Genomic DNA, 103792 nt, shown 5'->3' with positions numbered 1-103792 from the left:
AGCACTGGACGTACAGCTCACCCCACTTCGGGTCTTTTCCTCAGTGTCAGATTTGTTGGGCGCTCGCTTCTTAGTCACGCTGATTCGTTTTGACGGCTATATAGTATTCCGTGGCATAAACATATCAATTTTACTAAATTTTTAAAAAATTTTTTTAAAGATTTTATTTATTTTTAGAGAGGGAAGGGAGGTAGAGAGAGAAACATCAATGTGCGGTTGCTGGGGGCGGTGGCCTGCAACCCAGGCATGTGCCCTGACTGGGAATCGAACCTGTGATGCTTTGGTTCGCACCCCACCCTCAATCCACTGAGCTACGCCAGCCAGGGCCAATTTTACTTAATTTTTAAGATTTCATTTATTTTTAGAGAGAGCGAAAGGGAGGGAGAAAGGGAGAGAAACACCGGTCGATTGGTTGCCCCTCCTGTGCCCTCAACTGGGGACCCAGCCTGTAACCCAGGCATGAGCCCTGACTGGGAATTGAACCCATGACTTTTCTGCTCACAGGCTGGTGCTCAAGCCACTGAGCCACGCCAGCTGGGGCAATTTTACTTAACTAGTCTCCGCTACCTCCAAGTGTTTGCTATTACAAGATTGCGAAAAGTATACACATGCTTACCTACTTGGGCACATGTGCATCTTCGATGAACTAGTTCATCCGCTCACAGCAAACATGTATGCACCTCTAACGGTTCTGATGAAATCGCATCTTCCCCTGTTCCGTTTGGGTCGGTTTGTTTTCTGAGCGGGAACAGCGCCACACCGCACGCAGCCTCCCACACGCGCCACGTCACGCGGCAAACTCCCTGCCCCAGAGCCGCGTCCCCCGAGACCAGCTTTCCTCTCTCAGCAGGGTGTCTGTGAGGCTCACCGGATTCCTATTTTCTTCACCTGTCCCTTTCCTTTTTGGGGCAGCCTTCCCTTCTGTAAACACACCGCCCCCGGGGCGCGGGGCCGGGGCGGGGCGGAGAGCAGCCTGCCCCAGATGCAGGCGGTGGGGGGGGGGTGCCGTCCGCGGGGAACGTTTAAATGCAGCGGGGCCAGCTTGGAGTCGGTCTGCTGTCCACCATCACCCGCTGCCCGCTCTAGCCACGGTCGACACCGAACCATCCCCCCGCCCCGCGTGGGCAGACCGCGGCCACCTCTGCCTCAGCGAACCACAGCCCTTACCCAGCCCGCTCTGGGTGGGCGTCTGCGTTGTGTCCAGGGTAGGGCTACGAGGAAGTGCTGTGCAGCAGGTGTGCACACTGTTTTCACGAGCACATCACAACCCGTCTTTGTGAGGGTGTGCGTACACACACACGTACCTACCGGTGGAGTCGCTCGCTTTAGAACTCGCTTATTTTCATCCCCAAGGGAGCCTGCCGGTTCCCCGGGGCGGGGGGCGGGGGGTGCACCGGTTCACACGTCCACTGGTGGTGTCCCTGCTTTCCAGCTGCTTCGCTTCCTCCCCAATGCTTGGTGTCATTTGTTCTTTTGTATTTTTTAAATTTTTATTTATTTTAGAGAGAGGGGAAGGGAGGAGGAGGAGAGGGAGAGAAACACGGATGTGAGAGAGACACACGGTTCGGTTGCCTCTCACGCGCCCCCAGCTCGGGACCTGGCCTGCAACCCAGGCACGTGCCCCGACGGGGAATTGAGCCGGCGACCTTTAACTTCACAAGCCGGTGCTCAGTCCTCTGAGCCACGCCAGCCGGGGGTGTCTTTTGCATTTTGGCCATTCCAGTGAGGATACAATGGTATTACCTTGTGCTTTTAGGATGCGCTTCTCTGAAGACGAATGAAATTAAGCAGCTTGTCGTGTTTTTCTGTCAAATGCTCATTCTAGGCTTCTGCTCATTTTTCTATTGAGTTGTCTTTGTTACTTTTTAGGAACCAAATATTCTGGGTTATTCTAATATATACACTGTAACTGCTGTCTTTCCATGACTTGCCTTAACTTTACTCCCTTTACGTCCATGGACGCCTTTCCATGAAGAGGAGCCTGCTCTCGTCGCTACAGAGTGTCCACCTCCGGAACACCCGGCCAGAATGGCGAACCAGGAGGCTAAACGTGCATTCATTTATTCATCTTTGTCTTACTCCTGCTGTCCTGAAGACACTCGCCTACACTATCTCCTGAAAGATCTATAGTTTTGTCTCTTAGGTTTAGGGGTTGTTTTTTGGTGGTGGTAAAATATACGTAACGTGAAATTCACCACTTTAACCGTTTTCTGGGTGCGGCGCTGTGGGACCGAGCACACTCCCAGTGCTCTGCCGCCGCCACCCGGTTCCGGGACCTTCTCGTCAGCCCAGACCCAGATCCCTCTGCCCGCTGCGCACTGACTCCGCGTCCCGTCCTCCCCCAGCCCCCGGTAACCGCCCCCACTCCTTGTCTCTGTAAATGGGCCTTCCTTCTCTCGGAATTCCGGGTACCTCGTGTAAGCGGAATCACTGTTTCTTCTCTGGCTTCTTCCGCGTAGCGTGGTGTTTCAAGGCGTGTCCACGCTGCAGCACGTGTCCGAGCTCCGCGCCTTTTCACGGCCGGACAAGACGCTGTTGGGTGCACAGAGTGCGTTTTACCTGTTTGCCTGTGGGCGGACACGGGGGCTGCGTCCACTTCTCAGCTGCTCTGAGCGGCGCCGGGGTGCACGAGGGTGTGCAGGTGTCTGAGTCCGGCTTGCGCTTCTTTGGGCACGGCAGATTCAGGGGAAGCCCCTCCCGGGCTCCCACCCTGTCTTGTTCTCTCCCCTCCCTCTCTACCCAGAGGCAACCAACCACTTTCACGAGACGGTGTAACTTTACTGCAATGCACGGCAATAAAGTTGTAAGTGTACTGAACAGTGCATGTTCTTTTGCAACTTGGTCTTTTCAGTCAGTGCTGAAAAGACTCAAGATTCATTCACGTGGATGCAGGTAACTGCTGGTTGAACTGCCGCCTGTCCCTGCACGCGTGTGCCAAAATGTAATCCCCTCCTACCGATGGCCATTTAGCTTCTTCCCTAATTCCCTGGCGTCCCTTATCCCACTGCCCTTGCACTTGCCTCCTCGGCATGTGTGCGAGTTGCCCTGAGGGAGATCCTGGGACGTGAAATTCGGGGTCACGGGCTCTGTGCATTCCCAGCTGTGCTAGTGTCCGCCCGACTGCTCCGGAAAGTGGTCTTATCGGTGCGACACCCCTCCCGCCGGAGGGGTGTGCAGGGCGTGTTGGGGCCGGCGTGCCAGGCTGCTCCTTGTGTGGCGTGCCTGCGCACACGCTTCGCCCAGCTTTCGGTCCGATGCGTCGGCTCAACACCAGTCCTCGGCTCGTCGCCGTGCGGCGCTGGGTCTTTCCACTCCATCACCGTCTCTTCCGCCTGACACGTCTTCCCATCGTCGCTTTACCTTGTTTGACACGGGCAAACGTCCTCACGGTTAACTTCTTGTGTCAGAACATGCTCTCCTGTGTTTTATTTGAAGAATGTGGCTCTTCATGGGGATGGACCTGGGTCACTTTGGACGCTTGGTGCTCCCGCCCCGCCCCTGCCCCGCCCCTGCCTGCCCCGTTCGGAATGCTGGGTCTAGCCCTCCTGTGTTGGTAACAGCACCGACACACACACACACACACACACACACACACGCACACACACGCCTATGTAGACGCTAACTTGCTAATGGTGTGGCGCTGAGATTCTCTTCACCCAACCCTGCCGGGCAGCCACCTGTGCTGTGCGTGGTGTGCGCGTAACCCTAGCTGGTCACCGCGTGGTCACCGTGGCGAACTGTTCCGCGGGGCCGCTCTGCATTCGGCCCGTTTCCCGGCACTGGTCCGTGAGTCGTTTCCAGGTTCTCACTGGCGGGATGTGCTGCCGGGAGCGCCCCGACCAGGCTTCCTGGGCTCCTCCAGTCCGAGTTCCAGAACAGAACTGGTGGTTTAGCCCCCCGAGCCGGTGGCCGCCTTCCCTTTCGTGGGGAGAGCCTGGTGCTGAGCAGGCTCTCTGCACGCAGGGGTCCCAGGCCAGCGCGTCTGTGATCTTGCCGATCCCAAAACTTGGCGCTCACGGGCCTGCAGCCTGTGCAAGCTCAGGGTTGTCTGTGGTTTTGGGGAGCGTTCCAGTCTCGGGGGTGGGGGGGAATCCCAAAGGCTGCAGCTTTCTCAGAAAGCGAGTTAGAGGCTTCCCAGCCCTTCCCTGCACCTGGTTGGTCTGGAGGGTGAGAGGGGCCAGGGCAGTCGGAACCCACTCGCCTGGGGCCGAGAGAAAAGGACAGCCGGGCCGGAGCACCCTGGACGGGCCACCGTCAGCCTCGAGCCTGTTTCTCCTCCATCAAGCATCTCCCGTGGGAAGCCCGAGTGGACCTCGAGACTCAGTTCCGGCAACCCTGTTTTTGCTCAGAATGTGCAGCAACGTCTACTGTGTGGGGCTGTAGAAGTCAGTTCCTCGGTCTCTCCACACTCAGGCAAAGCCAAAGTGTGCTGTTCAGCACCGCCCAGAGTGGGAACACTGTCCCCAACACGCGCTCAACCAGGGGCTGGCTCATCCGCCGCCCCCCGGGACCGCGAGGACCGGTGTGCTGGAGGGACCGTCCCCGCGGAGCCTGGGCCCGCCCACGCGGCACCCGCCCCGGACCCAGGTTGGCAGCGATGTTCCTGCCAGCAGTCATCTTCCGCTACGGAAACCTGGGACGCAGGCTTCCTGGTGTCCCCAGAGAACGTGCTGGTGCGTGAGGGGCAGTGTCACAGGAAGCCAGCCTCAGCTCATCTTCAAAACGTCGGCTGGGGTTTCCTGGAGAGTGATCTCCCCAGGGACCCTGCTGCCGCCAGGCCGAGCGGCCGGAGCCCGGCAACCTCGTCCGCCTCCACGGCCTCCTTCCCGCTGCACGTCTGACCCTGCAGGCTGCCCTGCCCTCACTGCCCACCGTGGGCCACGGCGGTCTGTCTCCTGCCCGGGACGGGGAGCTCCTCAGAGGCAGCCTCGGCCCCAGGACCCGGGACCGAGCCTGGCAAGGCATGGGGGTGGCGCTGGCCGGGCCCCCACCTGCCTCCTGCCACGTCGCCCTGTGTTGTGGGGGAGCAGAGGAAGACGCCGCCTCCGCCACCTGGCCAAGAAAGAAGCCCCTCGGGTGGTCCACAGCCAGGAAGGAAATGCTGCCCCTGGGGAAACCTGGGGGGGACCCCTTCTCTCCCGCGGAGGTTCCGGGGTGCGCGGCAAGGAGGTTCGGCTGGGCTGTCCTCCCGCCAGGTGGCGCAGCTGCGGAACAGACTCGCACGGCATGTGCTCCGTTCCGGGCCCCGGGGCCGACACCCGCCAGGGGCTTCCCTTCACCAGCTGGTCCTTCCTTCGCCGGGACACCCACCCTCACGAAGTGACCTTGCTAGCCAGACCCAGGGCACCCAGACCGTGCGCAGAGCAGGGCCTGTGGCGCGACCTGCCCAGGGTCCAGCCCTGCCAGGTCCGTGCACGGAGCAGTGCGGGGACCCGTGAAGCTGTGGCCCAAACACAGGGTGAACGGTGAGATGGGGCCGTGCCGGTGAAAGGGACCCCGCCTGGGACCTCCACCGCCTGGAGAGGGAGAACCCCCTCCCCCTCCCCCAGGTCGGGGTGATCCCGGTACCGCCAGCCCCCCCACCTGGTGGAGGGGAGCCGGCGTGCCCACACAAAGGACAGATGTGGCCTCGCTGTGGAAACCCACCCCCAGCGCAGACACAAGGTTGGCACAGGGGTTCTGGGCGAGACGGACTGCGCCTTCCAGACCGAGGCCCCGAAACTGGCCCCCTTTCCTTTAGGTGACGTTTCTCAGTCTCCACTGTTGCCACACACGACTTTATTCGAGAAGCCTCGGGCACAGCCCAGACACAGAGCACAAGGGGAAAAGCACAGGGCGTCGCAGGACAACTGGGGAGGCGGCGGCCATTGTGAGCCCATCTGTCCCCACGCTGCGCCGCCCAGGTCCTTTGAGAGCTCCCTGGAGGGAGCTCAGGCGGCAGTGGGCCCTGCCGCTGCCCCCCGGGCTGGAGAACAGGTCGGGGCCTCTCCAGGTGCCCCTCCGGTGCGGCCCCAGGCCAGTCACAGACATCTCGGCGGCCAGGGCAGGGTCCGCAGCCAGCGCCGCTAAGCACCTCCGGCTCCAGGCTGCCCTGTGCCTGCCACTGGCTTCTTGTCCTGCCTGCATGGCACGGGCACCAGGGTCTCGCCCTCTGCTGGCCACCCCGCGGCTCCACTGTGGCCGTCTCTGCCTCCCCTGCCGAGGGATCGGCGCAGCAGGGGTGCACGGTGGGGACCGTGGTGGCTGCAGGACCAGGGCTTGTTCGCAAGCAGCACAGGCAGCGGCTGACCGAGAGGCCCCGGCAGGCTAGGGTGCAGCCCGACCTCAGCGGGAAGCTGGGGCCGGGGAACAAGCGCATGGACAGCAATGCCCCAGGCTTCGGTCCAGCCTAGGAGGGCCGGGAAGGCCAAGTGGGTGGAAGAGCCACAGCCGGGAGCCTGAGGCGCAGATCAGCACAGCGCCCTCAGGTGGCCGAGACCGTAATGGCAGAGCAGCTTGCAGACCGTCCGCCAGGGGCCAGCTCCCCTCCAGAGACCCAGGGCCGGCCCCACAGGGGGACGTCAGTGACCCCAAGCCCCGGCAGGAAGCACACAGCGGCACGCACACCACACCGACACACAAACTCTGGGACCAGCACGACACATGTGACAAAGACCCTCCCTGTTCTGGCCAGAGTCCTTCGTCCGAGTCCCTTCCCAAGTCACTGGCCCAGGCTGAGGGTCGGGAGAGGCTGCCCCGCGTCTGGGTCTAGACCTTGTGCAGCGTCTGCAGCAGGTTGTGGCGGGCGAAGGAGCAGGACTCCAGGGCGCCGTTGGGCCTGCGGGGAGGGAGGGGTCAGTAGGGGGGCAAGCACCTTGGGGCCCGGAGCTCAGTGGGCGGCAGAGGGGGTAGGGGCCACGTTTGAGGCTAGGAGCATTCCAGAGTCCCTTTTTCTGACTTTCACAGAGACTCTTCAACAGAGATGCGAGTGCTGGCCGGGGAGGCACTTCCTTTCTCCTCCGCCCCCGTCACCCCCCCCACCCTGACTCTCTCCCAAGGCGCTGGACTCACTGCTAGTGCAGCTGGTCAGAGCCCCGGAGACAACTCTGCCAACCTCTTGGTCAGGCAAATGGGGAGACCGAGGCCTGAGGAAGGCCAGGCCAGCTGGGGCCACACTGGGCCCCTGTGAGGACAGGGGACAGGCCTCCCCACCCAGCCCTGGGCGCCCAGGCAGGGCCTGGAGGCTCCGCATTTCTTGGCTGTGGCCAGTGCCCACCACGCCCCAGACCCTCCAGGACAACAACAAGCCCTGCACACCTCTAGTCCCCAGGGCAGGGCAGGGCAGGGCCAGGCCGGGCAGGGCCTGTGGCCGTGGAAGACCAGCAGGGCCGGGCCGGGCCAGCCCCGCCCCCCGGGCCCGGTTGCTGTGCGAACGGACACAGAACTGCACTTGGGGACGCTGCCGAGCACGGGCCCTGGCCGGCCTGTGACGGTGGCGGGGCGGGGGGGGGGACAGGACTCCTAACTGACCTGGGCCTCCTCCTCCTCTGGAAACTGTGGGGTGGGACGCGACCTCTGTCTCAGAGAGAGGCTCTGTCTGAGTCCCGTGTCCTCAGCTGGGCCCAGAGGTGGGGGCCACACAGGAGGAGCGACAACCAGTCACAGTGCCGAGAGCCTGGGAGGCACGAGGGCCTCTCACCAGCCCGAGTGACAGGCCAGGGGAGCCTCAGCCGGGCGCGGGCGCGGGCACACTCACTTGGTCACGAACGCCAGCAGCAGGGGCGCGAGGGCCTTGGGGAAGTAGTCCTGCTGCACCATGTGGTTCAGCGTCATCAGGGGGCCGTACAGGTTGGCGATGGCCTTGACCTTGTCTTCACTCTGCAAGGGAAACACACTGATTGGAAGGTGAGCTTCAAGGTCCCCTGGGGGACTGACTGTAGGTCTCCACCGACCACAGCCCCTGCTCAGAGAGCCCCATGGCCAAGGTCAAGCTGAGTCCCATCATGAAGACCAAGGCTGTTTTAGCAGAGCCAGGCCCAGGACGGTGTGGGTGACAGGTCCCAGCAGGACTCACATGGGAGGGGCAGGCGGTGCGCTCCCCCCCCCGCCCCCCCCCCGGCTGCCACTCCTCCCGGCCGCACCTTGAGCAGACCCATGTGGATGAGGAGCCTGGTCAGGAAGGCGTTGGAGTTGAAGGACGATGAGCCGAAGGCCTTCTTCATCAAGGCATCTGCGGGGCAGAGGCGGCAGGGGCAGGGTGCTTACTGCCCCAGAGGGCTGGCCACGGGCCGAAGGGCCTGCAGCGCCCCGCACCCGCCCACGCTGGGTCTGGGGCTGCCCCTGCGCCGTTCAGGACGTGAACACAGGCAGTGGGACGTGGACACGGGGACCAGGCCGAGGGCACAGCTAGCACCAGGGGAAGGGCGCAATCCACCAGTTGCGACACCTCGGCCTTTCCCTGCCCTGGCCCCCTAAGTAAAATGGGCCCGGGGGCCTGGCACAGCTGGGGCGGAGATCAAGTGACGCGGGCCTCCCCGGGGCAGGTTTCGGCCGCCCGTGCAGGTGCAGGTGCGGGAGCATGGCCGGGCAGAGTGGGGGCAGAGCGGCGGGGCCTGCAGAGGCCGCTGGGGCACTCGCTCCGATGCTGGGCTGTTCTGGGAGACAGTTCGGGTAACTGGTTCCCACCGACGCCCGCGGGGCTGGGACCTCAGGGAGCACAGCCGGAGGCTCGCACCTGGCCCTCCCCTGCCTGCCCAGCCTCACTTCCCACGGACCCTCCTGCCTCGGCACCCACCCTGGAGCAGGCCCCGCACTCGGCTCCAGCTTCTGCCCTCCCCTGCGCCGTGCCAGCCACTGGGAGCGTCCCCGAGCCCCGGGGCCGCCAAGAGACAGGAGCCATCCCAGACCCACGGCCCACGTTACCTACTGCGTCCTGCACTGCCGCCCTCACTTGGGCCTCGTCCTTGAACACAGAGGACACCTTCAGGAAGGCGGAGACCACCTTCTCCGGGTCAGACGTGTCGGTCTGAGGACACAGGAGGCAACGGCTGGTCAGCAGGGGCTGGGGCCCCAGCCCGCAGGGGAGCCGCGTTGGGCTCTGCTACTGCACGGAAGCAGCCCTGGCACGACGCGGGCCTCGGTGGGGCAAGGACAGGTCCTGCCTCGCCCCCCGCCGCCCCCTCGGGGCCCGGCCCGGCCCTGGCCCACGCAGGCGTGCAGCACGCAGGGAGCGAGTGACTGAGCAGCAGTTCGCTCTGTGACTCAGTGACCCCTGCTCGTAATCCAGCCCGGGTACCCAGAATGCCACGGAGCTTTCCTCCACGGTCCCGATCACAGAGAAGTAAGTGGGCGCAACATGGGCGCCCCGAGACGACACGGGGCGCGGGAAGAGCTCTGCTGACCCAGGAAAACGAAGAACCAGTGAGCGAAAAGCCACGGGAAGGGCTCTATCCTGCAACCCCGTTTGCCGCGAGAAAGGAAGACAGGCCACACGGAGGGAAACGCGGAGCCCGCGGAGGGCGGGACCCATCGTTTCTGGTTACCGCCTCCTGGGGCCTCGGAGTTCTCTCTGGACAGCAAGAGCAACGGGGTCCCCACTTCCGGTTGCCAGGGGCGTTAAACAGAAGCATGAGCAAGGACCCGCAAGTGTGCCGGTGGACAGCACGTGTGTGATGACCATCTCAGCACAAACGAACGAGTGAAGGAAGGCAGGAATGACCGAACTGCCTATCCAATAGCCAAGTGAGGCTGGAGCAGGGGCCGCCTCCCTGCGACACACCTGAGCCGGCCACAGGAGTCCTGGGCAGCAGATTGTTCTAGAAGCAGCTGGTCCTACAGGACATGCAGAAGGAAGCCTAGGGGTGTGTGTGTAAGAAATCCCAGTCCTCTGAGGTGTGCTGGGCGTGCGCACCCTGTGAGCCAGAGGTCCCCAAGCTTTTTGGCACCAGGGGCAGGTTCCACGGATTGTCTTCCACGGAAGACAATCTTCCCAGGGACCGGGGTCGGGGGTGGGGGGGATGGTTTAGGGATGACTCAGGCAAACTGCATTCAAGCTCATCTCCCGCCGTGTGGCCTGGTTCCTACCAGGCCCGGACCCGTGCTGGTCCGCGGCCTGGAGGGTGGGGACCCCAGCTGTAAGGGAAGTGCGCCAGCAGCGCCCCACTCGTCTACCTGTCTGCGACTAAAAAGGCACGTGCGGCAGCACCTGCACCCCACCGACAGCCTCCCCTCCCAGTCCCGTGTGCTCCGCTCCTCCCTCCTCCCCGGCCACCCAGCGGGCACAGCGTGTGCGGGTGCGGGTGCGGGTGCGCGGCCCAGGGCTCCTACCTGCTGGGCTATCAGCACAGAGCTCTTGGGCCCCAGGCGCAGCAGCTTCTCCGGGGAGGGGAACGCCAAGAAGGTGGCGATGTCTGCGGGCGGCGGGGAGGACAGTGCGGGCGCTGGTTCCTGAGGGACAGGCGACACAGTGGCACTGCAGAGGCCCGAGCCCGGACTCCTCACCCAGGACACTCGCCGGTCACTGCTCGGAGCCTCGAGTTCCCCCTCCCACTCAGGTGCGGCTCCCCAGGCGCCGGCCCAGTGGGCTCTCAGCGCACGAGCCGCCTCCCTAGGACCCCAACAGCCTGGCGAGACCACATGGGCCTACTCAATGCCCCAGAAATGGCTCAAAAGGCACAGGGGACTAGCGTGGACCCACCGGGAACTGGGATCCAGCCCAAGCAACCACTGCCAGTGAGCCCCAGGGGTGCCCGGGGAAAATGGAACATGGAGAAACACTGGCGATTTGTTAAAATGCGTCCATAAAACTGGGAAAGCCACATTCAACGAGAGTCGGGGGGCGGGGTTCGTCCAACCCACAGTTGTCCAGAAGCTTCGTCTGGGCACCCAGGCGGGTGCAGGCACCCAGGAGTTAGGGCGTGGCAGGCCCGACCCCGCCAGCCTCCCGGCCGGGGAAGGGGCAGCAGGTGCCCAGGCCGGGCCGTGGTCCCAGCCCGTCTGTGGGACGGGCGGCTGTCCCTTCAGGGAGGTCAGCGAGACAGTCCACTGATGGGTGGGGGAAAAATTTCTATTTATGCTTATTCTCTTACTCCGTTCTTTTAGAAGTACTCATGTACGTCTGATACCCAGCGCAGCAGTGCTACACACGTTGTTATTTCTAAGGAAACGCGTCTGTACTGAGTCTGACACAAATACGACGAGAACGGTTTGTGGCCGCTGTGTTTGAACTCCACCCCTATCAGACGGTCCCGTGAAGATGTCGGGGACACGTGGCTGGGGACCGGGTCTGACCCGTGCAAACGACAAGGAGCTCACCCCACTATTAGGGTCCAGAATATTCCTCGATGGTGTGGCTGGCTCCTGTCCTTGCCCTCCCTGCTGTGGCTCTTCTTCTTCCTCATCTTCTTCTTCCTCTTCTTCTTCCTCTTCCTCCTCCTCTTCCTCCTCTTCTTCTCCCTCCTCCTCCTCATCCTCCTCGTCCTCGTCCTCACCCTCATCATCACTGTGGAGGGGAGCTTGCTAAAGCAGACCCTCCCCGCCCAGAGGCCCGCGTGGGCTCAGAGGCCTGGTTCTGTGAGCCTGGCCAGGCAGCTGTTCCCGGGTGGGGGCGAGTGGGTCATGAGGGAGCCCGTCACTCACTCTCATCACCTAGGAAAGCCCATGCCGAGAGCCAGACCTTGTCCCCATCATAGAGAAGCCCCCGGACCCACGGGGGCTCACAGATAAGGGGGCACTGCCATGGGGGCCTGGGGTCTGGCAGGAATACCGCCCAGGCAGAGACGTCCAGGACTGGGCCCCTGTGCTCTTGCTGGCCACAGGAAGCCGCATATGGGGAGGGGGAGGGGGCCCCTGAGGCACGCTGTTCCATTGTTTCCCCGGCCCCCGAGCCTCCTGAGCCCGTCCTCGGGCCCCCGGTCCCGAGCTGCAGCCCACCCCAGGCCCTGCAAACCCAGGAACCCTGCTCCCGCACCCGTCCCTTCCTGTCTAGAGTCAGTCCCAAGACCACCGACGTCGAGAACAACTCTGGGCACCCCCGCCTTGCCTGTCAGCACCGGCTCAGCCCCAGCCCCCGCCAGACTCACCCGCTCTCCAGGGGACCACCCCCCCAAGCCCGCCTTCGTGCCGCTGCTGCACGCACAGGAACTGGGTTGTTCTTGGCCCCTCGACCCGCTAGAACGAAGCTTCACGAGCCAGCAACCCTCACCGCCTTCATCTCATATCCCTCGTGCCTGGCACAGCACTGGGCACACAGTGGGGACTCACCCAGCGATCTGTAAATGAGTCACCAACCACCCACAGCTCCCCTACCTGAGGGACGCCAGCACCTTGGCCATGTTGAAGCTGTCCAGCACCTCCTGGAGCTGCTCACAGCCCTCCTCTCCCAGGGTGTTGCCTGCTCACAGGGAAGGGAACAAGGGTGGGGTCAGGACAGGGCACCAGGCCCACCCAACCGGCCGGGGCTGGGGCTGCCCCTCCTCACCGTTGAGGTCCAGCTTCTCCAGCTCGGCCTTGTCCGCCACGGCCTCAGCCACAGCCAGTGCGGCATCTCTCTTGATCTCACAGAAGGACAAGTTCAGCTCCTAAAAATAAGAGGAGGGGGATGTGGCAAGCAGGGACGTGGGCCCGTAGACCAGCTCCTAGTCTGCAGCCCCCGTGCCCCCAAGGAGGGTCAGGCAGGCTCTGTCCTGCAGATGGACACAACGACACCAACAACAGTAACGTCCTTCCCCCAGCAACGAGCCGGGCACTCAGCACGTTCACCTGCGTTCACTGTGGTGACCGGCTTCTCCCCCCACTCCCATCCTGAAAACGGAGACACCGCGGCTCGGAGAGAGGAGACGGGACCACGGCCCGAGGGGGGAGTGCAGAACAGCCCAGGCCCACGGGCCTCTGAGGACCAGACTCTCCGCTACCCCCACCAACGCCGGGGACACCCCCACCCAAGGGCACCTTCAGCTTGGGCAGGCCCCCGCGGACGGCGTCTGCGATGGCAACGGCGCCCCTGGAGCGCACCAGGCAGTCCCCAAAGTTGATGGCCTCCACCTGCCGCAAGGTCTTCAGCGTCTGGAGCGGGGAAGAGGAGGCCGGGTGAGGCCTGTCGCCTCCCCCCACCCCTGGGAGCCGAGGCCACACCCCACCCCCTGCGTGCCCAGCCCGGCCTCCTCGGCTCTTCTCGGCAACCCCCCGCTGGCCCCCTGGCCTCTGGCAAACCTCCTGCCCCGTCCCCCCACAGCCAGAACCCTCTTCCGGAGCACAGGCCTGGCCGCGTGCCCCTCCGGTTAAAGCCCTCCGTGGCCCCTGCTGCTTCCAGGGCTCCTCTCCAGGGCTCGTCTCCAGGGCTCGGCACGGCCACAAGGTCTGCCCCCTCCGTCTCCCCCAGCCCGTGCGTGCACTCGGAACCCCGGGCATCTCACACGGGACCACGGAGCAAGGCTCCCTCCCGCTCCCGGGCCTCCCTGCCTGGTGCGGGCCCTGCGCCCGAAGCCTTCCTCCCGCCGACTCTGTCCAGGAAAGTCCCTGGCCAAAATGGGGCCTCTCCCAGGGAGCCTGCCTCGGGTCCGACTGGGACGTCCAGGGTGGTCCGAACTCCCGCACACGCCCCCACTGACCCACGCAGGGCAGGACCAGCCTCTGGGGGCTCGGGGGGCCCCGGGGTGCCGCTGGAGCCGCGGCGCCCTCACACACAGAAGCCCTGCCACCCGGCCAGGCACCGCGTCCACGCCCCGCGCTGTCCCCGAGCAGCTGTCCCCGTCCCTCGTGGCACAGAGGCTTTCTGCAGGCCTCGGCGTCTGTGACTCGACTCTGTGAGGCCTGTGACCGGCACGGGGCCCCGGGCGCTAGGCAGGGGCTCAACACGCAGAACCGACGAAGAAAACGCCGGGGTTGCCCGAGCGGCTCGGGAGGAAGGCGGTGCGGACACGCAGAGCTGCCCGAGACGGGCGCAGGCTGGCTCCTGACACGCGCCCCATCCTGGGCACGTGTGCACGGCCGGACCCTGGGGCACACGCCCGGTGGGCAGGGTGGGGGGCAGAACGGCCGCCTGCTGATGGGTGTTCCTGGCAAAGGCAGCGGCCAGACCCCGCCACCAGGGCCCAGCCTGGCCCCGCCGAACCGCCTTACCTTGGCCATGGCCACGGCGCCCTTCTCAGTGAAGGTGTTGTCGTTCAGGTTGATGACCCGCAGCAGGGGGTTGATGGCGAAGGCCTGGGCCAGGGCCGTGATGCCGGGATGGTTGATGCCGTTCTGGGGCATGTGGACCTCCTCCAGAGTCCCGATGATCTGCGGGGGCAGGGCGGAGGGCAGAGGGGTGGGCCCTGCGCCCAGGTGCGGGCCCCTGTCCGGGACACCCAGCAGGCGGGCGGGAGGGCCGACCCGCACACAGACACGCAGAGGGGCTGCTGTCCACGCAGGCAGGGGCCTGTCTGTGGATGTCCTGGGCAGAGCAGGTCTCAGAGTGCGCCTCTCCGCACGGCTGCACCTGAGCCCCTCCACCACTGTGTGAGGGAGACCCACCGAACCCAGAAGGCTAGGGATCAGAGAGGCTAAGTGACCTGCCTGGAGTCACACAGCTCTGGCACAAGTTTCCTAGTCAGGGGTCCCCCACACTGCGGGGACCCTGGGCCCTGGTGTGGTGGTCAGCCACGGCCCTTCTCTGCATAGCGCAGCTCCACTGGGTCTTCCTGACTTGGGGCTCTCCTGCCCCACCTCCATGACTGACACCCCACACACCACGGCCTGTTTTGGGGGTGCGGAGGGTCTTCCCTAACCCACCTGGCTCTTTTGTACCCCAACCTTTTTTGACACTTCCCTCTCCCTGCCTGGAACACTCCATCTCCTTATTTGTTGGCAGTTTCCTAGTGGGCTGACTACTGCGCACTGTATAGCTCTAATCTGGGATGCCTCCTCCCCTAGGAGGGCTTCCTGGGCTGCCCCACGCACCATTGAATGCTCTTCCTCTGGACCCCCAGAGCCCCCTGCCCTTCCTCCGGCATGGCGTTCGCCACACTGGAATGTCAGAGTCTCCTTGTCTGCACCCCATCGGCCCCCGAGCTCCCGAGGACTGGCGTGGGGGGAGGCTTGCCCGAGGGCTGCCGGCTAGGCTGCGGAGCTGGGTGGACCCCCAGGACGGTCGGTGGGCTGGGCAGGAGGGGCAAGACCCACTCACCCCAAAGGCGTCCGCCAAGGCAGTGGCTCCGTCGTTCTCCAGACGGTTTCTGCCGGCCACGAAGACCTTCAGGGCCAGCGGCCGGCCCTGGGCACTGGACTTCCGGTAACACTCAGTCAGCGCGGCCGCCAGGATCTGCGGGGAACAGGCAGAGGGCCCGGCCTAGCCAGGAAGCCCCTCCCCCAGCGGGGCGGCCACGCAGCTAAACCGGCCCTCGATCCCCCACGCCACCCACTGGTGGCGGGTGTGCGGGGACGAGTAACCACTCAAAGGCTCAGAGGTACCCCCTCACACACGCCCAGCACCTGCAAGTTCACAAAGAGCTTTCTTATCTATTGCTTCGTGTGGGGGGGGTCCCACCACCCTGGAGTGGGCGACCAGGGCCCAGTGGGAAGGGACACCCCGACACTGAGTGGCCGCCTTGAAGCCAGGTCCAGGGAGGGGGGCCCGATTAGCCCGCTTGCCGTCACAAGCCCTGCAGCAGGCGGGAGCCCTCCCGGGGCCCTCCCAGCTGAAATAAGCAGGCTCAGGGATGGACTCCTCCAGAGTCCCGATGATCTGCGGGGGCAGGGCGGAGGGCAGAGGGGTGGGCCCTGCGCCCAGGTGCGGGCCCCTGTCCGGGACACCCAGCAGGCGGGCGGGAGGGCCGACCCGCACACAGACACGCGGAGGCGCCACTCTCCTGTGGCGGCTCAGCAAGTGGAAGACCCTGGGCCAGAACCCACCTCTCCCAGGGCCTCTCCCATGCTCCCCAGGACGTAGGGGAGCTGGCCAAGGGGACCACGGCCCCACTGCACCCTCCTGACACGCCGCTGTCCAGAGCAGCCACACAAAGCAGGGTCTCAGCTGCTGGGAGCAAAACCCTGACACCCAGGTGTCCCTGCCCTCGCGGTGCTGCCTGCAGGCGGCCCCAAAGCCTCAGTTCCGGGGCAGAGGTGAGGCGTGGGTGGAAAACAGAAGCCTTCTCCAAGGACGTCTCTGGCTCCCTGGCACGCCACACCGCAGCTGGGGCTGCACCTGTGTTCTGCGCGGATTCAGACTCACGTGGGTCGTAACACGCACGAAGCCCACTGGCCAGTCGGGCTGGGGCGGGGGGATGGCTGGCTGAGACGGGCGTGGGAGCTCGGCCCTTGTTCTCCCCCCTGGGACAAGCAGGGACAGGCACCTCTGCAGGGGAGGCTACTCTGGCTCCTCCGCCTGGGGCACTGCAAGCACCGCACACAGGCTCCTCTGGCTGCTCTGACAGGGCCACGTGGACGCAGGCTCAAATCCCGCATCAGTCCCACGCATCCCAGGGCATTCAGCCCGAGATCTCGAAGCCCCAGCCTACGTATCTGAAAAACCGGCGACAGTATCCCCCACCGGGCAGTGTGGGTGGGGGATTTAAGTCTGTGGACCTAACACACCTTTGAAAGGATGTTCCAGCTGCTGTCAGTTCCTGCGCCCCAGCCCTTTCCTACTTTTGGCTGGAACGTCAAGGCGAGGGGAGACGGGAACTAGACCGGCGTCGGTCTCTCCAGAACCTAGGCCCAACGGAGCCAGAACGGAGCAGGGGGCCTCCCCACGCTGACCAGCCTGGCTGACGGCAGGGCGGCGGAGGCAGGGACAAAGGGGACTTGAGCCGTCTTGTTCCGGGCCCCCCCCACCATGCGCGCAGCCAGGGCTTCAGTGGCTCTGACAGCCATTCCAGGGCCACAGCAGGTCTAGGGACACCCAAAGCCTGCATTCTGCAGAGCCAGCAGGTCAGTGCAATACTGCCTCTGTGTTGCCTTGGCAACAGCAGAATCGAGATGGTTGCTTGGCAACCCCACCCTCATGAACTCCATCTCCTCTCCCCACTGGCTACAGGCTGCCGCCTTCGAGACCTTTCTCCTTTGAAGAGAAAACACAACGGGCCAACCAGCCCAGATGGTGGGTGGCCGGGCACACACTTCAGATGGAGGCGAACGTCGTACGGGGCTTGGCAGGGAGGGAGGGAGAAGGGCAGTGGGGCCGCGCAGGAGGGGCTGCCGCACCCACCTTGCCACCCCCGATGCCCATGCCACAGTTGTTGAGCTTGAGCTCGTGCAGGGTGAAGCAGGCGGGGCTCTTCAGCAGGGCCTCGAAGCCCCGCACGCCGTCGGGCCCGAAGGCATTGTCGCTCAGGTCTAGCTCCACCAGCTGGGCTCCGGCTGTGATGAGTCCCTCCCCCAGCGAGATCTGGGCACAGATGAAGCTCAAGTCAGTGTCACAGCCACCTGACAGGTGCTGCTCCTGTGCCGGGGGCACTCAGGCTGGCGGGGAAGCGGCGGAGACCCAGGCCACTTCGGCACAGGGCTGCTGACTCAGACTCCCAGGGCTGGAGACCCTGCAGGGGCCCCTAATTCTGCCGGGGAGTGGGTCCGGTGTCTGCGGCGTGGTCAGGGAAGGCTTTCTGTAGGAGGTGACGTTTGAGCTCAGTCTGGATGAGAATCAGCCGGTCAAACGTGAGATTCCAGACAGCAGGAAAATCATGAGCTGAGACACAAGCATAAAGCAGCACGCATGTGCCTGGAGGAGCAATCCTGGGACCCTCCTGGGCTGGGGACACTGCAGCGCCCCAGGAGAAATGGGCGAGGAGAGGAGGCGCTGCCAGAGACTGGGGGCAGAAACGGGGCGGGGCACAGATCCGGAGCTGGGGAGCAGAGGAGGGGCGGTGCGGCCCCACCTGGCCAAAGGGGTCCCTGTGCCCAGCAGGGAGGGGGAGCAGCCGCTATGTTCACTTACCAGGGCCGGCGGGATCTCCGACCGCAAGCGCCCCGTGAACATGTCGCTCCAGTGGCATCGCTTTGAAAGGAAGACGGAGAGAGTTAGCTGAGACCCTTGGAGGGAGTCAGTCAGCAGCACCTCGCCGCATGGACGCGGAGCACAGAGCACTATAAGATTTCTTAATTTGGGCCCTGGCTGGTGTGGCTCAGTGGATTGAGTGTGGGCCTGTGAACCAAAGGTCGCTGGTTTGATTCCCACTCAGGGCACATGCCTGGGCTGTGGGCCAGGTTCCCAGATGTGGGGCGTGCAAGAGGCAACCACACATTGATGTTTCTTTCCCTCTCTTTCTCCCTCCCTTCCCCTCTCTCTAAAAATAAATAAATTTTTAAAATCTTAAAAAAAAAAAAAAAAAAAAAAGACTTCTTAGTTTGGGCTTTGTCAGTGAAAAGCCGGACCAGCTCCGGCCAAAGCTGGTGGGGCCCAGAGGCTCCGGAGCAGTGCCAGGAAGGGCCCCATCCATTTGACCTCTGGCCTTCCGGGAGGGGGTCAGGGCGAGAGCACGGAGACGCTCTGGGCCCACGGAGGCCCGTGCTCCTTTCCAACACCGGTTTCCCACACGGTGCGGGGCAGCGACATGCGACACGATTTTGGGTGGCAGGCCTGCCCCCTCCAGGGGTGACCCAGAGGGTGACCTCCCGTGGAGGCTGGCGGGTCTCGCCCACCTCCCCGCTTCCCACTGAGCAGAGGAAGAGCAGCCGCCGGGCACAGTTGGAACACCCTGTGGTCCGTGCACGTGAAGCCCCCCATCACACTGAATAGAAGGGGCTGGGTTTGCTTTCCCATGACTTCGAAGGGAGCTGGTTTAAAGGGAATGTTAGGTAAACGCTGCAGAGGTGGAGGCCGCAGCCCTGGGCTGCACCACGCCGACCAGCACGGGTCAGGCACCGTGGGCACATACACAGTCCTGCCCTCCGACTCAGCCACCGCGCCCCCAAGGTCCAACTCCGGCAGCTCTGGCTGTTCCTCGGGCAACCTGGAATGACGGGGCACAGGGAAGCACCGTTCCCCTGAAAACCCAGTCCTCCGTGTGCACGGACTGAACGCACCCTCGAGCACCAGGGAAACTGGTTTGTGCGAGAGCTACAGCGCGTCGCTGGCACACCGGGGCCTCGGGGGACCCTCCGCACGGTCTGCTCAGTGGGTCATCCCGGTACACGGGTGCTCAGGGCCCAGACAGCCAGCCGCAGCCGGTGCACCAGGGCCCCTCACACCTGGCCTTGCACCCCGAAGCTCCCCAGAGCCAGCTCTGGTGGGCTGAGGGCGGCAATCCCCACCTCCACCCCGGTACCCTATCTGTGCTGTGGGCTCCAGGCCTCCCCAACGACAAGAGGGCAGCAGAGCGGTGAGGGGGCTGGACTCCGGCCCACGCCTGAGGTGCGTGACCGTGGGCCACACTTTTCTCGTCTGTCAAGATCGAACTTGTGCATGCGTCACAGGAGACACTGTCTGCCACCTGCACGTGCCCAGAGCACGACGGGCAGCAAGAGCCGCTTCCGCCTGCCCCCCCCCCCACCCCACCTCGGGCTCCCTCCTGCATGGAAGTAGGCCTGAGATGCTGGGGTGGGTGACCTGAGGCACTGGGTCTGCACGGGGCGACGAGATGCACAGGCTGAGCTCTCATGCTGTGAGGAATGCAGCAGTTAGCTGGCCACCTTGGGCTGCAGGACGCTGCCAACCCACCCGGGCACCTGAGCCGAGGCCTGGCCATTTCGCCCAACACGAGACTCCTCCGTCAGGCCACCTGTGCTCGGAGGCGGAGGCAGACCGAGTGCGCGTGGGAAGAGGGAGGTTCGCCCCAATGCCGCGCCCTTCCCTCCCAACAGGCGCCAGCGCCGCATCACGAGCTGGAGGCTCTCCCTGTCCAGTGCCGCTCCCCTCCCCTTCATCCTCCACACGTGTTGCCCGGTAAGCTCGCTGCACTCGTGGTGCCACCTCAGTGTCTGCTGCTGGAGGACCCGAATGGACACGTCGCACAGGGAGAGGGGCCCTGGCCGCTGCCGAGCGCTCTGGGGAAGCCCGGGGGAGGGGAGCTGGCCGTGGTGACCGCCGACAAGACAGGGGCCCAGAACGTTCTGTGGCTCTTTGAGCAGAAGCTTGTCCCCAGCCTGTCCGCCCCGGGACATCTCACCTTCAACTCCGACTTCTTCTCCAAGGCCTTGGCGATGACCTTGGCCGCTTCCACGCCCACCGTGTTGCCCTCCAGGCGCAGGGCCTCTAAGCCGTCAAAGTCTTCGATCTCCTTAATCACGTCCTTGGCTGCCCAGAACCAAAGAGGAGAACCTTAGACTCGCAAAGAGCTGAGGCGGGGGGGCCCGGCCGCCACCCCATCACATCACCGACAGACAGGCTCGCGGTCCAGCAGGGAACACGGCCCCACGACGGTTTTCCTGTACCAGGCGTCAGAGCCAGGCACGGGCAGCGGGCCTGGGAGCCGAGGGGAAGGCCAGCCGGCTGCCCGGGGCTTGGGACACCTCGTGGTGGTGCGCGCGGAGCCTCACAGGACAGGCGGGCCCCGGGCCAAGTGGGGAAGCGGCACCCAGGTCAGAGGGCCAGCAGGCACAGTGGCACGGAGCCTTTCAAGGACGGGTTCGGTCATTCGTGTTTGGGGTGTTCATTACTGTACTGTCTCATGATGATGAAAAACTCCAAACCACCTAAATGTCCATCAACAGCGGAGAGGTTGACATGGGAACTCACTGGAGGAGAGTAACACTAACATCATCACGAACAGCGACGCAGGTGTTTGACTTAGAAAATACTCATGCCCTGGCTGGCGTAGCTCAGTGGATTGAGCACGGGCTGCGAACCAAAGTATCGCGGGTTCGATTCCCACTCAGGGCACATGCCTAGGTTCTAGGCCAGGTCCCCAGTGGGGGCCACATGAGAGGCAACCACACACTGATGTTTCTCTTCCTTTCTTTCTCCCTCCCTCCCTCTGTCTAAAGATAAATAAGTAAAATCTTTGAAGTACCTGTAATATGATCTTAATTATGTTTTTAAAAAAAGAAGAAAAAAGAACTCAGCTATGTTTGGTGGGGGAAAAAGACTAGGAAATGTACCAACATTAACAGGAGTTATACCGCTGGGCTGTGGGATAATGAAGTTGCAAGATTTTTCCTTCTTCCATGTTTCTGTATTCTATAACATGTATGTATTAGCTTTATAATCTGAACAAAACACACCAGCTACATGAACCAAAACAATGTAGTCCGGCTGGCACAGGATGGAGTGGGCTGGGGTGGCATGTAGAGAAGGGATGGAGATATACGTACGTGGGAGACAGAAGTCGAACTTGACCTTCTAGGTTACAAAGCCCACAGACGGTCTTGAGAAAGGCTGTGACTTGCAACCCGGAAGGGGCTCCCAAAGAAGCCATTGGAGCTGGGGGCCCTGCGCACCCCCGCCTCCCTCCCCCTGCCCGCCGCCGCACCTCCTCGGGGGCCCCTGCCAAGCCCCCAGCGGGCCGAACCGGCACAGCCCCGATCGCTCCTGCGATCTCGCCCCGGCCTCACGACTGCTTGACCATCGCGTGGTGACTTTGTTAGCACCGTCTGCCCGCCGGGCCGTGAGCTCCGTGAGGAAAGGGGCTCTCACCGCTTCCGCTCAGTGCCCCGTAGGGGTAAGCACTTACCGCCCTAACGTGTGTGGCGTACACCACGGACCCACACGCTCCCCACTCCGTCTGACGAGGGGCTACTGTTGCACCTATGGCACAGTACAGGTGAGTGTACTGAGACACGCAGGCGGACATAAACGCCTACCGAGGTCACACAGCCAGAAAGTGGTGAGCAGCGTTCACCTTCCATTTCCCATTTCACAACCAGGGAGGCTGGACAGGCAGGAGCCTCCCATGTTATAAAAGAAGAAGCTGAGGTTTCAAGGAATGAGGCAACTCCGCACAGCAGTTCGGGGAAAACCGCAGGCTGCTTTCCCCAAACTGGGGACCCCCGTGCTCCTCCCCCAGCCACATTGCTTCTGAGCCCCACCGTGGCCTTCATGCAGCCCCCTGCCCTGCCACCTCTCCTGGGTGACTGCTGGGGGCGTGGCGTCCAGTGCAAGGGCTGAAGGACCTCGCAGCTATTAGAAGACCTGTTCCAAAAGGGGCCCCTTAACATCCAGGGACTGTCCAGTCACTGGTCACCGCGAGGAGAGGAGGGCTGCTCAAGGCATGTTTATGTGGCCCTTAAACGCAAGGCAACAGGCACGCCAGGGCCCCAGGGGAAGGCCACCCTTGCTGTGTAAGCGACTTAAGTACAGGACGACATAGGTGCTGTGCTTTCTACAAGTTCAGCCCTGGGGCAACTCACAAGCACAGCCCGCCCTGGGCAGGAAATGCGCCCAGGTGGGAAGAGCAGGGAATGGAGAGGGTGGGGCTCAGAGACGAGCTGCCTCTCTCACTTCGATGCAACCCAAACGGAATCGCACCGACTTAAAAACAGGGCAGACACGGGCCCCAGCCCCTCCTGAACGCCCGGACGCCACGGGGCTGCGGGCAGGGGTTTCTCTTTTCACTCTCTGCCGCCTCCCACAGTGACAAGTTCCAGGTGTTTGTCACTTGGCCACGTAAAGCGGAAAGGCCTTTCTCTGCTCCTTAAGTGACTCCTGGGAGAGAAGAGGGCCTTGTTCTCATCACCAGCCTCAGGCCCCCTCGCTCAGGCCCCTGCTCGCCCCTGGCCGCCCCGGCCAGCTCCCGGCCAAGACAGAGTCCTTTCCCAGCCTTCCCTTTCCAGCCTGCACAGTGGAGACGAAGCCCACCTCCAGGGCTTCTGTGAGGACAGACTGAGATTCTACTTGGGTGACACTTAAGACTCCGCCTGACACAGTGTTCAGCGAGTGGCATTTAATCACACACCCAGGTTTACTGCCGGGAGCTGAATGCCTGCAGGGAGGACGGGACAGGGACAGGGACAGGGACAGGGACAGGATGCCGGACCTCTGCTGAAGTCCGGGCTCCGTGACCGAGCAGCCGTATGACCTTGGGCCAGTCATTTAAGTTTCCCAGGTCCTTTTCCTTACATCTAAAATAGCAACATTTGTACTTCAGGGATGACGCAAGAATCAAAAGTAACGAAAGCGCAGGGAGGAACACGGTCGACGTTCAGACCCTGTACGAGACGTTAAGAATGCGCATCGCCACGCTCCCAGCAGGCCGCGGGCTGAAGCAGCCTCTGACCCCGTGGAGGGGCGAGCCCGCCCACACACCGTGACAACCAGGCAAGCCCAGACCAGTTTACCTGGTCGGGCCAAAACCTTGGGGTCTTACAAATACCGATACAGGTGCCTTCAATGCCTGACGCTAGGGGACTCAGGCTTGGTCCGGCCAAGCCGTGCCTTGGCCAGGGATGGAAAGACAGTCTGCCTTCGGATTCCCAGTTCTCCCCAGTGCTGGCGCCTGCTCACCGACAGCAGCGTCCTGCCCTCGCAGGGAGACGCAGCTGCACGGACCAGACCTCCCAAGAGGGCCTGGACTGTTGTCCTAATGCAGCTCCATGAGGGCCTCAGCCCCGGGGAAGGTGACAGGCGTTCCCCAATCAGCTTAGGGTCATGCGGGTGAAGACAGGGGTGGGTATCGGGACTGCCGCTGTGGTCCCTTGCTGTCTCCATCCCTTCCAAGGATAATGGGGCCCTTCCCACCTGCCGGCCGGAGCTGCCATGGCAGAAATGCCCACCACACCCCTGGCTGGTGTGGCCCAGTGGACTGAACATCGGCTTATGAACCGAGAGGCTGCTGGTTTGATTCCCAGTCAGGGCGCATGCCGGGGTTGTGGGGCAGGTCCTCAGCTGGGGGCATGTGAGAGGCAACCACACATGGATGTTTCTCTCCGTCTCTTTCTCCCTTTTTCCCCTCTCTCTAAAAATAAACTAAATAAAGTCTTAAAAAAAAAAAAAAAGAAATGCCCACCGCAAACATGAAGACCGGCAGGGGAGCCAGCGTGTGCTCAAGGGCAAACCACCGCTGAGCCCCAACTGTTACATGGGCCCAGTGGTACCTCCCAGAGCTGCAAGGCCAGATTATGATAATGTAGCCAAAGGAGCCCGTGGACAGTAAGAGGGAGGGCTCGTTCCCACACCCCCGTCCTCCCTCGCGTCAGCCCACGCAGGAACTCACCATCGTCCGCAGTGTTGAGTTTGAGGCTCTTGCCCTTGAAACTCAGCTGTCCGCCGGCCACCTGGGTTTTGGCTAGCGTCTCTGCCAACTTGGCAATGTCCTCAGAGGCCATGCTGGACTCGTTGGTAGGCTCCCCTGGAAATCTGCAAACTGAGGAGGCCAAAGTTTCGTTAAGAGAGAGAGGGCTCGACCCCGGTGGGCAGCTGTGTTGGTTACACGCCAAGGTTGCAGGTTCAATCCCCCATCAGGGCACACACAAAAATTCACCAATAGATGCATAAATAGGTGGAATGACAAATAAGATGTTTCTCTTTCTAAAATTCAATAAGTAAATACATTTTAAAAGAGAGAGAGCGGGAGGGAGGAGGCTCCTGGGGTCCCCAGTTGGGGAGCCAGGGTAGGACCCAATCAGGAGCCTGCACCCACCTTCCCAATAGCTACACCACGGGGAGAAATGAAAACCGCAAACTGGGAAAGGAGTGATCTTAGAAAGGTGGCTGAGACGGCAAGAAAACAGAAGAATCACATTTTGCCCCTGAAGAACTACCTTTCTGCTATAAGGCATCCTCGCCCACCTGCCCCAGCCGGGACACCCAGCAAAGCCATGTGAGCTGCCCAGTTCCTGGGTTCCCGGCGAGTGACGGTTAAGTGCCAGGACCATGGCGGCCAGCAGTCTGCCCCAAGCACACACCTCCCGGACCATCTTGGCTGGTCCCTGTTTGAGAGTCCCACCCCTCAAACAGGACATAGATGGCTATAGGATCCGGGTCATCCGTCCCAGAGGATGCCCCACCGCCCACACTGGCATGGTTCTGGGGGTGGGGCACAGGAGCCAGCCCACCGCACATCTGGTTTCAACCCAGGCCAGGAGGGTAGGCAGCCCACGGTGGTCAGACCTCAGGGATCCCTAGGAGACTAGAGGTGTCTCTACATCACAACGGCCACCATCACAATAGAGCAGGGGCAGAGGTGCTGAAAAAGGGAGCTTCCAGTGTGCAGCTCAGTAGACTCGGAAAGGACCACTCCGTTCTCCAAAGGGGAAATGGCAGGTCACCAGGTGAGACCAAGAAGACTGGTTTGGCAGAGAGAACTAGGAGACACGCACAGAGGCTCTCTCCATCCAGACTGCTCCCCTCCTGAATCTACTCAGCCTCAAGATACTGCTGTGATAGCTCCCCAAGCTCCCACTGGGCCCAAGCAGCCAGCTTCCCACCCTCTTCTTGTCTTAACCTTATCACCCTGGTGTGTCTGTCTTGATCAATAGGCATGAATTATTCTTCTGGGTAAAGAGGCATCCATTCATTCATTCAACATTTATGACTACTACTGTGTGCCAGACATTGTTGCAGGTACCAGGAGTACAGCAGTGAATGATAAAGCAAAAACCCTGCTGGCATGAAACATGTTCTAAACAAGATACTGAGTATCTTAAATAAGATACTCAGTATCTGATATGGAAAACAAACAGGGAAGGAGGCGAGTAAGGAGGGTTTTTTTTGGGGGGGGGGTTGCAATTCCAAGTAGAACAGTTACAGGACGTATTAGAGGGGGAAAAAAGACGAAGGGTAATAGAGATCGAAGGACAGCAGAGATCGAGCCGTGCAGATACCGGGAGGAAGAACATTTTTGCAAACTCAACTAACTGCTCTTGTGGGGGAGAGGAACTTCAAGGAGGCCAGCGGGGCTGGGGCGCCGAGAGGAAGGGAGAACAGAGGTAAGAAATGAGAAAAGAGAATGAACAAAACGCCCAAATCACAAAGGTCATTTTAAGAACTGTGGCTTTTATCCCGAGTGACAAGGAGAGCCACTGGAATGTTTCCAGCAGAGGAGAGGGTGATACACACGTTTCCACGGGATCGATGTATCTGCCACATGGGGCCTGGCTTTTAAAAGATGCTCCAATGACAGAATGAAGCAGAGTAAAAATTAGCCTGAAACTCCACCACCTCTTGCAGTTCTGGGAGGGAACAAGTTGAGGCTACAAAAACGGTGTGTGTGTTTGGGGCGGGGAGCGGGGGGCGCATCCAAACGGGACAGGCACACAAACTTATGAGCTGGCGGAGCGCCCATCCTTCAGCCCAGTGCACACACGCGATCCACTAGACTCAGCAAAGAGGTGAATTCGTTTGTCCAAAGTCTGCAGAGGAGCAGCGGCAGAGCACAGACAAACGGTAAACACACACACAGTCTCTTCCCTCCTCCGCTCCGGCGTCACTTTCTTGGAGGCGCACCCATCGCTCAGGTGAAGCGTTTGCAGTGAGTCACGCCGATTCCCTCCCGAGGGCTGCGGCGCCAGCCCAGGCCCTCGGCAAGCGTGGGCCTATTGGGAGGCGGCCGCCGAGGGCGATACGAGCGAGCGCCAGCCGCAAGTGACAGGCGGGCAGCGCGAGAGCCGCACCCGGGATCCCTGGGCGACGCGCACCGCCCCCAGTTGACACCGACACTTAAAAGGAGACGCCACTGTTGGCAGCGGCGACCACGAGAGCCAGACGCCCTCTCTAAGCCTCAGTTTCCCCACTTGCGAAGGGGTCCGGCGCCCCCACCCCCTCCGCACTTGGCCGGAGAAGGCGCAGGGGGAGAAAGTGCTCAATGGGCGCCACACCTTCCACGTCCAGTTCCAGAGCCGCCCCGCCCCCATGCCAGGCAAGTGACAGGGAAAGGACAGGGACCCCTATCCTACCGTAAACAGACGGCGCCGCCGCGTGGGGAGGCTCTAGCAGGCGCGTACTCCCTCCGGGATGGGGGCTGGTTCAGGGTCCGCGTCAGGTCCGGTCGGAGTCGCCGCCTCCGAGTCCAGCGGTCCCGATGCCCAGCCCGCCTGTCCGTCTCTTCTCCCCACTCGCGACACCACCTGCTCCGCGCACGGCTAAGGATGATGGCGGAGGAGGAGGATTTTGAAAGCCGGCAGTTTCTTTCCTTCGATTTGATTTGTTCGAGGCCCGGACGGCCTCCCCTGCCCCCGCGCGCGCGGCATCTCGGGTATGGTAGTCCGGTGCCCCGCCTGCGGCGCGGCGGGGTGGCGCGGAGGGGCGCCGCCGCGAACTACCTTCCCGAGATGCCGCGCGCCCAGGGCGGGCGGGCGGCCCTCTGCGCCCTCCCTTGTCAACTTCTGGCTCTTTCTCTGGGAGTCTACAGGGCGGCATTTTGTGGCGAGCTCCCGGAAAGACTACAATTCCCGTAATGCCTTGCGGCCTACCGTCCTCGCCTTTCTAGAAAGGTGCGCTTTCACGTAACTTAACGAAAGCTGGTCTAGCCCAGCGCACGCTGTAGGATCATTTCGGCAGGACATAGGTATCTCCTGAAAAGAAAGCCTCGCCTTTTTTTTTTTTTGGTCTCATGAAATTGAAAGGACATTGGAAGCTTTCCATGTAAACAGCCACAAATTACTTGATAATTAAACAGGGGAAAGAGTAACCCTATGGGGGAGAAACTCGGTGACAGCTCATTCACCCGATCGGCCCTTATGAACATCAACAAGAGGACACACTGACAGCCGTCTCACCCCGCTGTATGTGATGCACGGAGGACACGGCAGCACCCTCCAGTGAGCAGTGCAATTAACCTAATAGTGGGGAAACATCAGACAAACCCGAACACGGCACAGAATAACCGGGCTGCACCCTTCCAAACACGTCTCCCACGAAAGGCAAAGAAAAGCGGAGGGACTGTTGCAGATGAAGGGAGGCTAAAAAGACAGCACGACGAAATGCAACACCTTGGATTGAATCTTGCAGTGTGTGTGTTGCGGGGGGGGGATTACTCCAAAGGGCAATATTGAGACAATTAGCAAAACTTGACTGTGTGTTATGTAATAGTATTGTATCAACATTAAATGTATTGATTTTTGTTCCTGTACTGGGTTATGTAAGAGATTGCCCTTATTCCTCTCTGTTGGTTGAATCTGAGGATGCAGAACTTGCAGGTACAGAGAGCTGACTCTACAGATGGATGCCTTTTGTGGGGGGGAAAAAAAGTGGCGTAGCAAACTTTCAAAAAGTGGGGGGATATCTATATACATGTAGAGTACAGATGTGGCAGAACGTTAACAGTAAGTGAATATGGGAGTTCTTTGAACATTTTGACCACTTTTCTGAAGGTTTGGATTTCTAAAGTATCAGAACACAAGTAGCTTTTCCTTTTTTTCTTTAATATTTTATTTATTTATTTTTAGAGAGGGGGAGGGAGAAAAAGCGAAAGAGAAACATCCACGTGTGTGATTGCCTCTTGTGCGCCCCCTACTGGGGACCTGACCTGGCCCACAGCGCGGGCAGGTGCCCTGACTAGGAGTCAAATCCACGACACTTTGGTTTGCCCGCCAGCGCCCAATCCACTGAGCCACACCAGCCAGGGCTTCTCTTTTCTTTACACACACACACACACACACACACACACACACACAAACCCTTTTAGCCATTATCTAAATAACACATGTTCATCGTAAACACTTCAGCCAATTTAGAACAGGCCAGAGAGAAAAGTAAACATTACCCTAGAGACTGTAGCACCCAGAGCTAATCACTGTCAACATGTGCAGCTGTCTTTTCCAAAGGCGCTTTCACCGCCCCGCCCACACACACGCTTTTGTTCTACCTGTGATTCAGAGTCCCATGCAGGGTGGGGTGCAGGAGGTTTGCAGTTGTGAGTATGCAAAACACAGAGTTTGTTCTTGTATTATTATTATTTTTAAAGGTTTTATTTATTTATTTTTAGAGAGGGGAAGGGAGGGAGAAAGAGGGAGAGAAGTGTCAATGTGTGGTTGCCTCTCATGTGGCCCCCACTAGGGACCTGGCCCACAACCCAGGCATGTGCCCTGACTGGGAATCGAACTGGTGACTCTTTGGTTCACAGCCCACGCTCAACCCACTGAGCTACACCAGTCAGGGTGTTCTTGTGTTATTATTTATTATTTATTGTATTATTTATTTGTACCACAACTGTAAACCTCCTTTTGCCCCACCCTGTGTATTACGAGCCAGATCCTTGACCACACAGCCAGTTGAATCTCTACAACCACAAAGGAGGTGGGCATCATTACCACCCTCCTTGTTCTTTCCAGGCGGTCTGCATCAGAACACGAGTAGCTTTTCCTTGTTTCTTTATTTATTTGTTTTTAGAGAGGGGAACGGAGGTCCAGTGCACAGATGAGGAAGCCAAAGTTCCAGCCCGGTTCACACAACTACTCAGACAGGGGTCATCTTTGCATCTTCTTCCTCATTCTCTGCCTACAAGGCCCGTATCAAATGCCACCTTCCTTGGGAGCTTTCCCACACCACTCCAGCCGGGACACTTTCCTCCTGGCCCCCACAGTGAGCCGGAAGCCCCCACAGCAGTCGGTCTGTGGGTTCCCTCACAGTCAGAGTCAACAGTGCTCAGGGTGGCTTCCTCCTCAACCTGGGAGCACCTCGGGGACAGGTGCTCAGCATCCCTTGGGGCCAGGCGCTTCAGGTTTCCTTATTTGAACTGGTTTCCAGCCAGAGTCGCTGGAGTTTGCTTCAAACAAATATCATCTGAGGAGGCTGAGATGGCCCCAGTTAGGCCTGCTGCACTCCCTGTGCTGACTCCAGTTGGGGTCAATCAGATCGGTCTGGGGGTCTCTTGGGGTGATCTCCAGGCTCCCCTTTCCAGTTTACTTCCTGTGACTGTCCTGGCGCTCCGAGACAGACCGCCCAGAAAGGAGAAGGTGGGCGGTGGAACATCTTAGACAATCTTTTTTTTTTTTCGTCTACTTGATGGATCAGGGGTTTCAGAACTCGAAGTGGCTCTGGCTGGGTAGCTCACTTAGTTACAGCGGCATCCCTATACGACAAGGCTGCAAGTCTGATCCCCAGCCAGGGCACATGAAAGAACCAACCAATGAATGTATAAATAAGTGGAACAACAAACTGATGTTTTTCTCCCCCCCTTTTCCTCTCTCTCTAAAATCAATAAATTAAAGAAAGAGAGAGAGAAAAAGGAAGAAAGAACTGGAAGGGAATTCTTAGCAGAAGTTCAGTGACCTTCAAAGGCCAGGGAGGTAATAGGAGGTCACGGGGGCTAATGGAGAACTCGAGAGTAGTTGTTCTGCCTCAAAGTAGTCACATGCTGAGCAGAAAATCACAAACCCAGCCTGACAGCACCCCTTAGCCATCTAGATTCTGTTTGTTACTCCCAAATCTAGATTTTATCTCACCTCCCTTTATTTATTTTTAGAGAGAGAAAAGGGAAGGAGAAAGAGAGGGAGAGAGACGTCAATGTGTGGTTGCCTCTTGTGCGCCCCCTACTGGGGATCTGGCCTGCAAGCCAGGCATGTGCCCTGACTGGGAATTGAACTGGCGACCCTTAGGTTTGCAGGCCTGTGCTCAATCCACTGAGCCGCACCAGCCAGGGGTCAAAGCCCTTTAAAATGGAGACTGAGGTTTAAAAGCAAAGGAAGGAGGTTTGCCCAAGGGTGCAGAGTGAGTCAGAAGAGTGCAGAACTGTCAGTGTTTCCAAGCAACCCATTTGTCATCTTCTCTGTGTCCTTCCCTTCCTCCAACTGTCCCTCTGTTATCACAAGAGAGCTGGTCTGTTTGTCTGGCCCTGGAAGTGGACTCGTAGCCTCTGACAGACGGATAAAGCCGTCTCCGGCCGCCCCTTTCCTCTTCTCAGCAGATGAAGAACTTCAGCCCAAAGAGGTCAAATGACCTGTCCAAACTACACAGACATTTAGAGAAGGCATAATAGAAGCCAGATCTCTAGGCTTCTTTTCAACACACACACACACGTGCGCACACGCACGCACACACACAAATACACGTCCCTTTGTGAGTGGGAGGCAGGAATAAGTGGATGGGGAACATTCCAGACCTTTCTCTGTCGTGCAGTGCATTTTGTTTCGTTTTGTTTTTTTAATGTCTTGAAGAGGAAAGCAGGCTGCCTCTGATTAGTTTGGTTTACTTTAACTGAGTATTTTAAATTCCATGCTGGTGCCTGAAAACAAACCTAATTGCCCATTGCAAACGGTACAAATAATAGTTACGCCGGCTTTCGAAAGGCTGCAGACTTGCCGTGCAGTCATATCAAAAGCCAGTGCCTTGAGTATGCCAGACGGGGAGGGATGTGGAGAGTAACTCCTAAGATGCACATGAGCGCTGCCCTCGGGCCCCTGGGGAGAATCGTGTGGGCCTGGCCTGCCGCTGGGGAGCCTGCCCCCGTAGGGGTCCGCTCCTGGTGAGAGAGGGGTCCCTACCTCACTCATAAAAGACAACTCAAGCCGCATTGCCCCCCTCAGGTTCCACCTAGGGCTCTCCTCAGAACACACTCTTTTTTTTTTTAACCTCTATATACAACCACGATTAAAATAATTCATTAGCTCTATAAATAGTCATCGAGCACCTACTCTGCACCAGGCACCCTCCCAGCACCTGAGAATCCAAGGATAAATGAGGAAGAAAAGGGTGGTGTCTGCAGGGGAGCTTAAATTCACGACCAACGTTTGGGAAGGCTTTCCTACTGCTGGATGCTTTGCGTAGATTATTTTCTTTTTCAGTAAGTATTGTGTTTCAAAATGGCACTAAGATTTTATTTATTTATTTTTAGAGAGGGAAGGGAGAGAAAAAGAGGAGAAAGAAACATCAATGTGCAGTAGCTGGGGGCCGTGGCCTGCAACCCAGGCATGTGCCCTGATCAGGAATCGAACCTGCGATGCCTGGTTCGCAGCCCGCGCTCAATCCACTGAGCTACGCCAGCCAAGGCAAAATGGCAATAATTTTTTAAAAAAGAAAACTGATGGTAATTTTTTAAAAATGAGTATAAATACAAAAAAATCATAAAGAAGAAAGTTAAAAATTACCTGCTTTGTTTTTAACAAAAATGTTATGTGGCCCTGACTGGTGTGCTCAGTGGGTCGGGCACTGCCCCACAAGGCAAGAGGTCACTGGTTTAACTGGGGCACGTGCCTGGGTTGTCGGCCGGTCCCCTTTTGGAGCATGTGCAGGGGACAACTGATTGACGTTTCTCTCACACGTTGATGTTTCTCTCCCTCTCTTCCTCCCTTCCCTTCTCTCTAAGACTAAATAAAATCTTTTATTCTGGCTTCTCTGAAGCTGCTGTTGCCCTTGAAGCTGGTTTCCCAGAGCAGCTAAGATTCCTAGGATTCTGCTGGCATCTAGAGTTATCTTAAGTAAAATCTTTTTAAAAATGTTATGTGGACTGCTGGATGGGTGGATAGAAAGATGAATCCGTGATAAAGCAAATACCACAGAATGTTAACAATAGTAGCATACTCTAGGGCATGCGAATATGCAGTTCTCTCAACTTCCCGGATGCTTGAACATTTTCATAACTATGGGGTCCAATATAACCATGTTTTACTGCCTGCATTTCATCCACTGTGTTACAGGCTGACCTGTCTCAGCCTCTAGGCTCATAGGTCCTCCCACCCTCTCTTTTTTTTTCTAATATTTTATTTATATATTTTTTAGAGAGAGGGGAAGGGAAGGAAAAGGAAAGAAACATCAGTGTGTGGTTGCCTCTGATAAGCCCGCCACCGGGGACATGGCCCACAACCCAGGCATGTGTCCTGACCAGGAATCCAACCGGCAACCCCTTGGCTTGCAGGCCCACACTCAATCCACTGAGCCACACCAGCCAGGGCTCTCTCTCTTTTTTTAAGTCACCTTTGAGAATATGAATTCTATGGACTTTTTCCCAGAGGAATATATATTTTTATTTATTTTTCAGTGAACCACACATTTATCAGTGCTTTGCATGCTTAATCCTCACAGCGACCCTGTGGGGAAAGTATTCTTGCTATGCCCAACCTTACCCTAAAACTGTGCATTCAACCTCAGAAACATTCCCTACACCCCAAGGTAAGGTCCTGGAGGTGGGGGCCTGGGCCTTTGCTGGAGCTGTGGGGACATGGGGTTTCTCTGCAGTCCCAGGACCCAGCGTGGAAATGGATGTTGAACAGAACACCGCTCATGGCTGCAGCTAAGGTTGCCCTGTGCTCAGACCCCACCCAGGACTCAACAAGGCATCCGTGGGGGCCAGCCCGGGCAGAGCTAAGCCTGGGGCAGGACGTGCTCACTGGAGCAGGGATGACCGAACGATGTTCCTGTTGGTTTCTCAGAGGTCAGAGCATGAGCGTCTGGCTCACGTTCTCCAGCAACCAACCTGCTCAGGTGACGGGCCCTCATGACGCATTCAGATTTCAGATGTCCACGTCACGGGGCAGTGGTCAGGCCTTGCAGGTGGACAGGCCTGGGACTGAATTCTGTCTCTCTGCCCCTTTCTTAGCTGTGTGACCTCAACCAAGTCACCTCCTGCTTTGTGTCTGTTTATTCACCTAAAAACATGCGAAACCAATCCCTATCTTGCGGGGCTTGGGGGAGGGTAAAGAATCAACGTGTGCCAAGGGCTTGGTTCATGGTAAACAAGAAGCGGTGGCTGTTGCTGCTGTTGCAGCGTTGACGTGGCGATGTGGAGCCCCGCTGCCCGAGGACACCGGGGCACTGGGGCTTCCTGGAGAACTTTCTCTCCAAAGCACTGCCTGCCACCTTTTGTTCTTCTTGCCGGGGTCTTCTAGATATATGCCCAGAAGGTACTCAGACACGTAATATGAAAAAATAAAGACATTTACTGAAGATGATACACAATACAAGAAACATTGTACATAGGACAATGATGCCTCCGTTCCCTACAAAGTAGGCACCTTGGGACCTCATACAGTTCTCCTAATTGACATCAGCTGCCCCATCATATTTTCCTGAATCTCATCAACGGTCTGAAATCTCTTACCTTTCAAAAGTGATTTTAAACCCTGGCTGGTGTAGCTCAGCGGATTGAGCACCAGCCTGCAAACCAAAGGGTCGCTGGTTTGATTCCCAGTCAGGGTACATGCCTGGGTTGTGGGCCAGGTCCCCAGTAAGGGGTGTGTGAGAGGCAACCCCACATTGATGTTTCTCTCCCTCTCTTCCCCTCTCTCTAAAAATAAATAATATATATATATATATATTTTAAAGTGATTTTAGTTTTGGGAAAAGCCAGAAGTCACAGGGCCCCAAATCTGAGGCTGAGTCACCAGGGTGATTTAATATTTCACCAAAAACTCTTCACGAGATGCGATGCATGAGCAGGTATGTCATTGTGATGGAGCTGCCAATCACCAGTTGCCCATTGCTGCGGCCTTCTGAATCATCTGAATGGTATCTGCAGAGGACTGTTCAAGCTTAATACAAGATTGGATGTAGATTCATTGCTCTACTCACTCATTCTGAATGCGACTACCACAGAGTACACATGCTCACTCAACGGCACCTACCGCCCTCACTGACCAGTACAGGGGAGTTGTCATAGTTCACACATGCACATCCCAGTCTGCTCTCCTTGGCTGCCAGGTTACATCAATGTCACACAAACCATTCTCATTGTATTAACCATGGCTGGACTTTTTCCAGACAGATCTCATGTGTGTGTGATGTGTTCTTTTTTTCAATCCTCACCTGAGGATATGCTTATTGATTTTAGAGAAAGAGGAAGGGAGAGAGAAACATTGATCAGCTGCCTCCCACATGTGCCCCGACCGGGAATTGAACCCTGAACCTGGATATGTGCCCTGATTGGGGATTGAACCTGTAATCTTCTGGTGTACAGGATGACTCTTCAGTCAACTGAACCACCTTCCCAGGGGCTTGTAAAGGTTCATTTACCATCTCAGGCAGTTTAATTAGTTGGTACCAAACTGATGACACAGGGGGGCGGATGTCCAGTCGAATTCCCCCTTGAATGCTGAGTCGTCATAAGGATCTGTTATTCCACTGGCCTTGGGAGGGTGGAGTCACCACACCTGCACCAGCGGGTTCATTTGCTGCGAGATGCAGTCACCCAACTGGGCTCAGCATCTTCGCCCATAACATGGGAATGTAGTAACAAGGGTGCCTGATCTGACAACTTTCCTAGAGTGTTTCACCGAAAAGTGCGCAGTGGAATGGGAACTACCACTTATTCATCCCCTACGAGAGCTAGGCAGGCACTGTGCTACATGCTTTACAGGTACGGTTTCACTGTAATCCCCAAAACAAACTTTATGTAGATTAGGTGTCCTTACCTTTATTTTACAAATGAGGAAACCGGTGCTGTGAGATTGCTGTGGCTCACACTGCTGGCAAGTGGGACTCCAACACACCTTGGGCTTTCTAACGTTGCCTGGGTGACATCTCCACCCTACCACTCAGCCTCCCCGAATCACCGGGCTTGGCCCGTGGCCACCTTTAGCCCATGATCTTGGGTCTATTGCAGGTGATTCAGGGGCCCACCTCCCATTAAACATGAGAACCCCCAAGGCTGTGCTTGTCAGAAATACTGAGGCAGAATCTCTGGGGTGAGGGGGAGGGATCAGAGGTCTTCATTTTAAACAAGCCCCACCCCATAGTGAATCTGAGGGCCATTGGACTCTGCTTTGCATTTGAGGATCTGAAAAAGTCATCCTCTTCATGTCAGAGGCCGCTTTGTTGTTTACTGATCTTGGAGTAGCAAGGAGAGACAGCGCCCACAGAAGGGAGAACTTGAGAACTTCCGTCAGTGCAGATATATTTTTCCCCATTTAAGGACTCCCTTAAAGCACACAGGGGGAAGTGCAGGAGGCCATGCAAAACACAAAACACGCGGCTTGGGAGTCAGAATTGCCACCTTGGACAAGCCACTTCATCCTAAACCCCAGTTTTCCATCTGTGAAATGGGCATGCTAAAACCAATCTTCCAAACCCTGGCTGGCATAGCTCAGTGGATTGAGCGTGGGCTGCAAACCAAATGTCGCAGGTTCAATTCCCAGCCAGGGTACATGCCTGGGTTGCAGGCCGTGGCCCCCAGCAACCGCACATTGATGTTTCTCTCTCTCTTTCTCCGGCCCTTCCCTCTCTAAAAATAAATAAATAAATAAATAAATAAAATCTTTAAAAAAACCCAATCTTCCACGGTTACCGTGAGAATTAAATAAGCAAACAGCACCAGTTTCTCCTCCCTCCTAGCATTCACCAGTGTGTCTCAAATCAGTCTCAGCAATGTATCTCTAGTTCCTAACGTTGTGTCTGGCACATGTGTTTGTGGGAGAGATAACATTTGTAAAGGTAAAGTCAGCCAGGCTCACAGCCGATCTTCAATAAATTAAAAAAAATACCTATATGTGTATATACACACACATATGCATACATACATACGTGTATGTAAAATGAAGAGGGGAAAATTTCAGAGAACTCTCAGGAATCGGCGGTGCAAGGAGTGGAAAGGTGTGACGACTCTGTATTTGGAATCTGAAGCTCTGGTTCAAATCCAGCCGGCTCTGGCCAGCTCAGATGCAGGGCCTGGACGCTTACAGCTGGTGTCTCTCCTTTGGTGATCTCCCCTTACATTCTGGGTCTTCTGAGCAGCCTCAGATCCTTTCGGGAAAGCTCCCATGCACGAAACACCAGCCGACTGAGGTCCTGATGCCTCCCTGAGCCTCTGGTTCTCATCCGTGGAAAGGACACAACGCAGCTAGGGTTTTGGAGAGCCTTCAATGAAAGCTCCTGGAAACCCGGGCTTTTTTTTTTTTTTTTTTTTAACACACACGGGGAAGGGCGGAGGCGCTCTGAGTCGGACCGGCATGCGCCCAGAAATGCAGAATTGCCGGGAGAAAAAAAAAAAAGTCCCAAAAGGGAAGGACACAAAGAAAGTAAAGGTGAATCCCAGGCATGAGTTTTCCAGGGGGCAGCGGGAACTTCCCCGCCCCCCTCGGCCCCCAGGTGCGCTCCGCGCCGCCCACCGGCGCGGAGCAGGGGAGCCGCGCTAGGACCCGAGGAGGAAGCGCCGCAGGGAACCGGACGCGGCCTGCGGCGGGTGCTGCCGCGAGCGGCCAGCCGAGCGGCTGGAAATGAAAGTGCAGCGCTCCGGAGCCACATGGACGGAGCTGCCGGGGCGGCGGCGCCGGGAGCAGGATGCTGCCGCCCGTAATTAAATAGCATTTACTCTTATTATTACTAATAATAATAACGTAATCATACCTCTAGTCATAGCATACCATTTATCGGGCTCGGCGCAGGCCCGCGGGGAGCGCAGCCCGGCCGAGGTGAGTGCAGCGCGCGGCCCGCGCCCCGAGTGGCCGAGGCCCGGGCCCGACCGCGGCCGGGCGGCCGGCGGTAGGGCGCGGGGACCCGAGCGGCGCGGACCGGAGCGGGTGGGGGATCCTGGGCCCGGCCGGAGCTGCGCGGGGCCACCTGAAAAGTGCATTTAGCAGAACTAATGCAGTGCCCCCCATTCCCATTTCCTCTTTTGGGGGGCACCTCTCGGTCCCTGTTCCCTGCCCCAAAGTTTCAAAATTATTGTGCAGCCGGGGGCACCTGCCGCCTGGTGATTCGGCCGCCCCTGCAACTGGCGAGGGGGAGGGGGTGCCTGGGAATTTTCTTCCGGGGGTGCCCTCGCCTCGGCGATCGGAGCTTTGGGGTGCGCGGATGCTTTGCTGTCCCCCGCGAAAAAGGCACACAAGTGTCTTTTGTGTGCTCCCTGGCCCCCGCAGCGCTGGTCCCTTAGAGGGACCACAGCGAGGGCCAGGGACCGCGGCCGCCGACAGGCCACCCCTGCCGGCTGCGGCGACTACGCGAGCCCGGGGATTCTGGGCCTGCGGCCCGGCCCGGAGTCGGGGGGGGCAGGAAAGGGGGCGCGGTCTGGGCTGGGGGCATTTCCGGTCGCGGGATCCGTCCCTGGGCCCCGAGGCCCGAGGGGCCTGTCGCTGGGTGGGGAGCGCGGGGCCGAGGGGGCTGCGGGGTGCGGCTCCAGCGTCTGAGGGGCGCCCCGGGAGATGGGTGCCTGGGAGCTGCCGACCCCAGCCTCGGACCCCACTCCCTTCCTCCGAGGCCTCAGAGACTCCTCCGGGCCTGCTCCCTCCTTTTACCAATTCCCCGTAAAATCTGCCTGGCTTGGTGTTTATAAGGCGCCTGGTGTGGGGGTCTTTCACAGAGACAAAGCAGTTTTCCCAGCGCGGGGGGCGGGGGGATCACGTAGGGACGACCCACTGGCAGATCCCGACGGCTGTGGTGACAACATGGCACCAGAGGGCAGGAGCAGGGTTTGGGCCCGGGAGGGGGTGCAGGAGGGGGCTGGGCTGCGAGTGGGGGCCCGGAGCCCCACTGCAGCTTCCTCAGGGATTTCACTCCCCTGGGGTTGCTCACTGGGACTTTGCTTACCAGGTACCAGACTGGGAACCCCAACTTCTTACCATTTTTCTCAGTTCCTGTAATCCGACAAGTCTCATGAACATAGCAGAATACAGTTTGTTGCGTGTTCACACGAATGTGATAATTACAGTGCATTGAGCAATCGCTGGAAGCAAACTTACATCAGAATCTTCGGTTTCACCCCGAAGACTCCCCCACCTGGCGCCCCACATGCAACCACATCCCCAGGTGTCTCTCTCCATTTTCACTTCCCGTAGAAATGATACCGGCCCGGAGCGCGGCTGGAGCAGGGTGCAGGTGCTGTGTGCCTTACTCTGTGTCCGGGTGGGACCAGGTCTGAGGACACAGGAGGGCGACTTTGTGGTCCCTGAGTGGGGGTGGGGTCTGTGTTCCATGGATGCTGTGCGTTTTAGGCTGCTGGCTTTTTGTTTAGGAATGTGGGTTTGGGCAGCAGGGGAGCCCGGAGGGGGAGCTAGTCTGTAGGGCCTCAGGTACAGGGAAGCTGGGGCATCAGCAGGTGTGGCTGTGGGAGCCTGAAAATACTGTTCCCCTCAGTAGCACTTCTGAGTTCCCCACAAAGGGGCTGTTACACGTGCTGGCTCCTCTGTCATCCCCAGCAACCATGCCGGGGAGACATTTTTCAGTCCTCACGTTCCGGAGGAGAAACCTGAGGCTCCGAGAATAGAACGTCTTGCTGGAAAGTCACACAGCAGAGGTGGGATTCCCGCCTGGTTTTCTGACTCGGAATCCTCACCCTTTCCCAGAGTCCTGGGCTACCTTCTTGGCGAATAACTTTTCAAGCGTCTCTTGTGAGCCTGGTGAGGTGCTCCGGGGCAGGCTGGGGGTGGGGTTTGTCCCTTGGAATCTTCCTGGAAGGAGAACGGAAGGAAGCCCAGCGAGTCCAAGAGAGGACAGGGAAATGCTGGACACGGGGGACCATGCAGTGGGAGAGGAGAGAGCTCTTGGGAGAACCTGGGGAAGCTAGAGAAGGCACCCTCCAGGCAGTGGACCTGGAGCGTGTAAGAATGGGGAGGCTTGGCCCCAGGAGAAGAGGAATTCATTCCCCCGTTTGCCACAATTGCCAGGAGGTTGACAGGCAATTCTGATGCCTGCAGCGGCTCCCTGAGGGCGGGGTGTTGTTAGTCTTCATTCCACAGTGGGAGAAACTGAGAAACACAGGATTTGTGTGGCTGGCCCAAGGTCACCCAGCTGGATTTGAACCCAGACCTCTGTGTGATGGTTGAGTGTGCCACCTTGGAATTGGTGTCACCTCCAGCTGGTGACATCATCTAATTGGACCACCTCCATCTTAGATATGTAGACAAGAACAGAGACCAGGACAGTCTGAACTGGCAAATGCAATAGGGGTGGGGGCTGAAGCTCAAAGGTCAGAAGGCTTTCCGAGGCCAGGAGCTTGACTAAAATAACCCTCTGTCCCAGGGCCTGGTGGGGCTGGCCCAGTAAAGGCACTCACAGAGATTTCTGGAAGGGAGACTGGAGAAGGCAGAATGGCTGTGGAAGGAGGACGGGGCCCTGAGCGTGGAGATCTGAGTTCAGTGCCCCTCTGCCTATGGAGTGCCTGGCTGGGTGCCTTGGAGGAGCTTGTAGCTTGCGCAGGAGGAAGATACGGATGATTAACCGGAGCTGCTCAAGCACGGCAACTGGGTCCGCCTCACCCCCTGCGCCCCAGGCTGCGGTGGTGGAGGGGCCAGAGGACACGTTCCAGCCATTGTGTTGTCAAAGTGAATTATGCCCCACTGGGAGGGAGGAAGGTGTGTTTTGTCTGGGGTTGGAAGTTCTTCCTAGGAGAAGTGCCATTTGAATATTTGAAAGACGGCTTGAGAAAGGCCATAGAAAGGGCCTCCTACGGGGACACGCTGAGACAGACAAAGGCAGGGCCGTGTGAGGGAGGAACGCGTGGGTGATCTGATGCGGCCACAATACAGGCGGCGTGTGTGTGAGTTCAGGTTCAAGTCTGGCTCTGCCACGGAGCTCCCCTGGGTTCTCTGGGCCTGAGTGTTCCTTTCTGAAAACGAGCCCTGCGGTTTGTGATGTTTGATAGCGACCTGTGGGAGAGGCCCAGGGTCTGGGGGGCCTCGGGACAGGGGAGCCGGATGAGAGGAACTAGAGGGGTTTGTAAATTCTTCATAATTTCAAAACACTGATCCAGCAATGACCGTGTGGTCAGGCCCTATGTGAGTGCTTTTTCCTAGATTGGCTTATTTAATCTTTATAACAGCCCTATACGTAGGCACTATAATTATCCCCACTTTACAGATGAAGAAACTGTGGCACTAAGAGGTAAGTGGCGTTGTGTAAGATGCAGAGCTAGAGAACCAGAACTCAGGGAGTCTGGCTCTTTTTTTTTTTTTAAGATTTTATATATTTATTTTTAGAGAGGGAAGGGAGGGAGAGAGAGAGAGAGAGAGAGAGAGAGAGAGAGAGAGAAAGAAACATCAATGTGCGGTTGCTGGGGGCCATGGCCTGCAACCCAGGCATGTACCCTGGCTGGGAATCGAACCTGTGACACTTTGGTTCGCAGCCCGCGCTCAGTCCACTGAGGTACGCCTGCCAGGGCCTGGAGTCTGGCTCTTGGGTGAGCCCTGCGTGGGCCTAGGGGTGGCTGGGAGGGAGGAGGGGCCTGAGGGGAACAGGGGTGGTGGGCTTCAGGCGGCGGAAGGTGCGAGTAACCCCAGTGGAGCTGGGCTGCCGCCTGAAGCTGGACCCTCGACCTCGGCCGGGGCTGATGAAGTGCCGGCTCTGAGTCAGCTCCCAGGAGCCTGCACAGAAGCCAGCTCTTTTTATCGCATTTAATGGCCCAGAGGCACGGGCTCATTGTCCTCTCTCCCTCATCGCCAGCAACAGGGCGCCCTCCCGCCTTGTTTACTTCCCCTGGCCCGTCTGCTCCTTCGCAAGCACGCTGATGGCTTCCACGGGTGCCCTCGTGCTGCTTCTCCCTCCCGCTGCGGAGGCCCCCGAGGAAGGGGCAGCGTTTCTGATTCAGACCTCGTCTGCAGCCAGCTTCCGGCCGGCAGCAGCTCCCAAGCCCGTGGCAGAGGCTGAGACGCTGGCTCGCCGGTAGCGGTGGCAGTAGCGACAGCAGCTACCACGACCGACGTAGCCAGCGCTGCTGTGCGCCGGCTCCGTGCTTGGCCCCGTCGGTGTCTTCTCTTATTGAATCTCCTTAACAACTCGTCGAGGCGGGAATGACGGTTTGCAGCCCCACTGGGCAGACGAGGCGGAGGCTCCGAGACCACTCGCCGCGGTGGAGCAGGGCTGGAGGGAGCCAGGCAGCCCAGGCTCCCGAGTCCAGGTCTTATCTGTCACGCAGGAGTGACTCCTTCGTGTTATTTTGGTCTCGGTGGCGCTCTGCTCTTATCTGTCTGGAAACCCTAATTATCTAACATTCGCGTCATGCTGTTGCCCAGGGTCTCTCATTAGTCCTCTTGACAGTCCTTCAAGGTCAGTGAGGTCCCTCTTTCTTTTTTAGAGGAAAAAGAAGACGAAGGGTCACTCGTTCTCCAGCTCCTCCTGCCTTGTCCACACCGCGACCCAGACGGGGAGCCCGCGTTAGGTTCCCTGAGACCCAGTGCCGGGATCCGCCAGCGAGCAGCCACCGAGCGCTTCCTGCGAGGGCTGCAGGGGAGGTGGGGGCCGTGACCCTCCCGGGGTTTGGGGGGGCTCGTCTGCTCTTCCCCACAGCGTTCCGTGTCCTGCCCTGTCCCTCTGCGGGCAGAAGAACACGGGGCAGGGAGTCCAAAGTCCTCAGGTGCACACCCAGCTCCAGCACAGGCTGGCCGCGCGGTCTGGGGGTGCTCTCGGCCGTCTCCGCCTCAGTCTCCCGGTCTGTGAAATGGCCTTGCTGACCCAGCCCCGTCTGCCTCGGGTTTGCTGTGGGTCTCAGGTGATGGAACTTCGAAAGATGTAAAGACCACCCGGCATCCTTATGGCGCGTGGTCGTGGTTGCCATGAGCATTTAATAACCTCCAGAACATTCCCAAGTCATCTCCACTGCCCTCATTCTCCGGGCCTGGATCAAGTCGCCTCCCAGCCAATTTCCCAGCTTCCCCTCCTGTCACCCATCCTTAATACAGCAGCCAGAGGGGTCTTCTCGAGATTTAAGTGTGACCCCGTCACTCTGCCGAACACCTCCCAGTGGTCTCCTGACACGGGCAGGACACAGCGCCGCCTCTCCCACACATCCCGCCCTGCGTGGAGCCCCGGACCCGGCCGCGGCCTGCCTCCTGCCCCTGCCGCCTGCCCGGTTTGCCTCAGTCCCGCGCTGCCGCACTGGCCGTCTGTCTTGTCCCTGAACGCCCTCAGCTCGCCGCCACCTCAGGGCCATTGCCTTTGCAGTGCCCTCCACCAAGTGCACCCTCACCCACCTCCCAGGTTCCCATGGCTGGCTCCTTCTTTTGTCTCCCCTATTTTTTTAAAGATTTTATTTATTTATATTTTAGAGAGAGGGGAAGGGAGAGAGAAAGACATCGACGTGCGAGAGAAACATTGGCCAGTTGTCCCTCACACATCCCCAGCTGGGGACCTGGCTCTCAACCCAGGCTTGCGCCCTGACCGGGAATCGAACCGGTGCCCCGTGGGTCCACAGGCTGGCGCTTCAGCCAGGGCATCCTTCTTCTGACTCTCATTCCCAGCCCACCCTCATCACTCTGCTGCCGTGTTTCCTCTTCCAGTTTCCTTGCAACTGCTACCTGTGCCTTTACCTGTCTTGTGCAGGTAGCCCTGACCCGTTTCTTTGTCTTCTCGTGCCTGGAGCACAGATCCCACGGGGCCCGGGTCTTTGTCAGCCTCGTGCCCCGGCACCTGGCAGAGCCCCTTGCGCACGGAGGTGTTCTGCGCATGCTTCGTGAATAAGCGGGCACCGGTAGCAGGGCGTTCCTGGACAGCGCCTGCCGAAAAAGAGTGGCCCAGACAGAAACTGCCAAGGAATCGGTGTGGGCTGACAGAGAAGTACTTTTAGGCTAATTTTGTAGGTCGCCAGGGACCCTCTAACAGTGTCCCGCTCGGCAGGAACACAAGCTTACGACCTCCTCCGTGGGGGGCCCGCCGTGTAAATCTGCCAAGTGCCTTACAAGGCACGTGTCCTTAGCCCCATGTTGCAAATGACAAACACAGGCGTGGAGGGGTGCCCTGAAAGCTGGCGTGGGACAGTGCTGGGCTTGGAACCCAGGTCCGGTGGCCTGCCTCGCTGTCCTCAGGCAGTGGAGCAGGCGGGGTGGCCCAGGAGACTCTCCCGCTGGCCGGCCCAGCAGGGTGGCCCGGCCGCAAGGACCTCGGGCCCCCTCGGGCTGGGGCAGTGACTTCTCAATCACTCAAAGGAACGGTGCCCTTCACCGCGTTAGGCGGGCACCCTGGGTGTCTTCTCTTCTGCTTTGTTATCCTTGTCCATAATTCCCAAGGGTTGCACAATGAGCTTCTGTTACTTTTCTATTTAAAAAAAAAAAACAAAAAACTCCTGTTTAAACATTTCCCTGGAGCACCGCAGCTGGCGGACGGCGGTGGAGCAGGGGCCCAAGCCCCGGACCCCTCGGGGTGCTGTTCCGGCCCCTCCCTGGGACCATCTGGCCCCCGGAGGGTTTGGGGCCCAAACGGGATCATGGAAGTCACAGCTCTTTGCGCCCAGAACCCCCGGCCCCGGGGGAGTGTGCTGTGCCGCCGTGACTCCGAGCTTGGTTTCTGCTGGGGCCGTGGGGGAGGCTCGGGGACAGTGTCCTGAACTTTGGTTCCTGCGGAGGTGACCGGCGAGGCCTGGCGGAGGGGGGGCGGGGCCTCCAGCTCTCTCCCCCGCCGGTCATGGGTCACGAGGGCCAGGCCTTGCTTTTTTTTTTTTTTTAAAGACCATTTCTTCAAGCCTCTTTTTTCCTGTGGAAAGCGGGGGTAACGTTAAGAACACCTACTTCTGAGAGTAATGCAGGGATGAAAACACAATCCCGTAGAGCAGAGCTTCAGATCAGCAAGGCGGCAGCGCACACCGCCCAGGAGGCCCCGGGCGAGCCTTCTCGGGACGCCGCTTGTCACGTGCGTCGAACATAAAACGTACGGGGTTGCCGAGGAAGCCACTGCTATGGAACGGTGGCTGTGCTTTTTTGTTTTTATTTTTTTTTTAACTAATGCACTCAAAAACAAGAGCTCGCAGTCAGCGGCACAGCTGCAGGGGTTTGGAAGCCGTCCCCGGTGTGCCCGGCCTGTTGTTGTGTCTGCGGTGGCCGCGGCGCAGCGGGAGGAGGGGTGATTCCCAGCCCTGACGCCACCGCCGCTGCTGCTGCTGCTGCTGCTGCTGCGGTGCGGCCTCGACGTCCGTAATTGAAGGGGTGCTAAACATCGGGTAGGGCTTAGTGAGAAAACTTGCCAGTGTTTTCCCGCCCAGGTTCATGGGCTCCTGAATTCTCTCTGTGGGCTCCAAGGTTCAAAACCCCTGCCATAGAAGGCGCTCGATACGCAGCGAGTAATCGCCAAAGGATGAGCCGAGACCCCTCCCTGCCCTGCTTGGAGCAGAGGGTCCTCGGGTGGGCAGGCAGGGCCCACAGGGGCTGCGGGGAGGGGGCCAGGGCAGACCCGGGATGCTGACTGGCGAGGCCAGGTTGGCCAGACTAGACCTCCCCTGGTCTCTGAGTAAGCCACTGCGGGCTGGTGAGTCAGGAGCCGTGCGGGGGATCTATGCCGATGACGTAACCTCAGGTAGCGCCTGTGCCTGTGGCAGGTCTGCCGTCTGCCCTGACTGCTGCTCCTTCAAGAGTGTGGGACAGGCGAGTGCCCGGCCGCAGCATGTGAGATGGCACAGGAGGCGTCCTGTGGGGACCGGGAGGAGCACCCGTTGGTGATGACGGGAGCACCCGTTTGAGAGGTGATGACAGGCTGGCCTCCAGAGTCACATTGCCAGGGTTCAAATCCCAGCTCCGACACTTACTTGCTACCAGGTACTAACTCCTTGTGCCTTAGTTTTCTTATCTGTAAAACGGGGACGATAATAGCACTTTCTTCTGGGGTGTTGTGAGGATTAAGAATTATATTTAAAGCACCTAGAACAATGTCTGGTAGGAGAAAGTACTTCATACCTGAGGACTGAAATCAGCTTCTACACGCAGTTCTAAAGTTCACGGGGCCCTGATACGTCTCTGAGACAGAGATGTATCCGACGCAGCTCCTGCCTCCAGGGAGCTCACGGTTTGGGAAGAGATGGGAACGTGAGCATGTGCTGGCGGCAGTCAGTCCAGAGAAGGCCCGTGATGGCGTTGTTGGAGCCGGGGGTGGGGGTGGGGGGAGCAGGGAAGGCAGGCTTCCTGGTAGGGGAGCCATCCGAGCTGAGCTTTACTGAAGCCCTGGGCACTAGCGGGGGGTGGGGGGTGGGGGAGCGGGGGTGTGAAAGGTGTCCCAGACAGAGAGGGCAGCCTGCATGGGCGGCCCCTGGTGGGCTGATGGCCGGACGTTAACCAGGGTGCAGCAGGCTGGGCGGGCCTCCCAGTGCCCGGCATCCGCGATGAGCAGCGTGGGGTTGGCCCTCCTGCTAGCGGGAGTCGTGGAGGGTTTATTTGCTTATTTAACTTTTTTATTCACGGGGAGCTGTAAAAACAGCACCGAGTTCCCTTCGCCCAGCTTCCCCCGATGGTAACATACTGTTGCAGCTTATCCAACCCGGAACGGTGGCGTCGGTACATCACCTGACTACAGAGTGCACGTTCTCACCTTTTTAAGAAACCTGTGTTCACGTGCGTGTGCGCGCAGGCACACCCGGAAGAGTTTTGAGCAGGGGAGCGACACTGACCTGTGGGTTGACAGCTACCCTTGGCCACCAGAGGGCAGCAGATGGGACGGGGCTCCCTGGGGGCTGCAGGCAGGAGACGGGGAGGGCCCGGGAGATAGCTGTGGGTGTGGGGAAGGTGGGCGGGGCTGCGGAGGGGAGAAAGGTTTTCCAGGTAAGGGTGGGAGGACTCGGAGACTGACCACAGGGGAGAGCTGTGCAGCCGCCGCAGCGGGGGTGGACGGAGGAGGGTGGGGCTGGGCTGCTGAGCTAAGTTGGGACTGTCTGCTCAGTTGGAGGAGCACCCGGCCCAGCTGGCTGGGTGGGCACCCTGGAGTGGGCACCGGGGAGGACTTTCTAGACACCAAGGCATCTGAGCTGAGTCGTAAAGGCGTTGGCTGGGGGGCGGGGGGGGGGCGTTCCAGGTAGAGGGCCCCTGGTTGGGAAAGGCTGGGAAGCCATAAGCGACCCGGCTGTCGGACATCCAGGCGGCACTGCCCAGAAGGTAGGACACGGATCTGAAATACTGGGGAGGGGGCGAGCCTGGCGGGAGGAACTGCTCTGTGCATCACCCGCGTGACTCATGAGATCACGGAATGTGAGGGCTCATCTGGGGACAGTGTGCTCGTCCAGGCGAGCAGGGGGTGCTGTCCCTTCGGCGGAGGCCTGCGCTCCGGTCCTCGGACCTGGGCGGCGGAGCAGGGGCGACCGGTCGGAGAGGCCGGTGCGAGGGGACCTGGCAGGTGCGGCCGGAAGGGCCAGAACGGGCAGGCGGGAAACCGCCCCTCCGTGGGCACGGCGACGAGGAGGTCGCGTGGTGAGCATGGGCGGCGGAGCGGGAGTGGGGCTGCCGTGCGTTGGGGCAGGGGGGGCGGGAGGGTGTAGGCACCTCTTTCAGGAAACGGGACCAAGAACGGGAGGAGAGGCTGTGCAGCAGCCAGAGGGGGATTTGGGTCAGGGAGGGAGCTCTGACTGTTTTGAGCCTGACGACAGGCTGGGCGTCCTGGGGCTGGGTCTGAGTGCTTCGTGGGCAACAGAACGGGTGTCGCTGGGGGCGTCTGAAGGGACCGTGACAGCCCCCTGGGCAGGCACCTGGTTACCACTCAGCATCGCTCATTATTTCTCATTTACTTACTCAGCACTGACTCTGCCCTGGCCGCTGTGGCACAGTGGATTGAGTGCCAGCCTGTGAACCTGCGAACCGAGGGGTTGCCGGTTCGACTCCCCATCAGGGCACACGCCTGGGTTGCGGGCCAGGTCCCCAGTAGGGGGCATGTGAGAGGCAACCACACACTGATGTTTCTCTCCCTCTCTTTCTCTTTCCCTTCCTCTGTCTAAAAATAAAATAAAGTCTTTAAAAGTAAACACATAAATAAATACGTATCCTTATCTATAAAAAGTCTGACTAGGGTGAGTTGATATTCATTTATCTCTTTCTTACTGCTGTTCATGAAATGGTGCGTGTAGAGCTGGGTGGAGGGACCATAGGAGTTGGGGAGCATAAAAGGGGGGTGGCCTGGGCTCAGATCCCACCTCAGCCGTGGGGCAGCTCTCTGAGCCTCCACTCCTCCTCGGTAAAATGGGGCGGAAGGACACCCGCCTCACCGCGCTGTTGGAAGACTCATCAAGACCCGTATACCGAGTGCCTGGCCCAGTGCGCAGTGCTACACTGTAGCTATAGTCAATGGCGTTATTTTGCCTTTTCTGTGTCTTTTCTCCTCAGACTGAGTTTGATGGTTAAACGGGGTTTTTTTTTCCTTGAACTTGAGGGAGTCCTATGCAGCATTGCAGCCCAAGCCATGTGTGGGAACGGGCAGGTGGCCTCCAGGCAGCTCCCTGGCTGCTGAGGGCCCTGTACAAACTCGGGGTCCAGTGGGACGTGGGCGTGGAGGGCAGGGGCCGTGTGGCCCGGTCCGGACGTCTCTGGAGACCCCGAGAGAGGTCACCGCCCTCGGGGACTCCCCTCTGCGCCGTGAACTGGGGCGAGCGAGGGTGAGTCCACGGTGCGTGTCGGGGCAGGTGGCCCCCGTGACTGACCGATGAACTGTTCTCTCCCCTAGAGACTGATGGAGAGGCAGAGACGGAAGGCGGACATCGAGAAGGGGCTGCAGTTCATTCAGTGAGTGTGCGCCGGGGCGGCGGGGGGCCGGGCGGGTCCTCCGAACTCGGCCGAGGCCCGCAGCAGCTCTCCCCAGCTGTCCTTGTCTTGCTCGCGGAGCCTCGGCTGTCCGGGTCCCCCCGTGTGCTGGGGAGTGGGGAGGTCGGAGGTGCTAGGAAGCGGCTGGCGTGGCCGGGGCGAGGGGATGGATCTGCGAACCCCACACGGGAGCCATGAACCCTGCACACGCGTGTGCGCTCCCCGACCCTGGCTGCCCTCCGGCCTCGTGCTGTGTGCTGTTCACCCTCCCCATCTGCACACGCGCGTCAGTTCTCGTGCCTGCCCGCGCACGTCTCGTAGGAAATCGGTGCTTCCCACTGAATGTGGGGGCACATCTCTCGGGCTCTGCGCCGGGCCCTTCGCGTCCATCCTTGCTCTGATCTTCCCAGCAGCCTGGGAAAGTCGGTGGTCTTGTCCACCGCTTCGCAGACGACAGAGCTGAGGTCAGGCTGGCGAGCAAGGCTAACCTGGACAGTACTGTCTGTTGTCAGGATCCGGCTTGAACGGAAGTCACTGGTTTCCACGGAGCTGCAGCTCCGAGCCCACACCCGGGTTCCCCCCGGGCGGAACGGGTGGGCTCCGTCCCCGGGACACGGAGAGGGCAGTACCCCGTCCCTCCCGGGGTCCTTGCGCCTGCAGGAGATGTTCGCTCTGTGTCCTGGTTCTCCTCTCCCAAGGGGTGGGGGGGGGGTGTCGCAAGAGGTTTAGCAGTCGGACAACCTCCAGGAACCGGATGTCGCCCTCCCCAGGGGCCGCTTTGCAGGGTGACACAGTGGGACTTGCACATGCAGACTGCACGTGCTTAGCAAATGCCTAGTGGGCGCGGGGCATTGGAGGAGACACAGAGTGGTCTGGACAGGTGGGTCGGCGCTGGCTCGTGGAGGCCTTGAGCTCCAGGATGCGGTGGTTTCTAGGGCAGGGTGGGACCTGTTGAAGAGGCAGCAGGCGCTGGAAGGGGAGAGGCTGGAGGTGGAGGCCGGTCAGGGGGAGGGCGACCGCGGCGGTGGCCCGGGCTGGGACAGTATGGGGAAGCAGGGGCGAGCCCTGGCCTCTGACGGTGGGGAGGGGAGTGAGAGGATCGGGTCGGGAGCCTCGCTGTCACCCCCTGGGGACCCCCGGCATCCCCCCTCACCGCTTCTCCCTCGCTCGCCCAGGCGGCTCCTCCTCACCCGGCCGCGGGTGACAGCTCCCGGCAGTGGGAGGGGCCCCAGCCCTGTGCTCCGGCTCTGGCTCTGGCCCGGGCGCTGACCTGCTGTGTGACCTCGGGCAAGTCACTGCCCCTCTGAGTGTCCGCTTTCCCCTCGGTGACCTGAGGGGCCTGGAGACAAACCCCAGTTTCCCCTCCAGCTCAGCCCCCCAGCGTGACGGGTGCGCCTCTGCTCTCCTGGGCTGTCACTTGCTACTGTCCTGAGTGGCATTTTTTTGACCACGGGAGAGCAGAGGGCACCCAGGGACCCATCTACGTTGTTGAGTCTGACATGAAGGGGTGTCAGGCTCTGAGTGTACCTGGCACTGGCTGGCGTTGACGTGAGTTTTGTGGGGAGGGATGGGAGAAGGGGACCTCAGGTGGACTGCCGGTGGTGCCTGGGGCCCTGCGGCTGCAGGTCTGGGGTGGCGGGGCACAGTCACTCGTAGGTGGGGGACTGCTGAGCTGGCCTGCTCTCTCTCAGCCTCTGCACCTGGGAAGGCCAGGCTGCCAGGCCCCGGGGCGAGTGGAAGGCCAGCACAGGGATGGTTTAGGGAGAAAATGCCGTCCACTCACCCCAGGCCGCGAGGTGACACCGGAGGTCCGAGCCGGAGGAGCCCGCTCCGGCCACAGTCCCCGGCCTGTGGCTCTGGCTCCCGGACCTCCACGTGGCTGGGACCCTCGGGCTCACCCAGACCTTGTTCTCCTCTCCTTTTCCCGCTAGGTCGACACTACCCCTGAAGCAAGAAGAATATGAGGTGAGTGTCCGCTGCCGGGGTCGGGGAAGGCAAAGAGCAGGGGTGTCCAGATGAGGCGGGAGTGGGTCCAGGGGCTGGGGCTGGGGCTGGGGCTGGGGCTGGGGCTGGGTGGAGAAAGCCCCCTGAGCTCCCTCTGCACCTTACATCCCGGCAGGCCTTTCTGCTCAAGCTGGTGCAGAACCTGTTTGCCGAGGGCAATGACCTGTTCCGGGAGAAGGACCACAAGCAGGCCCTGGTGCAGTACATGGAAGGGCTGAATGTGGCCGACTACGCCGCCTCCGACCAGGTGGCCCTGCCCCGGGAGCTGCTGTGCAAGCTGCATGTCAACAGGGCTGCCTGCTACTTCGCCATGGTGAGCCCGGCGCCCTCCCCCTCCCCCACCCCTGCCCCGCCCACCACTTCCCCAGATGCCCAGCTGAGCCGGGCCACACCCCAGGGAGCCTCTGCAAGGCCGGGGATTCTCCCCAGCCTCCCGTCCGAATCTCACCGTCTGCTTCCTTGACTTTCAACCCTGCTGCACAGCAGGTGTTTACCTGGAGAGCTCGTGAAGTGCTAATACTGGGACCCGAGAAGACTTTTAAAGATGACAGTGGTGCCTGAGCCCTGCCCCAGATGGATTCAGTTAGCATCTGTGGGTGGCCTGGGCGCTGCCAGGAGTCAGTGGGCAGTCAGGGCTGAGGACCTCCCTGGTCGTCGCTCCGCCTCTCCCTGCGAACCTCTGGCCTCTCCCGCTCCTCCCTCCCGGGCTCCTCGCCTCTCACGACAGCCTCGCTTCTTTCTCCACGCCTCCGGCCTCCGCTCCTTCCGAGGGCTCCAGCCCCCTGACCTCGTGCCTGCCCTGCCCGCTCACTCGCTGGGCCCCTGGGCGGCTGCGCTGTGGGCTCTGCGGAGGCTCCTGAGGCACCTCTGCCGTCCACAGTGGACTAGCGACTGGTGGGCCGCTCCGGACAAGCGGGTCTACCAGATGCCTGCTCGCGCTCTGTTCCGTACATGGGCCGCCTTCGTGATCTCCTCTCTAAGGCGCCTCTCTCACTCCCCACCCGTGGTGTTCTGCCCCGAGGGGAGATACGAAACAGATATGTCTGAGTGACCGGGCTCACCACCGTAGCACGTGAAGGCCCCTCCCCCCTGTGTCCCAACAGTGCCCATTGGCAATGCCCTCAGCTGGACACTTGGCTGCCCTTGACCGGAGTGGGAGCACCAGAGCCGTTTCCTGGAGCTCTGGAGCCTCCTCCCTGAGCCGGCTCCTCCGGCAGCCTCCGTCTCTGCAGGGAAGGGGAGGCTGACCCTCCGCTGAGGGGAGCAGGAGGCCTGGGGGAGGGCGGGCGGCAGGCGCTGACGCAGAGCCCCTGCTCCTCTCCGGCAGGGCCTGTACGAGAAGGCGCTGGAGGACAGCGAGAAGGCACTGGGTCTGGACTGCGAGAACATCCGGGCACTGTTCCGCAAGGCGCGTGCCCTCAACGAGCTGGGACGCCACAAGGAGGCCTACGAGTGCAGCAGCCGCTGCTCGCTCGCCCTGCCCCACGTGAGTGCCTGCGGCGCTGCGTCCACGCCCGCCCTCACTCGGCCAAACCACCTGGTCTCTCCGAGGCTCCATTTCCTGTTACATAGAGTTGCAAACACTGTTATCGACAGTGACCTCTGACTGTGTGCCAGGCATTGCTAAAGATACATTGTATTTGCTCACTTGCCACAAACAACCCTTTGTGGTAGATACAATTATCCCCATTTTGAAGATGACAGAGAGAAAGGAACTTTCCCAGCATTTCGGAGGCAGAGCGGGGATTTGAACCGAGGCAGTCCGCTCCTGGAGTTGGTGCTCCCGACCAGGGAGAGTGCCGAGTCCAGGGGCGCAGTGAGAATGAAAGGGGCGCCGCATGCACGGAGTCCTGGTGCCCAGGCTGTCCTTAGCCAGGGAGGAGGCGGTGGGAGATGTCCTAGAGAGGGCCTTGCTCGCCTCAGCCGGCGCGCGGCCGGGCATCTGCCCGCTCTCCCCGTTATTCACCCGCTTAACAGGTGTTTACGGAGTGCCCACACGGCACCCAGGGCTGTGCCTTTTGGGGACCCACAGACTACAAGGAGAGGAGTGGAAACATCCCTAGGTCTAGGCTGGCCTCCACTGCTGACCCCTGGCATGAACTCGGACAGAGCACTCCCCCTGTCTGTGCATCCCCTCCATGCCTAGAAAATGTCCTTATTCCACTTTATCCCTGAAATACTGGGCGTGAAAGCATTTGGGGGTAGGCAAGTGCTTCCCAGGAAGGGCTGAGAGGACTCAGGAGTGGTCAGGATCCTGGAGGACTCCCCGAAGGAGGCGGGGCATGAGTGGGCCTGGAAGGAGCGAGAAGGATTTGGGTGAGCAGAGCGGAGAGGAAGTCGCATGCACGACGGTCAAGGACGACAGTGCCAGAGCTCCAGAGCTCGGGCCTGCGTTTGGGTCCTGACCGCGAGCCTGCCACCTAGTGGCTAAGTGTGGCCGTACACACGTAGCTTGGCCTCTGTGGCCTTGGTTCCCACTCCTGTCAGACGGGGTGCCGACAAAAAACCAGGCACTGCAGGGCTGTGCTGAGGATGGAACCCCGAGAGTCACACGAGCCAGTCTGCGTGATAGCAGACACAGCGAGTGTTCAGAAGACAGTCACCGTTACTCTGGGTTTTGTTCACTATTCTTGCTTCCCTGGTTCAGTTTAGTTTGCAGGGAGAACCTTTCTTACGACAGAGGTCCCCCCTCCATACAGCTTTTCCAGCACTCACCGCGGGTCCACACCCAGCCGCCGGGGTGACCCCCTCCTGGGGGGGCCCGTGGCTTCTACCCCTCCGTCCAGCCCAGCCCAGCCCAGCCGGGGCGGTAACTCCCCTGCGGGAAGTCCCTGGACGAGGGCCTCGGGCTCTGAGCCGGAGAGTCCCCCCGTTTCCAGCCTTTGCGGGCAGACACTAACAGAACCGAGCCTCGCGTGGGCACCAGGGCTGGAGGTGACCCCGGGGCCTGGCCCTGGGGCTCCAGGAGCTCGTCAGGGAGGGGGGAGGCAGCCCCTGTGCGGGACTTCACAGTACTTCTCGCTCCGTCGTCGTCGTCGCCATTCTGGTGTTGACCGACGACGGGTCTCCCCCACCAGACGGGACCCTGCCTGCGTCCTGGGCCCCGTCCGCCCTGCGGCCGGTGTGCCTGGCCCCTGGTACGCGAACAGTACTACGGACTCGGAGGGAGGAGCGGGTGCTGGGTGCTGTCACTCAGCGCTGACCGGGGGCCGGGCGCGCTCTGCACTCCGTGCGTCCTCGCCGCTCTGGGCCTGCGCACCCCCCGGGACTGGCAGAAAGTTCCAAGACGCTGTTTGGTGAAGGAAGCAAGTTGTGGGAACCGTTGGTATAATAGGATCCCACTTATGTGAAACGAGAGAAAATCCCCGAAGAGCAGAGGGAAGCCTTCTTCCTAGGTCCACGGGCGCGTCTGTAAGTCCCCGGGGAGCTGCGCAGGGGACGAGCACATCAGACCTCCTGGCGGGGGAGGGGCAGGGGGGCGACCGCTGGGAGCATTTGCTCTCAGGTTTCAGCCTCCCCAGTGATGCTGTTACTGGCCGAATTGTGAATACAAAAAAGACAATGTCAGAATCAACAAAAATTACTCCTTTTCCCTCCGCCCCAGTAAAAGAGAAGCAGAAGCAAGGGGTTCTGGCCCCAGCCCCGCCACGTTCTAGCTGTGTGACGGGCAGCCAGCCACCTTAGCGTCCCCTGCCGGGAGCCTGCGTCCTTGTCCGTAGGAACGTGGGGTGACCCCGGGCCCCCCTTTGCGGGGCTGCTGCACGCGTGCCCGCAGTCCGGCGCGGCGAGCCGGCAGAGCGACCTGCCCCACCTGTGTCTTGTCTTCCCCAGGACGAGAGTGTGACGCAGCTGGGTCAGGAGCTGGCCCAGAAGCTCGGGCTGCGCGTCCGGAAGGCGTACAAGAGGCCCCAGGTAGGTGGGCGCTGGGGGCTGCTGGGGGCTGCTGGGGGCGGAGATGGGAAATCTGAGGAGGGGGTCTGGGCGCCTTTGGGAGAAGTAGGTGAGGGTGGCCAGAGCCAGGCCAGGACGGAAGGGAGTGACAGCAGGTGACCGTCCCTCTTTTTGGCCGAAAGCCCTGCAGTGACGTTCAGAACCTTTAGGGGAAGGAAAGAGCAGCTGAAGCTCCCAGCTCACCTTAAACACCAGCTGTTCAGACCCGTCCCCTCCCCTGCCCCGGATGGCCTCAGCGCCCCAGCGGTGGCCTCAGCGACAGTGGTGTCCTTCAGCCTATGTCCTCACGTAACCCCGGGGTGGTGGCGCACGTTTGAGATGTTGGTATCTGTTTGCTTCGTTCAAGTCTGTGTATGTTCCGTGGCGCCCACTGGGTGCCAGGAAGCTGCACGTAGAGAGGGTATCGTTCTGGAGTCTCTGCTGTGACCTCGAGCAAGCCAGCTCTCTCCGCACCCGGGACGTGGGCTGACCATGCCCGCCTCCGAGGGTCCCTGGGAGGGCCGCAGCAAGCGAGTGGCATGCGGTGCCTGCACACAGCGGCAGTGCGCGCTCGAATTCCTCTGTGCAGGTCAGGGCTGCAGAAAGAGAACACCCTCGGGTGACCCAGAGAGAGTGCAGGCGGCCCCCGGCGGCCCGGGGCGGGGAGCCTTGGAGGGCACCACAGACCCCGGCCGCCTGCTGGGCCCCCTCTGCTGCCCTGGCTGATGGGACCCTGAGCGTCTTTCCGGGATCTTCATCTCTTCCCACCTCTCTCCAATCTCTGGCAGGAATTGGAAACCTTTTCTCTGCTCAGTAACGGCACTGCAGCTGGTGTGGCAGATCAGGTAGGATGGGGCCAGGACCCCAAGCCTCCCTCCTCCCCACCTCGAGGAATAACCTGCTGCGGTTCACCCATCGCGAGCGCTTTGAATTCGCTCTGGGGCCCAAGTGACCGCAGGCAGCGGGTGCAGGGGCGTCCAGCTGAAGGATGCCATCCGTCCCCGTCCCCACTGCTGTGAGCCAGGCCCCCTACTCTGGGAAGAGGGGGTGACTGGCAGCCTGGGCCTGAGTCAGGCTCGTGAGGACAGCTCTGGGGTGCACAGCTCTCCACCTCCCTCCCAGCAGGCGCCTCCTGTGACCACAGAGGCAAAGTGTGGGGACAGGCTGTGGCTGCTGGTGGCGGGAACGGTCGCTGCAGGGGCAGCCTGTGAACCCCTGAGAAAGGGGACAGTGGCAGCAGGGAAGGATGGGGATACGGACGTAGAAAGGGGGGTGACTGGGGCCAGACCACCCAGGCCTTGCCCTCTGGGTGGCGGCAGAGCTCGCACACGCATGGCCGCCCCGCCGCTCCCCGCACAGGAACCGCGGCGTGGACGGTAGGCCTTCTTGGAAGAGGAGGGACAGGCTGTAGGAGTACAGATGGAGCCCACGTCCTGCCTCCTCATTGCACATAAGGGGAGACTCGGGCACAGGGGGGGCAAGGGACTTGGCCAGTGTCACACAGCGAAGCAGCAGCAGGCCCGCCCCGCCTCCAGGGCGTTGCAGCTCTTCCATTCACTCACTCGTCCGTCTCCGGGAATCCCTTCTTGGCCGGAGCTGAGTTAGGCGTGTCTCTGCCCTTGGGGACGCTCAGGCGGCGAGGGAGGCAGACGAGGTCTCACCTGGTTTGTAGCCCGCACTCGTCGTGGTTCATAACCAGAAACTATTAGCCTCGCGTGTCCTGAGAGTTCAAGAAATAATAAGGGAATGTCCTGGTCTGGTTGGGCGGCTGCAACAAAATGCCGTGGGATGGGTTGATTTGCAGGCAGCAAACAACTGTCTCTCGGTTCTGGAGGCTGGGGTGTGCAGGAGCAAGACGCTGGCGGATTCTGTGTCTAGTGGAGATCCACTTCTGGGTTTATGGTTGGCGCCTTCTGGTTGTAACTTCAGAGGGCAGAGGGACAAGGGATCTCAGTGGGGTCTCTCATGCCATTCGTGGGGACCCCCCTCTCATGATCCAATCACCTCCCAAAGGCCTCTTCTAATACTGTTATCACTTTGGGGGTTAGGTTCCAGCGTATCAGTTTGGGGGGGATAAACCTTTACACCACAGCAGCGGGTGAGTGAACAAGGAATGAACAGTCCCAGGTAACTTTACGACAGTGCCTCAAGGGAGGTGCTGCGTCCTCCCTGTGACTAACTAAGGGCAAACAGGCACAGAGAAGTTAGGTGACTTGTCTGACTTCAGCCAGTATGTGGCAGGCACTGAGCTGGGGGCTGTGCACACGGTGAACCAAACAAGTGTGGTCCCTGCCCTCGAAGCACTCCCCGGCCAGGGCAGGCGGACACTAGTGCGATCGTTTCTGGTTACAAACCGCGATGAGACCTATAAATAAAGGCAGAGCGAGGGGAGCCACGGGCCACTGGAAACGGAAGGCCTGATTTAGACTGGCATCAGTGACCTTTAAACCGCAACCTGGAGGTGAAGGAACAGGCAGGGCCGGGTGTACAGGTAAAACAGCATTCCGGGCCGAGGAGCAGGCCTATGCAAAGGCCCTGAGGCTGGGAGGGGCCCGGAATGTGGGAGGGGCCGAGCGGAGGGGGGCAGCGTTCCTGTGGGGCTGGAGAACAGTGGCTAGAAGCCAGACCACCTCGTCCCTGGGGAGGAGCTGCGTCCTCGTCCTCATCACAAGAACGCCGGGAGGGTATTGATTCTCTTCATTCAGAAGATAATTATTGAGTGCTATAGGCCCAGCATATAATTGGTCCAGACACTTGGGGTAAAGCAGAGAAACAGCCAAAGAGCCCCACCCTCGTGAAACTTGCAGGCTAATCGGGGAAGATAAAGAGAAGAGATCCGTGCTGTGGAGAAGGGGGCTGGGGAGTGCTGGGGCTGTTGGAGGGGGCTGCAGATTTTTAAACAGTGAGCAGGGAAGGCCTCAGTGAGAAGGAGACCCCTCAGCAAAGACCTAAAGGAGATGAGGGGTGAACCCGAAGGGGGCTTGGGGGACGAGGCGAGGGGAACAGCCGGTGCGAACACCCTCAGGCAGGAGTGCCCAGGGCGTGCGAGCAGCCAGGGGGCCGGAGGGGCTGGAGGGGACTGCGCAAGGCGCCTCTTTCGTCCTGCCGGAGGTGATGGAGAAGCAGGGAGTTACTCGGACAGATCTTACTTGTCCCTGGATCCCAGGGGCTCCTACCTCGTCCCCAGGGCCCGAGGGACTGGGGCCCTTTTGTTGTCTGTGGGCCGGGGCATGATTGTGCATTAGCGGGCAGCTCTTGGGTGACCCTAGCTGGTCTGTGATGGGCTACTCCTGTCCCTTCTCGTCCTACGGTGACTGCCCCGGTTCAGACCACATCCCGCTTTCCCAAGTCCTGTCTGGCCTCCCTTTCTTGTCGCCCAGCACTGTCCAGACCCCCTTAACACCTGTTCCCCCAGAGTGGCCGCACAGTGAGCTCCAGCAGCCAGGCCTCTCGGGTCTCTCCCCGCTCAGAAACCCTCAGTGGTTAGCGAAGTGTCTGCTTTTTTTTTTGTTTTTAAGATTTTTATTTATTTTTCGAGAGGGAAGGGAGGGAGGGAGAGAGAGAGAGAGAAAGAGAAACATCAATGTGCCGTTGCTGGGGGTCATGGCCTGCAACCCAGGGATGTGCCCTGACTGGGAATCGAACCTGCGACACTTTGGTTCATAGCCCGCGCTCAATCCACTGAGCTACGCCAGCCAGGTTGCGAAGTGTCTGTTTTAAAGTACTATGACTAGTCAACATCCGGGTACTACAGCCTCAGCCTGGCGTTCGGGCCCCTCCCCCATCTGGTTCCGGCCTCCCTCTCCGCCCTCAGCACCGCCTGTGGGCGCACTGGATGGCGCGGGTGCTGCGTGTGTGTGGTCTCTGCTTTGCAAGGAGCTCCTCTGAGAGCAGGGACTCGGGGCCCCTCTGTTCTGTGCCGCTGCATGGCACCGCTGCGGAGTCAGACGGGCCTGGCCTTCGCTTACTGGTGGCCAAGAGGAAATTACATCACCTGTCTGAGCGCTGGGAGCCCTCTGTAAAGTGGGCTCAGTCCACTGAGGGCTGTGCTCAGTCCCCAGGTGGCTGGTGGGTGGGATGAGCGCAGGCCCGGAAAGCCAGTTCCCGGTGCCCAGGCAGGGCCGGTGTTCACTCCCCGCCCTGTTCCAGCCCAGCTCCCTCGCAGGTCTCTTCCAGGAGCCTGGGGCCAGGGGCCTGCCTGCAGGTCCTCGAAGGCCAGTGAGCACAACTGTGCAGTACAGTAGCACCTGGTCACAGCAAGCGGTGTTGCGCTGGGCGGGCACAACTGATGCTCAGAAGTTGTTTGTTGAGTGACTGAATGGCCGTGGCCAGAGGGTCACAGCAGATATGGGTGGAGTGCCCCGCCACCAAAGGGCCAGCCTTCCGTGTCCACTGAGCCTGGAGCCAGGGGACCACAGATGGTGCCTTGCATGGCCCTGGGCACCTAGTCCCTGCCAAACCGCTCACGCACCCATGAAGCTTTGCTGGGGCCCCCAACACATGCACGCAGGCCAGGGCTGGTCCCGGGGGTGGGCATCCATGAGAAGGCCAGGCAGAGTGGACTCCACGGTGGAGAAGACGAGGTCAGATCCTGCCCCGGTGCAACGGAGTGGTGCTGCACGCGCGCGCACACACACACACACACACACAGCCAGACCCCCTGACCGTCTGGAAGCCGTACACACGCAGTGGGCATGCGCCTGGGCTGCTGGGATGGCTCTCCGGCCCGGGCGGCCTGTTCATTCAGCTGGTCATTCCACAGTGTGCCTAGTCCTGGGGGCGGCACGGCTGTGCCCACGGGGGGCTTCTCAGGACCCTGGAGTCAGGCAGGCCCTGCTGGCACGGTCTCGGTGCCAGAGCTGTGTCCCTGGGCAGTGTGGGCCGTGAGGGGTGCAGGGGGGGCTGGGAGACCGAGGCACCGACGGAGCCCGAGGCAGCGGTGGTCGAGAGGCCGTGATGGAGTCGGGCTGGCGGGACTCAGGCAGGCCGAGAGGAGGCAGGAGAGGGAAGTCCAAGTTCTCCCCCTGGGCTCAGAAGAATCGGGGCCCTGCAGCTCGGTGAGTTTGGGTTCAGGTCTTGAGTGCACCCCTTCATGCGAGGTGGCCCCTCCACTGCTCGGAGAGGTGCTGCTTCCTGCCATCTCGTGGTGGCTGTAGGAGTCCAGTGGGTCACACGGGACACCCCCAGCACAGCGTCCGCTGGGGAGGGGGGCTCCAGGGACCTCTGTGGCTAAGGGAGTGTCACTGGCTGGAAACAGGCCGGGGGAGCTGATCCTAGAGAGGTGGGCTAGAGTGAGGTGGTGGGCAGGGGCTGTGAAGGTGACTGTGTCCCGTGGGGCCTGGGGAGCCACGGCGGCACTGAGGAAATATTTTATGCCCTCGCCATGAGCACAGCAGCTCTCCGATGCGGTGCGGCAGCCGTGGGCTGTCCAGCTTGTCTGGGAGGGCCACGCACACCCTGGGCGCCTGAACTGCACATGTGTGCACTGCGTGCCTGCGGGGGGCTCTGCGCACACACGCACAGGGTTGGGAGAGCGAGGCCCGGGGTGGGGGAGGGGCGGCTCCTCAGGTCCGACCTCTCTGTGCCGGTGGCCACCTGGCGGGGCCTGGAGCCCAGGGCTGAGCTCCACGGGGTGTGAGGTACAGGCCCGGCCCTGGCGTCAGGCAGCACTGGTTACTCTTGTTGCTATTTCCGCTGCTGCTGCTGAGCCCCAGGATGGCATGGTCCGTGGAGGAGGGGGGTCTGGTGCCCCTGCTGCCCTCCTCGGGAGCGCAGAGGAGACGGGGGGCCCCCAGGGCCTCGCCAGGGAAGGGGGACATCGGCGGGAGTGTGTGGCGCTCATAGAGGGGAGGACGGGCCGGGCCCAGGAATGACGGGCCGCAGCCTGGAGGTGGAGATGCACTGCGAGTGTCTGCAGGGATGGAGCTCAGAGGCCGGGGACCGAGGGCACCCGGGTCACCCAGCCCGGCTCCTGAGAGCTTGGGTTTAAAATTTTGTTACTTGTTTATCAAACGCATAAAGCAGTTCCTGTATGTAAGGCGGTGCTCTAATCCCCGCACCGATGTCAAATTATTTCATCCTTGTAGCAGTCCTAGGAGGTGGGTGACTATGTCATCCTCACCTTGTGTACAAGGATGCAGGCCCTGTGGGTGAGGACGTCGGCAAGGCCGAGAGCAAGCTCTGCCCGGCCTGCCCTCAGCAGTGGGCCCCACCTGGACTGATCCCGCCCGGGGCTGTAACTGGAGAAGGGGACTGTGGGGACGCAGGGAGTGGCACGTCGGTGCCTTCTCCGTTGTGCTGTCCAGTCCCATGGGCCCAGGTGACCCCCGGGGTGCTGGGCCCCGTGCCCTTCCCAGCCTGCGTCTGCCTGACCCACCGTGTCCTTCCTCCCCACAGGGAACTTCCGATGGATGGGGGTCCATAGACGACATCGAAACAGGTAGTGCCCCTCATGCGAGGGGACGGGGTGGGGATGCGGCCCCGGGAGGGGCTTGGCCCCAGCTGCAGCCCTGCAGACACGGGCTCCGGAGGGCTCCCTTCCCCGGGGACCGCGGGAAGCGTGCAGGCAGACAGAGTGGGTTTGGGGAGGCTCCCCACTCTGGGGAGAGGAGAGCTGCGCCCAGGCCTGGGAGGGGGGGGGGGGCTGTCCTCTCCCCCGCAACTGGGTGCCACCTCTCCCAAAGTCCTCCTCTCCCCGTTTGCTCGCTGGCTTCCGGGAAAGGTCACTTTAAAAGTGTCCCCTAGAGAGGGCGCTGCTTGCCCCAGAGACAGGACATTCAGGCCCTGGGCCAGGCCCGGCGGGGACATATTGTGGGGCCGAAGGACCCTCTCCCACTGCACAGTGGCCTTCCTTCCCTGTCACCGAGCCCCTGCCGAGGGGGGCTGGCCGGCGGGGCAGACCGGGCTCTGTGCGGGAGCTGGGGAGGGGGGGACGGTGTTGGACCAGGGCCCCAGGGCCCCGGGCCCCCTCCCCTCTCCCCCGCAGCTGCTGAGCCCCGCCCCCCCTCCACAGACTGCTACGTGGACCTTCGAGGCTCCCCGGCGCCCCTCCCCTCCACCCCGACGATGCCCCTGTTCCCGCACGTTCTGGACCTGCTGGCCCCTCTGGACAGCGGCAGCAGGGCCCTCCCCGGCACCGAGGGCCTGGACGACTTCTCCGACGGGGACGTCCTCGGCCCTGAGCTGGACTCCCTTCTGGACTCCCTGGTGAGCCCGCCGCGCCCTCCTGCTCTCCTGACGCCTCTCCCACCGGGGACCCCGTCACGTTCATCCTCACACCCCACAACGGGTGGAGGGAGGGCCTTGTCTCCGTGTCACAGGTGGGGAAACTGAGGCCTTGGCAGGGGACCGGCAGCTTGGAAGAAATGTAAAGCTGCAGAGCGTGCAGCCGGAAGGGGCGATAAAGATTCCCGGTTCACCCCACGGGGCAGGCTGGGGCTGAGGCGCAGGGGGGTGGCTGTGCCCAGTGCCCGGTGTGCCCAGGTCCGGGCCTTCGAGTTCTCTTCTGACCCTCCGTTCACCTTGCAGTCTCTGGTCCAGGGGGGCCTGCCTGGCAGCGCCGTGCCCAGCGAGCTGCCCCAGCTGATACCCGTGTTCCCGGGAGGGACCCCGCTGCTGCCACCTGTGGTGGGCGGGTCCATCCCCGTCTCCAGCCCCCTGCCCCCTGCCTCCTTTGGCCTCGTCATGGACCCCTCCAAGAAGCTGGCCGCCTCTGTGCTGGACGCCCTCGACCCCCCTGGCTCCGCACTGGACTCCCTGGACCTGCTGCCGTACTCAGAGACCCGGCTGGACGCCTTGGACAGCTTTGGGTCAACCCGGGGCTCCCTGGACAAGACCAGCGCCTTCCTGGGTGAGGCCCGCGTGGGCATAGTCACCCCGCACCCCTCGGCGGTTTGCAAGGTGCCGTGGCAGCTCCAACAGTGTCAGGCAGCAGGGCTGCGGCAGTCTAGGACCTGGGCTTGCAGTCCAGCATGCTCTGACCAGCCCCCCGGGGCCCTGGGGTCACTAGACTGGTGGGATCGCACAGGGACGACCCTGAGGCTAGGGGAGGGGTGCGAGGCCACGGGCACCTCCAGCACCACTCCGAGCTGGGTGCCAGGGGCCCAGAGCGGAAACAGGCCTCCCCGGGCCCTTCCGGGCCTGGCTTCCCACAGTCGGGCCTGGCTCGGAGAGCCTGCAGCTGAGGGGGGTTCATGGGGCTGCCGGAGCACAGGGGGGCTTCCCTCAGCCTCGGGGTCCAGGGAGGCTTCCAGGAGGGGGTGACGGTGCCTCTTGAAGGAGGTCACCTCAGCAGGCCTGCGTGACAGGGGACATCCCCCAGGGCAGATGGGCGGGGTAGGAGGGAGGGCGGTCTGGGGGCCGGCAAGGCCCGGGCTGGTCTTGGAGGACCTGGGAGCTGAGCTGAGGCGCCTCGGCCTTCTCCCGGGGCACGGCGGGGGGGGGGGGGGGTGCCGGAGGTGTAAGCCCAGGGGCACACGCTTGGGCTGGGACACCCCCCTTTCCCGGTGGGGGTGGAGTCGGGGAATCAGCATGAATAGAGGACGTGCGTGTGCCCTGGGAGGTTTCTCCGGGTTAGAAATACGGAGGACCGGTCCTCGGAGGACGCTCCGCACCCCCCAGACCAGGGCGGTGACCCCTGTGTCTCCTCCTCGCCCAGAGGACACCAACGCACAGGACCACCGTCCCCCAGGCGGCTCTCAGAAACCAGCGCCTTCGGTGAGTGGCGTGGTGGGGCTCGGACACCAGGCACCCCGTGTCCTCCCAGGGGCGGAGGGCGGGCGGTTGGGGTCCAGAGTCGGGGCGAGCCCTCCGCCTGGGACAAGGGCTGCGCCCCCCGGGGAGGGGCCCTCAGAGCCCACGGGCCGGAGACGGTCTGTCCTAGACTCCTCCCCCCCGCCCCCCCCACTGCCCTGGGGTTGGTGCCAGGGGGTGTGCAGAGGGCAGAGGGCGCTGGCGTGAACAGAAGAGGACATCCAGGCTCAGAGAGACCAAGGAACTTCCCCAGGATTAGCAAACCTCCCCGGTCCCGGGCCTCGGCCGGGCTCCGGGTGTGGGAGGGCGCCTGACCGGGACTCGGGCAGCCTGAACTCCCGCCTCAGCACGGACCCTGGCTGGGTGGCCCCAGCAAAGCCGCCTCGCCTCTCCTCGTCTCACCTCCTTCCCCGTCTGTTGATGCCGTGGGGCCTTGGGAGACAGAGGCTGGGGACAGCACGTGCATCGGGGGCACTCCTGCTTCCCCACTTTCGTGTTGGGCTTTTACTTGAGTAAAGGTTCTAGGCCAAGGTCACTGTTGCCCATGTACCCCCACGAGGCTGGTTCAGTCCTGATGTTCTGGAATCGTGGTATAGGGAGCTCCCCAGCCGGGAGGGCAGAGGAGGAAAGAGGGCCCCGGGCTCCAGTTCCGCTCTGGGGTGGGGTGGGAGGGTCACAGCGCCCCCACTCAGGGCGCCCAGGCCGGCCCGGCGCCCAACATGGCCGCCTCTCCCTCGCCACAGCCGGAGCCCCCCATGCCCAACACCGCCCTGCTCATCAAGAACCCGCTGGCTGCCACCCACGAGTTCAAGCAGGCCTGCCAGCTCTGCTACCCCAAAACAGGTAATGTCGCACCCCTGCCCGGAGCTGCTGGGAATTTCGGGGGCAGGAGCCCCGCGGGGACTGCGAGCAGGTGGGGACCTGACGCGGGAGTTGGGGGCTTTCAGAAGGGCTGGGGGGTGCAGGGGCCTCTGCTGGCGCTGCCGGTGAGTGTCGTGGCCGCCCTGTGGCCGGGAAGCGGGGGCCCGGCTGCAGCGTGCAGAGCCCAGCGGGTGCTGCGGACACGCCTCTGCCAGAGGAGACGCGGCAGCCTGCCCTCCTCTCCACGCTGCACCCCCGGGTGCACCGTCTCCCCGGGCGAATTCAGACCTCGCCCTGCGCCCGGGTGGCGAAGGAGTTCGAGCAAAGTATTTCCTCGGCTCCTGGCCCCCACATCCAAGGGGGAGGGTGGAAGCAGGTCAGAACAGATGTCCACGGTTGGTAGAGACTCTCCAGCACGCCCAGAATCCCAGCATTCTAGACGCTGAAGACTCGGTGTTCCGTGTGTCAGCGTCCCCCTGTCCCGAAGTGTCAGAGTGATGCTCTCCTGGGATGCCGGGGTGAAAACCCTGGCAGTCTAGCATTCTCCATCTCAAGCGTATTGGAGTTCACAAGACCTTGGAGGCCACCCCGTGGCTGTCATCCACCCTCCGCACGACCACCCCCCTGTGCCCCCCACACACACACACGTCACCCCTGAGAGTCACCCCTCAGAGCGCCCATGGACCTGTGGGGACACGGAGCGGAACGCCGTCCTGTTGGGTGGCTGCGCCCGTGAGGAGGTTCTCCCTGGACGCCTCCCGGTCCACGTGCCCGCCGCTCCCAGCCCCGAGAAGCCGGCTGAGGCCCCAGGAGCCGGCCGGTGCGCACCGGGCGCCGGCAGCCAGATCACACGAGGTCCCCCAGGGGCCATTTCCTCTTGGTCTCCTTAAGGAGACCGGCCCACTCCGTTGCCTGGGGAAGGGAGGCCCTTGGTCAGAAGACCTGAGAGGACGGAGAAGAGGAGGAGGAGCAGGGGAGGGCGCATGTACCCGGGTGGTGCCCTTCGGGGCAGGAAAAGAAGGGAGGGCGTCGTGGGGGTCTGCTCCCCCCCAGGCTCTGTCTCTGATTCGTCCCAGGAAACCCGGGCGTGCTCAGGCTCCGGGAGCCGGGCCGCAGAGAGCGTGGGGCGGGGAGGGTGCAGCGGGAGGCCCAGGTGACGGGGGTGGGGTTTTAGGCAGGGGAGCCACTTCCCACTGCTTGGGCCCGTCAGCTCTGCCTCCGGAATGACAGTCCCCGCCCACCGTGCACCCCCAGGCCCCAGGGCAGGCGACTACACCTACCGGGAGGGCCTGGAGCACAAGTGCAAGCGCGACACCCTGCTGGGCCGGCTGCGGAGCGCCGAGGACCAGACCTGGAAGCGGATCCGGCCCCGGCCCACCAAGACCAGCTTCGTGGGCTCCTACTACCTGTGCAAAGGTGGGTGGCCCGTCGAGGGTGCACCCCACTTCAGAGCAAGCGCCTCCCCCTCGGGCCAGCTCTGCAGACGGGTGGGGATGTTCAGGGCGTGACAGCCGAGCCGGTGGTGGCCCGTGCCCTCGCGTGGGAGGGTCAGACAGTTCCTGGAGGACTTGCAAAGCATTTAGGGCAGGCGCGTAGGAAGGGCTTGATAGATGTTGGCTTTTAAAAAGCATTCCGTTTTTATCGCCCTCACTTCCGCCTCACGTCAGCTTGGCTGAAATTTCACAGACAGTTGTCACGGACCTTAGCTGCTTTCTTCCGTTCTCCAACCCAGCATCTTACAGGGCAGTACATGGCAGTCACAATATTGTTCAGCGCTCTATATTGTCGCCCCTTTGTACCCACTGCCGTGCGTCCTCACAGCTCTGGGTGGTGGGGTCCGGTGACAGCCGTGCTTTGCAGATGAGGATGCAGGTCCCCGCCCCCACCCGCCCAGGTGTAGAGCAGAGAGGGGCCTGGCCTGGGGGGACTGTCCCTGAGCTCTGCCTCGCCACCCCTCCCAAGTGTCCAGCACGCCAGGTGTCGGAGAGGAGCCTAAGCCCCTCGGGGGGTTGCCGGCCCCCCCCCTCCCCCGGCCACGGCGGCGGTGGCCGTGGGGGTGCCGCGGGCTGCCGTCCCGCCTGGCAGAACGTTGTGTCCTGTTGCCTCTTTGCAGACATGATTAACAAGCAGGACTGTAAGTACGGGGATAACTGCACCTTCGCCTACCATCAGGAGGAGATCGACGTGTGGACCGAGGAGCGGAAGGGCACCCTCAACCGAGACCTGCTCTTTGACCCGCTGGGGGGCGTCAAGCGCGGCAGCCTCACCATCGCCAAGCTCCTCAAGGAGCACCAGGGCATCTTCACGTTCCTCTGCGAGGTACCTGCCCGCCCGCCCCGCCCCCCACCTCCACGGTCGATGGCACAGACAGGGCTGGGGAGGGGGCTCCCTGGCATACTCTGTCCGCCGTGGGGTGTCGGCCCTGGAACCTGGGGGCTGTGGAGGCCCAGCGCTGGAATCAGCGGGTCCTTGGGCTGTTAGAAAGCTAGGCTCAGAGGCTGCTGTCGCGCCAAAGCCCGGACCCTCCCCAGCCCCCTCCCTGTGGGGAGGTGGAAACTGAAGCTCAGAGGCATGGAGTAACCCCCGCCCCAGGCATGACAGGGGGACTCCCCGACCTAATGAGGGGCGGGAGCAGAGAGAGCCAAGACCCTGGTTACCTGTCAGAGCCAGAGAGGCAAGGATCAGAGACCCCGGGGCCCCCTCCCTCACTCCCCAGACTCAGGTATTCGGGGCAGGGCTTGCGGGGGCCCATCGGTCCGCCCCCCACCCCGGGTGGCCGTGCCTGGTCCCAGCCCGCCCCTTCCCTGGGCAGATCTGCTTTGACAGTAAACCCCGGATCATCAGCAAAGGCACGAAGGACTCGCCGTCGGTCTGCTCCAACCTGGCTGCCAAGCACAGCTTCTACAACAACAAGTGAGTGGGACCCGCAGCCCGGCCCAGGGGGGGCGGGGGCCCAGGGAGAGGGCCCCTGGGGCAGCTCAGATGCCGGGGGAGCCGCTGAGGCCGGAGGGTGGACAGAGGCCGGAGGGTGTCAAGGCAAGGGGCAGGATTTGGGACTCGGATGCAGCATCCACCTGGAAACAACAGACAAAACCGCCTTTTGTGAGCGTCTGTGTTCCAAGCCTCCTCTTGGGTATCTTAATGGTCCCTGTGGTCCCGTGAGGGCGGAGCTACTGTCTGTCGTACAGATGAGAGCGCCGGGGCTTGGAAGGGAGTAGCTGACTCATCGGCAAGTGGGAGGTCACATCTCTGACCCCGGTCTGGTGCCCTGCACTGTCCTGACATCGGCGTTGGACAGTGAGTGGGAGGGGCTGGGTGAGTCAGTCGCCCACCTTTGCTCCCGCTGACGCCCTTGGCTGGGGCCCAGTGGAGATGGTAGAGCCCAGGCCCTGGAGTCAGACAGGCCTGGCCAGCGGCCTACTCTGTGTCCTCTGGCCGCCGTGACCCTTGGCTTCCTCATCTGTACAGTTGACGGTGCTCCCGAGCCTCCCAAGGTTGCTGGGAGGGTGATGAAAATTCTCGGCCCGGAGGTGCTGCTCCATGACTGTCCCTCGGTGCAGGACCAGCTCTGGGGCATCGGGCCGGGGATCCTGAGGGAAATGCCCCTTCTCCCACTCGTAGGCACCGCCCCCCCCCAGCCTCGAGTAGCACGTGGGAGCTGGTGCCCTGCTCCTGCCGGCAGCTCCGTCTTTGAGCTCGCCCGAGGCTGAGGCCGGGAGAGGGGCGCGCAGCCGGGACTGCACCCCGGGGCGGTCTGAGCGTGGGACACCCGCCAGGCTTGCCGGCAGGCACCGGGGGAGGCGGCCCCACCGGGACTGGGCGCTGCGGACCGCATCGTGCCCCTCCCCCGCCCCCCAGGTGCCTGGTGCACATCGTCCGCTCCGCCTCCCTCAAGTACTCCAAGATCCGCCAGTTCCAGGAGCACTTCCAGTTCGACGTGTGCCGCCACGAGGTGCGCTACGGCTGCCTGCGGGAGGACAGCTGCCACTTCGCCCACAGCTTCATCGAGCTCAAAGTCTGGCTGCTGCAGCAGTACTCAGGTAGGGGCCGCCCGGCGGCGGCGGGTGGAGGGGCACGCCGGGTGTCTCCCGCCCGCTCCGGGCACTGCCGGGGCGGCGGGCAGAGGCCGGCGGAGCCAGGCTGCTGCCCCCTCGGCTCCCCAAAGGCCCTCGGCAGGTCACGCCCCCTCGCTGAGCCTCCCTTTGCTTGTCTGTGAAATGGCGATCGTCGTCTCTGCGTCAGAGCTGAGGAGGTTAAAAGTGGTTCACTCACCGGTTCACTCACTCATCTAACTCGGACTCACTGAGCCCCTGCCCTGTGTCAGGGGCTGAGCAGGAGCCAGGGAGGCCCCTGCTGTCAGGGGACCGGCGTGTGCGAGTGCAGGCAGGGCAGGCAGTGTGATGAGTGGGCATTCCGTCTCTTCTCCCCAGTCCGAGGGTTTGACCAGAGCAGCTGGAGGGACGGCGTTGCCCTGTTCTGCGGAGGGAGGGGGCTGTAGGAGGAGCCGGTGTGGGGGTCTCACCCGGGCCCGGTGTGGGCTGTGGGCAGTTCTAGCTGCCTGTTGGACTTCAAGTGGAGACCTTGAGCAGACGGCTGGATGTGGGCACCCGGGAGTTCGTAGGAGAGGTCTGGGCTGGACATGCATGTTTGGGAATGGTCAGCAAGAACATGGATGTCAGGCACAGTGGCTGGCCCAGAGTTCATGGCTGATGGCCAGTGGACACCGGGGAGCAGTATCCACAGGACAAGGTCAAAAGAGATTAGTTCTGGGAAGGGGAGTAGCAGGCTGGAGGTGGGAAGCGGGGGTGGACAGCTTCATGGAAAAGGGTCCGAGCTATAGCCCTGCAGGCACGCTCAGTGTCAGCAGTGAGAGTGGGGGGGCCCGTGCCCCGAGCTGGCAGGCAGTGAAGAGAGGTGGCCCCTCAGTGAGCGGGCGAACCGGGCCAGGCCGGGCAAGAACCCTAAGAACCGGTGGGCGAGGGGCTGCCACTCGGGGGTCAGGCTTGAGGCCCCACTGAGTGAGACGGGGGTCAAGGAAGGGTGCTAAGCCGCTGGCCCAAGAGGCGGGGACAGTGGCATAGGGTCGCGGGGTCACCATGCCATGCTGCGGAGCCAGGGTCTTCCCCCTGCATCTGCCCACTCTGGAGCCAGCCACTGTCCCAGCCCCGGAGGAACAAATAGGCCCAGGCGGCGAGCACTTTTCCCGCACCCGCCTCTGTCCATGTCAGGCCCGACTGGGGGGCGGGGGGCGCTCCTCCGTCTGGGCTTGGGGTCCGCCACCCTGCTCGGATCCCCACCTGGCCTGGATGAGCTCCTTCAGGGACACCCATGGCTGCTTCCACCCCTCCCCCAGGCATGACCCACGAAGACATCGTCCAGGAGTCCAAGAAATACTGGCAGCAGATGGAGGCCCACGCAGGGAAGGCCAGCAGCAGCTTGGTGAGGCCCCGGGCTGGCTGTGCGGGTGGGCTCGGGCCTCAGCCCTGTGTTTGGACATAGTTCCGGGGTCACCAGAAAATTGTGAGAATGGTACAAGCAGTTTGTGTGTGCCCATTCTTGGATTCCCCAGATGTTAACATTTTACCACGTTCCACACTCATTCTGTCCCACGTGCATAACACGTACTTACATACGGAAGTGAACACATTTGAGAGTAAGTTGCAGGCACGATACCCCATCACCCCTAAATACTTCCGTGTGTGCTTCCTAAACACCACGACACCCTCTTACACAGTAAGCACAGGACTTGATCAACAGCACGGAATGAACGCTGGTGTGAGGTCCAGGTTCCCTGCACTGTCACTCGGATTCCACGAGTCGTCCCCGAGCCCCGAGCAGCACCTCACACTCGCCCCTTGTGTCTGTTCAGTCCCCTTCGGTCCAGAGCCGTTTCTCAGTCTCTCTGTGTCTCCCGTGACCTGGATGTTTGGGAAGAGCCGCTCGCTTTGTGAAAGGCCCGTCCACCGGGCACTGCCCAGTGGTTCCTCAAACCCCAGAGTGGGGCGGTGCCCTTCCCAGGTCACTCACCGGGAGGCACATCACCCGACGCGGCTTTCACTGACAGTAACCGAACAACCTGACCTAACGCGCCTCCGCTGTGCAGTCACCTTTCCCCTTGGTAATTAATAAACACCTCCCGGGGAGGTACTTGAGATCGTGTAAATATCCTGCTATTCCTCAAACTCTCATCTACCGATAGTGGGCCCCCCCCACCCCCCCGCCTCCCTCCAACCCTGTCCCTCCCGATCACCACCCTGGTCCGGAAGATTGAGCTGCGGCACCGCGGCGTTTGCGGACGGGGAAGGGAGGCTCTGACCATTCCCGGACCTGCCCTGGGATTCCCGCCTAGTGAAGTGAACCCCGGCTTCTCCGGCACCTTGTCTGGAGCGCGCTCTGCCCCCTCCCAACCTGGCCCACGCCCTTCACCTCTGAGGGCTCCTCGTCCGTAACACGGGATCCTAGTCCTGCCTGCCATCTCCCAAGGTCGGTGCAGGGCTCGCGGGAGCCGACCATGCTACAGCGTGCTGAGTTCTTCCTCTGTGCTGGCCCCGTGCCACCCTGACCCTCATACCTGCCCCAGCAGGTAGGGCTCACTGTAATTTAGGTGACAGTGGGGACAGAAGGGGTGGCCTCAGGGCTCAGAAGATGGTGGCTGTGATACGGCGCCATCCACACAGGAGGGACAACCCACGGACCGACTCGGGAGAAGGCTGGGCCCTGGGCCCACCCTGCGACCAGCCGGGACGGGCACTGAGCCAGGGAGCAGTGCAGCTGGCCGGTCAGCAGGGCCGCCCAGCACCCTCAGGCCTTCCCCCTCTCTCCCTTATCCCCCTTGTTTCCGGTCCTTTTTCTTTCTCTCCCATCTTGCTGGTTGCTCCCTCCCTCCCTCCCTCCCTCTTCCATGTGGTTCACTTTTGCTGCTGGCTGGAATCCTGGCTGGGCACCGGTGAGGGCCAAGGCTACACCTGCAGCCTCGCTTTTAAAGGGAGAAGAGAGCCCTTGCCCCTCCCACCCCCCTGACCCCCTTCGTCCTGCCCAGGGCTGCTGCCAGGCCCCACCCTCCCCACCAGGGTACTGCCCTTGGACCTGGCTCCAGAACAGAGCTGTGCCAGGTCTGGCCATGACCCGGGCGTGGGCGTCCTGCTTGCTTGCCATCACAGGGTGGAGCCAAGTGTGAGATGCCAGGGTAGAGCATCTGTGCCATCCCTTAAAGAGGCACGAGCACCCGCCTCACGCCAGCTCGCTGTCCTCAGGCTGTTTCCCCGAGGGTGGGTTAGTAACCTCCCAGAGCTGAATGCCCCCCCGCACCCCCCAGGGCTGCAGCAAGGAGTGCTCTAGCGCAGGCCGAGTCCCAGTCATAAGAGCATGGGCTGGCAGTGCTGCCTGGAAGGGTGGCCCCTCTCTGAGCCTCCAGGGAGCATGGGGAGGCTCTGGCTTGCAGGGGGGACAGCTGGGTCGCAGGAGACCAGGCTGGGTAGGCACTTTTCTCACCTCTCGCCTCCCGCCCTGACACAGGGGTGCGGGAAGAGCAGGGCCTCCTGCCTGCAGAGGAGAGGCTGGGGCAGAGGATGGGGAATGGGCATGGCAGGGCCTTAGAGAGTCCGTCCCACTGCTCGTCGCAGGCCCCTCTGTCCCTACTTGCCGCAGGTGGCTTCCCACCCTCTGGGCCGTGCTCCCCACCAGGCCTGGCCCTCAGAACGAGATGCATCAATCAAGTTTGGGGGTACTGGGGGAGCCCGGAGGACGGGCAGCTGCGTCTTAGGGGAGCCCTAGGAAGGCTTCCTGACAGAGGTGCTCAGGCTGAGGTTTGAAGATTTCAGGAGCAAACCTGGTGAAGAGTGGAGAAAGGGCAAAGGGCAGGAAGAGGGAGCCACACGTGTGCAGAGGCAGGGAGGTGCGAGGCCACAGGCCGTGCCCCGAGAAATGCCAGCGCCTCCGCGGAGCAGGCCCGTGCGGACTGGGCAGCTGAGGTCCGCGGCGTCAGGAGTCAGGAGCCCCGTCCCAGGCCTCGTTCCTGGCGCTGGGGGGCGGGTCACCTCCCGCCAGGAAGGGGTGCCGGAGTGGCCCCTTCCCAGGCTCTGGGCAGCCCTAGTGCTCCCGGAGGCCACCTTCATGATGGACCCCAGGGCCTCGGCCCCGGCGCCTGTGACGTCACCTGCCACTCTGCCCACAGGGTGCCCCGCGGACGCACGGGCCCAGCACCTTTGACCTGCAGATGAAGTTCGTGTGCGGCCAGTGCTGGAGGAACGGGCAGGTGGTGGAGCCCGACAAAGACCTCAAGTACTGCAGCGCCAAGGCCCAGCACTGGTGAGCGGGGCGCGGGCCGGCGGGGGCGCGGTGCACCCGAGCACCGGGTACGGAGGCTGTGGCTCTCCGTGGAGGTCACACAGCCTGAGACTCCGCCCCAGCCCGCCCCAACTGGCCCCCCCACCCCGCTCTGCCCTGCAGCTGGACCAAGGAGCGACGGGTCCTTCTCGTGATGTCCAAGGCCAAGAGAAAGTGGGTGTCGGTGAGGCCACTTCCATCCATCCGCAACTTCCCGCAGCAATACGATGTGAGTGCCAGGAGGGAGGTGTGGTGGGGTGGCGGTCAGACCTCAGGTGGGGGGCCCACGGGGTCCCCGGGGGGCTCCCCCTCCAGCTGGGATGGTGACACGGTCCAGCGGGACTCAGCATGCCGTCCCCTCACCTGCCCCCCAGCTCTGCATCCATGCGCAGAACGGCCGTAAGTGCCAGTACGTGGGGAACTGCTCCTTCGCGCACAGCCCCGAGGAGAGGGACATGTGGACATTCATGAAGGAGAACAAGAGTGAGTGGGCCCCGTGAACCCCCGTTGCCGGACACCCCAACTCTTCCGCAGGCCCAGGAGCACCTTTGCCACCGGTCGTTTCTCCAGGCATGCCTGGCCACGCCCTTGGTCTTCTGGGCTTGACCTGGCAGCCCCGTGGCAGGGCCCAAGCCGCCCCCAGTTCTCTGTCCCAGCAGGGGTCAGGGGGCAGATGGCCGGAGCACCCCTTCACCGGGCACTGTCCCCTGTTTCCCACCAGTCCTGGACATGCAGCAGACCTACGACATGTGGCTGAAGAAACACAACCCCGGGAAGCCGGGGGAAGGGACCCCAATCAGTTCCCGGGAGGGGGAGAAGCAGATCCAGATGCCCACCGACTACGCCGACATCATGGTAACGCCTCACGCCTCATGCGTGCTTGGGGCCCTGCTCTGAGCCTGACGGGGGGCAGGCGGTGGGGAGGGGCTCGGCCTCCAGGCGGAGGAGGCGTGAGGAGCGGGCACCCACGGCGCCTGTGCCCCCAGATGGGCTACCACTGCTGGCTCTGCGGCAAGAACAGCAACAGCAAGAAGCAGTGGCAGCAGCACATCCAGTCGGAGAAGCACAAGGAGAAGGTGTTCACGTCCGACAGTGATGCCAGCGGCTGGGCCTACCGCTTCCCCATGGGCGAGTTCCGGCTGTGCGACAGGTGCTTGCAGGGAGGGCGGCGCCTCGGGTGGACGGCGGTGGGCCTGGGGCGGTGGGAGGCCTGGCCAGACCCCTCCCTCGCAGCCCTGGATCAGACTTCCTGGAGAAGGCTGGGGCATGCCAGCTTGCAGCCTGGCTGCAGCTGCCCAGGGAGAGAGGGCACAGGGCTCGGGCACTGAGCCCCTTGCCGCCCACAGGCTCCAGAAGGGCAAGGCCTGCCCCGACGGGGACAAGTGCCGCTGCGCCCATGGGCAGGAGGAGCTCAACGAGTGGCTGGACCGGCGCGAGGTGCTGAAGCAGAAGCTGGCCAAGGCCCGCAAGGACATGCTTCTGTGCCCCCGGGACGACGACTTCGGCAAATACAACTTCCTGCTGCAAGAGGATGGCAACACTGCTGGTGCCACCCCGGAAGCTCCTGCTACTGCCGCTGTCACTGGGGAATAGGACCCCATCTTGGTCGCGGGTGAAGTCCTGGGGTCAGGGGTGGGGGTGGGGACAGAGGGCCTGGTAGGAGGGCCAGAGCAGGCCAGGCTGGGGGTGGGGGCCGCCCTCAGCAGGCAGCCCCTGGCCCCCGACGCCTCACCCATGCCACCTGCCCCCACTACCCAGTGCGCAAGCCCAGTGCACGTGCTGCGGCCACAGGCCGTCCCAGGGCCCTCATCCCGCGGAAACCCTGGGCAGGGCCTCTCCCACTCCCAACCCTCCTGGGTGGGGAGAGAGGGGTCTGGCCGACCCCTCCAGCTTCAGCTACAGCTTTAACTTCCGTCTGCTCCTGAAGGGGGCCCACAGCTCAGGGCCGAAGAGCCTGGGTTCCCCACTTGAATCTGCAGCAGGAGGGTCCTTCTCCCAAACCCACCTTCATTCCACCCCCGCCTCTCTGGGGGCAGATCAGGACACAACAGAGGGCAGGAAGCCCCACTTAGCTTTAACGCGCAGCCCCAGGGTGGGGCTGACACACTGTACTGGCCACTCGCCCTCTGGGGCCTCCGCGTCCCCTCCGGTTGGAAGAATGGGAGGGGCCGGGCCAGTGATCTCTGGAGTCCGGCTCTCCAGGGAGGCTGCCAGCCCAGCCCCTCTCGCTCCTGAGCCATTGAATGTAGATTGTAGATCCTCAGAGCCTTTGGCGATGGCCCGGCCCAAACCCCCATTTTGCAGATGGGAAAACTGAGGCCCGAAAGAGAGGAGTCAGTTGTCTCTCTGCCCAGGGTCTCCCTCCCAGGGCGTGGGGTAGAGCTGGGGTGCAGACTGGTCAGAAGACTCAGGGCTTGTCACTAGCTGGAGCTCCCAGGCTCTCGGCAGGAGTGTGGCGAGCAGCCTCGGACTCCCCTGCGCAGCTGGGGTCCCGGGCAGCCCCGCCCGGGGCCTGGGGAAAGGGGGGCTCAGGGCGCTAGTCTTGTCAGCAGTGTGGAGGGGAAGTCTCCCCTGAGAACGGCTGCGGGGAGTGTGGCGGCCAGGATGACTTGCCCACACGGCTCAGGGACGGGTGGTCAGGAGAGGTGGGAATGGGCAGGGCACCCGTGGGCTCAGGTTCTGCATCAGGTATGGGGTGAGGGGGAGGTGGAGAGGAGGGAGACGACTCTGGGCACCACGGGCCACTCGAGGACCAGACGTAACCCCTCTTTCTTGGGGACCCGGCATGGTCCTCTCCCCCTTCTCCCCTAGACCAAGAAATACAGTTATGACCACCTGTCCCGGCCCCTCCCCCCTGCTCCCCAGCCCTGCCAGCTGCCTAGGACCCCAACTGCCCCCCAAGCCCCTCTCTTGTCTCCCTCGTCTAATGTCTGTGTGCACCCCTTCCTCTCCATCCCACCCCCTGTGGGCAGATCCAGCCTCCCCTGGTTCCCTAGACATTCCAGAATGCCCCACACCATTGGCACAAGAAGTGGGGCCCCCCCGAAAGGAACCAGGACCCAGGCTGGAGTCGGGGGTGAGACGGAGAGGGCAGAGGGCCCTGTATTTCCCCTCGAGCAAGGACTGACAGGATAGTGTGCGGATGTGATGACGGGCATCCGGGCCGCCCCCCGCCCAGCCCAGCCCTTCCCCAGTAACGCGGCATGCACCCCTTCCTCCCCGCCCCTCCCCCCCAGCTGGCCAGCACTGCGGAGTGCCGGTGCTCGTGGAGCTGGAGGGGAGGGGAGACCACACCCAAGGTGGGGGCGTGGCCATGAGTGTCAATGACATTTGTTTTCCCTGATTCGTGGTGTTGCAGTCTGTTGTCACCAGCCTTGTTTTTAGTGTGTATATATGTCGCCCCTGTGATACATATATACACAGGTATTAAATATATCGCTCTATATAATATTATATATGTGTGTGGTATCCAACGAATCACTTCTAACGAGGGCTAAAGATAAAGAACTTGGTCAGAAAAATGCAGCCATCCTGATGTAATTTGGGAAGGTTTTCAGGGTCATCGGGCCATCTTCGAGGATTCAGGGACTAGAGCCGGGGTCAGAGGCGACTGGGGCAGAAGCCGCCCTGCCCGGGCCCGGCTCTGCAGGGCGGCCTCCGGCCCAGCGCCAGCAAGGGGAGCTCGAGAACGGAAAATGATTGGTGTTTGTCTCCCCACCCCAGGGAACAGGATTGGAGTCCAGATTTTTCTTCTTCCACCCGTTACCCTTCCAGGGGCCCTTGGGATCTGGGCCTTCCCGGCCCGGCCCGAGCCGCATCCCTGAGCGAGAGGCAGGAAGAGGGTGGGGAGAGGGAGACAGGAGTAGACTCAGAGTGGGGAGGGGACTGTTTCGGTTGTGACCCTGACTGGGAGGGTTGAACCAGGAGCCTGTGCCCACCGCCATCAGGCAGGGTCAAGACGTCATGGCGAACATGGTGACAAGGGACAGGCACCCTTGATTTGAGTGTCCCTTTGGGTCAGGCAAGGAGGGATGCTGCATTTCTCAGCTGGGCAGGAATCAATTTAGTGGTCCTTTTAAAATGTCTGTGTATAAAAATTTAAGAATACCACACTTTAATATTAAATATTCATAAGGTCTAGTATCTTGATAATAATGTAGATGTTTTAATAACAATTTTTGTCCTTCTTAAAATAAAATGAAAGAAACTTGCTTTCTCTTAGCCTTTGTTCTAGAAAATAAATGTGCATTTTGACCTCTGTCCCCAAGGTGTCGCTCCCGTTCCTCCCTGCCTGGCACTTGTGCCCAGGGCCTGGGCTACTCCATACTCCTGGGGCAGAGCTGGCTGGCGCTGGGAATGCCTCGAAGCGGACATTCCAAGGGGTGAGGGGCAGGTCTGGTTCCCTATGTAAACAGGGCGACTCAGCTGACCCTGGCTCAGGCGGCACCTCTGCTGACGGGGACAAGCTGTGCTCTGCTCAAGTGACCCCGGTACCACCCTCCGCTGGCTCTTCTGCAGCCTGCCTGCTCGCAGCCCTCCGCGTGGGCTGTGCAGCAGCACCCACTCCTCCCTGCTGCTAACCATGTGCACGTCCCGAAGGGCTGGCTCTGTGCGCTGTCTGTGTGTGGCTTTTCCAGGAAGGTGAGGGGCCATGTCGTGCCTTGAAATATGATCTTGACTGCAACCCAGACTCTTCTGGGCCCAGGGAGGTCCAAGTCACATGGGCTTCCCCATCCTTAACAGAAGAGTATATTAGTTCAGGAATTCTTTTTTTTTTTTTAAGATTTTATTTATTTTCAGAGAGGGAAGGGAGGGAGATAGAGAGAGAAACATCAATGTGCGGTTGCTGGGGGTCATGGCCTGCAACCCAGGCCATGTACCCTGACTGGGAATCGAACCTACGACACTTTGGTTTGCAGCCCGTGCTCCATCCACTGAGCTACGCCAGCCAGGGCTTATTCAGGAGTTCTTAATGAGGGACATGTGTATCTGCTGGAGGTACTTTTTCTTTTTTAAAAGATTTTATTTACTTTTAGAGGGAGGGAGAAAGAGAAGGAGAGAAACATCAGTTTATGAGAGAGATTGACTGGTCACCTCTCACATGCCTGAACTGGGGACCTGGCCCCCCAACCCAGGCATGGGCCCTGACTTGGAATTGAACCGGCAACCTTTCAGATTGCAGGCTGGCACTTGATCCCCTGAGCTGCACTAGCCAGGGCTGGAGGTACTTCTTCAAGTCTTGCACTGTGTTGTGGTTGCAGGTATTGGGGGAGCTGCACGTGTACCCCCTCCGTTACCCCAGTGACATTTCTGAAGAATGCCTTTATGAGCAAGCTCTCCAGACAGCTTTAAACTACAGCACAGCGGTCCCAGGAGCAGAGGCCTAGGACCTGTAACTTCAAGGACAGGGAGCCATTTGGGCTCGGTAAAGAGTAAAAGCTAAGATGCCTGATAAATGACCAGATGAGTAAGCAGCCGCTAACCTGATTGAGGACCCTCTGCGGGCCAGGCACTGGACGCCGCATGTCTGTTCTGCACAATAACCCTGCACATTCAGTGAAGGTTCCAAGGGCCCTCAGGAAGGAGGCAGAAAAAGAACCACGTGGCTGATGGGCAAAGGTCCTTTCAGCGCTGACGTCTGGGTTCTCGGCATCCCTGGCCGCACCCCGCAAAAAACCAAAGTGGCATCACAAGGTACTGCTCCCAGTCCCAATCCTTGGGCTGGAGAAATCATGAGCCTACATCAGGACCTCCCTTGAACTCAAAAAATAAAGAGTATAATAAGCAGCCAACCAGAGGAGCCCTCCGCAGCTAGATGGCTCCTCTGAGCCAGGGAACCCAAGAAGTGCAGACAATCCCAACGTGCCTGCTAGGCAGGTGGCCCCTCTGAGTGTCCCCAGGCTTTTACATGGCCTCCCCTCTCCCACTTCCCTCCCTAGCGTCTTGACTCAGCAACCTGCTGAGGTGGCCCCTCTGTGACCATAGGTGATGCCGCTGTCTGGACACCCTGGGTGCAGGGTAGGGGTGCCAGGTGGACTGACTCCGGCATGGAAATCCCTTAAAGTAGGGGCTTGCCTGGCTGCGTCTGTTATTTAACTTGGAGCTCCTCACAAGCTCTAGGCTGTGCCAGGTATGCCGCAGCACTCACTCCGGTTCCTAGAGGCAGTGCAATCGCACGCTGTCCGGGCCCGCAGGGGGCCACAGGGACAGATCTCCAAGGGTGGAGTGTCGTGCAGCTGGTGAGCATTTTTTTTTCTGAGTCATGTAGGGTACTTCCTATCGCCTCTGAAACCTGTGGGCACCTCCCCACTCCACCTTTGTGGAAAGCCGACCTTGCACACGACAGGGCTCTTGGGCCAAGGAGTGGTTAAGGTACCAGCTCAGCCTTGGTCTCCCCAGCCTGCAGACCAGGCCCGCCACATCCTCATTTGCCCAGGGTCACAGAGGCAAAGGGTGCTGGAAGGAGAAATACAATATCTCATTTTTAAAAAATGAGTTTCCATATGTACTTCCTTTTAAAATTGTTTTTGATTTTAGAGAAAGAGGAAAGGAAGGAAAAACATCTATTTGTTGTTCCACTTACTTATTCATTCATCGGTTGATTCTTGTATGCTCCCTGACCAGGGATCGAACCCTCAACCTTGGCATATTGGGATGATGCTCTAACCAACGGAGTAACCCAGCCAGGGCTTAGAAATGACATTTCGAAAGAATGCCTTTATCAAAAATTTTGAGCTTTGAGCCATATACTGTTTTTCTGTATTCAAAAAATTGAAATTAATTTTAATTTGGGAAAAGAACATGGTTTTGGGAGGGGGGCCACTAGGGAGAGAAGGGGGTAAGTAGAAGACAAGGCGAGAGCTGTTCGGAAGGTGCCGGAGAGGTGCCTGGAGCACGTTTGATTCCATGCACAAAGGGGATTGTGGGGAGCAGCGAAGGACTGCGCAGAGCCTGCGGCAGCAAAGGAAGCTCCTGCTGGCAGCATCCAGCCTGCAGCGGCAGAGACACGGGACTGGAGCTGAGGGCTGTCACAGCGTTCAGCAGTTTGGGTCACAACACTCAGTAGTTTCGGGCCGGAGACCCGGAAGAGCTGCCCAGCTGGTCCGAGATCCCGCATCAGTGCACGGCATGATGGAGAGCTGCCGACCCGCTGGCCGAGTCTGATGCTGGTCTTCAGTGGAAGGTGACACACAGAACTTTGGCTTCGGCCGCACTTTCGGGTGGCAGGGGAACTACAGAGGCCAGTATTCACCGAGGTCCCTGGGGTGGCCTGGGAAGCAGGACCTCACCCGAGACAAGCCTGAGGCAGGTCACAGAGCTGGCCCCTTTCAGGAGTGCCTGCTCCACCTGGCCTCCCAGCACCTGCCTGCTGGCGCCCGCCACTGCTTCCCTCCCGGGAAGACCAGAGGGACCCCGGGCTGCAGGTTTTGTCCCTTCCTTTAAGAGAACAGACTTCAGCCCTGGCTGGTGTGTCTCAGTGTATTGAGCACAGGCCTGCGAACCCAGGGGGTCGCCGGTTCGATTCCCAGTTGAGGTGCATGCCTGGGTTACAGGCCAGGTCCCCAGTGGGGGGCGCGTGAGAGGCAACCACACATTGATGTTTCTCTCCCTCTCTTTCTTCCTCCCTTCCCCTCTCTAAACATAAATAAATAAAACCTTTAAAGAGAGAGAGAGAGAGAGAGCAGACTTCAGGCTCTGCAGATGGTAGAAAGCCCCAGTTATGCATGCCCCATGCACACCCGTGCACCTTGCAAGGCACATGTGCACCAGCACGGAAACACACACACAGCCCTTGGAGGTTCACGCGCCCGCAGGTGACACTGTGTGTGGTGCCTTCACGTGCCTGTATGTGCGAACACAGAGCTTATCCTTTGTGCTGAGCTGCCCGCAGTGCCAGGGTCTCGAGCCCCCGCCCCAGCTGGTTCCCTCAGCAGGCCCTGCTCTTGACTGCGCCAGGGCTCCTCGGCGGGGTGTGCCTGACGGTGCGGTGCACACTCGTTGTGGGCATGGAGCCGGCTCCCTGTTCTCACCTGGCAGGCCCTGGTCACGGCTCCCAGCCTGGGGGAGAACTTCCCTTTGCAAAGTTAGATAACAGCACAGGCTTTCCGTCAGATGATTGGTGCAGTGGCTCCACGTGTTGCAGCTGGCACAGGGCCAGGCCTGCCCTGCCAGGCGGCGGGGAAGGGAAGGCCTGGCTGCAGCCTGAGCTGGCAGGTGGCCGAGCTGGGGGTGGACGGGCGGGCCGGGGTCCGTGCTGCCCATTGGCTGCCTCCGGCTCCCGCCCCGCCCGCCTCCAGAGCCTGTGGCTCCCGGGCCAGCTCCTGCCTCTCCAGCTGCTTCTAAACTCCCAGATCAAGCTCCTCCTGCCAGGCCATGTCGAGCTGCGACCGGATCGGAGTGGCCCCTGCCATGGACATGCCTGAGGTTCTCAAATCCCTGCTGGAGCACTCTCTGCCTTGGCCAGAGAAGAGGACAGGTAGGAACGGAGGTGGCCTGCACTGGCTGGCTGCCCAGGTGCCCAAGGGTTTGGGGGCAGCCACAGGCACAGTGGCAGGACAGGCATTTCCAAGCTAGAGAGGGGGTCCCCAGCAGGGGTCTGTCCTTGGTCCCTTCCTGAGCGGGAGGAAGGGCTGGGGTGCAGAGGGAGAGGAGGTGGGGAGTGCCGCTGCAACTCCGGAACTGCCCCCTCAGCCTGCTGGCTTGGGGGAGCCACGGCCAGCGTGTGGCCACACCACTGACAGGTGCTGTGCTCACGTGGAACAAGGGCAGGACCAGAGAGCTCCGCTGAGAGAATGTCCTGGACGCAGATTGCTTATTCAGTCCCCTCCCTGTGCACGGTGGCAGAGCACAGGCAGAGACTGTGGGTTTGGGCAGCCGTCTGGAGAACATGCTTTCTTCTGTGTGCCTGCTTCAGCTCCTGCCTGCTGGAGGGCTGCACCCATGGATGGGAGGGAAGCTGTTATGTAACAGGAGCACAGGCTGGCAGCCCGGGTTCCTAGGATACCACGGGCAAACACGGGGCGACGGAGCCTGGAGAGGAGGGCGTGGACCGAGGGGCAGAGCCGGCTGCCAGCACCAGGTGTCTCCCAGCTCCTGCCTGAGCAACCCAAGGCCGTGGCTAGCTTTGGGGTCCCCCTGCTCAGGGTTCTCCCCATCTCCTCTGTTCTAAGATGTCAGGGACTCACACCCAGGTCCTCACTGCTCCAACTCCCCAGATGTCTTAAAGGAGCCCTGCTGTCCTCTGCTGCCTGAGTCTGACTCGGATGCCCGGTGCGTCCCCTCAGGGCACCTTTCTCAGGCCTCTCCCTCATCCCGCTGTGCGGGTGACTGATGTGTCTCATCGCCACGTAGCCCTGGTTGTCGCCACAGGACTTTGTCCCGCAGTACTCTCAGCTCGCTCCCAAACTCTGGGGCCTGAGGACAGACACCACAGCCACCACAGCCCGTGCCCTCTCTCCCTGTCGCCCCGCGGGGAGCCAGGCTCAGGGAAAGAGGGGCAGTGGGCTCTGCTCCATGGAGACCCTGCTGGGAAGGAGAGGTGGGTCCCAGGGTCTCACGGAGCTCCAGGCCCAGGCTCCTCAGGCCGCACCCTGAGGTTCCTGCCGGGGCAGCCGGGCCGCCCCGGAGGCAGGCATCACGGGAGCTCCTGTGCCCCCTCGCACTCAGGACCCCAGCTGCTCACCAGGAGAAGCCCATCTCCTCGGGACACCCTCAGCTCGGCCTGGCGGGGGAGTCACAGCTGACTTTTTCTTGCCATCTCTGAACAGCCGTGTGGGTAGGTGAAGCCGAAGTCCTTCCGGCAGCTAGAGGTAGGGGGCTCCCTTCTTGGCCCAGGCACCCAGGGAAGGTGGGGTGTGCAGGATGGCCCAGTGCATGCACAGGGAGCGGCCAGGCTGCTGGCAGCTTGCAGGGACAGCTCCCCGCCGGGCAGGGAAGGGTTTTCGGGGCAATTCAGGGCGCCGCTCCTCTGCCCATGAGGATAACAAGGCCCTTGAAGTGTGGCAGCAGCTGCTGGTCGCTGGTTCCCAGCTGGTCCACAGAGCCTTGTGACAGCCGGAAAATCCCCATCACTCACGACGGATGGGCGCAGTCCGGGCCCAGCGCCGAGAGGACTGGCCGAAGGTCCTGGACGGGGCTTTGCTAAGAGTTGGCGAGCTCTGACTGAGGATCAGTTGGTCTGTACGGCTGGGCTGGTCAAGGGCTGTGCACCAGCATCTCAGGCTGCCTCCCATCACCCCTCCACGCGGTAGCTCACTGAGAGTCAGAAGCATGCGGCCCCATGGGGCTGACAGACGCCAATGGGTAGACACATGGACAGGCCAGAGCACCCACCAAGACCTCACTCACAGCACTGCCCCAGCCTGCAGCCCCCGCCTCCAAAGCTCCCAGACTCTCCCAGTCTTTCACAAATAAAAGTATCTGCCTGAAAAGCATGTATCTCGGTGCAGAGAGAGTACACACACCCCACAGAACTAGAATTTCTGGCAGTCATGCAGCAAGTACTCTAACGTTCTTAAAGGAGCTCCTCTCCCTGGGTTCCCCACTCCGGCTGGGACCCCGGTGGGAGGGAGACAGCGGAGGTGCCCCCTGCCCCCCGAACAGTTGCCCTCAGGGTCTCTTTCTTGCCCTTCGCTCTGGCGTAATGAGAACAGGTGGCTCACCAGGGACCGAGACCTGCCTGCAAACTCCCCATTCTCTCCAGCCCACCGGCTGCCTCCACACATGTCTAGGTCACGTGCAGAGCATCTCCTGGGTCCAGCGTGAGGGAGATTCAGAGGACGGCGTGTGGAGTGTGAGAAACTCCAAGTGTGCTCTCGCGAGATTGTGCTCCCTGCGGCCTCTCATTGCATTTTCCAGTTCAAAGATGCTCCCTGAGCATCTTGACCTTGGGGTGTCTCCCTTTCCCACTTGTCTCCCAGCCCAGCCTGCACAGGGAGACCCCCACCTCTTGCCCGCCCCTAGTTAAGCGGGTGTTGTCTAGCAGAGCTGACCAGGCTGCAGCCTCCCAGGGCTTCAGATGACGACAGCCACCCGGCAGCCCCTCGCTCTGGGCCACCGGTTTGGCCAGCTTTCCTGGGAGGCAGAGAAATCCACATCTGACTCGACTTCCCCTCTGTCTCTGAGCCCCAGTCCCCAGGGATGACTCATCCTGTTTCCACTCCCGCCCTTTCTCCCCAGGACTGTCTCCCAGAAGACGATTCTGTTTCGGACTGCTCACTCTCGGCTACTTTCTTCTCCAGCTTCTGGATCTCTTCTCTAAACCTCTTCTTGATACCCCTTCCTGCCCTCACCCCACAGGGGCTTGGCTGTGCTTGGAGGCCGGCCCCCCAACTTTCCGAGAGCTTTGGTGGCTCCAAGCAGCCATATAGCATGAAACACACTCAGAGTTTGCACGTGGCCTTCACTTTGAGCTGGCCAGGTCGGGTTCCCCCCCTCGGAAAGCTCCTCACTAGACTCATCAGTGGCGCACCCGGTAGGGTGTCCTAGGTATAGCTCTCTCTCTCCATCACTAATCTGTAAAAAGTGAGATAAAGGGTACCGCCTCGCGGGCTTGTTGCGGGGACGGAGGCGCTGTCCCACGTGAGCGCATGCGCAGACCGTGAAGCGTCTTCTTCTCCGCGAAGGCGAAGCGCGGCTGGGCCTGGCGTGACGCTCCTTCCGCTGACGTCACACGCGCAGTCTGACCCGCGTCCCCTCCTTCTCCCTCCTTCTCCCTCCTTCCTGTGGGTGTTCCCTAAAGCAACCGAACGTCGTTGGTTGCGAGTTTGTGTGTCTCCTCGGAAGTGCGCGCTGAGCTCTCGGGGGCCGTCAGCCCCGCACCAGACCGGACAGCCCCGCGGGCCTGGCCGGGGAAGCGCGGAACGCTAACAGGCCGGGTGTCGAGGGGACTTTCTGGGACAGAGGCAGTGGCGCGTGTGAGGGGCCGGGGTAGCCTTCTCTCGGGGCATTGAACTAAATGGCCCCGGAGGGTGGACTCGGCACAGCCCGTGCTGTCCTGAGGTTAGCCTCAGGGAGGTCGCCTCCACGCCCAGCCTGGGGCGTCCTTTCTTGGAGTACCCTTCCCGGGAAGCCAGGTGGAGGGAGGGGGCCTTCTGTGCGCTGGGAGCCGCGGCCCCTCACCGCCACCTTCTAAATGAGGAGGACTGGCCACCCTCAGGGCCACCACATGGGCCAGCCTCTCTCCTTGCTCCACCTTAGGGCTCGGCTGCCTCCTCTACCTGTCCGCTGTCACCAGCCAGAGACACGTGAGAAGTTCATTCTCACCAGGTGCCGGAAACTGATGGCAGTGTCCGGGAGTGCCCCTTCCAGAGGGCTCTGCAGCGTGACAGGCCCCGAGCCAAGGCCGGGCCGCTGAAGGAATGCATCCTGAGTTGAGAGGCCGCTGTTCCTGACTTTGAGCTGGGGGCTGTGCTGAGGGCTTTGGCAGCACTGCCTGTGAGATGGCTTTGCAGGGGCAGTGGGATTATCCGTGCTACAGACGAGGCTCAGAGTTGTCAGGGGTCCCCGCCCGGCTCCGCCTGCTTCCAGGCCCGACCCTGCCCCCAGGACCCCAGGGCCTCCGAAACCCGGACCCAGGGCAGGACCTCTTCAGTCATCCTTTGCTTGGTCATCACTTGCTCACTGAACATTTGCTACACTCCCCTGGTGGCTTGGAGTGAGTGACACATGCGTGCATGGCCTGGCGTCTGCACTCCATGGGAAAAGACAGACAGTAGGCAATTGGGAGGCAGGGCCAACCTCTCCGAGGGGGTGACATTCAAAACTTGAGGCCTGGAGGGTGAGGAAGAGGTGAGGTCGGAGAGACTTAGACCAGGGAAGGTCCGCACTTTCACCCAGAACTTTCAGGCTGAGGGAAGAGCACCTGCAAAGGCCTTCCCTAGGGCAGGAAAGACTCACGTGTCTGAGCAATAAAAGGCCACTGTGGCTGCAGAAGGTGAGCAAGGGGAGAGAAGGAAGAGGTGAGGTTGGAGAGACACGGACCAGGGAGAGCCCACAGGGCCCTGAGGGAGTGAGCCTGCCCTCTCCCTGCTGCACAGGTTGGGAGACCACAGTATTCTCATGACGTCATGACGGTGGCGGGTGAGGAGGAATGAGGTAGTCCCAGAACAGTTCAAGATGGAATTACAGTAAGAGTTCATTTCAATCGAGCACTTGCTATACACCAAGTGTTGCTCTCAGCCGTGTGCCTGAATGGACTATTTTACTTCTGACACTCAGGCACAGAGAGGTTAAGTAACTCGCCTGAAGCCACACAGCTAGGAAGTACGTGAAGCAGGAACCTGACCCAAATGGTCCGGCTCCAGAGCCCACACCCTACCACTGCGCCACCAGCAGGGCTTGCACAGGGGGGTCCCTGGCCACCAGGCAGTGGCTGTTGAGGTGGCAGAGACTGGAGCTGAGGGCTTCTCTCTGGAAATGGCCCTCTTGGGGCAGCTCGCTGTAATCAGTCGGGATCCTGGGAGTAGGCAAAACGCAAGTGGAACAGGAAACCAGTACTCTGGAGAATACCGAAGAGATGCACGGGAGGTAGCGAAGAGCCTCCACCCACCACTTGTACCCTAGAACGCACTGAGACCAAGGTACACAGCCCAGCCCACAGGCATGTGGGCCTGAAGGCAGGCAGCGGTCGGTCCAGCTAGTGCCAGGGCACCTGCCATGTTTGTTGTTCTAGGTTTGAGTGTGAAACACGGTGACGGCTATTTAACGTTAGCACGTTCCAAACGTGTATGACTTGGCTCTGAAAGGTTTTGTTAACCCTCCTACCAGCACCAACAACAAATGAGCCAGCAAATACTTACTGAGTTACTACCCTGAACAAAGCTTTGTATACTCTCCTGCAACTGGTATTGGCAAAGCACACAGACGACTGGGCTCTGTTGGAGCTCCAGGGAGCCTAGCCTCGCCCCGGCTTCACGCACGCCGGCCTCGCTGCACACGTCTCAGTAAGTGGGAAAATGGGATGGTCCTGTCCTCCTGGACACTGCATGTGTGGCCAAAGAGATGATCATTATGGGGTATCTGGCCAAGGGCTCCCCAGACTGGAGTTTTAGCTCTTCTAAACTTCAAGTTTAAATAATAATACTCCAAACTGGTAGATAATGGCTTAAAGGCACCTGTTCTGCATATGCTCACTTGAATTGAATTAAGTTTTGAACTTGGACTGGTTAGCAGGTTTCTGGAACAGGAAAGAGTTCAAAGCCAGCCCAGCTCTGGAGAAGGCTCCAGCGTAGGCTCCAGAGCCCCTCCACCCCCTGCAACTACACAGCCTTGTCCCTACACCCCGAATAATTCTACTCCAGACCCAACACAACCGGAGCGGAAGCAGGGCGGGTAGAGGCCACACCACGCCACACCGTGCCGGGCGGGCACGCGACACTGCTGCTCACACATAACCCTCCTACCCACTGTGTGGGGTCAGCACACCCCTCTCTGTTTCCGAGAGAAAAATAGCGAAAGCTTAGGCAAGAGAAGTCACTTGCCCAGGCCACATGGCTGGTCAGCGTCTGAGGGGGGATTCTACCCAGCCCTGCCTCCCCAGCCCACAGAGCTGTCCCCAGGACCACACTTTTCTCCAGAAGTGGCCGCATTGAAACCCTGTCACTAAAGAACACTAAGGTACCACTTCATACCTTTAAAGCCTCAACCACATAATAGCGTGTTCTTGCTATGGAGTTTATTTCTTTGTAGGGCTCACAAACGCTGTGGAAACGAGCTAATCACTCCTCACAACGTTTATTTCTCCACTAAGAGAAGGGGCAAGGCCACACTGCTATTCCCACTTCACTGACAGGAGCCGGCAGCAGAGCACGGCAGCAATGCCTCCTCTCAGGTGGGCTGGAGAATGAAGACTAGACCCTCGTGGCTCCCGCCTCCCGATGGTGCTGTCGAGGCTGCCAGCCGGCGCCGTAGCTAACCCTCCAGCGTGCAAGTAGGCACAAGAGAGAACATGTCTGCAGTGCTGCCGCGGTGTTTGGGACACACCGTGTGCCCCGGGGTTACCCAGGGGGCAAACCCGCTCTGGGCAGCGTCACGAGCAGAGAAGCAAATCCAAACTAACTTTCTGAAGCCCCGGCCTGCTCGCCTCGCGTCTCACCGTTGTCACTTGCCTGGCGCATTAGTTGCTCCAGGCTGGGTGATGAGCGGAGTAAGCATTTTCCCTCTGGATAATTGTAGCTTAAAAAATGTTTACTCCCTCTTACTATATCCCGCCTTTGTCGTAAACAAATACTATAGCCTTCCACTGTTATCGTAAATCCTTCTCTAATACTTTGAGATTTTTTCCCTTCAACAACGTCATATTAGCCATGAAAATATGCATGTGACTCTAGTCCAGTCTCTGCACTACCAAACTAGCCTTTTTTTTTTTAAAGCTTCATATACTGTTTGAATTAATCTCCCTTGCTAAGTCTTTTAAAATTTGTTTCTAAAAACCTCTAGGTCAGTTTCACCTAAAGATATCTTAGCCATATACAGAATTCCCACTAACAACTCTGCAACACAACAGATTTTTAAAAAAATGTATTTATTTATGTTAATAATTTCTCCTTTTTTAAGATTTTATTTATTTATTTTTTTAGAGAGAGAGAGGAAGGGAGGGAAACATGTGTGGTTGCCTCTCACCTGGCCCCCACTAGGGACCTGGCCCGCAACCCAGGCATGTGCCCTAGACTGGGGATCGAACTGGTGACCCTTTGCTTCGAAGCCCACGCTCAATCCACTGAGCTACACCAGCCAGGGCTGCAATACAACAGATTCTGTGTACACAATCTCGTATTTCCACTAACTTGGGAGTGACATGGGCACAGTACCAGCCTCCAGGATGATGGATACACCAGCCAGTGGTTTTATACACATTAGTTTTGTTTTTTAAAGATTTTATTTATCTATCTTTAGAGGGGAAGGGAAGGAGAGAGGGAGAGAAATATCAGTGTATGGTTGCCTCTCGTGCATCCCCTGGTGGGAACTGGCCTGCAACCCAGGCTAGTGCCCTGACCAGGAATTGAACCGTGATCCTTTGGTTCTCAGGCCTGTGCTCAATCCACTGAACTACACCAGCCAGGGCATATACACATTAGTTTTATTATTATTTTTTTTAGTTTTAGAAAGTCATGGAAACTACCACTTTTGGCAGGTTTGCAATTGCGCATTTATGTGCATTGGCCTCCAGAAAACCCACTAGGTAGACCCTTGACATAGGTCCCCATTTGACATACAAGGAAAGGAGCCCTGGAGAGGGGAAGCAATTGGCTAGACGGATCAAGTCAGAAGGGGACTGAAGTTCAATGCATGTGGCAGTAAACTTGAGTTTTGGAGTCAGACGCCATCACCGTGCTCTGCCCCATCACCTTGCTCTGCCCCACTACCTTTCCAGGCCTAGGCAAGAACCCCATTTCTTTCTTTCTTTTAATATTTTATTTATTTATTTATTTTTAGAGAGGGAAGGGAGAAAGGTAGAGAGAGAAACATCAATGTGCGGTTGCTGGGGGTCATGGCCTGTAACCCAGGCATGCACCCTGACTGGGAATCGAACCTGCGACACTTTGGTTCACAGCCCGCGCTCAATCCACTGAGCTATGCCAGCCAGGGCTAGGAACCCAATTTCTTGTTCCTTCTCAGCTCCTGGCAAAATTCTAATGGCCTCAGCCTGACAACTCTCAGCTAGCTGGGTGTCGCTGTCACGCCCCTGCCTGGTGAACCGCGGCTGCGCCCTGCCATTTCCAACTCGCCAGCGTTCGGCAGGACGCAGGACAAACAAACCGAAGTCCCTGCCCTCTGGGAGTTCGGGCAGGCAGAGTCTTGTATGGCTGGGTTCAAAGCAGAGCAGAATCTGATCTATGAAGAGGGACGGATTTCTGGGCGCTGTTTAGGGGCAGCTTCCTATCGAGTCTCCCCCATTGTGCACCCCTCACGCTTGACGTTTTTATGTGTCCCACGGAACTCCCAGAAGTGTTCATATTTTAAGAGAGGAGGTGGTTCTCCCACAAAACGTGTAATCTGTACCCTGCGTAAACGAGTTTGGTTTTCTGGGGGGGGGGTTGTCCCCAGGAAAAGGAGGGCAAGGTCCTAGAGAAGAACCGAATTTAGAGCTGTTTAGGACTTGAGAGATTATCTAGTCCAATCCCTTAATTTTATGAACGAGGAAATAGGCTCAAGTGAAGCAACTGGACGTTCCCAAGGTCACAGCTAGTCGGCGGGAGGACAAAAAGCGTGTACCCCGGTCCTGGGCCCTTTATGTCCACGCCACGCCACCCCGCCCCGGCCTCAAGAACGCTGCTCTCCACGCTAGCGTGTATCTGGCCACGGCGCCCGCCCCAGAAGCCCGGGATCAGGGAGGAACCCGACACCCCCTTCGGCGGCGGCCAAGCTTGCCCCTGATCGGGCCATCCCTACGGGAAGAGCAGATCGCCGTCCGCCGCCCTGCCCTCAGGCAACCTCTGGGGATGGGGGTGCAGGTTCGACTCAGTGTCCTGGGACCACAACCCAGGGCAGAGTCCCGGGGACAAAAACGCCCGCTCCCGTTCCCCGCCCCCCTTCCTCCCCGCCCCGCCGCGCCGCAAGCCCGCACGTGCGGAGCCTCGTGCACCGACCCGGGCCCCGCCCCCGCCCTCTATTGGCTGTTCCTCGCTTTCCTCCTCTTCTCCCCCCCTCCCCGCGCGAATAGACTCGGCTGGGGCTCCATGTGACCTGCGGAGGGTGGGCCCTGCATCCCGAACGCGTTCTCTGATAGGCTCTCCCGGCGGCTCCCAGCGCACCTCCCTTCAGTGGCCTGGCCCGAAGGTGGAGAGATTGGGATGAGACGGAAAGGAGAGCGGTCGCGGTGGTCTGGGATGAGAGCGGGGGTTATGAAGAAGAAGGCGAAGGTGAAATCTCTGGTAGCAGGGAAGGAGCTACCGCAGAAGAGGGCCTATGACACAGACTCCGGCAGGCACCAATCAGGTGACTCGGGTGGATGGGGCGGGGCCTCCGGCGTTGCTCCTCACCTGGCCCTGCACGTGTCTCACTTATCACTGCAGCCTAACCAATCCCGGTCCGGAAGGCTGCTCCTGCCCTCCTCACCGGGTGGGCCAATCCAAGGCCGCAGTCTGGGAAAGCTGGCCTGACCTCATGAATAATTAATATAACATAGCAAGTCCGCAGGCGGGGTAGGGATGGAGGGAGGCGGAGGAGCTGTTGGGCGCTTGCGCAGTAGCCACCAGTGTCGGCAGCTGCGGCGGGTCGCACCGCTCCGGCCCTTCTTGGGGGGCGGGCGGGGCAGGCGAGGCGCCAGAGCAGAGCGGGAGGGGGGGGGGCGCGATGTCCGACACAGGCGGTGGAAAGAAGCCGCCTGTGGAGCCGCAGGCGGGGCCAGGCCCGGGGCCTGGGCGCGCAGCTGGGGAAAGGGGTCTGCCGGGGTCTTTCCCACTGGTTCTGAAGAAGCTGATGGAGAACCCCCCGCGGGAGGCGCGCCTCGGTGAGGAGCGGGGGTCCGCGCGCGCTGGGGGCGGGGCTTGCAGGGGCGTGGCCTTCTGAGGGCGGGGCTGGGGAGGTCGGAGATCTGGGTGAAGCGGTCCCGCGGAAGGGGGGATGAGACCCGGGATGACGGAGGGCCTGGTTGGTGAGGCAAGAAGGTTGGGGGAAGGTCAGGGGCGAGTTGAGAGAGGCTGGGCCAGATGGTCGTTGGCGGGGAAGGGTTTGAAGGGAGAGGATGGGGTGGGGTCGCGGTGAGAGGTTCCTTGGGGCGGCCCGAGCGCGCGCGAGGTGTAGGGGTTATTGAGCAGGCCGAAGGGGGTCGTACAGCCACTTAAATGACGCTCCAGGGAGCCTTCTCCCGGGACAGCGTCACCGAATCACTTGGGATGCTTGTTTGGAACGCTGGTTCCCGGGCCCCACCCTTCGCCTATCGAATCCGCACCTCGTGGGACAGGAGTCTGCGTTTTAAGGAGCACCCCACCTCCGTGATTCCTTAGTCCACTAAAGTTTGAGAAGCGCTGATTTACAAGGCAGATTGTCTTTGCTTTTGGCCTTGCCTCCTCCCGGGAGGAGGACCTTGTCTTCACCCTCACTACTAGGTGCACGCTGGAGATTCTTCGGAAGTGTGTCTCGGGGTTGCTGCTGAGCCGGGGGAGGGGGGTCAGAGGAGATGGAGAGTGGGGCAGGGCAGGTAGGGGGGTGAAGATCAGAGCAATGCCACTGAGGCCCTTCACCTGGTTTTGGGGGGGCCAACCCTAGACTTTGAGGGCCGCCGTGGCAGAGCTGGCCTTCATCTTGTTTCCTAGGCCACAAAGGTCCCAAGGGCCCATGTGGAAAGCAGGTTTGGCCTTGTTTTTTTTTGGCCTGGCAACATGAAGTTCAGAGAGCAGTAGAGTGCCACCTATTGTGGTCTTCCGTGCGCAGAGATACACTTTCAATCTGAGACCTTTGAGATTCCAAGAACCATCAGTGTAGTGTAGGGGTTTGGGATGCAGTAGGCTTTCGGTGAATTACCTGCCTTGGGGAATTAATTTTCTTTCTAAAAATGCCATCCTGGGTGTGTTTGAGGCTTCCATTCCTATGGCTTGTCGTGGTTGGATTATATATAGCTTCAGTATACCCGGTGAAGCCAGGCTTTCTCCTCTTGCTTCAGGACCTCCTGCGCTCAGAACCTTTTGTTTGTTTTCAAGACGATGCTTTGTTCCAGATCTGGGGCTGAGACAAGCTGCTGGGACATGTGTACACATCTGTCAGGTTCTTGTTCAAGATTGCCCAATAAAAGCTGTCCATAACAATAATTGTCCTTTACATTAGCAGAGTTCTCACAAAGCACTTTGACGAATCTTGTTTTATTTGGTCTTCCGCAGCAGTGCTGTAGAGGGTGTTAGCCCCACTTCACAGATGAAGAAAGTTGGGGCTCAGAGAGGAGGATGCCTCCTCAAGGTCACATTGTGAGGCCTTGTAACTCTCAGTCTGGTGCTCTACCGTCTGAACCCCTAATGCTAATCCCTGAGACCTGAGTGATGGGCCTAATTCTTTATTATCTCTTACAATTAAAATTCCATCTTACAAAAACATTGATTAAAAATATCCTTAGTTGCCCCAGGCTGGTGTGGCTCAGTGGATTGAGTGCCAGCCTCCGGACCAAAAGGCTGCCAGTTCGATTCCCAGTCAGGGCACACGCCTGGGTTGCAGGCCAGGTCCCCAGTAGGGGGACGCATGAAAGGCAACAATACATTAATGTTTCTCTCCCTCTCTTTCTCCTTTCCATCCCCTCTCTTAAAAAATACCCTTAACTGCTTAGGTCAAGTAAAATCTGAAACATTTTTACTTCTCCTTCAGTGTGGCTGTTTTTATGTCTCCTTTCTTCTCTTCTCTCCTTTGATCCCCATGATCTCACCCAACATGGGCCCTGAACAGAATGTGGAGTCAAGATCTGGGGGAGGAGGCCCCTGGTGGTGTTCTCAGTTGGTTAGAGTGTTGTCCTGATATGCCAAGGTTGCAGGTTCGACACCCACTCGGGGCACATATAAGAATCAACCAATGAATGCATAAATAAGTGGAACAACAAATTGGTGTTTCTCATTCTCTCCCCCTTCTACTTTCTCTCTATAAAGTCAATAAATACAAATTAAAAAATTAAAAGATCTGGGGGGAGGAGAAGAGTGAGGCCATCTGGCCCATGCAGCCCACCCAAAACTTGGCTTTCTTACTTCCCGTTTGGCTTGCTTTCTTACTTCAACCAAAGCCTGGTACAGAAGGCAGTTGCAAGAATTCAGGCTAATTCGTATTAGAAGCCATGACCAAATTCTGTTTGTTAAAACCTCCACCTTCTTAACCCATTTTTATTGGACCAGCGGGCTTCTTTTTGGCTGGCTGTGGTGTGGGAGTCCATGCATGACTGGTTTATTTCCAACGTAATCATATTTGATTTCTCTTTTCCACTTCAGAATCCAGAGTTCAAAGTTGTCTCCCTCATTCTGAACACCCATTATGAACTTGTCATGATTTTATCTCCTACTTCCCCGATTAGCCTCCCTGTCACTTTGATTTCCTTCAACTTTGTCGCATGTCTCTCTAGTCTGTTTTTCCTCATTTGCCCTTTCTCCGGTATCCACGCATCTAACTTTTAGACTGAGACAGTGAGGTGAGACCTAGTCCCTGCGGATTAGTTTTGCTTTGAATGGGAGCAAAATTTCTTCTTCAGCTCCACCCTTTCCCTCCTGCCTGAAAACCTGCCTTTCAGTCCTCTCTGCTTCCTCAGGGATAGACTTCCCTTGAAATTATTGCTCTGAGAAAGGTCCTGAAAAGACAGCTCCATACCCTCTGTAGCTAATGAACTTAAAGGAAGTCTGTGTGCCAGCCTAGTGCTCTTCATTCAGTGTACACATTTCCCATGGCCCACGGTCAGCCTGCTTCTCTGTCGGCCCTGAGATCTAGCCATGAATCAGACACGGTCCCTGCGTTCCATGAGCACATGGTAGTAATGAGTGCCTGCCATTTGCCCAGAACTCTGTAAGACACTTTCAGGTGTTATCTTTAGTCTGCACCAAAGAGGAAGCTTTATTCTCATTCACAGTGGATGACACTGAGCCTGGGAGAGGTTGGATAACATGGCTGAGGTCACACATGGCAGCAGCTGGGTGGCAGAACTGGGATCAGGCCTTGGGCTAGGTTGCTATGGAGAAGCATAGCTGGCGGGGACCACACAGGAGAACACAAAAGTCCTTGACCTGAGGAATTACTCCTTTCCTATCACAGGGAAAAGATAATCAGGAAAGCTCAGGAATTCGATTTCCTCCCTGTAGCCTCTCTCCTCCAGATGCTAATTCCACAGCCCATTCTGAATTAACCACATTAAAGCTTGTGGTGAGCATTCTGGGAAGCCCACGCATGGATGAGGATGTGCTGCCGTCTCTAAAGGAGACCAGTGTGCCTAGGTCAAGCACCGGGTTATAAATGGAGAATACAGGGAGCTCTTGAAATGCATGGGATAGATCAGCACTCGGAGAGGTGGGCTAGCCCCGTGAAGCTCAGTGCCCCCGTCCTAGGATTGAACTACTCTCTCATGTGGTGTCTCATCATAGATTTTGTGTCTGCAGATAAGGAAAAGGGGAAGGAAAAGCTGGAGGAAGACGAGGCCTCGGCAGCCAGTACCATGGCCGTTTCCGCCTCCCTCATGCCGCCCATCTGGGACAAAACCATCCCATATGATGGCGAGTCTTTCCACCTGGAGTACATGGACCTGGACGAGTTCCTGCTGGAGAATGGCATCCCTGCCAGCCCCACTCACCTGGCCCAGAACCTACTGCTGCCTGTGGCCGAGCTGGAAGGGAAGGAGTCGGCCAGCTCTTCCACAGCGTCCCCACCGTCCTCTTCCACCGCCGTCTTTCAGCCCTCCGAAACCGTGTCCAGCACAGGTTGGTGACGGGCCTTAGGGCAGGGCCTCCTGTCCCCACTAAGGAAGTCCACTTCCCACCGAAGGCTTCTTAATGTCCACACACCCAGTGACCCCCTCTCTCAGGGGAGGTCCCGGGGGGCCTGCAGTGTGGAGGAACCCTCTGCTCTCCACCCTCCAGCGTAGTCCCCGAGGCTGAGGACAGAAACAGCAGTCATGTCAGTAGTGTTGGCGCCTTTCTGTTGGCGGGCGTGCGGCCGCTGGTCCGGACTGTGGTCTTCCCGTCTAAGGCTTCCCAGGACAGAAATCCCATTCTGCGTTTTCTCAGCGTGGCTCCTGCCCCCGCATGCAGGGGCACAGGTTATTGGGAAGCTCAGGCGATGATGATGATGATAACGCCAGCCAACATTTATTTAGCACTTACTCTGTGCTGGGCATTAACATGTAATCCTCACACAAGAACTTTATCAGATTGATACTTTTCTCTGTGTGCTAGAGGTGAGGAAACAGAAGTTGAGTAACCTGCCCAAGGTCACATAGCTGGTGGTGGGGCAGCACCTTAACCCCGGGCTGTCTGACACCATAGCCAGGTCCTGCTTAGGCACCGGCACAAAGAGGGCGCCTTTGGGGTTCCTCCTCCATCCTCTTGTCTTTGTTCTGTTTTACCCCTGGGGTTGGGTGGTCCGTCGGTCGGTCACTCGGTTAGTTTTCATGCCTGTGGACAGAACCTTACAGAGAAAGCATGGTCCCTGTTTCAGGGGTCTCTGCAAAGCTGTGTACAGGCTCCGTCAGAGGCGCACAGGCTGATGGTGATGGCTCCTGGAGGGCCCCCGGGCACCCACACCCAGAGAATTCCCATGCTCTGTTTTTTTTATGTTACTTTTCATTATGGACAAGTTTTTGAATACAGAAGATAAACTACTATAATGAACCTCCATGCAACCATCACTCAGCTTCCATAATTCTTAATCAATCTTGTTTTCTATAATCTCTTCCGTCCCCCTCACCTGATTATTTTCCATCAAATCCTAGATATTATATTTCATCCATAAATATTTCAGTACGTATGTAAACTATGAGTTCTTTTAAAAAATAACAAAAATAGCAGGTTTACATCTGAACTTAACAATAGATTCTTAAGCATTCAAATTTCCAAAAAGTTATCTCATAAATGCTGCTGTTTGACAGTTTGTTGAGTCAGGACCCAAACAAGACACACACATTTCATTCAGTTGTGTCTCTCAAATCCCTTAAATCCCTTGTAATCGATGGGGTCCACTCTTTTTTTCTCTTTGCCATTCATTTGTTGGAGAAGTGGAACCGTTTGTCCCATGGAGTCCAGCGCATGCTGGGTTTTTCTGACCGGGTCCCTGTCGTGCCCCTTACCGCGCTCCTCCGCCCTGGGTTGTTTCCCCGTAAGTGGGTTAGCTCTGGGGGCTCCAGCTGATTGCAGCCACACTCTTGTTCAAAGGCAGCTCATCTTTGTGCTGGTTGGGTTGCCCTAGAAGGCTGGTTTGTGTGCGGGCAGGGCAGAGTGGGAAACACGCCCGTCTTCTACCTTAAATCACCTGGATGACATTTGCCTTTGACTGTGTTTTTAAGAACCTTCTTATTTAGTATGGCACGCAGCAGTGCCATATCATAAGCATACCACGCAATGAATGTTCCCAAAGTGTACCCACCCGTGTGACTCTCATCTGTGTCAGGAGATGCAACATTATGGGTGTCCCCAAAGTACCCTGCGACCCCATTCAGTCATTACTTCCCAGAGGTGACCACTATCTTGACTTCCATTGTCAGAGATTCCTTTTGCTTGTAATTGAACATTCTGTAAATGGAATTGTATATTATGTTCTCTTTTTTAACTACTGTGTTGATTATACTCACATTTATAGCTCTCTATAGCTAGCTTTATAGTACACACAAATTATGTGGACATCAGAGTCTCTTTACACTAACAGCATAGATTTACAGAACATGCTTAAGGAATACTCCTGTGACAAAAAAAAACAAACCACCATACAGATAAAGAAAGATCTGCATTGAAGAATCGTACACACGGTAGAGATGAAGGTAGAATTTTCCCTCTTAATTGTTCAGTTTCTTCTGTAGGAAAGACATAAGTAGTATGCGTTCTTTTGTGTCTCGCTTCTTTCCTGCACTTTGTATATGAGAATCATCCATGTTGTTGCCTGTAGCATAGCTTGTCCGTTTCCATCACTGAATAGTGTTCTGCTGTCAGACCATAGTACATATCCGCTCTATAGATGATGGGCATTTGAGGTGCTTCTAGTCTGGGGTTATGCACAGCAGTGCCATGAACATTTCCATGCACGTCATTTGGTAAACACACGGGTACCTTCCGGTTGGTTATTTACCTAGGAGTAGAAGGGCTGGGTCATCGGACATGCGTACATTCTGCTTCTTTTTAATCCTCATCCAACGATATTTTTACTGGGGTGTGTGTGTGTGTGTGCGTGTGTGTGTGTGTGACAGAGACAGATTGGTTGCCTCCCGCGTGTCTCAACTGAGGATCGAATCCACAACCCAGGTATGTGCCCTGACTGGGAATCAAACCCGCACCCTTTTTGGTGTATGGGATGACACTCCAACCAACTGAGCCACCCGGCCAGGACCATATATTCAGCTTTTATGGATACTACCCATGTGAGACAGGGCTGTAGCTGTCGACACTCCCAGCAGCGGGGCGTGGGAGCTCCAGTCGTCAGCCTTTGGTGCCTTGACTCTTCGTTCTGTGGGTGTAGAGTTTGGCGGCCCCAGTATTCCTCAGCGACCACACTGGTCCCTGGTTATTCATTCCTCCGACGCTCAGCCCTCTTGGTAATTGATTCCCTCTAATAGGATGCAATGAGTTGATGTGCATTATCCAGTGGAAAGTTAACTCTCATCATGTCGTACCTCTGCTCAGAGCCCTCCAGTGGTTTTTCTCGTATCAGAGTAAAAGTCAGAATCGGTGATACTGTTGACATTTGGACTAGATAAGTTTGTTGTTCGGGTTGGAGAAGGGACTGTGCTCCATATTACAAGATGTCTAGCAGCGTCCTTGGCTTCTGCCCACTGGATGCCAGTAGCACTCCCTTCCCTGCCACAGTTCCTTTTTTAGTTTTCATTCATTGACTTTAGAGAGAGAGAAGAAGGAAGGGGGGGAAACATCAGTTTGTTGTTCCACTTATCTATGCATTCATTGGTTGATTCTTGTATAAACCCTGATCAAAGATTGAACCTGCAACCTCCCTGTATTGGGACAATGCTCTAACCAACTGAGCTAGCCAGCCAGGGCTTCCCCCACTCTGCACAGTTCTTCCATGGTCACATGCCCCCTGTGGGACAAGGTTGGCCCCCGTTCTTCACCTGTTTTACCCCTCTTCCCTCTCATTCATTCACTCCGGCCTGTCGGCCCCCGTGGCTGATCCTGGAACGTGCCAGAGCTCGGCTGTGCACGTAGCAGTGCCCTCGACGGTGTCCGCAGGCCATCTGATGCTTCTGTAGATATCTGAAATGTAGCTTGTATAGTGGCAGCCTTCCCACCGGAGTAACATCCCACAAAGGCAAGACTTTTACTTGTTTTGTTCACTGCTTTGCCTTTACCAGGACAGTAGCTGGCATGTAGTAGGTGTTCACTAAGCAGCTATTGACTGAGTAATTACATATTTTGTGTACTCTTATCAGTAGCATTGAATGAGTAGGCCAAAGGCGTAGGCTTTTAAAATAACTTATCTCTAACAACCTTTGGATTCCGAAAGTCCCTGTCATCTGATGTTCACTATAAAGTGGCAGCCAAGTAGGGCAGAGAAGAAAAAGGATTTAGAGTCAGCCAGACAGAGACTTAAATTTTAGTTCAGTCATTCACCTTCTGAGCGACCCCGGGAAAACCGTGTCCTTTCTCTGAGCCTTTGTTTCCCCATCTGTAAGATAAACCTAACACTCATCTTGCTTTCAGAGTAGCTATAAGACTAAATGAGCACTGTGACTGGTATGTCTCTTAAGACTCAAAAGTGGATGCCATTTCATTATTCAGACTGTGTCCCTAACCCATTCCAGTTCACACAGAGATTCAGCTGTTTCTCATTACCTGAGAGCTTGAAATCACAGGAAGTTTAAGGAGGATAATGATTTAATGTTTTGCTTAATATTTCTTGGGGGAAAAAACAATCAGAAAGTCTTGTCTTTTTCAAGGGCCTCTGTTTCCTTTTCAGCATTTGGTTCCTAAAGGGAAGGGTTCTTTCTGTGTGTGTGTTGTTGGTCTGAAGCACACATGCCGGTCTGGCTTGGGGTTGGTGCCGTGTGCTTTTCTTCCCCGCAGGCGGCGGCGGCGGCCGTGCGGCGCCGAGACCCAGGCAGGCATCTGAGTGTACGGCAGGAGTCTGCCGCTCGGTGGGCTGCTTGGGACCACCTGCCTCTGTGTATTTCAGAATCCTCCCTGGAAAAAGAGAGGGAAACACCCAGTCCCATCGACCCCAACTGTGTGGAGGTAGACGTGAACTTCAATCCCGACCCTGCAGACCTGGTCCTCTCCAGCGTGCCAGGCGGGGAGCTCTTCAACCCTCGGAAGCACAAGTTTGCGGAGGAGGACCTGAAGCCCCAGCCCATGATCAAAAAGGCCAAGAAGGTCTTTGTCCCCGATGAGCAGAAGGTAATCTTGTGTCCGTGTAAGTGGCGGTGCAGCCCTGGTCCGAGAGCCGCAGGGCTGTGCTCTTCACGTTTGGTTTTATCTGGAGGGCCCTCCCTCCCTGCGGCACGGTTTAGGAAGGCGTGAGTTCAGAGCGTAGACCCACGTCCTGCTCCAGCTGGGAGGAAGAAGGGGAATCGGGTGGTGTTTGGCCCCGCGTGACTCCCTGCAGTTTGTTTCCTTATTGGCCAGTGGCTGTGTTGATGTTCTTGCTTCCCTGGCTTGAGCCCAGCCGTTGGGCAAGCGCTCACTAGGTCACAGGAACTGAGCTGAGCAGTCCTCGCTTTGAAGGGCAGAAGATGGTTTTATGCTGCAAACGGCTTCCAAGCTGATGGTTTTATAGGAGTTGGGATGGGGAGGGAGAGGAGCATCTTGCAGTTTTTCCATTCTCATCTGTGGAAAACTCACAGGAGGGACTTTTCACACAAGCTTTGGCATCTGGCAGAGCTCTGTCCGGGCCTCACTTTGCCACCTAGAGCTAGCTGGGCCTTGGGTTCCTTGTTTGTAAAATGGGAGTACCTGTGCCTGCCTATCAGGAGGTTCCTGAGGCTTTCATAATAATGGCGATGAAAATGGTAGACTTTTATGCAATCCTTACTGTAATAAGCACCTGTACATATCAGTCCATTTACTCCTCAAACAACTTGTTGAGGCAGTTACTGCTATCCCTCATTGTCAAGACGAGGGACCTGAGACATGGGGAAGTTAAGGAAGTCACCCAGTTCCTCTGCTAGTAAGGGGCTGAGGCAAGATTTGAACTCAGGGGACTGGACCTTAGCCATAACCAACGTGACAGTGCTTTCTTTGTGTCGGGGCATGCATCACAGAGCAGGCTCCCAGTACACGGAGTCCCCCTCACTCCACCACTCCTACAAAGGGCTTTGTTTCTCACCCTGGGGAGAGGACAGGGCCCCTGCTGTCCTTGGCACGCGCACCTCCTTCCCTGCGCCCCAGCTCTCATCCCTTCCGCACCGCAAAGTGGCAGAAGGAGCCGGGGGTGTGGAGCGCTGGGAGGTGGGGAAAGGTTGGGTTTCCTTGTTGGGAAAGGGGAGAGACCAACAGAGGACGCTTCCCCGCAGGATGAAAAGTACTGGACGAGACGCAAAAAGAACAACGTGGCAGCCAAACGGTCCCGGGACGCCCGGCGCCTGAAGGAGAACCAGATCACCATCCGGGCGGCCTTCCTGGAGAAGGAGAACACGGCCCTGCGGACGGAGGTGGCCGAGCTGCGCAAGGAGGTGGGCAAGTGCAAGACCATCGTGTCCAAGTACGAGACCAAGTACGGGCCCTTGTAGCCCGAGCCCCGCCCTGGCCGCGCTGCCTGCGTCTCGGCCCCTGCCTGGGGGCTCCCTGACACCCCGCACGCGTGTGGGGACTCATGACTCGTCACGGGCAAATGGCGACGCACCTGCTCCAGGAGCTGTCATGTTCGAGCTTCATCATCCCCTGGCCGGCGCACGTGGCGACTTCCCGGGGAGCCGGCCTGCTCGCTGGCGGGGGCGTGAGAATCGGCGCAGACCGGTGCGTCAGCCTTAGTTTCTGCTCTCGGATGTCCCAGCGGAATTGGAAGGGGCCTCCGGAGCACAGCGCCCCCGCTCCCCCTCAGTCTCCGCCTCCGTCTCCGCAGAGCGAGTCCGTCGTTGGCGCCCCTACGTCTTCTCAGGTAGCAGGGCGTGTTTCCGGGCAGGCCGTGTCGCAGGGCCCCTCACCTGACCCAGGAGGTCTGAGAGAAGCGTCCGTTTCCATCTCCCTCGGAGGCAGGGAGGCACCCGGCTCCTCCGTCGTGTCTGCGTGGACGCCAGGCCACCTGCGTGGGGCTCTGCCAGCCTGGGTGGGGTCGGGGTCTGGGGCCTGCAGCGAAAGTGCGCCCCACCGTTCACAGCCCCCACACCCCTTTACTCTCGTGACTCTGGGGCCCGGAAGCCAGGGAGGAGGCGCTGGCGGTCGCTGTCTCTGCGTTTTGTCTGCTGTGAAGGGGAGGCCCCCAGGCCTGCCGGTCTCGGAGCCTGGTCACGGTGCAGAGAGCTGCCCTGACGTCGCCTCTTCTCCGGGTCACTTGTGGAGGCCGCCTGAGTCTCACTTGTCCCACTAGACTTTCTTTCCACCCAGTGACCAATCTCAGACCTTGAATTTAAAAGGAAAACCCCCTTGTTTAGGAAGCTTACCTTCCTGGAGGCAGGAGGCGCCTTCTGCACGGTGGCCAGGAAACCGGCCCTCGCTGCGGACAGGGAGCTGGGGGGTGTCTCCGTGTCGTCTTGTCCTGCTCTCCGATGTGGGCCGGGCCAGAGGCCAGAGGAAAGCAGAAGAGGGCTTCCCAGTTCTTGCTTCAGGATCCCTCCCCTGTGCAGGCTGCCAAGAGGGGACCTGCCGGGCAGGACACCCGGCCAGCGGTCACCAGGGTCGCAGCACAACTCGTGGAATAGCAGGTTCTCTGGACATACACATGTGAGAGTCCCCTCAGCCTGGTCCCCAGAGACTTGGGCCCCCCACACGAACCCGGCTGTGGTATGTGGAGGGGTCCTTGCAGCTGTGGCCTCACTACCTCACAGCTGCTTTTTCTTGTGTCCACCTGGACTTGTGTTTTTGCTCTGCCTGGGAGGTTCATCGAAGAAATCCGTGGAGCCCTCTGCTCGTTGTGGCCAGCTGGGGCATCTGAAGATGGGTGTATTTATTGGCTCAGGGCCAGGCAGCCTGTGGTTAAGAGGGGTCGGAGGTGACGGGCACGCTTTGTCATGCTTACCACTGGCTTTATTTAAAGTGGTAGCTCCAAGTCCCGACTCTGACCCCCAAAGACTTTTATAACATAATAAGACCTGGGGAAGCCATCCACTGACCGCGGACCGCACCCCAGGAGAATGCCACGGCCCTCCGGGGACCTGCACACCCGCCTCTCCAGGGGACTCGACCAGGGTGCCTGAGGCCAAGGGAGGTCACCGCCTCCCTCCAGGCCCCTGACTTTTACTTTGTGGTTCTATAAAACCCGTGTTCACACTTTTCACTCTATTGTAACCACAACAGGGCAGTTGCATCCGGCATGTCAGTGTCCTGCCCGGGCAGCCCGCCCGCCCGGGCGCTCTCCCTCTGGTCTGGCTGTCCACCAAGAGGGCAGTCCTCATTTTGTTATTGGTAGAAGAGCCTCCAGCTTAAAAGCTCTTCGTTTTCTTTGGCCAGAAGTGTATGGCTTGTGGGTCTTGTTTTATTTTTTTTTAAAGGATGGAGACTTAATTTCCGGGTGGCATCCATGTTCTGACCCTCGTGAGTGGGACGATGGCCTGAAGTCTCCCCCTTTTGTCCCACCCCTGCACCTTCTGCCTGTTCAGTGCCCGCCCCTTCCTTCCCCCAGGCAGCGGGTGTCTGGTTCCTTCCCGAAGTGCTTACGGGGAAAGAGTGTGGCTTCTGGCCTCTTTTAGAAAAGCCCCTTGAGCCCAGGGCCCAGCAGGGACAGGAGGGAAGTGTCCACGGGGGTGGCCGTGCTGGGGAAAGGAGTGCTCAGGGAAGTGCGCCTCCTTCCCAGGCCCAGGGGTCGGGTCCTTGCGGGAGGGGAGGGGTTGGCGCCTGTGAGTTCCGTCAGGGAGACTCCCGCCTGGCCCCCTCCGTCTCGGGGCTGGCAGCCAAAGACTGAGGCTCCTCTGCTCAAATCTTTGACATCTCCTAAAAAGCACTGGAGGCCAGAGAAGCCAGCGTCAGTGGCTTTACACGGGTTCGTGATGGGCTGGGAGGCGCCATCCCTTCCTAAGGGCCCTGTCTTCAGTTTCATGGCAGCCTTGCTACAGCCTCTGAACAGACAAATTGTGAATGAGCTAGAATGTTGCAAGATCATACATACAGTAAATGTATATCTAGCTGTTGATAGGTACTTAGAGCATTCACAATGGCCAGCAGCCTTGCGAAGGGCCTGGGTAACTCTTACCCTTGGCCAGGAGGGGGGTTGCCTGTCTGGGGTGAGGTTGGAGAAGGCACCTAGCGACATCGCCCTGCTGTGGCCCTGGGTGGGCAGCTCCTGCAGCCCTCCAGCCTGCAGCGGGGTGGCAGGCGCGGGAGCCAGCTGAGGAGGGCCCCCTCATGCTGGGCAGCTCACCACCCAGGGCCCTGGGAGCCCTGGTTTTCGTGGCAGAGCCTCACCCCAGAGCTCCTTTAGCATCTGTTAATTAAGTGCAATAAATTTTTCTAGAAAATGGTGAAGAGGATTTCCAGGTGGATATTGCTCTCTTAGGGTGTTGGGGATGCCAGAACACCACTTGGTTTTATTTTTCTAAGTGCATGTGATGTGATAGAGTGTGTGGGGGCTCCCTGTCTTCCCCTGGGAGCCGGCATTCCAGTGAGCCCCCCTTTCCCACCTTTGTGGGGAAAGGAGGCAAGGAGAAAATTCCTTCTTCCCAGCTGGCGAGGGCGGAAGCGGACTGTAGCCCATTGGCCTTATGTGCGTGTGTGCGTGCGAGTGTGTCGCTGCTGGTGGGCCGGAGTGATGTGACGGGGAGGGAAGCTGGGAATGTAACCTTTTCAAAACGAAATTAAATATTTTGAGACGAGAGTTGTGGGGCCGTCTTTTCTGTCCTCTTCGCTCCCCCCCCCCATCTGATCCCCCTTTCCTCTGTGTCCGTGTTGGCCGGGGAGCCTGAGGGTTATCCCTGTGTCACTCGCCGGCACCCTCGGCCAAGTAACCGAACCACTCGGTGCCTCCGTTTCCTCCTCTGTCAGCTGGAAGCTCCTCCTGCCTGCTCTCCCCGCTGCTTACCGGGAGAGACGCTGCCAGACCGCGGGCAGTGTGAGCACACGGAAGCGCA

The 103792-nt window shown here is 59.6% G+C and overlaps 3 protein-coding genes across 9 annotated transcripts; 2 read left to right on the top strand and 1 right to left on the bottom strand.

Moving 5' to 3' along the window:
* Nucleotides 1-5761: 5761 nt before the first annotated feature.
* On the bottom strand, nucleotides 5762-26932 carry RANGAP1 (Ran GTPase activating protein 1). Its single transcript, XM_045835091.1, has 16 exons — nucleotides 26719-26932; nucleotides 24039-24188; nucleotides 20058-20185; nucleotides 17888-17947; nucleotides 17162-17341; nucleotides 15143-15277; nucleotides 14098-14256; nucleotides 12928-13041; nucleotides 12458-12557; nucleotides 12286-12370; nucleotides 11293-11479; nucleotides 10306-10425; nucleotides 8902-9004; nucleotides 8121-8209; nucleotides 7736-7857; nucleotides 5762-6817 (listed from the first exon to the last, which is right to left on the bottom strand). The coding sequence occupies exons 2-16, from the start codon at nucleotides 24148-24150 to the stop codon at nucleotides 6748-6750; spliced, it is 1764 nt and encodes a 587-aa protein (XP_045691047.1). The 5' UTR covers nucleotides 24151-24188; nucleotides 26719-26932; the 3' UTR covers nucleotides 5762-6747.
* Nucleotides 26933-36691: 9759 nt separating this feature from the next.
* On the top strand, nucleotides 36692-76182 carry ZC3H7B (zinc finger CCCH-type containing 7B). 4 transcript variants are annotated; one of them, XM_045834781.1, is made up of 23 exons: nucleotides 36693-37101; nucleotides 48023-48081; nucleotides 50031-50064; nucleotides 50219-50416; nucleotides 51431-51589; nucleotides 53935-54015; nucleotides 54822-54878; nucleotides 60430-60472; nucleotides 61046-61239; nucleotides 61561-61882; nucleotides 62594-62748; nucleotides 63528-63627; nucleotides 64900-65061; nucleotides 65759-65964; nucleotides 66458-66558; nucleotides 67504-67685; nucleotides 68999-69084; nucleotides 71819-71952; nucleotides 72094-72199; nucleotides 72345-72453; nucleotides 72692-72825; nucleotides 72957-73120; nucleotides 73317-76182. In XM_045834781.1, exons 2-23 carry the CDS (start codon nucleotides 48029-48031, stop codon nucleotides 73561-73563), a joined length of 3027 nt encoding a protein of 1008 aa, XP_045690737.1. In that variant the 5' UTR covers nucleotides 36693-37101; nucleotides 48023-48028; the 3' UTR covers nucleotides 73564-76182. The 4 variants fall into 4 exon arrangements, with proteins under 4 accessions (XP_045690739.1, XP_045690737.1, XP_045690741.1 ...); XM_045834785.1 differs by having other exon boundaries at nucleotides 36695-37101; nucleotides 62690-62748; XM_045834782.1 differs by lacking the exon at nucleotides 36693-37101 and adding an exon at nucleotides 45118-45141.
* A 4080-nt stretch (nucleotides 76183-80262) lies between these two features.
* TEF (TEF transcription factor, PAR bZIP family member) lies at nucleotides 80263-103539 on the top strand. 4 transcript variants are annotated; one of them, XM_045834859.1, is made up of 4 exons: nucleotides 80263-80446; nucleotides 94023-94340; nucleotides 98752-98972; nucleotides 100088-103539. In XM_045834859.1, exons 1-4 carry the CDS (start codon nucleotides 80344-80346, stop codon nucleotides 100301-100303), a joined length of 858 nt encoding a protein of 285 aa, XP_045690815.1. In that variant the 5' UTR covers nucleotides 80263-80343; the 3' UTR covers nucleotides 100304-103539. The 4 variants fall into 4 exon arrangements, with proteins under 4 accessions (XP_045690815.1, XP_045690814.1, XP_045690813.1 ...); XM_045834858.1 differs by lacking the exon at nucleotides 80263-80446 and adding an exon at nucleotides 89706-89907; XM_045834857.1 differs by lacking the exon at nucleotides 80263-80446 and adding an exon at nucleotides 90265-90421.
* Nucleotides 103540-103792: the final 253 nt, after the last annotated feature.

The sequence above is a fragment of the Phyllostomus hastatus genome, unplaced genomic scaffold (genome assembly GCF_019186645.2).
Source record: "Phyllostomus hastatus isolate PE091 unplaced genomic scaffold, TTU_PhHast_1.1 phas_contig_198, whole genome shotgun sequence".
NCBI classification, from domain to species: Eukaryota; Metazoa; Chordata; class Mammalia; order Chiroptera; family Phyllostomidae; genus Phyllostomus; species Phyllostomus hastatus.
The sequence above is the reverse complement of the archived record's forward strand: the minus strand, read 5'-3'. Positions and strand labels throughout refer to the sequence as shown.

Excerpts from the sequence above, each read along its gene's own strand:
- TEF (XM_045834857.1), top strand. The coding sequence starts at position 90,265 with ATGTCCGACACAGGCGGTGGAAAGAAGCCGCCTGTGGAGCCGCAGGCG. Across the intron at positions 90,422-94,022 it reads CCCGCGGGAGGCGCGCCTCG|ATAAGGAAAAGGGGAAGGAA; the intron begins GTGAGGAGCGGG and ends TTGTGTCTGCAG. Across the intron at positions 94,341-98,751 it reads CGAAACCGTGTCCAGCACAG|AATCCTCCCTGGAAAAAGAG; the intron begins GTTGGTGACGGG and ends TGTGTATTTCAG.
- ZC3H7B (XM_045834781.1), top strand. The coding sequence starts at position 48,029 with ATGGAGAGGCAGAGACGGAAGGCGGACATCGAGAAGGGGCTGCAGTTC. Across the intron at positions 67,686-68,998 it reads GCTGCTGCAGCAGTACTCAG|GCATGACCCACGAAGACATC; the intron begins GTAGGGGCCGCC and ends CCCCTCCCCCAG. Across the intron at positions 72,200-72,344 it reads ACTTCCCGCAGCAATACGAT|CTCTGCATCCATGCGCAGAA; the intron begins GTGAGTGCCAGG and ends CCTGCCCCCCAG.
- RANGAP1 (XM_045835091.1), bottom strand. The coding sequence starts at position 24,150 with ATGGCCTCTGAGGACATTGCCAAGTTGGCAGAGACGCTAGCCAAAACC. Across the intron at positions 12,558-12,927 it reads GGGGCCTGCCCAAGCTGAAG|GAGCTGAACTTGTCCTTCTG; the intron begins GTGCCCTTGGGT and ends TCTTATTTTTAG. Across the intron at positions 7,858-8,120 it reads TCCACATGGGTCTGCTCAAG|AGTGAAGACAAGGTCAAGGC; the intron begins GTGCGGCCGGGA and ends TTTCCCTTGCAG.